The sequence below is a fragment of the Rhinopithecus roxellana genome, chromosome 4, assembly GCF_007565055.1.
Source record: "Rhinopithecus roxellana isolate Shanxi Qingling chromosome 4, ASM756505v1, whole genome shotgun sequence".
Classification (NCBI taxonomy): Eukaryota; Metazoa; Chordata; class Mammalia; order Primates; family Cercopithecidae; genus Rhinopithecus; species Rhinopithecus roxellana.
In genome coordinates this window covers 46,186,723-46,330,901 of record NC_044552.1, presented here as the reverse complement: position 1 = coordinate 46,330,901, position 144,179 = coordinate 46,186,723, and the positions used below count along the sequence as shown (strand labels likewise).

At 37.3% G+C, this 144,179-nt stretch overlaps 1 pseudogene; it reads right to left on the bottom strand.

Annotated features, from left to right (window-relative positions):
• Positions 1–28,985: 28,985 nt before the first annotated feature.
• LOC104671508 lies at positions 28,986–113,999 on the bottom strand (annotated as a pseudogene).
• Between the last annotated feature and the right edge of the window lie 30,180 nt (positions 114,000–144,179).

The following is a 144,179-nucleotide window of genomic DNA, read 5'->3' as shown; positions in this document are numbered from 1 at the left end:
CAAAACAACAATGTGCTTTGTTGTTAAGAAGCGAATTTAAGATCTGGCTGCTCTTGTCATGTTCTCACATCAGTGAATGAAACACAGAAATCTGATACAAGAGGGGAAGATTGAGTGGTCAGGCAGAGAGAGGGTGCAGATTCCTGGGATCCAAAATACAATTCAAACACACAAGCCTTAGTTTGACAGACAAGAGAATAAACTGTTTCCCTTTGAAATTTTGATAAAGCACTATATAATTGTGCAGTGGGATAGCTACTGATGACAAACACATTTTTTTTTTAAGCCAAAGATGATTCTACGTACTACTCAAAATATTTAAATTATAAGGTATTTCAAACACAATGGAGACCTATGGAAAATTATATAACAATCCATGTATTCATTCTGAAGATTATATACCTTTTTTTTTGTGCCAAATTTGCTTAATATTTCTCTCTCTCTTTTTTTTTTTTTTTTTTTGAGACGGAGTCTCGCTCTGTTGCCCAGGCTGGAGTGCAGTGGCCGGATCTCAGCTCACTGCAAGCTCCGCCTCCCGGGTTTACGCCATTCTCCTGCCTCAGCCTCCCGAGCAGCTGGGACTACAGGCGCCCGCCACCTCGCACGGCTAGTTTTTTGTATTTTTTAGTAGAGACGGGGTTTCACGACGTTAGCCAGGATGGTCTCGATCTCCTGACCTCGTGATCCGCCCGTCTCGGCCTCCCAAAGTGCTGAGATTACAGGCTTGAGCACCTGCCCAATATTTCTCTTTTTTTTAAAATAAAATAATACATTATATGACTAAAGCCCAGTCATTCCATGCCTTCCTGACCTTCTCTTCTCAGGTTAGCCTGTCTCCTGAATTTGACATATAGCATTCCTATGAATGTTACTTAGTATTTATTGTATATATTTATGCATCTCAAAGCAATATTTGCTGTATTTTACAGGTTTAAAAAATGGACATAAACAGTGTTGTATATCCTTTTTGCAGTTTGCTTTTATTCACCCTTAACATTATTTTTAAAGATTTTCCATGTAGATACTGCATTCATTTAAATTACTGCACAATATTCATTATATAGACACTGCCAGTTTATTCAAATGTTTTTCTGCTGAGGGACAGTTAGATTGTTTCCATATTTTGCCAATAGTCTTCCAATGAACATTGGTGTTTTCCTCATCTTGTGGGTATGTGCAAGAGTGGAATTGTTGATTCATAGGATATGCCCATATTCAACTTTTATAGGTATTGTCAAATTGCTTTATAAATCAAATTGTATTAATGTTAGCACCTCAGCGTTTGTGTATACATGAAAACATTTCCTAACATCTCTGGTACTGATTTGGGTTATTGAATTAACAATTTTTCCCCAACCAAATGGGTTTAAAATAGTTTCTCCTTGGTTTGTATTTTACTGATTACTGATGAAGTTGTGTGTTTATTGAGATATTACTTAGCTATGAATGAATCTTTTTTAACATGTTTATAAAAGCTTGAAAGCAGATCTATGAGTATATTGGAAGTTATTACTGTGCTGATGCCACACTATTTAACTTACTGTATGTAACGTTATGGAACACTTCAATATGTTGTGGGTGACGGCCTTTTAATTACTTCTCTTCAAAATTGTCTTGCCTAGTCTTGACCTTTTCCTCTGATGAATTTTAGCCATAGGTAACCAAACTTTGGGAAAGAGTCTTTTGAATTTATAGCATTGAATCTATAGATTAGTTGGCAGAGACTGGCCATCTTTAAGTGTCGTTTTTGATATGGCATTTTTTAAATTAATTTAGGTCTTATTTACATTCTTCAGTAATAAAGTTTTTATACTTTCCTCACATGTTCAGATTTATTTATAGTTACCTAATAGTATTTATATTGGATACATAAAAACCAATATTTTAGATACGTTTTATTGTAAATGGTAGCTTTTAAATACTTTTTAAAGCATTTATTAATGATAGGTAGAAATATATTTGCTTTTTGATTATGATCTTGAATCCATAAAATATGCCATACTCTTTTATTAATTCTGCTAATTTGTCAATAGATTTTCATAGATATTTTTATATAGGCAATCACACTGTTTATTTGTTTCCCTTGGGTATATACTCAAGAGCAGAATTGCTCGGGGAAGAGAATACATAAATGTTTAGTTAAGAGATACTGCCAAACTGTTTTTCAAAGTACTTATACCAATTTACATTTCATCCCACAATCAAAGAGTGTTACAGCTGTTTTTCATCCTTGCCAACATTGGATGCTGTCAGTCTTTTAAATTTTAGACATTTTGGTGGGTGTGTGAAATCCCCTTGTCATTTTAATTTGCATTTCTTTGATTACTAATGACGTTTGAGTACCATTTCATATGTTTATTGGCTAAATAGTGTATTGATATTCTTTCCTGTAGAGTGCCTACTGAAATTTTCTCCCTGTTTTAAAATTGTATTTTCTGCTTTTTAGATAATTGAAAATATCATGATGGGTACAAATATAATTGATTTGTAGGATACAAATCCTTTGTTTGATGGAAGTATTCTTCCCAGTATGCAGTTAGTCTTTTTATAGGCTTTTTTTTTTACCTTCTTAATGATATATTTTGGTGAACAGATGTTCTTTATTTAATGAAGTCAAATGTATCAATTTTTTCTGTTATTACTAGTACATTTTATGTCTTAAGAAATTTTTATGTATCTCCAGATTAAGAGTATATTCTCTTATGTTTCTCTTAGAAATGTGATTGTTTTGGCTCTCACACTTAAGAGTACAACTATTTCCAATTTAATTTTTGTCCATGATTATAATATTTATAATTATAACTAATTGCTTCAGCACCATTTATTGGAAATACCACCCTTTCTAACTGAGTTGAATTGGTACCTTTGTTATAAATCAGATGACTATGTGTTTGTTACCAATTTTAATATATTTCACTCTTACCTGCCCTAATTTTTTCTACCACTCATTATGATGTCTTTCTTTGAGCTATGTTTTAAAATTTCCAAATATTTCCTCTTTGTAATTCTTTTAAATTTTACCATGAATATGTAATGACTGTGTTTGCCGTTAGGTCCATATAAGCTCAAAAGCATTGTATTTTCTAGGTGAACAAATTCCTTCATTCACTTAACACATTCTATTGAGTATCACACGTTTATTTTTAAGGGACTAGGGACATAGCAATGAGCAAAAGAAAGAAAAATCTGTTTACATGGGCCCTACATTCTACTGATTGAAGAAAGATAAACAACATAAGATATATGTGTGTGTGTATACATAGGCATATACATATGCATGTGTGTATACATATGCATATGTAAGTACATATATGCTTGTATGCATACAAATGCATGTACATATGTTTACTTATATGTATATGTATTTTTTAGATGGGGTTCAGTGTACAATGTAGAAAAATTGCTGGGAATGGTGACAGGGTATGTTAGAGCGAGATACTTGCGATTTTAAATAGGGAGAATAGCGAAGACCTCACACTTACAAGGAGACATTTCAGCAAAGGCTTGAAGCAGGTACCTGCAGATACCTAAAGGAAGAAGATTCTAGGTAGACAGCACTGCAAGTGCAAATGCCCTGGATGACATGTTCTAAGAAAAGGAGCCAGTGTGGTTAGATTTGGTTAAGTGTGAGAGAAAGCAGTAAGAGACAAGTCATAGAGGTAATGGGACAAATAAACTGAGTAGGGCCTTGAGAGTTATCTGAATGCCTTTGGATTCTTATTTTGAGTGAAATGAGAATCCATTGGGAGGTTTTGAGCAGAGGAGTGATATGGTATAGTTTCTGTTTTAACAGGATCACTCTGGCTGCTATGTTAGGAATAGCCTGAAGGAGAACAAGGGTGGTAGTAGGTGACCATTAGGGGCTATTGTATAATAGAGGGGAAAGACAATGGCTTGGACCAAAATGATAGATAGAGGTGGAGGTAGTGAAAAGTGCTCTGGCTCTGGGAATTTGTTTTGAAGACAGAGCTAAAATAATTTGCTGATGGTTTGGATTTATAATGTCAAAGAACAAAATGTCAAGAATAATCGTAAGTTTTTGGTTCAAACAACTTTTTTGCTCACTGTGTTATGTCCTATTGTATCTTTAATAATTTGTTTTGCCTTAAAATCTATTCTAAATTATATTAATGCTGCTGAGTATTTGCCTTTTGTTTTCAACCTTTCTATGGCCTCCCTGGCTCATAGCTGAATTTTCTTTTTAAAATCCATACTCAAATCTTATAAATTCTAGTGGGTTAATCTATTTGCATTTATAATTATTAGTGTTATTTATTTCTATCTTCTTGTTTTGTACGTTCTATATATCATTCTTTTGTTTTTTCTGTCCCCTGCACCCCTACCTTCTACTGTAGTGATTACTCTTCTTTATTCTCTTTTTTCCCCTTTATTGTTTTGAAAATTATCTATTTTATATTTATTTACTTAGTAATTACCCTTAAATATATAACGTACCATTCTTGATTTGACAGGCTAAAGGAAATCAGTACTTCTCTACTCCTCCCAAAACATATCCAGACAGAAAATTCTTGAACTTGAATCCTTCTTTCTGTTTTATATATTATTGCTTTCAGTATTTTATTTTAAACTTTTCCTAATGGAATTTCACATCTATTCACAAAAGCATAGAGAAACATATAATAAACACTATGTACCCTTCACTCGGCTTCAATAACTACTTGTAAAGTCACATCCTGTTTCATCTATACCTCTTCATCCCCCCCATCCCTTTCACGTATTCTTTAAGTAAGATAATTTCTTCTTTATTTTAAAACAAATTCCAAACATTTTAGATATAAATAATTGTATATGTTTTCCAAGAGAGAAATGAGCCACTGTTTTAGTTCCCTCTTGTTTGTATTCCTTCAGATTATTTATTTTTATTATTGTTCTACACTGTGGTATCTGTTTAGATTTAGCTGCACATTTACCCATTTTATTGCTCATCTTTGCATTTTGCATCTCATTCATTTGTTTTAGCTTAGTTCCTGTCTTCCGAAAGTACATTTTTAGTAGTTCTTTCAGCAAAAGTAATTAATTGTGACTCCTTGTGAATTCTCTTTGTATCAATTTTTAAAAATGTGTACTCCCTGTTGAATAATATTTATCTGAGAATAAAATACTTGGTTGACAATTATTTTCCATAACATTTTGAAGTTATTTCCCCATTGACTTCCAATCTTTACTGTGCTTTCGTGAAATCAGTTATCAATCTAGTTGTCTATTTCATAGTATTTCAATTCACTGCTGTATGTGAGGCTGTCGAGTTTTAACCTATTTACCTTAGGTTTCTTAAAGCTGAGAATTCTAGGATGTAATCAATTCTGAAAATTTTTCACTATTATCTTTTTAAATTGTCTCTCCCTGTTCTTTCAATTATCTTTTGGAAACTCTTATTTAAAAAATATTGAACTCTTCTTTGGTTTTCCATGATTTTTAACTTTTTTTTTTTTTTTATGATTTCTGTCTCTGGACTAGAGTAATTTTCTCAGATTTATTTTTCAGTTCTCTAATTTTCTTTTCAACCATAGGTTTCATTTCTCAAAGCGCCATTGATTTTCAGATAGTAACTGATTACCTGTTTTCATAATGTCTTACCTTTTGGGGTAGTGCAATTAATTCCTTCTCTTACCACTTTAAACATGTTGCATTTATATTCTCTTTCAGTTATTTCACATTCCTGTTTGTGTCTATTGACTCTTTCTCAGGGTCGATTTATCCCCAAGTTACTGTAACTCATTTTTGAAGGTATGTTGCTTTTTTTTTTTTTTTTTTCCTTTGGTAGAAAATGTCCCTTCCCTAAAGCCTAGAATGTGGAAGAATTCCTCCAGAGCAGTTTGGCATTTTCTTTTGCTATATGATCCAGGGACACCACTGATCCAGGATGAATTTTTCTGGTATTAATAATTTCTCAGATTAGAGTTCCCCAGACCACAAAGGTAGAAGAAATTAAGATTAAAAATCTGTGTGACTCACAAACCTGGAGTTTAAATTTGTGAGGGAATATTTTTATTTCATTTTTTTCTTTATTTTTGCTTTTCTAGAATTAGATGTTTTCCTAAGCAGATTTTTAAAATAAATAAATTTCTAAAACTTCTAGACTGTCGTAATATGCTGCAAAAGAAATTTATATTTATTGTAGTAAATGGGAAAAACTAGAAAATACACAATGAAGAAAGAAAAATTACTGATGATCCCACCACTAGGCTGATGATCACTTTAACATTTTGATATTCTTAAAGTTCTATTTTTTATAAATGTATATATTTTTCAAAAATGAAATTAGACCAGATAATACATTTTATAACTGTTTTATTTAAAATAATATTTTATCTATTTTATAATTATTAAAATATGTAAAATTTATTTTACTTAAAATATTGTAAAAAACCTTGAATATCTTTAAATATTTTTCTATAACACATTTTCAACTAGGATGATTTTGCTCTCCCATGGGACCTTTGGCAATATCTGGGGACAGTTTTGATAGTCATTAATGAGCAGTAACACTGGAATTTAGTAGCTAGAGGCTAGGAATATTGCTAAGCCTACAATACACAGTACAGCCCCTACAACAAAAAATTAATCAGTCCCAAATATCAATATTGTCAAGGCTAAGAAACTGTTCTACAACATCATTTGAATGGGTGCTAATAAGATTGTCTTTCTAATGCCCTTTATTCTGATCATGATAGTCCTCAAAAACTCCAGTAACCTTTGTTGGTATTACTCCTTAAGCAGTAATATCTGTTGTCTTAAAGTATTAATCATCTCTTTATGCTGTTCAGCTAGTCTATGTTCTTTAAGGAGCTGCTTCTCTGTGCTCTGTTTTGTTGATGACCAGTAGGCCCTCAATTCTTGTCAGATGATAATAGTGAAGTTGATCAGTATTACCAAATAATGAGAATGTGAGCTCTCCTTTTGTAGAGAAGCAATGTAGTGTGTTGAAATACGCTTGGATCTGTCATCAGATTCAGGCTCTGTTTCTTAGCAGTTCATGTGACCTGGACTTATATTTTTCTAGCCTTAATTTAAACAGCTATAATATGGACATAATAATATTAGCTTACAGGGTTTCTGTTAGAATTTGAGAGCATGTGAGTAAAATGCCTGGTGAGAGTAGGTAATATTTTTATTTTTTGAGACGGGGTCTTGCGTTGCCACCCAGGCTGGAGTGCAGTGCTGGCAATCATGGCTCAATGCACCCTTGACCTCTAGAACTCAAGCAATCCTCTCTCCTTAGCCTCTCAAGTAGTTGGGACCATAGGCATGTGGGTCCTCAGTAAGGCCCCCCCGTTGGGCCAGGGAGCCCCTGAAGGCTGGGGGACAGGCTGCCAGTCCTGTGGACCAGAATGGGGACTCATGGTGCCTGTTCTGGGCACACCCATGGCTGCCCATGGACTAATTAGCATGCACTTCCTCCCCTCTGAGGTCCGTAAAAGCCCTGGGCTCAGCCAGAGCAGGGCAAAGGATGGCCAGAGGACAAAGGGAGACATGGGACCTGATGACCAGCTGCAGAGAGGAGTACCCTCTCTGCTGAGAGCTGGAGACAATGCCATGACCAGCTGCAGAGAAGAGTACACTCTGCTGAGAGCTGCAGAGAGGACCTGCCAGGAAGAGAAGAGCTACCCTCTCTGTTGAGAGCTTCAGAGACCTGCTGAGATGTGGGAATAACTTGCTTGTGGAGAGAATCCACTCTCTCCAGGGCGTCCTCTCTGCTAAGAGCTGAACACTCGACTGGACAACCTGCCTACAGAGAGAAGCTACTCACTTCTCTGAGCTGTTCTAACACTAAATAAAACTCTTCTTCACCCTTCGCTTGTCTGTGTACCTCATTCTTCCTGGACACAGGACAAGAACTTGGGCAAAGGCCCTGTGGCCACAGAGTTTTCCGGTCAGAAAAATCGACACCTCAGAGATCCTGTAACATTTCCATCGCCTCCAAAATCATATTTCGATATACTGCTTCTTTCTTATAAGGCTGATTAGGCCTTTGAAATGTAGGTAAATACTGAGAATCACTGAAGATTTGTAAAGTACTTGCAGGTACTATATCTTAATTTATTAAACAACTATCATGGACAAGATATTGGGCCTGTTACTCTTGCATATATTAGTGCCTCAATGAATCTTTATATCTACATTCTGATATAGATAATTGTATTTACAGATGAAGTGAAAAAGGTTGTATGAATACATCACAGAAGTTGTGAACAAACTCATTTTCATACCATTCACGTGAGAAGAGTTACCATATATTTCTCTTACTGGCCCTGAAAAACACCAGTCATTTCTGTGGTAGTTTGTGGAAAACTAGGAGATAAGGATTTCTGTACCTCTGTGTTCAAGGTTTCAAGGGATTCTGCCAGGATAAGTAGCTATGGGCCATAGGGTGGAGAAAGAAATTATTATGGTTTCTTTCATGTACTTCCTGTCATCTCTATTGCTAGTTATTCCTAGTCTAGTTTTGAAAAGGATGGGCCATAAATATATATGTTTATATGTGCCAATGTACAGAATGTGTATGGGCATGTGTGGCTATGTATATGAGGTTTTGAATTGACTTGGGTTTTGTACTATTCTGGCCCATTGACCACAATATCTCTCAACCAGTCCCAAGTAGTTTTAGAAAAAGTTAGTGTTGCCTCAGTATACATAACATCTGGTCTATCTTGTTTATCATCTATAAACATTGAAATTGGTATACTTCCACTGCCTTCCCTTCCACTCGACGAGTTTCATTTGGGTTTGTAGGACTTTGGCGAATTTTGAAGAGACTTCTAGATAGATATTTAGGACCCATTCACTGCTAGTCACATCTTACCTATGGTTTTATACTGAGAGAAAGCAAGAGCTTTGGAATCGTAGAATGAAGTTCTAATCCTACAATATATTTACAATGTAACCTTCCAGAATTCTGTCTGTAAACTGGGGATCATAATATCTATCTCTATAATGTGGGGGAGTTGAAAATAATATGTTTAAAGTACCTACAATGATGCCTGACACATTGTAAGAGTTTGAATAAAGGCCTAAATTTGTTTATGTGTTCATCTTATAAATGAACTATTGTATATGGAAGTCACTGAGCGCTGTGTCTTTCATATAGTGTTCTGTAATTGTTTTTGTGGACAGATACATAAATTGCATTTTATTCATTTGTTGTGTATATCCACTTATGGCACACAATAGGAAACTGTGAATACTGGTCCTTAAATATGAGAAATTCACAGCAGTCCACCAAGAAAGGCTGCTGCTTCTAGAATTTGTCTACAATGCAATATAGACGACAGAATCTCCCAATTAAAAATTTTATGTTTGCATGTGCAGTATTTGTGAGGTGAAAACATTTGTGTTGGCGTTCACAAATTGGTATGTTTTAATATTTTGAAAATTAGAACCATAGTTCAAAGAACAGATTCTTAAATTTCATGAAAATTATATGCAATAATTTTCTTAATTTCTCTTAATATTTTAGAGCTTTTTAGGTAATGTTTCTAAAGTTGGAATAAAAGATGACCTACAGAGGTGAAATGCATTTTTCTTCTCTCCAGGCTTAGGATGGGCTGTTTCTACATATTGAGTGAAACAAGATCTTGACTGATGCAGTCTGTTTCAAAAAACAGGTCAAGGTTTTTTGACATTGCTCTGAGAGAAAAAGGAATCGGAATGTCTGGGGAAAAAATTGAGATGTTCGTCTTCTCTCTTTTACATGGGAAAAATACAGCAAGTTTCTGTTATTATCTCAGGATCTGAAGACTTAGGACAGTGCAGGAGAAAATTCTGTTTTGGATGCTTCTGATGTCCCCAAGTCTTTCAGGAGGAACAGAATTCTGAACTCAGTTCTTGACTTGTGTGTGAATAGGATAACATGCATTTTTGATTTTCACAGGGTCACTTTTATAGCTCAGTGCCTATAGGGCAGAATACAAAATAGGACTATAGAATACAGAATGCCCTAGAACAGCTATCCTTAAAATATCATTCTAAATATTCCAAGGAAAAACTCTGTTTATGATGGAAATAAAACCTTCAGCAATGCATACAAACAATAATTCAAACAGCACTAAATATGTATCTCACTATGGTTTATCGTAAGCAGTGAGACCCTAGTGGAACAGTACTGGGTCATGGAGTGCTTTGGAAACAAAAAATGGCAGCCTGGATCTCTTGCTACATTGTGAATTCCTTCAGGGCCAGAGGTATGTATCCTTTACCTTTGCACCACTTGCAGCAACGCTAAGACTGTCCTCTTCATGTGGTTAACACTCAATAACTATTTGTTGATGGGATGAATGACATAGTTGACCACACTGACAAGGGACAGGCTTTAGGCCACATTAGTTTGGGCTGTAATTAGGTCATGTGGAGTTCTGGACAGATCCACTATCTCTGTCTTTGCACTCCCTGGGAGAGGCAGAGCAGACACATAGTATGTCTTGTGGCTAGAAGCTGTCACCACTGCACTGTTACATTGCTCTGGACAGAATGAGTTTCTAAAAGAAGCCTGCCTATCTATCTGTCTATCTATCTATCTATCTATCTATCTATCTATCTATCTATCTATCTATCTTTGCAGACAACTGAGCATATTATATAAGTTGATAGTATATCTGCATTATTGTCTTGGTGATTCTTGAATATAACTTCCTTGAAAATCACATTTGTTACATTGAGACACAGTGTTGTTTGTTCTGTTACATTGAGACACAGTGTTGTTTAATGGATAAAAAATAGACTCTGGATCAGACTGCCTGCAGGAGAAGTCCTGAGTCTGGTAATTACTGTGCAACCTGGGCAGATTATATAACCTACAGTTTCTTGGTATCTTCATCTGAAAAATGTGATTAGAGGGTTATTGTGAAGATGAAATAAAGTTAATGTACAAAAGTAGACATCTAAATGTTATTTGGCATATGGTAAATTCTCAAAAAAAGGTTGCCATTTGACAGTACTAGGTGCTTGTACTTTGCAACAGAATGTAAGAACAAAGATGCCAATTTTATAAGCAGCTACTCTATGCCTGTTGCTTTACATAACTTATTTATTATGAAACAAAGTGTTATATAAAGCATGTCTGTCTTGTCTCCTATCCAAGGATATCTAGTACTGTAGGCTAAAGTGCTTATGTTAGTTTCCTAAGCCACCTATAACAAATTACCAGAAATTTAGTGGCTTAAAAGAATGCATATTTATTCTCTTATACAACCGGATGTCAGAAGTCTGCAATCAGTTTTGCAGGGCTGAAATCAAGTTGTCAACAGGGTCACACTCCATTTGGGTACTCTAGAGGAGAATTCATTTCTTGCCTCTTCTAGCTTCTGGTGACTGTCAACATTCCTTGGCTTGTAGAGGCATCAGTCCCAGCTCTGTCTTCATGGTCACATTGCCTGTTCCTCTGCCGTGTGTGTAGTCTCCCTTTGCCTCCTTCTTATAAGGATACTTGTGATTATATGTAGGACCCACCCAGATAATTCAGGATAATCTCCTTATCTCAATATATTTAACTTAATCATTTCTGCAAAGACTAATTTTGATCATAAAGGTAACATTCACAGCTTCCAGGGATTAGGACATGGATATCTTTTTGAGGGTCATTTCTCAGCCTACCACAGTATCCTATAAAGATATTTCAGAGAAGGCACTCTAAGACTCTGTAATAAGACTCAGTATACTTATTAAACCATCCTCACTGTTGCTATTAAATAGTCAAAATAATGGGGTATCTCAGTATTGAGTATCACTAAATTTGAGTTAATCATTATTCCTTTTTATTTTTTACTGTTATTTAAAACTGATTTTTAACAATTTCTGATACCATTTAAACATCAATTACATTAATCCTGACATTCTATAATTTCATATTCCCAGCGATTGTCTGATTTTGTCATGAGTGATGTTATCTTTTTATTATAAATGAGAAAACTAGTGTTTAGAAATGATAAGTGCCTTGCCCAAGATTAAAACTTTGAGTAGATCAATGATGCCAGCCAAGGTCTTTTGACTTCTAAACACACAAACATATGTATATATCTCACTCTGTCACCCATGCTGGAGTGCAGTGGTGCAATCATAGGTCACTGCAACCTCAAACCCCTGGGCTCAATCGATCTTCCCACCCCAGCCTCCCAAGTAGCTGGGACTATAGGTACGTGGCACCACACCTGGCTGATTTTTTCAATTTTTTGTAGACATGGGTTCTTGTTTTTTTGCCTAGGCTGGTCTTGAACTCCTTGACTCAAGTGATCCTACTGCCTTGGCCTCTCAAAGTGCTGGGATTATAGGCATGAGTTACTGTACCTGGCCTGGGTTTTTTTTGTTTGTTTGTTTTTGTTTTTGTTTTTAAATAGGTTTTAATTTTTTGAAGGATCTTATACAAATTTAATAATTTTTTAGGATTTAGAAAATGTTTTGATGATGAGCCAGGTATTATAGTTTAGAAAGGATAAATATTGCTCGGTATGAAGAAAAAGTAAAGAATAAGGAGGGAGCATTCTGGAAATTTTAAACTTTTTCTTCCCTATAGTTTAATACCCATAGTTTTTAAGAAAATATAGAGTTGCTATAGCATAACTCCTATGGAGTTCTGTATGTGCAGAAATCAGGCTGATATTGGTCTGTTGAGCTGGCTGTGCACAATACAAGCATTAAAGCACTTACAATTGTTGCCTGGTAAGGTTGAAAGATTGGAGTGAAATATTGGCAATTATTGAAGGATTAATGGCAAGAAATAGCTAACAAAAGAAAACAGTGCACTGTTAGATGAGGAGAAATTGGTGACTGGCTGTGAAGAGGGCCCATATTATTAATATCTTCATCACATTTTTGTTTTTGTGTTTTGCTTGTTCTTCTGCTGTCTTATAATATTTGCTCTCAGAGAATTACCAAAGCTATAATTGGAAAAGATGGTTCCCAAATGATTTCTTAATTCTTCATAGTTACAAGCATGAGCTCTAACCATGAAAGTCACATAAAGACTGTGCTTAAGTAGTTCTCCATCCAGAAGAGGAAGGGGGAGGTATCAAGTAATGATTTATTCTATGTACATCGATTAAGAAAATTATAAAATTATAATATGGATTGAAAACATAGACAAATCTAATAGAATTGTAACAAAAATTAAAATAAGTACATTTTGTGGTTCATTTTATTTACCATTATGTGAGGAAAATGGAATTTTCTGTAGCTATTTTGGAGAAATAACATCAGATTGGAAAAGAACAATAAAATGAAGCAAAACAGGAAAATAATTGTCCCAGATGGTTCCTGGATATCCCTACATCATGCATTGACTAGTAAGTGACTTTCTTTCTCTTTTAAAATCCATCCAAGGACCACGGGAAAAATAAATAGTGAGTTCTCCAGTAGAATTGGGTTTTATAAATGCAAGGAATGTAAGAGTTCCTTAAGACAAAGAAAGCTCTACATCAATTGAATGTTTCCAACACAGGAACATAATAAATAGGTTAGAAATCAGCAAATGTGGTTCCTAAAATGGTCAAAGGGCATAATCACAAAAACGAGGACGACATTATTTGTGTAGATGCTGTAGTTTTTTGTTGAAAACTATGTGTAAGCATATATACAAAACCCACCACTGACCTCACCTTCAGTTTGATTATTCTCTCTCTCCCTGTCTCTGTCTCTGTCTTTCTCTCTTTTATTTACTTTGAAACAACCTTTGTGGTGAGGTTAGTATCAGGGAAGAGTGGCCCAGAACCTAAGGTACCTTAAACCAGCACTCCCCAACCTTTTCGGCACCAGAGATGGATTTCGTGGAAGACAATTTTTCCACAGAACTCTTTGGCTCAAGCAATCCTCCTGCCTTGGCCTCCCAAAGTGCTGGGGGTCAGGGGATGGCTTCACTATGAAACTGTTCCACCTCAGATCATGAGGCGTCAGATTCTCCTAAGGAGTGCAGCCTCGCATGCACAGTTCACAATAGGGTTCACACTCCTACGAGAATCGAATGCGGCCGCTGATCTGACAGTGGAGCTCGGCGGTAATGCTCACTCACCCACTGCTGACCTCCTGCTGTGCAGCCCAGTTCCTAACAGGCCACTGACTGGTACTGGTCCTGGGGACCCCTGCCCTAGACTCTCAAATTATGATACAACATCAAAGTTTCATAAAATGGCTGAAGTGAAAGAAGTTATTGAGAGGCAAATCTCAATGAGTTAGACTACTGGCCTAAATTAGGGAATCAATCAATTTTTGCAGCTTAAAAACCATCCCAAATCTCAGTGGTTCAAAATAACATTGTTTACTTTTGATCTTGGCTACGTGTTGATGTGGGAAGGGGGGCCGGTGACAGGTGTCTATGTATCTCTCTTCCCCGAACTGAAATATGTTCTTCTCATGGTGATGGTGGAAGCCAAAAAGAACAAGCCCAATCACAGGAACACATTTCAAATCTCTGTGTCAAATCTGCTAACATCAACTCTGCAATGAGAATTGGCCAAAGTGAATCACATGGCCAAGCCCAAGCTAAATGAAATGAAGATACTCCTCCTATGGAAGTTGGGGGAGGAGACCGAAAATTTCTGAACAATAATTTAAATTACCACAAATACAAAAAACTTACTTTTGCCTTGTGCATTGTAGCATGCAGAAGAACAGTGCCAGCTACAGTATTTCATGGCATCTAATGCCATTTCTCAGACTGCTGTGGCTTCTAGAGGAAGCCAAAGATGCTGTGCACTGCAGCTACCACTTCCCAGCATGCTTTGCAACCTCCATTTCTGTCTCCTATGACCAAGAAAGGAAACTACCAGTTGGCATGGGTGTGTTGTAAAGGGATGTGGGGTCCTGAAATGGAAAGAGCTTGGGCTAGACTGTAAGAGAATCATGGGCCGAATTCCAGTTCTGACACCACCTGTACGACCTTAGAAAATATCATTACTTGTGAGTCTCATTTTCCTGAACATAAACTGAGAATAATATTTTCCTCTCCGTATCCTTGTGCAAACAAAATTATCTCATAAGTGATGTGTCTAGCATGGCGCCTAGCCCCAAGCAGGTGCACTCTTCTTCCCTAAGAATCTAGGAAGAGTAAGTAGAATGAGTGAGATCAACCTCTGTGACACAACCATTTATCTCTATATTATTGCCTTGGATGGCACTTACCTCTGGTGGTATTGTCTTACTTTTTATAGGCCTCTGTTTCTACAATGACATTAAAAGATTTTTGGAAGGGAGGTTCTTATGTATGCTCTATGTCTCACACAGCTCCTAGTACAGTCTCACCCTTGTGAGGCAGTATCAGGAGAGGGAGAACACTTGCCTTCAAAATTAAGCATCTCTGCTAGTTTTGGGTCTTGCCTGTAGCTGGCAATTTCCTTCTCTGGCTCTCTTTTACTCATCTCTGAGATGAGATTGGACTCCATTCCCTAGAACTGTTCCTGATACATAATAAATGCTTCATCAACGGTGAATGAATAATATCGATATAAAATTTCATCAGGCTCTAAAATTCTTTAATAAAGTTTAGTTCAGGCAGAGAAATAAGGAACTGAAAGTTTTTAAATAAAATGAATTAAATGTTATTTCTAATCATGCTTAATCAGATTTCATATTTCTCCTTCCCAGAAAAATAATAAATTGAAGCAAATGAAATCCCAGGAAAAAAACATTTGCTGTGTGAAAAGACAGATGTGAGCGTGCTTTCCTTTTGAAGTAACTTGTGATTTCTATTTAACTATGAAAACAATATCTATTCAGGCAGACATCTTCCTAAGTTCATTATGTTGACAAAAATCCCAAGTAAACTATACAATTTGGCACATTTAGTCTGTCTTGATGAGTTACAGCTTTTATATGATAACTCAATGGATCTGTTGGACATTGAATAACTTTCATGAGTTCCCTATTGACTTTCAGTGACAAAAATTCCTGTATCAACCAAAAATACATTTACCATCAAAACACAGGAATGTTCTTCATTGTTTTTTTTTTTTTTTTCCTGCAAACACATTGTTTGTAACCCTAGTTTTTCTATAAAAACTTGAAAGAAAGACATCTAAACATCTTGGTCTATTAAAGTAGCAGGAGAGATGGTTGAAACCAGACTATTAGGCTTTCTTGTGGAATTCCCAGCAGTAATTTATGGAGCTTTAGGTAGTGTTGCTGTTTTTATCATTCCCCTGACACCAACTTGCCCTGAGAAACATTGTTTTTTTCACTATCCTTAAGAAACTGTGAAGAGTTTTGAAGAGATAAGAAAGGACGGAGTATCTATTCTCTCTGTCTCTCTCTGGCCTCACTGTTCCAAGAAACAGTCCTAGCAATCTCCTCCAGATCCATAGGATATTCTCAGTTGTCCTAAACTGGATGTTTTAGGCACTGTTGTATTGTGGTTAGGGCCTAGAATCTAGAGCCTGAGCTGCCTGTCTTTAAATCCTGGCTCCACACTTTGGGCAATTTGCTTAACTTTTTTGTGGCTCCATTTCCTTATCTACAGAATGGAAATAAAAGTTACTCCTGTTGTGAAGATTAAATGAGTCACTATATGCTATGGGTTTACAGTAATGCCTGGCATGTAGTAAGCTATCATTATTATATAATAATTATTATCATTATATAAATTATATATTGTTACTATTATTATTATAATATAAATAACATCTTTCCAGGTTTATTGTTCTATTCCTGTTGGTTGAGGCTGAATGCTATTGTGGTTACAGTTTGTCAGCTTCTTTCCTTTTGTCTTTTCACCATTTACTCCATTTTAAGAAACATCCATTCATATTTGAGGAGAAACAGTAAACTCTTTAATAATAAAAGCAGTTCATCAGACAGGGAGAAATTTCCAAGCTATTTAGAGATGTTACTGTCTTTCTCTAGCTTTGTTGTGTTTTATGTTTTCCTTTGGGCAGCAAACTCATTTTGAAATTGTAAAGAGTTGTGAAGCTCTGGTCTTGCATCAGAATGATTTTGGATGCATCCAATTTGCATGCTGAAAATCATCTTTCCAGAAACACAAAGCCATGAGTTGGGGAAAAATAATCATTTCTCCAATTCAGTGTCAGTAAAGAATTTCTTGCAGCAGGAATGAAAGACAAGCTTAGAGGATACATCTGACAAGAAACTAAAAATGATCAGATTTTATTTATAATGAAATTCACAATGTATTAGACACCTCTGGGGCATCATTGTGTTCTTTGCATTAGTTTCTCATGTGTTCTGCTGTCCTTCATTAAGATATCTCCTCTCTCTCTTTCTAGAGAATTAAACCAGAAATTTGAACTTCCAGGGCATATCAATAAGCCACCTGTTGTACAGATTCTTCACATTGTTGTGCAAGTGCAGACAGAAAAAAAAAAAAAAAGAAATGCAACTTTTGAAAAAATTGGGGGGCCGGGCGCCGTGACTCAAGCCTGTAATCCTAGCACTTTGGGAGGCCGAGATGGGCGGATCGCGAGGTCAGGAGATCGAGACCATCCTGGCTAACACGGTGAAACCCCGTCTCCACTAAAAACTACAAAAAACTAGCCAGGCGAGGTGGCGGCGCCTGTCGTCCCAGCTACTCGGGAGGCTGAGGCAGGAGAATGGCGTAAACCCAGGAGGCAGAGCTTGCAGTGAGCTGAGATCCGGCCACTGCACTCCAGCCTGGGCAATAGAGCGAGACTCCGTCTCAAAAAAAAAAAAAAAAAAAAGAAAAAAAAAAAGAAAAGAAAAAATTGGGGTGCTGCAAATTGGGTCAAATATTTGCCTTTACATTTTAATCTCTTAGAATACAAATTACTTATTTGACAAGTGCCCTAGATGGTTTATTAGAATACAGTAAGTGGGGTACAGATTGCCTGGACATTTTGCTGAAGAGAACAGCTTGCCTCTCTTGTCAAAAAAATCACTTTGGATATGGTCAGTATATCCTTTGAATACGTATTAGGAGGCAGCCTGTGTCCCTTGATAATGTACAGAAGAAATTCTTAATGTCTGCTAAGAAATTCCAGTTTGGCATTTGTGTTTTGAAACAATGGTAAACTGGGGTTAGGAGGTGGGACCTTTTGTAGATCAAGAGCAGGTGGCCAACTTTTTGGGATACTCCAATGTTTAAAGACTATTAAAATAAAGGAATTGATTTTGAAAAATACAAAACACAAGTATTGTTTCTATGAGTCTGATGAAATTCAAAAATGTGCTTGCTCTTATATTCACTTATTCCTTCCTAAGATTTAGGATGGAGACAGAAAAATGGAGATACAGTCTTGCTGCTATTGGGTACAATTCTTGTGACCCTTTCACATCTCTATGATGAAATGCAGAAGGTGAGAGGAGTAAGTTTCATCTATTCTTGGGTAACATTAAAGAAACTACCTCTTTTCCTCTATTTTCACAGCCAGATCCTAATCAACTTTCCTCTGGGCTCTGATAAAGTTTCTGTGTCAGCCTCCTTGCCTGGCCCTTCTATTAGAGCTGCAAAAATAATTGCCCTATATAAGGGTCATTTTGGCCATGCTGTATCTCTTTATTTAACTGTTTCCTCTCAATTGCTTTTTTTCCCCTTTTTTTTGGTCAGGAAGAAAACTTTCAAGCTTGTTTTTTAAAAATTGAACACAGTAAATCGTGAAAAACAAAACAAGAGAAAACTCCAAACTTAACTTCACCATAGTCCCTAAACTGTGCCTATTATTGGGGTGGATGTATATGTATGTGTATACATGTGTTTGACCTATTTCTTGCAATAAAAAACTCCAAAACTTAGTGGCTTAAAATACAACTGCTTTCACATCTCTTATGACTTTGTGGCTTGATAATTTGAACAGATCTTGGCTGGGTGATTCTTCTACTCCATGTTGTGTTGACTGAGGTCACTTGGCAATTTTTAACTGGTAGCTACCAGGGTCTAGAGATTTCAAGGCCGCTTTACTCACCTGCCTGGTATCTTGACCACAATGACTCTGCTGGGCCCTTATCCCTCGCCAGATGAGCTGAAGGTCTCTCCATATGGTCTCTTCAGCTGGTAGTTAGAATCTTTACACTCAGGCCTCGGGGCTCCGAGAGTGAGTTTCAAGAGATAGGAAGTGGAAGCTGCCAGTGTTTTAGGGGTGAGGAAGCGAGCATGATGTCACTTCTGCTGTATTTAATTGGTCAAAGCAGTTGCAGAGTCTCTCTAGTTTCTCAGAGAGGAGTGTCAAAGGATTTGTGTCCATCTTTAATTTTCTATAATTTACCCTTTGGTCACAAATGATTTATATTTTACTCACATGCAAAATACGCTTGTTCTAGATCACCAAAACCTCATCCCATTACATCAGGGATTGGCAAACTATGGTCTTCCACTTATTTTCATAAAGTTTTACAGGAACACAGACATGCCTTTTAATTTATATGTTGTCTATTGCTGCTTTCATGCTATAACAGTAGAGTTGAATAATTGTGACTAGAGGCCTTATGGCCTGCAAGTCTAACATATTTACTATTTGGCCACCTCCTGCTATCAGCTCAAAGTCCAGGATCTCATCTTTTAAATTAAGGCAAGGTACAGGTAAGGATCCTTAAGCACAGTTCATCAAGTGCAGTTTCTTCCTATCTGAATAACTGTGAACTCAAAAGACTAACCTCCACAATACACAATGGTAGCTCAGAGATAGGGGAACCCCAATGGATACTCCATTTCAGAAAAAAATGGTAGGCACATAGCAGTCACTAGTCCCTAGCAATTCTAGAGTCTAATCAAGCATGTTTTGCCAGTTCCTTGATTATGGCCCTGTCCTGCTCCTTGGGAAGACTTTTCCATGGTTTGTGGCTCAATCCTCTGGGCTTTTGATTCTGCCAAAATTAACCTTCCTTTTCTATGTGACCTGTGTTTAGAGCTGAGTAGTTTTTCAGCCTGCTTCCTGCCCATAGAAGATTGGGATCCAGTGATGTCTTTTCATTCTGAACTCTTTCTGTCTCCTTCAGTTAAAGTGAATGAAATTGTTTTATAAACTTTATTAGTTTGTTAGGTATCATTTTATAATAAGCTTCTTTAGACAAAAGCCAACCAATATTTCTTTATTAGATATGCCCTTCTCTACCTTTGCCAGCTGTGAACCTGCTACGGGATAATACCCTGATGATTCTGAAAAGCCCAGCTGCTTAACTGAGAAGGTCTATGAAGCATACCCCAGAGATTCTTAGAAATCCTACTGGGACTTAAATATTTCAGAATGGTCTTACAGCCATGCCTTGAGATCCTTAACTTGGAGTCGTGCTTTACTGATGGCACTTGGGATTTGAGCTTTTCCTTGAAGCGATTTCATTGAGAATATTTTGCTGGGAGAGACTGGGAATGAGGAATAATTTTTACTTTCAAACTAAGCAAGTCCTAGCTTCTTCATATTTTCTCCAAATTCTTCTGGAATACTGAATAGTTCCTTTTTAAACCTGTCAGTCTTCTGTAGTCTGTTGTCATAGGCATCTAGAAGCAAGTTGGCTCCTTCTACCTTCTGCAGGGCAATCTCCCCAGAAGAGATTCCTGAATTCATTAGGCATCCTTTCTATTTTCCATATAACCACAGGTGTCCGTGTTGTCAAACTTCCCATGACACTTTTTTTTTTACCCTCTTCAAACTCCCACCAACAAACTCCCTAGGCCCTTTGAGTTTCTTCTTGTTGCCCAGTCCCAGAACCAATGGCTCATAGTTTAGATTTTTTGTTTGGGCATCATTGCATTTCCAGGTACCAAATTCTTATGTATTTATTGCATAATTACTGACATCATTATCTTTTACCTATCCTCTCCTATAACCTGATATATTCTGTCTATTGCACACACACCAAATTAAACTACTCTTTCTTATTCTTTCTCTAGGTCTTTTGCTACAATGACTATGTGTTCTGAATATTCTGAAAGAGTTAAGATTTGTGTGTCAAGGAATCCCTAAGTCAAACATAATTGTTTACACCTAAATTATTTCCTAGGATTGCTTTCCTCAATCTCTTTTAATGCTGCAACTTGGCAGGAAAAAAAAATTTGAAAGAGAAAAACCGTAGGAAATTAAATATAAGGACAGGAGAAAGGTCATAGGCAGCTACCTCTTTATCTTTGGTGGAGTTTAGGAGTTGAGGAAATAACTTAAGAAGTGCTTGTTAGTTAAGTGTATCATGATAAATGGCCGTAGCATGGACTCTGGCCCTTTTTTCCTGTTTTTGCTTCTCCATTCTTGAATTCGCTACACATCTTCAACCTAATAGATTGGCAAAGCTGAGAGGTTGGCAGGTGAGTGTGGGCTGTGCATACAAACAACTAGTTGTTTCTGGGTTGCAAATACTGTTTTGTGTCAACTGGTTTTTGGTTAACTGTCTTAATTCACTACCACTATTTTCTCAGACCTATCAGGGCAGTTATTCTTGGGGAGGTAGAAGAATGGGAATGGTAGAGATGAAGGAAATGGAAAGAGAGAGAAAGGAAGCATACATATCAGAAAAAAAATCACCTGGAAAGCTTATTCAAAATACACATACCTGGACTTCCCAGTAGGAATCATTAGAGAGGTGGTGGTTGTTTTCCAAGGGCTCTTCACAGTCTGATGGTATCTTCTTCAATAATTGGGCTTTTAATTCTATTTTATCAAACAATTCTGCTTGCTTTACAATTTTTTCAGCTCATGGTTGGGCACTGGATTCATGGTCAGAATTTTATAGTATAGAGCGCTGAACAAGTAAGTTCTACTTCTTTGTGGGCCTCATTTAGTACCCATCCTTCCTACCTTACAGAGGAGTTTCAAATACTATAATGGATTGGAAGTACCTGAAAACTCTAAAGAGCCTTGAGCATCATTTCAAAGGGCCTTTGAAAGGCTTTCCTGTGGAAAAGGCTTTCCCGTGGAAGAAGCATTATCCATGTTGTCTATGCTCCCACAGGTAGCACAATTTAAAATGACACTAAATCAGCTTCACTTTCCACTGCACACCCCAAGTGTGGGCAGCCAGCTACTCTGCATTTGAGAGTGATGCATTAAAACATCATGAAAGACTTCCAAGGGGGTATTCAAAATCCAGTCAGGCAACCATTAGCAACTCTTCCTCTTCAAAGGAATAGATGGGTTCACCTGGAGTCCTGAAGATGATTTTTTTTGGAGAGGGCCCTTAGGGTGTTTTGACTGTCCCCAATCATCTGTGGTAGGAATAAAAAAGGTACTTTTTTTCTCTTTCTAAGTTCAGGGAAAGAGGTTTTAGTGGACTGAACCACTGTTGAGAGCTAGACTTGCTTTTCTTAAAGTTGCTGTCTGGCTTATTAAAAAAATATGTCTACGTGGCTGAAGACTGTGGTTATCTGACTGTGACTGTGGTGAGAAAAGAGGTAGATACAGTGGCACTAACCTGCTCAGACACTGGGATCTTAATGCCATTTGACCAGATCATTGGTACTTGCTCCTTTAGAGTTAGTCTAGCTAAGGGTGCATGGTTATCTCCTCTGGGCTGGATAAGGTCACACAGGAGGAGTTGTCTTGGATCTTGCCCCAGAGTGTCACATAAGAAGGAGTCTGGGATGTCAAGGGAAGTACTTGCAAGAAATCCAACGATGGTGGGATGTCAAGGGACTTGAAAGAAAGTCCAACTTTAAATTTCTGCTAAGATCAGACAGCATCAAACTTATATTGCCATGACAGTACCAATGAAAATGAAATCTTTCTTGATCTTTGCCTCCACTCTCTCTCTATCCTCAACCTGGAGGTGGCAGAAGTAGCCTAGTGAGTGACTGGGAGCAAAAGTGCCAGGTGGGGAAAAAGATATATATATCATACAAGTATAAAGAAAAAAGTCATAGGGACTTTCCAAGTGTTCACAGGGACATGAAAACAAAAGAACCAACTCCTCAGAGCAAGATTTAATGGCAGTGGCAGTAAAAATAAATTTATTTTCTGTTGCACTTTTGGAGTCTTATCTTGTTCAATGCAATGATTGTACAGATGCTTGTGTTAGAACCTAGGGGTGGAAGTTGCAGGCTTATTTCTAAGAAAACATTTGTAACCACAAGAATTGTTCAAAAAAAAGTTTTCCAATAGAAGAATTTTGTTTGACTTAATTATAAAAGTTGTGATAGCTACAAAATTAGGACTAAAAAATATGCTATATAATGTTTTTTTATTGTCCATGCTTATCAGTTCTTTTCTTCCCCCCTCACCTTATTTTACAAGTTACTTTTGGCTGAAGCTGATATAAATTGCCACATTATTCCACACAATTTCCTGGTCTCATCTCTACAGATAACATACGGATTTAGCTACTAACGTGTTTTTCTAGCTTTCAGAAATGTGGGCAAAAGTTGGAAGCTGTATCTCATTTCAGAAAACCTACTAACTTATTGAGGGAGAGATATCATCCACAGATAATGAGGAAATAATCTTTTCTCATGCTGTGGACTGTATTTTAATTCTAAGAGCTTATCTGATTAATTCTCAACTAAAATATGTAGACAGTAGATATAAAGATATGAAAGAATTCTAATTGGCACAACTTCCCAGAATCAGTGTCAAGGTAACAGTCTAACTGCTCATCAGAAGCAGAAACTGATAACAAATTCTTTGAGAAATACCTTTCAGAGACTGGAGAAGTCTCTTATTTTGAAAAGTTCTTCTCTGCTGCTATTTTCAGACATTGAGTAATGCAAAAGATTTTCTAGGTGAAATCAGCTGACTACTTGTAAAAAAGTCAATAGTAGAAAAGGAGATGTAGAAATCTTTTTTCTTTTCCTTTCCTTTTTCTTTTTTTTGGACCATTTGGAGTTTTCTAGGAATGGTTTGGGAGCTTTTCCTTTAACTACACCCAGGCTTTCTTCATAAAAATGAACACAAGATTGATCTATTCTCTAACTTTATAGTCTTCTACTTTAAAAACTCCAGCCTAGTAGATACATTTTTAGGGCGTATGCCCAGTCACAACCCTCTTTGCCTTAGAGCTGAACTGTCACTACCCACCCACATGGGCAGGCCTAACAGCAGTACATACAACTCTTCCTCTGGGGCCATAGCCAATCAGACTAGAGGTAAACTTCTAAATATGATGAGTCAATTTAGTCTTGTTTCCAGGAATTTGGAGTTGAGATTCAGAAATTCTAGTTGATTTATTCAGTTATCTTAGTTGAGTAACCCAAATTTCTGAAGAGAGGAAGGAATTTTCTATTGTGGTGGTCATTTTGAGTCACATTGGTTTCAAAGAAAGAGAAATAGGAAGCCAACATGCTGGGTATATACCCAAAGGAATAGAAACCATTCTACTAGAAAAACACATGCTGATAGACAAAGTGAGGAGACTACGTAGATGGACAGAATGAGAGCAAGAGTGTGAAAGAGAGACCAGAAGAGCCATTGTCTTGGTTTTGGATGGGTTTCCTCTGATGTTCCTAGACTTTGCTAATGCCATTGATAGGCCCTTGATTCCATGGCAAACCTCAGGGTCATCATAACATTTTGTACCTTTTACTTGTCCTTTGTCCTTTTTGAATTAAGTGGGTTTTATTATTTGCAACCAAAAAAACGAAAGTTAGTGGAATATTCACCCAATTGCAAAAGTAAATTTCGACAGCTCAACACACTCTTTGACTTCAATTGCTAGTGACTGATCACTTAGAAGGGTACTTGTGATGCCAACTCAGTAATCTCAAAGAACATACTGTTTATATCCCCCCATTTCCATGGTTGTTTGTATCCTTTGTCTTGAATCCTCTGTAGAGCACACTCACTTATTATGTATCATTGCAGGAAAACAGACTTTAAGAATACATCATCAACCAATATTTATGTCTGTCACTGGAACTAGGGGTCCTCTATACTATGTCTTTTCCTATTATTACCACAGGAATCATAAAGACCGAGATTCAAATCCTTCGGCCTTTCCTCAAATCCTCCAGGCTTTCCTCAGATGATGAAGTTCTGCTGATGTTAAAAATCAGTGTAGACACCACATCTTCCTCTCTAGACTTCTTAGTTCCTTCTGTTGCAATTTACAATGTAGCCTTTAATTTAATTTAATTTTTTGAAATATAATTTTAAGTTCCAGGATACATGTGCAGGACATGGAGGTTTGTTACATAGGTAAACATGTGCCATGGTGGTTTGCAATTATTAAAAAGTCAAAAAACAATAGATGCTGGCAAAGCTGTGGAGCAAGGGAATGCTTATACACTATTGGTGGGATGCACATTAGTTCAATGACTGTGGAAAGTACTTAGGAGATTTCTCAAATAACTTAAAACAGAGTTACCAATCAACCCAGTAATCCCATTACTGGGTATATATCCAAAGAAAAATAAATTTTTCTACCAAATGTCACATGCACTTGTATGTTAATCACAGCACTATTTGTGATAGCAAAGACATGCAAACAACTTAAGTGCCCATAAACAGACTGGATGAAGAAAATGTGGTACCTATACCATGGAATACTATACAGCCATAAAAAGAGTGAAATCATGCCCTTTGCTGCAACGTGGATGAAGCTGGAGGCCATTATTCTAAGTGAATCAATGCAGGAAGGGTAAACCAAACACTGCATGTTCTCACATGTAAGTGGAAACTAAACACTCGTGGACATAAAGACAGCAACAATACACATTGGGACTACTAGAAGGAGGAGGGAGGAAGGGATATATGTGTTGAAAAACTAACTATTGGGTACTACGCTCAGTACCTGGGTGATGGTATCAATTGTATACCAAGCTTCAGCATCATGCTGAATACCAAGGTAATAAACCTGCACATGTACCCCATGAATGTAAAATAAGTTGAAGTTATTAAATAAATACATGTATTTTTTTAAAAATGTAGTGTTTGTCTCTGAAAGCAATCTTATTAATCATATCCAGATTTTGCACTTATTTATTGCCTACTGGTTTCCTCCAAGATTGGGAGCTGTGTTTAGATTCATCCTATATAATTGAGAAATTTTTTCCATTTTCCATCTTTTCCTTGAATTTCTATCAGCTTTCATTCAATCGACCAATTATTATTGATCTCTCATCATGTTTTAGGCCGTGTGCTAGACTCTGGCTATACAGTGGTGAATAATGAAAAATACTTGGTTTTGCTTTTATTGGGGGAAATGGATATTAAGTATATAAATGAGCATAATAATAATTAGCATTGCTGGTAAGAGTTCTGAAAGAAAGTGAAAATACAGAAGGCTACAGAGGAAACACAATTGCTAGAGGAGGTAGGGAAGGCTTCTCAGTAGAGGTGACATTTTGTCCATGATGGGACAGCTGAGGTAAAAAGCCAAAGAGGTCAGCCTCCAGACAGGGAAGTAAGGGTTTTGAGATCTTTAGGATTTGAAGTAAGGGTGGAGGGCAGTGAATTTTACCTGTATGGAAACCCTGAGCTGGGAAAATGTTTGGCATTTTGGAATATTTTAAGGGAAGCCAATGTGAAATCCATTTATAACAAGTATTTTACAGTACCCCTTTTACTATACTGAAATGAAATTTGCATATACTTACATTCATCATTTCAAAAAATATAAAATCAATATAATGCCTTAACTGGAATACAATAAAGAAACAAAAGTCGATAAATATATTGCAAGTTAATAAGAGTTTTAACTTGTGAATTCTTGACCACAAATATTCTAGAAGGTGTAATGAAGTTTTTAGATGTTTGTAATCCAAACATCAAATCATTATGAATGAAATACAGCATAGTTATGTTGCTTGGTAACTCACATTTCATGAGTTAGGTTGCTATCGATGACATGATATTCCTACATGAGGAAAAAATATTTGGTAATTTTCTGAATAAAATGAAATACCACTTCCTTTGATTAACACAGAAGTCATTTATATTAAAACCTTGCAAAAAATTATTTCTTAAATATAAAAATATAATCACATTCAGGTAATAAGTTTGGAAGAAATGTTTTAACTTACATGAATATTTAGTGGTATATTCTAAAGTTGTGTGGAATGAAGGTAGTTTCTTCACCATGCTAGCTCAACCCATTAAATGTTAATAGTGACCTCCAGTCACTCTGATAAACAAGTATGTACTTCCTAGGGAATGTGCTACATCCTTAAGAGTACCTGGAGTTAAGCCTTATGACTAATTGGAAGAGATACTCAAGGCAAGGCTGGAGAATGGGCAGGGCTGGGTCATCCAGAAAGTCTACAACCCAGCAGGCTGGTCAGAGTTGCGGGCCCCTCCTTCAAGGTCTCACGGGTTGTTGAATAAACTTTTAACTTTTTAGTCTTTTGGCTTTGTTTTATGACTATTTCTTATAAACAACATATTTTTTTCTGAGTTGTTTTTAGACTCACTTTAAGAGACATTATCAACCCCTTGGGTCTCTAGTTTGCAAATCACTGTGTATAAACACAAACTGGAGCAGTGCCAATAAACAGAGGCTGCTCAAAATGTATTTGATAAGCAAATACAAATCAACTATTTTCTTTAATTTTCTTAAATCTTTTAGAAGTTATACATCCTGATTTTATTGTATATGTGGTTATTTGTAAACGTTCTTAAACCATTATTAATATTTTCCGTAATTATCAAAATTGAGAGTGAAATAGTTTATTTTGAAACCTCTTTATTCAAGAGGGCTTCTATTCTTCCCTTATTACTTGTCTTTGTTAATCAGATCTTGGGATTTAGATCTATTTTATAAGTAAAACTTTGTTTCATTAAGAAACCTTTCTTTTTGACATTTACCTCTAGTTATATAACTAGATTTGCAATTATTTGGATATCTGATTTTAATTGGTCTCCATGTTCACTGCCTATTCTTTTATGCTGACTTTTCTGTTCCTGAGTTGTTAATTATGTCTCTTCTTCTGTTTGTCTTCAAATAATTTTTTTCAAGAGGGTTACAAAGGTGGCATCTTTCTAGAGACCTTGTATTTGATCACCTTCGGTAAGAGGCCACTTGGATAAGTATTGAATTCTTGGGTTACAACCCTTGAATAATTAGCTCCTGAAAAACCAAAAGTTGATTTGAATAACATAGCATTTTAAAGAACACCATTTCCAAGAACACTGTTATTTACACTGTTTTGAAATGTAAATTTTTCAAAATCGATTTTTGTTTCAGCTTCTGTATGTGGAGCAACTTATTTATTGCTAGATATGAGATGCCCTATCCCATCTCTCCCTTAGAAGATCAGATACAACAGAGACATCAGAGGGTTTGGCAGTCATTTATTCTTTCATTTATTCAACCAAGAATACAAAGGTGTATGATTCACCTAACTTTTATTGAGCAGTTACATTTTTGCTTATAAACACCATTCAAAAGAAGAGAAGGTTATGATCCCTGACATTTGAGGAATTTACTATCTGGTTGGAGATAAGAAATCTATAAAAATAACTGGAGAGCCAATTTTAGGGCAGGATACACATAAGCCATGTCTGTAAAGCAATGAGATAGATGTTTCATGCTAGAAGTAAAAAACTAATATCTATACACACTTAATATACATCAAAGTCATAAAACTACTTATTTATTTACTTTTGCATTTAGTGTTTGCCCATCTCTGTTTAGGATATTGAATACCTATCTAAAAGTGATTAAAATTGAGTGAGGAACTCAAAGAGTTTGTAGAACAGTGAGAAAGAATAAGTCATAAGAAAACACATCTGGAGTAAAACTGGACAGTATAGACTTCCTGGAAAGGGCATATATTGATGCTACCTCAGTGTGTTATTTGAGTAGATATATAGTTAAACAGGAAGGATGTAAAACCTCAGACTGAAGGTAAAATGCCACTATGTTTATGATTTTTTTCTTTTGTTGAGTACAGGGGACTTTATTGATGGTACATGACAAGGTGGGGCTCCCTAGGCTTCTCCCATTCTTCAGGGGTCAGGTGTGGAAACAGTGTTGAAGGGAGAGTCTCAGCATGTCAGGGACAGAATGTGGCAGGGACTTGCTAGCAGCCGAGGGCCTCTTTTCCTATTGTTTTCTCACTGGGGATGATGGTCTAGGACAGTGTGGCATGGACTTGCCTGCAGCTGAGGGCCTCTGTTTTCTTGTTGTGTTCTCACAGGGGCTGATGGTCTAGGGGACTCTTACTTCTTGGAGGCCATGTGTACCATCAAGTCTACCACCCTGTTGCTGTAGCCAAATTCATTGTCATACCAGAATATGGGCTTGACAGAGTGGTTGTGGAGGAAAATGCCAACCCCAGCGTTGAAGGTGGAAGGGTCAATGTCACTGTTAAAGTTGGAGGAGACAACTTGGTGCTCAGTGTAGCCCCACCATGCTTTTGAGGGGACCCTTCCATGCCTCCTTCATTACCTTCTTGGTGTTACCATATCTGGCAGGTTTCTTTAGATGGCAGGTCAGGTCCACAACCAACATGTTGGCAGTGGGGACACAGAAGGCCATGCCAGTGAGCTTCTCATTCAGTGTGGGATGACCTTGCCTTGGCAGCACTAGTTAATTGCAGGGATGATGTTCTGTAGAGCTCCATAGCTGTCATCCCAGTTTCCAGAGGGACTGTCTTCGTCTTCTGGGTGGCAGTGATGGCATGGACTATGGTCATGAATCCCTCCATGATGCCAAAGTTGTCATGGATGACCTTGGCTGGGGGTGCTAAGCAGTAGGTGGAACAGGAAGCATTACTGATGATTGTGAAGTTGTTTTTGTTTTTCTCATGATTCACACCCATCACAAACATGGGGCATCAGCAAAAGGGGCAGAAATCATGACCTCTCTAAGTGAGCCCTAGGCTTTTCCAAGGTAGTGATGATGCTTGTAGATTCTACAACATAATCAGTACTGGTATCCTCCTGTTTGATTTGGATGGGATCTTGCTCCTGGAAGATGGTAATGGGATTGTCATTGATGACAAGCTTCCCATTCTCAGCCTTGATGGTGCGTGGAACTTGCCATGGGTGGAATCATACTGGAACATGTGGACCATGTAGTTGAGGTCAATGAAGAGATCACTGATGGTGACAATAACCACTTTGCTAGAGTTACAACTAGTCCTAGTGACCAGGCACCCAGTAAGGCCAAATCCATTTACTCTGGCCTTCCCTTCAACCTTCGTGTCTCAGGGACATGGCTGGCACTGCATAAGCTGTGACTGTCTGTAGAATGGGAGGAGCACAAAGCCTACATTTATGATTTTTATATAATTGCATCAGCATGGAAGAACTCTTGGTGCCTAGTATGCATCTTGCATATTTGGCATCCAAAACTATTGCTTGATTTAATTGTGTTTCAATCTAAAACTTTGTTTTTTTTTTTTTGTAATATTAACATTTGGGGGAATTTCTGCTCAACTGCTCTTCACAGAATAGAACACAGAGATGGTAGAATTGATAAACTGTAAACTAATGTGGCTGAATCTTTTGTAGTGGTTGATTTTGTGTCACGGGGTGCCCAGATAATTTGGTTAAACATTTTTTCTGTGTGTGTGTGTGAGAGTATTTCTGGATAAGATTAACATTTGAATTAGTAAACTGAGTATAGCCAATTGCCCTGCACAACGTCCCCAGGCCTCATCCAATCAGTTGAACATTGAATAAAAACAGAAGGCTGAGTAAGGAAGAATTCGCTCTCTCTGCTTGACTTCCTTTGAGTTGGGACATCCATCTCCTCCTGCCTTTGGACTTGGACTGAGAGCAAAACTTACACCATCAGCTCTCTTGCTTCTTGGGCCTCACACTTGGACTGGAGCTGTACCATCAGCTCTCTCTGAGCCTGCTGACTCTCCTAGCTTGCAGATCTTAGGACCTGTCATCCCTCATACTTCATGAGCCAATTCTTTATAATAAATCTCTGTCTCTCCCCCACCTCCAATACACACACTAGTGGTTCTGTTCTCTGGACACATTTTGTATGGAGTCTAATACATATTTTGTATGGCATCTAATACACATTTTGGTATGGAGTCTAGAGGAACAGAATCTTAAGAATGAGCTTTCTGAATTGGTTCTGGGGTTTTGGAATTGGCTCTCTAATGTAATTGGATTTAGAGATGCTCATAACTCTATTTCCAGTAGTAAAAAGAGCATTGATAGTACATGCTGTACTCTGGTAATAGTGATATACAAAATAGCACCATTTGATACTCTTAACCACTTATAGGAAGTAAAGATCTGAATGACTGTTTATATGATACTTCTAACATTTTTGGCAAACTAATGAGTATAATGAGATTGGCTGGTTGCTCCTATTGTCACTAGACAGAGTGGGAAAAATAAAGGATGAGCTCAGGGATTTGAATATGATAAAGATCAATGTCCTAGAGGCTGATGGGTGAATCATAGGAATCAATTAGCCTGTTTACCTGAAAGGGTGCTTGTACCAGGTGTTAACAGACTGGGTGAGTAACTTGAGGGACTTGCTCCAATACTGGGAAAAATGAAAACATGAGGCCCTCTTGGAAAGTTTTTAAGAGCAGAGATAAGCTTTGTTAATCTTTGAAAAAAATGCACATCCATGGGCTTGGTACCTTTTTACTGGTATGTGTTCCATAAAGGTTGGTTAAACTGGGCCATATTCTTGATGATGGAGCATTTCCCTTCCTGTGTAGGCTTTTCAATGGCAATAGAATTGTCTAGTAGCTGAAGAATGAGTGCTCAGGTGCAAATTCTGGCAAACTAATAAGGAAAGTTTATTGATATAAATTTGCCTTACTCCAGAATAAGTATTTTTTGGCTGGCAGTGTTTTTTTATTTTATAGTTGTCTTGACTACCAGCAATAAACTTAGGGCATATAAATTCTAACTTGGTTTTAATGGTAGGAGAGTACATGGCATGAGATCCCTCTCCTTCAATTTAAGTAGGATAATCATATTAACCAAATCATCAGGCTGTTATAAAATATATTTTAATAAAAATATTCCCATACCAAAGAATCCCTTTGGTGATTAATAAAAAGTTGGTATAATGAGGTTGTTATTTCCAGCTCAGTAGGAGGGAGAGAGCTACAATGGGAAGTATTGAGATTCTTCAACCCCATCAGGGAACAATTACAATAATAATCATAATAACAATAACAATAGCAAAAAACCCAATAGTACTTGCCATTTATATTACGCTAGAGCCAGAAATTCTATACAGAGGGAGGGTAGCACCCTAGTTGGAAGGAGGTAGCGAGGCTAGGAGACACCTTGAGGTTGAATTGGTATAGCACTTTACCTTCAACTGAGAAGATGACAACTGTTAGGATCAAAGAATGGGTATGGGCCAGGCGTGGTGGCTCACGCATGTAATCCCAGCACTTTGGGAAACCAAGATGGGCGGATCACCTGAGGTCAGGAGTTTGAGACCAGCCTGGCCAACATGGTGAAACCCTGTCTCTACTAAAAATACAAAAATTAGCTGGGCATGTTTGCGGGCACTTGAACAGCTACTTGGGAGGCTGAGGCAAGAGAATCATTTGAACCCGAGAGGTGGAGGTTGCAGTGAACCCAAGAGGTGGAGGTTGCAGTGAACCCGAGAGGTGGAGGTTGCAGTGAACCTGAGAGGTGGAGGTTGCAGTGAGCCGAGATTATGCCATTGCACACTTCAGCCTGGCCACAAGAGCGAAACTCTGTCTAAAAAAAAAAAAAAAAAGAATGGGGATGGGGCAGGTGAGTGGAAGTGAGGAATCAGTATGGGGGTGACATGTATCAGGCTGCCTCAATCTTGTGGGCTGAACTGTTCTAAGCCAAGCAGGCACCTCACTACCAAATGAAAGACCCAGTGATGATTTTAAAGGCATTCAATCCAAGCCTGTGCTTTTGACAGTCAGTTTTCTCTAAGAACTTATCCCTAATGTTGACAGGATAACCAACTAATTATCTTTGGTCACTTAATTAATTAATTCTTACAAGAAGTTTAACACCTGAACCCTCTTCTCACTCCCCACAAACTACTTCTTTATGGCTGACGCATGGTGCTTTGCCATTTCAGAACTTGAAATAGTTTATTCACATCAATATGCCTATTTCAGATATAATTCCTGTATAGTCTTTGTTCAAAGAAAATATTATTTGTTCTTTAATTTCTGTTATGTCATTCTCTCACAGGATGGTGCTAGCATATATAAGACTGAAACACCAAAGGCCTCTGTGGAAGTTAATGAACTTCTGTGAATGCACTTTATGTTATATAGGAAATTGTTTGGTAGCAAGTAGCACATATTTGGGTGACAGGGGTTAATATGCTTCCATCTACATAAAAGTTCAAAGTTTGATTATTATGCATTGCATACCAAGGTGGATGACAGTAGTTTTGATTTTGTCAGGATAAATGTGTTCTCCCTGCTCCAACCATTATGCCAAGGATGGCCTTATTCTAGAACCTCCTAATTCCGTTTTGAACATTCCTAGTCATCATTCTTAACATTGAAATATTATCTACTAGTACATGAGCTCATGAGAGCTTTCATAGCTGTAATTAAAGATGCATAAAAGGCATGTAACACTTTCAACTCAAGTCACATGCTGGTCTGTTTTATCAACTATTCGCAAAAGTTCTCCTGATTGGTGATTAAAAGTGGATTAACAATTTGAGTTTCTTTCTTCAGGGTTATCAGATTCTTCAGCAGAGTATTTGAGCCATGCCTTGAGGCACATACTTCAAGTTGTTGCATCCAGTTTTAAACTCCAGATTGAGCTTTACATATTAAACGTGCACATTTGTTTTCGCATTTTTGAGCTTAGCCGGGTCGCCCTCTCTAATTAATCATCTCGCGGGCTTAGGAAACTTCTGCCCAGTCCTTTCTGATTTGTTAAAAGAAAGAGAGAAGGTTTTAGTCTGAAAAAGGCCTTATCTGATAAACATCACATTATATGGATTTTTACACTTAAGTACATTTTCTTTTTAAATCTGGTGGCTTTCCCAAACTAGAAAGATGGAGTGTTTGCATACCTCCACCATTCACCAAGATTAACAGAAAGAAAGCTTGATACAGTAAGAGAAAGAAATGGCTGTTTAATAGTTCTTTTGTTTTCCATTCAGATCACATACACATTAACCAAACGAGGCCTCACAGCCAGCATGGAATCTGATATCATAGCAATGTTTTCAGGAAGCAATAATTGAACACTCCTCATTAAAAAGGTTCATAAAAGAATCCTATTAAAACCAATACAAATAATAAACCTTGAAAATGCTGCTTTAAATTCCAAGAGGATGGTGAAGATCTGCGACAGTAACAGTCTTCCTGTTCATAGAGTGATTTTGAAAATCTTGTGGGCTGAATTTTTCCAAGCCAAGCAGGCATCTCACTACCCAATGAAAGACCCAAGGACTATTTTAAATGCATTCAATCCAAGCCTGTGCCTTTCACAATCAGTTTTCTCCAAGAATTTATCCCTAATCTTGACAGGATACCCAACTGAAAGGCTAATTATTTTTAATCACTTAATTAATAGGTAATTCCTACAAAGAGCCCAACACCTGAACCCACTAAGTCCTCTTTGCATGGGCAAATCCAGCTGGTTTGATGCACTAATTTCACTAAATGAAATTTGGACAAAAAACTGTATGTTACTGCAAATAATGGTAAATGTATCCAATTCAAAAGCAGTAATAAAAAAGTATTTTTTTCCCCTTTTAATCACAGAGGCGGCGGCTGTGGTAGGCCCCAAATGCACAGGGCATATGGCTCACCTCACCACCCCAGATGGTGCTGCTGGGCCAGCCTCCCCAGCGTCCACTCTGGCAGTCTTTCCTCATTTCCTTGGCCCTCACCCCATCTCCTCAGCCTTCCAGCTGCACTGCTATTGTATGCTGCTCTTTCTCGGCAATCTCCTTTTGTTTTCTGTGATGTCTCAGGATGTTTTCTTCTTCTCAGGGGTTTTCCAAGCTTTTTCCACACTCAGGTGCTCAGACCTGTTTATGGTCTGGGTTGTGAAGGAGATCAAAATTCATATGGACAGGCATTTATGTATTAGCCAAGAGTTGCTAATGCATTACTTGATTATAAGTCTCAGAGAAATGGGATGAAAGATCTTAGATTTTTATACACTCTGGTTCAATGGTTTCTCAGTTCTTCTGATCTGAAAAGAGTAAGGGACCCCTTTCAGCTAAGCACTTTCTGTTTTATTTCTTATAAAGCCATGTAGTGGCTGCTATTGCCAGCACAGTAGTCATTTAATAAACCCCGAATGTAGCATTTCTTCTCATTCATTTCAGTGAGTGCTGTTCTTTTCTGTGTTTATTTTTTATTTTTTTTTTCATGCAGTATTTCTTGCACCCTCTTATTACTCCTCGGTCTTTGGATTCTAGATCAGTGGTTCTCAAGCTTTGCCTGCATCAGAACACCTAAACGGCTTGTACAACACTGATTGCTGGATCTTATTCCCAAAGTTTCTGATGTGGTAGGTCCAGGTGGGCCAGGGAATTTGCATTTCTAACATATTCTCAGGTGATTCTGTGGCTGCTGGTCCAGGGACAGCACTTTGGGAACCGCTGCTCTTGAGAGAAGAGAAACTAGAGGTTAAGTGTTTTAGCTTCAGGGTCAGTTGTAATCCCTGCTTCACTATCCTTCTAGCTGGGTAGTCTCTCAGCTGATAAAGCTCCCCCAAGTTCAGTTTCTTCACTCTTAAAATGAGTTTGTTAAAACATCCCTAGCAGGATTGTTGAAAGGAAGAAATTAGATAATGTTTATTAAGCCTTTGAAAGAAAAGTGATCATGGTGGATGTTTTGTTGTTATTACTTTTTTTTCTTCCTGAGGACTCAACTTTTAGGACTTTTAATTGAATCATAAAGAATCCTTCAAGCATCCAATTTGGTTAAGGAATTGCATGTCTGTTTAGAAAATAAGAAAATGAAATCCTTTTGGGAGGATCTTGACCAGATAATGATTCTAAAATCTCATGCTCAATAATAGTCAACAGAATTTTTAAAGGAGGCACCTCTTTTGATTGGGGTTTTACCACAATCAAAACACAGTCACAAGAAATCAAAATATATTATAAAGTCACAAAAATCAAAACAGCATGGTATTGGCTTAGGAAAATGTAAATCAATTAAATGAGCAGAGTAAAAAATTTTATATCACATTGAGAGATAGGACTAGCTGGATTTCCTAGGCCAACTAAGAATTCCTAAGCCTAGCTGGGGAAGGTGACCACACCTACCTTTAAACAGGGGGCTTGTAACTCAGTTCACACCCAACCAATCAGGTAGGAAAGAGGGCTCACTAAAATACTAATTAGGCTAAAAGCAGGAGGTAAAGAAATAGTCAAATCATATATCACCTGAAAGCACAGGGGGAGGGACAGTGATCGGGATATAAACCCAGGCATTCGAGCAGAGAGGGGCAACCCCCTTTGGGTCCCCTCCCATTGTATGAGAGTTCTGTTTTCACTCTATTAAATCTTGCAACTGCACACTCTTCTGGTCTGTGTTACGGCTTGAGCTGAGCTTTCGCTCACCGTCCACCACTGCTGTCTGCCGCAGTCAGCTGATTTCCACCCGTAGGGATCCAGCAGGATGTCCACTGAGCTCCTGATCCAGTGAGGCACCCATTGCCGCTCCCGATCAGGCTAAAGGCTCACCATTGCTCCTGCGTGGCTAAGTGCCCTGGTTTGTCCTAATTGAGCTGAACACTAGTCGCTGGAATTCACGGTTCTCTTCCATGACCCATGGCTTCTAATAGAGTTATAACACTCACTGCATGGCCCAAGGTTCCATTCCTTGGACTCCGTGAGGCCAAGAACTCCAGGTCAGAGAACAAAAGCTTGCCACCGTCTTGGGAGCGGCCCGCCACCATCCTGGGACCTCTAAGGACAAAGACCTGCCGGTAACAACATGCAGGCACACACACACATACACACATACTCATATACATATATATATATATGTATATGAGTATATATAAATGTGTGTGTATGTGTGTATATATATATGAATATAATTTCAAGCTAGTGAGGGAAATACAGAGTGTTAAATGATATTGGGGCAATTATTGATTTGAAAACAACTTTGATATTTGCCTTATATCACACAAAATCAACTTCTGGATTGGTTTTTAAAGCTTAAAAAAATCAAAAGAAAATATAGTGTAATATTTCTATTATATTGGGGAGTAAAAGGAAATAAAGGTAAAAATGTTAGGTTTGAAGTGACAGAAATTTGAAATTTCTGTATGAAAAAGGTGTTTATTATCGATAAATTTGAAAGACAAAATAGATTGGAAGAAAATATTTCCATCAGATTATGGAAAAGGATTAATACCTGGATAACAAAACTACCTTATCAAAGCAATAAAATACATACAATACAATAAAAATACAAGTAAAGCATATCAATAGTCAATTCAGAAGAAAAGGAAGAGGAAGAAGAAGAAGAAATAATAATAATAATATTAATAGAAATGCCAGATAAAGATTGGTAAGATTTAGTACTGTTAAGGTTATGAAAACCCTGTCACTATCATTCAGTGTTCCTGGAAATGTAAATTTATCCAGCTTTTTGATGAGAAAACTAAATGTGCACATATCCTTTGAAACAGCCAGTCCACTTCTAGAAATACATGCAATAGAAAGATTTTTATGTAGGCACAATAATATCTTCACAGGAATTCTTGAGGTGTTTCTATTAATACTAAAAAATAAACAATCTAAGTGTGCATTAACAGGAAAATAGTTAATTATGTTATGGTATATCCATACTATGGGATACACATGTAAAAGGCAGAACTTGAAATTCCAGCAAAATGAAAATCAGATATCGTGAGAGACCCTTTGCTAGATAAAATACAACTATCCATTGAGAGGCATAGTTGAACTTGGAAGAAAGTAGGACATTTTCACAGGGGCCAAAAAGATGAATTAGAAAACCAGAATGTTAAGCAAGCCCAGAATGTTCTGAAGACATTTGTTTAGAGTGGAAATTGGAGATGGTGAATAGGTGACAAATTCTTGGGTCTGTGTGGGATGGGGAGCTGGAACTGAGGCTTCAGGATAAAGTGATTCCTTGTGGTAGATCTTCTGTGAAAGAGTGTGCTAAACATCTGCAACCGATAGCTAAGGAAAATGAAAAAGACACTTGTTTGTCTCAGACTGGCCCTGAGGGGGAAAGATTAAATATATGTAAACTTCTTCACATTAATCAGAAAACCCTGATACCGTCCTACAGAAAAACGGGAAAAAAATACATGCAATTTTCAGAAGAGGAAACCTGAATAGCCAATAAGTATACAAAAGAGGCTTCAATCCCCTAGTGATTAGGAAATTGCAATGTAAAATCAAAATGAAATATCCATCAGATTAGCGAACCATTACAGGTCAGAGGATACCTCTTAGTAGAGTATCAGAACTTATGGTGGGAGAATACAATGGAACAACTACCTTGCAAAATAACCTGGCAATAACTAAAAAATTAAAGATACATATCCTATGAATCATCAATCTATTTCTACATTCATACCTTAGAGAAACTCCTGTATAAGCACACAACGATGTATTTACAAGAATAATAATAGCATTTGTAATAGCAAAAAATTATAAACGACCAAAGTAAAATAATGTATAAATTATGATATATTCAAATAGTAGATGACATATTGCAGTGAAAATTAGGAAACTAGAGCACCCAGATGATCCTTAAAACACAATTTTGAGTGAAAAATTTAAGTTGTAGTGAAATACATACATTTTGATACTGGATAGGGATAAAGTTTCAAAATATGCAAAATAATACTGAATTCAGCTCAGAAGTACATACATTTCTATTTGTAGGAAAAATATAGAAATGGATGGATTTGATAGACACATTTAGAAAAATTATTATCTTGGGTGGGGCCATGGGAAGGTCAGGTTGTTGTAGGATACACAACGTGGAACAAAATTTAGTGACTAGTGATAGGTAAGAATGTAATAAATGTTGACACATTTCAGAATATTTTCAATCTCTCCAAATGACAATTGTGTAGATTACATATCAACGTGGAGAAAAATTTTGATACATTTAACGAAAACAATACAAACTAGAGGTATGTATATTATGCTACATTAAAAAAAATGCAGGTGCATGTAGATGAAGGTTGAAAGGTATCTAGCAAAAATGGAAATAGAGTAGTCTAATTAATAAAAATTATCTTTAATTTTGATATATTTTCAATTCTTAATATTTTTTTAGATTCAGTTAAGAATCAGATAAAAACTTCCAAACACTATAAGTATTAATCTGATAACTCAATCAAAATAGAAATAATCTGTCATTCAGAACTTTGACAGCTCAGAGCCACTAAAATATACAAAAGGTCTGAAGGAGCTAACCGAAGCACCTGTAATTTTTGTTATGGATAAAGTATATATGGCAGATTGTATTATTTAAGCAACTTTTATATCAATTTGAAATTTAAAAATAAAATGCTAAAATATTCATGTGGAAAGAGTAAATACAGAGTAAAGATTCTAAAAAATAGGAGCAGTGAGAATTATCAAAATGTATATTAAAACATAATTTAAAGCTTCTATCATCAGAAGAATATGATACTGGAGGCAAATAACTAGACTTGATGCTTGCTACTCAGTTGGGAACAATGGAATCAGGAGCTATACCCAACCATTTGGTGAGACTCTGGGTCTCAAGGTGGTTCAAGTTAGCTGCTTCAGACCTTTCATATAGTTTAGTGGCTCTGAGCTGTAAAAGTTCTGAATGACAGTTTATTCCGATTTTGACTGAGTTATCAGATGAATGCTTATAGTCTTTGGAGTTATTTTTATTTGATTCTTAGGTGAATCTAAAAAATGACTAAAAATCACTTTGGCATTGACAAACTATAGAAGCTCTGCCACAGCTCCCTAAGTCCTGGACATCCCCACCACTGTCCTATCCCAAGTGGTCATTGCTTCAGGCTGCCCTTTCCACATGTAGTTCTCATTTGAATGCATCTAGTTGGCATGACCTGGGCCACATTGCCCACTTACTAGGGAGAAGAAGGTGTGAGAAATTTAGTATTCATAAATCTACTTTGGGAGAGTGGGACATACAATATATGAAACTACCAAGATATCGAGGAGATGTTTAAATTTGCTGGTCAATCAAGAATATAGATGGCCATTTAACTCCTGACTCAGGGAATGACTCTTCTTGTAAAGGGTGTCCACAAAGGGACACCAAGGCTTGTACTGAAAGACAGCATAGAATTAAATGAAGAGAAAAGTCAAGAGAAGCTAGACTAAGGGATCTCAAACTTGAATGTGCATTGGAATCATCTAGAGGGTTTGTTGAAGCCCAGATTGTTTGGCCCCAGCTCCTTGTAGTTTCTGATGCAGGAGTCCTGGGGTGGGGCAGAAGATTCTACAGTTCTCATAGAGTCCCAGGTACTCTTGATAATGATAATCCTAGGCTCACATCCTGAGAATCACTGAACTACTCAGACCAAACATATTTCCACAAATTCACAAATTCAAGTTTTCACAAGTTCAGTCTTAACGTCAGATTGAAAGTTGGTAGCAAAAGTATAGTATAAATTATTAGTAATTTTATATTTTTTGAGTAAGTTTACTTAAATTGAAAAACAGAGCATACTGGCACATGAATAGATAGACCATTGTAAATAACATAAAGTTCAGGGCTGGGCACGGTGGCTCACACCTGTAATCCCAGAACTTCGGGAGGCAGAGGCAGGCGGATCATGAGATCAAGAGATTGAGACCATCCTGGCCAGCATGGTGAAACCTCGTCTCTACTAAAAATACAAAAATTAGCTGGGCATGGTGGTGCGTGCCTGTAATTCCAGCTACCCGGGAGGCTGAGGCAGGAGAATTGCTTGAACCAGGGAACCAGAGGTTGCAGTGAGCTGAGATTGCGCCACTGCACTCCAGCCTGGTGACAGAGCAAGACTCTGTCTTAAAAAAAAAAAGGATAGAAAGTTCAGAAACAGAGACAGTATATACAGAAAACAGTATATACAGAAATTAAATATAGAAAGTAAATTTATAATAGATTTGTATATTAAATTACTGTGAACAGGACAGATAAAACGGTTTTGGAAAAACTGGATAATTTTGGAAAAAATAGAGTCCTTATTCATAGTATGCATTTAAATAAACTCCAAATGGATCATCAATTTTAATGAACTCATGACTTTAATAGATTCTCTTTCCTAGCTCTGTCCGCTGAAAGGGCCAAGATGCTGTGATACGTTGCAAACAAGGTTATATTAGTTTCCAAATACTATTCCCACCAAAAGGGTAGGACTCCCTGAAGTATTAAATGATTCCAGGTCTTGCATTAGATTAACATTAAACATCTTGTGCCAGAAAGCAAGGGATTGCTGAAAGAGTAACGGGAAAATGTCAGAAGAACATGGAAATGACCACCTGACTGGCTAAATTTGAGACAATGTGAAAATAAAAAATAAAAAAAAAAAACAGCAATAATAGATTATAGAACATTGAATATCCAGAAAATAATGACAACGACCCTCAGACTGATCCAGATTGTAGGACATTTCCTAAGACAATTGATCGGAACTCTTCAAAAAATGTCAATGTCATGAAACACTGAAATGAACAAAAAGGTAGGACACTGTTTAAGTTAAAGAGGAATAAAGATACATGAAAACTAAATGGCATGTGTGAACCTTGATTGGATATTGAATTACAAAACACAGCTATAAGGGATATCTTTGTAGATAATCAGGAAAATCTGAGTATGGACTGTGTATTAGAAAATATTGTATCAATGTTAAATTTCTTGGGTATGATAATGGTACTGTGTTTATGTAAAAGAATGTTCTTGAGATTTTCGTGAGATGTAAGTAGTGGTGAGGTGTTATAATATCTTTAATTTACTTTCAAGTGGTTTTGTCATGAAGTGTACATGTCTGTGAGAGAGAGGGATACAAAGAGATAAAACAATGTGAGAAGATGTTGACAACTGGTGGATCTAAGTGAAGGATTCTTTCAATTTCCTATACCTTTGCAATTCTTCAAAATAAAAAGTAGAGAATAAAAATAAATAATATTATTTAATAATTAAATTACCATTTATATGTAAATAATATTCATAGATCATGCAATCATGTCAAATTCTTTACAAATTAAGGCAAATGTAAGAAATAAATGTGGGAGTATATAAAGGAATAAATGATGTAAGTAGAAACCATCTGTCTCTTTACTTGGTAGATGAAGACACAGATTCTTGAATAAATTATCTCCCCTAAGGTCACATTCTAATATATATAAGATTCCATTTCTGTAAGCTTTATATGGCAACTGAACATCAAATATGATTCTTTGAATACTTGAAATTTTCTTTCCAATCTGTTGGTTTGAAGAAGCTCATTGTGTTACACCTTATCAAAGAGAACAGACCTTTTGAGGATTTTGTTTTCATAGCTGCTATTTTTAACTCACATTCAGTAGGGACTGAGATATCAGTAGGATGCTTTCTGTTTCTTAACCCAGTTCTTTATAGACTGGTTCTTAACTCATTTCTTCATAGGTAGTTGGAAGTCCATTAGATCTGTGGAATAAAGTAATAGAGATACTGAAACGAACAATAAAGCCAGGATGTTGAAATAGATTCTAGTCAAAACTTAATGTTTTGAAAATGTACATGGTCCTCTGTTGCTCTGAGTTAAGCAAGGATTCACTTTCCAACCATGGATCATCACGGATCATGATGTCATACATCATTATCACTACCACCTGCCTGGACAAAGGAAACTGTGTGACACCGCTGATTGTTCCTAGCAGTGCAGTTGGAGTGCTGGCTCCATTTCTTGTTCTGCCTCTTACTGGCAGTGTGACTTGGAGCAAGTTACTTAGCTTCTCTAGCTTCAGTTTCTTCCGGGGAACCTGAATGGAAATAACAGTATCTAATTGATAGATTTGTTGAGAAGATTAAATGAGAATGGTCATAGCACAGGGCCTTGTATAGAGTAAACATGTAGTGTTTTTTTTTTATTAAGCTGTATATTATTAGATATTTCTCAAATGACTAGAAAAAAATTTAAATGGTTTCTGTTTTACAGATCTCTCTGATCTTTCTATTTTCACATTTACATTTTATGGTGACTTAATTAGAAATTGTTGCCCATAAAAACTAGAAACGGCCGGGCGCGGTGGCTCAAGCCTGTAATCCCAGCACTTTGGGAGGCCGAGAAGGGCGGATCACGAGGTCAGGAGATCGAGACCATCCTGGCTAACACGGTGAAACCCCGTCTCTACTAAAAAAATACAAAAAACGAGCCGGGCGAGGTGGCTGGCGCCTGTAGTCCCAGCTACTCGGGAGGCTGAGGCAGGAGAATGGCGTAAACCCGGGAGGCGGAGCTTGCAGTGAGCTGAGATCCGGCCACTGCAATCCAGCCCAGGCGACAGAGCGAGACTCCAGCTCAAAAAAAAAAAAAAAAAAAAAAAACTAGAAACATTTTATTTTATTTTATTTCATTTATTTATTTAGAGGCGGAGACTCACTCTGTCACCCAGGCTAGAGTGCAGTGGCACGATCTTGGCTCATTGCAACCTCCACCTCCCTGATTCAAGCAATTCCTCTGCCTCAGCCTCCCAAGTAGCTGGGATTACAGGTGTACGCCACTGCGCCAGGCTATTTCTTTTTTTTTTTTTTTTTGTATTTTTAGTAGAGATGGGGTTTCACCGGTTGGCCAGGCTGGTCTCGAACTCCTGACCTCAAGCAATCTGCCTACCTCAACCTCCCAAGGTGCTGGGATTATAGGCATGAGCCGCCATGCCCTGCTGAAACTATATTTTTGACATGAAAATACATTTAACAAAATAATCTGTCTGCCATGCTTCCAGAATTTTTATTTTGGTCACATGCAATTATTTAATGTATATTTCTTCTTATATAGAGAGAATCTATGAAAGTCATGAGTTCATTGAAATAGATGATCCATTTGGAGTTTATTATAGTGTATGCTATGAATATGGACTCTTTCTTTTTCCAAAATTACCCAGTTGTTCCCACATCATTTTGTCTATTTTGTTCACAGTAATTTAATATACAAATTTATTATATACTTTCTATATTTACTTGAATCTAATTTCTGTATAAGATATATAGGAAATATTACTATGATATATAAGCCTAAAGTTAGGGGCCTTTTTCAGACCTTTAGCCAGAAACTGGTGCTGGTAATGCTTTTATTCTCACATTTTTTCTGTGGAGTAATTTCATATTTGATTGGCTTTTACAATACGTTTAAGGATTTGGAGTTAAACATGGACATTCAGCAATGAAGATTTAGGGTTCAAAAAGAATCACTATTAATCTGACTTCTTCCCATTTCTTTACTTCATATAAAATCAAACTGCACATTGGCTAATTTGCTCATTCTTCTATACGTATTTGTCAAGTGGCTGCTATGTTCAGTGTTAAGGTGAAAAATGTAAGGAATAGTACCTCTTCTCTAGGACCAACCAATATAATTAGAAATATAAAGTATACACATAACCATGTTATAAGAATGGATGATAATATATAAATGGCCAAAATGAGGGGTGTAGGTGGGTGAAGGTCAAAAGACCCAGAAATGGTCGGGAAGAGACCCCCTTGGGCTTATGTTAAATGAGTTACTTTTTAAAGAAAAAGCAAGAATTATCTGGACAAAAAGGGAGAGGCATTTCTATGTGAGGGGAGCTGCATGATCAAAGACTTAAAATGGAGACTTAGCTCAACATGTTGTGAAAATAATGAAATAATAAGCAAGCTAGAGTGTAGGATAGGTTTTTGGGAGAAATCAGAGATATGTAGTGGAGACAGAGATTACAGAGCATCTTAGCTAGAGAAATCATGTATTTTGCCCTGAAGAAAACAGAAAGCTTTAGAGGATGTTCAGCAGTGGGATAACTTGATGAAAGAATATTTTATGGAAATTTAAAATGTGTTGGTATAATTAAAAGGATGGAGCAAAAGAAGCTGGAAGCAGAGAAAACTGATAAAAATATGCTCTGCATTTAGTTTTCCCAAAGAAGATGATGCTGGACATGTTGCATTTACCAGAATAGTAGAACACACACATGGGAATTCAGGGCTTCAGATAGAGCCTGAGTTATTATTCGAGGTTAAGCTGCCTGATATAACTATCTCAGTGGGCCCAAATGCCAGACATAGTTCTGTGAAGGATCATAGCATCGTCGGTTTTGCCTAATGACTCTGGATTGGAAAACATTTGATAAGGCATTAAGTGTACTGCCTAAGTGACTTAAAGGGGTTTATGTTCAATGTCCTTGCAACATGCTGTTTTTAACCTTTGGAATGAATATTGTGGAAATTTATGATCATAAAGAATATTCTACATTCAAATGGAAAGACCACAGAATCTCTTTATTTGTGACAGGTGGATCAATCAGGAAGTCAATAGGGGAAAATAGTGAAAGCAGAAGGTTTGGTGGAGAGTCATGTGAGCTTTTGTGGGTAAACTTTGATCATATCAAAGTTAGTATAGGAGAGGGACTGGATTATAAAGGAGCTTGACTTTTCAAAGGCCAACTATGCATTAGGCATAATGTCCTGCAATCCAAGCTTAGGGCTACACATTCTTGGATCCAGGTAATGACTGAGAAAGTCTGGCTCACCAAGTGTATTGCAGCTGTGAACAGGCATGGATCAGTGGCTTTGTCAAAAGCAAATGATCACCCACAGGGGCACATGGAAATGGGGACATAAAGGGAAGGGTGACTCTTCTCAGTTGGCTGGGGAGAGAGGGATATGATTGCCACCTGATTTGGTAGCCAACCTGACCCAGTTAGTTTTCTTGTGACAGCCTGGACAGTGAATCTTAACACAATCCTGGTCAGAATACTCACTGGACCTCGGGGGAAGCGCCAAAGAAGATACTCTTAGTCTTCAGCAGCTTCTTGATCCTAAAACCTTTTGAAGTCTGAGATGGAGATCTGAGCGTAACAGCTTCTCCCTAGCCTTCATATTCCTACCTTCTTACCTGTGATCCTTTAAGGCATCCTCTTCTCTTGAGCGACAATACTATGTTGCCCTTGGGAGAGGGCAGAGGAGGGCCTTATCTTTCAATAGTTCTGTTTGGGCATTGGTCCACAACGTTTCATTGGCTTAACTTACATCCGTTACTGTGCTCAGTGCTTTATATATGTTTCAAAACTGCTAGGGAATTACAATGTGAAACACCTGGTAATTTCACTTAGACTCTTGAAGGCCACTGGGGATTTGGCTGACAGTTGGGGAACAAACATTTATAGTGAGTATAGGGAAAGAATAACATTTGAGGAATTTGGTGATAGCTAGGTCATTTTCTTTGCCTTAAACTACTTAAAATCAAATGATTTATGTGTAGGCTTTTCTTGGAGGTGCCAAATATGAAGATAACATCCAAAGAGTGATTTTCTAATGAGTATGAAGTCTTTCCATAAACAACCTATCTCAATGGAAATATTGTCCTTGTTGAGAGAGAAACTGAGGAGAACTTACGTCTCAGTATAAAAGTCATGGTGATTTTTCTTTTGGTAATTTGTTTCCTGGCCTGATAAAATATTTGCATATAAATATGTAAGGAAAATTATAGAAATGGAGCTAAAATGTATTTTCTCTGAGTACGTGTTAATATAATACTATTGAAATGCAAAGATCTGGTTGTCTGAATACAATACTAAAGTATTCCTGGAACCCCACCTCAAAACTGGTCAATATTTATTAAAACATATCTTTATACTGAAGAGCAAAGAGAAACAAGTATCAACAGAATGGACTTCTCATTGTTTCCAAGTGTGTGCACGTGTGCGCCTTCTCTGGCGATACTCTTACTCCTTAAGAAGAAATGTTATACTTATTCCTCAGAGGCTTATTCTAAGGGAATGATGAAAGCAAATGGGAATATTTATGTGTGGTTCGAGTTGTTAATTTTGTTCAATATTTACATCCCTGCCTATGGGTTCCAGAAGAAAACAGAACGAGCATGTTTAAAGAAATGAATAAATTAGAATCAATGAATTTAGATGACTTAATCCTATTAAAAATTCAGGATATAGGATAAATTGTAAGCAGAACATGGATGATTTAATTTTTGTTGTCTTCAATGGGAGAATATTTCATTCCCTGATCTTGCTGTCTTAGAAGGGTACTAAATGCAATGTAGAGCTTTTGGGAAGCAGCTGCGAACCTGGATATCCCACTCACTTGCCAATATTTTATGACCAAGCAGATGTGTACGCAAATCACACCTGTTCTAGTTCCAGAAGCTCTGCTTCAGTCAATCACTTTAAAATAACTTCTGTCTCTAAGATATAAAATGTACTAAAGTATCTTGAAGGCTGGACAATGAAGGTGTCAGCAGCTCCCCGACCAAGGGCACGGCTGAAACATATGGTTACATTTTCCATGCTTTCATGGGACTCCAGGGAGCACTCAATGACAAATCAATGGAAACTTCTCATGGACAGGAAAGTGAGAAGCCCAGAGAATGTGTTGGGAGGACAATAAGGCACATCTTGCTCTGTGGATGCCTTTCTTTTGCTGCTCTGTTCAGGAAAATCTTGAAGTAGTAATGGCCTTTTGCAATATAGTAACAGCAGATAAATCTTATTTTGAAGTCAAAATTGTTCTCTGAGAAGGTGCAAGGTGAAATATTTGGCATTAATTGTTTTGATTGCTTTTAAAATATTTTTATGTTTGTCTGGCACAAAACAGGTATCATAACCTAAAAGAACAGACTGATACTTTTTCTGTAATGATTTACTAATAAAGTGAGAATTGCCTGGTTCTGTAACCCACATCCCTAAGCACCATTGTTTGAGTTGGATCCTGAGTATTTAAACAATTCTGAAGGATTTTTTCCAGAACAATAAACGGGTTTTGAATTTATAATGGGCATTGTGTAATCTGGGTTCTGACAGATCCTTGTACTTTTCTTCTCTGCACATGGCCACGTGTTATTTCTGCTTTGTAAAAGCAGGTTCTTTTGTATAAGGTCAGAATTTGCTGTGTTCTGTTTGAACACAACACAATGATTTTTCATTGCATTCCTTGCAGACACTTAACAGTTAATTGTTGATGACAGCCACTGTCTCTATTGTGTCTGGCTTTTTAATCCACAGTTGCCACATTCACGGCAGTGTCCGTAGTTACCCAGCTGATGATCTCTCACCGGTAGCCACTGTTCTTTGTCATAGTTTCACATCCTTTTTATTGTCAATTGTCCTTTCCTGTATCACCATTGTAAACTTCTGGATATAAAGAGAGCAAGCTTAGATCTTCTTTAAAAATAATTTAAAAAATTTTATTGTTTACTATTTATTTACCTATGACATGCATAAAGAAAAATGAATGCATTATAAGTGTGAATACTCTATGTAAAAATCAAAATGAACACACCCAGGTAACCAGGACCCAGATAGAAAAATGCAGTATTGCCAGCACCACCTTCAGATTCTATCCCCAACTACCATAGATAACCACAGTTTTGGTTTCTAAGAGCTTAGCTTAGCTTTGCATGTTTCTGAACTTAATTGAAATGTTTGTATGTACAAACATTTTTCTTGCATGTAGTTTAGTGTGCTTATTTTCTTTGCTATATGATATCCCTTTATGCAAATTGCCACATTCTTTTTTTCATCCATTCTAGGGTTGGGCATTTGCAGTCTGTAATGTTTAGCTAGTATGAAGAGAGTTGTTACATTCTAGTAAACTGCCACTTGATGAACATATGTATGCATACCTCTATGAGTGGAGTTGCTAGATTAGGTATATGCTTGATTGTAGAATTTTTAAAAAGTAATCAAATTAGGGTTTCAGAAAGACTTTCTCACAGCAGTGAAAATAATGGATGAAAGAATGGTAAGAATAATTTAGATGAGGAATGATAAGAATTTGAACTGATGAGTGTCAGTGAGATAGAAATAAAAAGATGATTATGAGAACTATTTGTGTGGGAAAATAACTGAACTCGATGACCTAATTAAACACGAGGTGAGGTCAGTATGACTTCCAGATGGTGTCATTATAGAGATAGAGAATCTCCTTAAATTAACATTAATATACATTCAGGAAGTTGTTCGTGTTTATTTTGGAGATGAAGAAATAGGACTGATACAGATAATACCTAATAAGTGGCTTATTTCCTCTAAGATGTAATACTAATTCTTTAAATAGCCAAAATAGTGCCTGGACTTCATTTATCAAATGCCATGCATCCTAATAATTGTACTCACTGACACCTACAGAGTGCTTAAAGAGAAGATCTTGTTTAAATCTACCTCTGTCATTTAGAAGTTACATGGATTTGGGCTAGTTAACATTTAAAAAGCATTTTTTTCACATGTAACACAAGGTTAATAATATACATCTTGCATAATTCAATGAGATCAAGTATATAAAGTTTCTTTTAATGCCTGGCACATAGTAATTTTAAATGATAGCCATTATTATTGTTACATTTAGTCATTACATCTTAATGCTTTTTAAAAAAACTATTCACATTCTCAAATAAAGAGATAGGACCACCTTTCTCTTCTCTACATCGTCTCAACAGATTTATCCTAAAATCTGAGCATTTAGAGATTAAGTAAAAACTGACATTGTATTTAGCAGCTTTAAACCAGGCTTGACCATTCCAATGGATAATATATTCCAATCTTATCCAACAAGTTTATCCTGATCTTTCATTATTAAGTATTCTACAATTGCTTCATAGGGTCTCAAAGTTTGCACCCAAGACGAATCGTCATCTATAAGATTCCACTACATCTTCTTGACTTTTAAGATATGAAACTCCACTTGTTTTGGAAACAAATTGTACGGAGTACAGTCTGGAAAAAGCTACAACTTCAGTTTTACAGCATGGGGATTATTACTATTCACCATGTGTACTGACATCCGCACGGAAAGCAAAAATACTCAACACAGCATCAGCTTCCAAATCCTGAGAAACATTTTTGAGACTCCATAAAAGCAATGATATTCTTTCTATCCAGCTATATCTGTTTTTCGTGCTGCCATTTTCAGGAGCAACAAGCAAGACCGGGGTCTCTTTGTCGTTGCTCTCTCATGTTCAGATCTACTAACTGCAGTGCAAGGTGGTAAGGAATTTTGAGGATGAAAATTTTGAGTATAATGTTGATTTCATCATTGAAACTGTCAGGATAACAGAGGAATACTTTCATAAAGCCTTTTAAATCTTCAGCTATTTGTTTCTAGGCAAAGTATCCCCTCATTCCTGTCAGTATCTCTGTCCCCTCACTCCCTTCACATACAAATCCCATATAACTGTATATTTATGTAGTGATTCAATGAAATAAAAATTTTATAGCAGTTTTGGCTAATATTATTATGAAGTGATGTTCATTATCTGTACAAGTTGACAGTGATATATGCCATTCACAATTCAATGACTTTTCTGATATCTGCAAAGGACTCGGGATTGGATCTGGACTAGAACGTATTACTCACGTGACTATATTCTCCAGTTACCAGGCTATAGAAAATTGTATCACATGACTATGCTTTGTTCTCTGAAAAACAGATGGAAGGTACACTGTTTTTTAAATATTAGATTGATTTTGGTGGTTTATTTTCATGTGACTTGCAGTAACTGAAGGAAGATGAACATGTTTTAAGATGAGCAGACCTGTACAAATGACATTCCTGTTGATTACAGGGAGGGTAGCTACTGCATATGTCTCATTAGATTGATTTGAAGACTCTGTAGGCATGTTTTGTTTGCTAAAACACTAGGAAAGATGAACACATACATAACAACAGCATAAAAGCGGTAAAGGCAGAAAATTCTGAGGTTGCCTCCAAATGCTTGTCTCATGAGTCTAAACTTAATATCACCCTTAAGCATTACAAGGAATAACTTCGGGGATAATGCTGCTCCAAACTGCAGTAGCATACCTTGGCAAAATCCTCCCCTTACCACCACCCCAGCCGTGATATCCTTCAAACATTTTACAGTTCTTTACATTGAGACATGAAAAGAATTAAGATGAATAGAATCTCAGAAATTCTGCTTACTACAGATGTTCAGAGTAGATAAATATAGAGTTATATGGATTTATTGGCAGTGGAGGGGGACCTATGAGCCAGATACTGGTAAAGGGTACTGGGGAGTGTAGTGGCATCCGAGTCCGTTAGTTTGTAGCCACCACTAGGGTGCATTTATTGAGAATGCTGTCATTTTTCCCCATCACGGGCCTCTGGTCGTGTTGCCATCTTGATCACAGCCATCAGGATGTGGTGTGTCCATTCATTAGGAAGTCAGCCGGAGCAAGCTCTATCAGTTAAATATTGAAAATTTGTCCTATAACTAAAGCTATATTCTGTTGTGTTATCTGTCTATAGCAAATTCATGATTTCCCTATAAATTCACATTTCTACAGAAAATCAAGAAAAAGGCAGAGAAACTTGTTAAAAGGAAAACTTTACACATATTAAATTCAACAGAGTTTAATTGAACAAAGAATGATCAGAATCAGGCAACCCCCACGAACCAGAACAGGCTCAGAATGACTCTGGCATTGTCTCATGGTCTAAGAGAATTTATGAACAGAAAAAGGAAAATGACAAAAGTGAAGTATAGAAACTGCTGGATTGGTTACAGCTTGGCATTTGTCGTATTTGAACGTGGTTTGAACAGTTGGTTGCCTTTGGTTGTAGGAAACTTGGTGATTGGCACAAGAGTAGGTTACAGTCTGTTTATGCATCCAATTAGGTTGCAGTTCACTATATATGGAAAAACTTTAGGCCAAACATAAAATATGTAAGGAGTAGCTTTAGGCTAAACTTAACAGGCTGAATGTTGTGAGTTTATTTTAGCATTGGTTTTCATGAGGACCCTGATTTCAGTGTCGGTGTCTTTGTTTTGATTTGTTGTGCTATTTTTTGACTTTCTGAAAGCATCCCTCTGTTATCCTGACAGTTTCAACGATGAAATCAACATTATATTCAAAATTTTCATCCTCAAAATTCCTTCCCAGCTTGCACCACAGTTAACAGATCTGAACATGAGAGAGCAAGGTCAAGGAGATCCCTGGTCTTGCTTGTTGCTCCTGGAAATGACAGCACCAAAAACAGATCTAGCTGGATTGCAAGAACATTGTTTCTATGGCGTCTCACAAAATGTTTCAGGATTTGGAAGCTGATGCAGAGCTGGGTCTTTCTGTTTTCTGTGTGGATATAGGTACACATGGTGAAACAAAACAAACTGAATTTGTTTTCAGTTTTAGGCCTTTGTTTTATAAGCATTTTTACATTAAAACGTAGAAAAAGGGAATTCATAAAATTTTTCTTGTGAGAGAGTGGTAATATGAATTCATAAAAATTTGACAAAATACAATGGATCTGTGAGATTCAGTCCCTTTTAGTGACATGGATGATGATGTGTTATTTGAATTGCTCTTTCCAAATGTACATTTTGTTTTCTTGTTAAGGGTCTGTCTTTATCAGAGGGTCTGTCTTTATCAGAAAGTCCAGATACATTTTTAGTGTAATACATGTGACATGTATTTGTATGTAAATTTCCCCAGGCATTTTTTGGTCATAGAATATTATCATTTGGTATTTCCACAACTCCTGGAAATATTTTAAGCAGGATAGATGTTTTTACCTTAATCATATGAGGCATTTATTTAACATGAACCATGCCAGATGGTGTTTTGTATATGAAACTGAGAGTGTGCATGATGTACAAAATTTGAAAGGTACAAAGAGGATTCAGTGAAAAGTAAGCCTTTATTCAGGGTCCCCAGCTACCCAGTCAGTGCATCTCCATCACCATTTTGTCATTTTATTCTCTATGTTTATACATAAATATATATAATGCATATATCATATTATATACGATATCCCTACATGTACATGTGATGTATATAATATATAATTTATTTAATCAAGTATCTATTGATAATTTTGGATTGTTTTCAAGTCTTTTACCAACAATGCTGTGATGATGGTTTGTTTAGAATACCTCTTCTAATAGGTATCTATGGAGCTTCTTTCCTTATTTCCTTCAGGTTTCAGTTTAAATGTCACCTCCTTGCTACCTTACGTAAAGCAGAATCCCTTCCTCATTACTCCCTACTCCTCTTATTCTATTTTTCTTTATAGCACTTGCCATTAGTTGACAATTATGTTTTTATTTGTTTAAAGGCTCTTTCCCCAACAAACGTAAGCTTCATGAGTCTCTCCACTGTGTTTGCTGCTCTATCTCCAGTATCTAGAACAAGAGCTGGTGTGCCGTTGGTGTTCACTAAGTATTTATTAAATGAATAGCTCGTTTTACACATTTGTGAGTAGATTTGTAGGAAAAATTACTAGAAGTGGAATTGCTGTGTTAAAGGGTGTGGGCATTTTAAATTTAGACACATGTTGCCAAATAGCTTTCCCTAGAAGTTGTAGAAATTTGTATTTTTATCAGCAGTATGCGTACACCTCCACCAGCATCAAACTTGTTATCAGTTGATATAACCAATGGTATCTCATTTTAGGTATAATTTGTATTTCTCTATTATGAGTGATGTACATACACTACCAAAACTCTTTAACTGTTTATGATGACTAAACATGTATGAAGTATTTTCATTCGATCTTTTTCCAAGACCAAAAGATCTTCCTGGCACTCATGCTCTTATACCAGAAGGTGCCTAATATCTGCCCTCCTTGACTCTGTAGGAGTCATAATTTATCTGTGTTGAACATTGACTGATAAAATCAGGGATTTTTGTAGTTGCTTTTGACTTCTAGATTTCTTATGCAATGAAATCTATCTAATCTTCCTTTTACCTTATGAATTTAATATTCTCCTACTCCCAGGTTATATTTGGGACCTCAGTCTATGCCACCTGGAATATTAACATCAAGTAGTATATCTTACCATAATGAAGTTAAAATTACCAGGGCTTTGATATAATGGGGTCTAATTTAAAAAGTGATATTGGCCAGGCATGGTGGCTAAAGCATATAATCTCAGCATTTTGGGAGACTGAGGTGGGTGCATCACTTAAGGTCAGAAGTTCGAGACCAGCCTGGCCAACATGGTGAAACCCTATCTCTAAAATTAGAAAAATTAGCTGGGCGTGGTGGCATGTGCCTGTAGCCCCAGCTGCTCAGGAGACCGAGGCAGGAGAAGCTCTTCAACCCAGGAGGTGGAGGTTACAGTGAGCTGAGATTGCACCACGGCTCTCCAGCCTGGGTGACAGAGTGAGTCTCTGCCATAAGGAAAAAAAAAAAGTAATATCGATCCATTGTGATGTTTCCTAGTTAATCATATTTCAGGAATTCTTTTAACTCCCCCTTTAAAAATGTTTACATATACTAAACTCATGTGTTTGAACTATCATGGTTTTGCTGGAAAGTAAAATAGACATTTCCTGTTAGAATTAATTATTTGAATTGTTAGATGAAATCTAAATGCACAAAATTCAGAATCCTCATAGCAAGAATAAAATAATGTCACAAAGATGATCTTCAACACTAGAACCTCTTGCCACTGCAACTAATCATACCAATACTTTTATATACCCTCCCCCACCACTGACAAAAAGACATGGATCATTTACCCTTTATGTACTGTACCAAAACTTTAATACATGGAACTATGATAAGAACACTGAGGCAAAGACATGAATTTTCAGGACTCCTGAAAACTTGTGTTGTCTGATTTCTAAAAAGAAATAAAAAGCATTATAGCATGGGATTTTCTATGTTTGAGTGTTTGTCTAGGATCCTCTGAATTTTAATGTGGCTTATACTTGTAATTTGTTACATGATGTTTGTTAAATAATACCTTCATTCCTTTTTTAAATTAGGTGAGGCATTATGAAGAGCCATTGTTTAACAAATATAAGTCATACTAATAAGATCTAATTTTTAAATGAGGTTAGTAATATATTAATACATAACTGAAAATTCAGAGAAATATTTTTTTTCTAAAATTTCTTGCTGAAGTTTTTAAATCTGTAAATGTTATATTTGGAAATTTTATGAGCTAGAAACAGATCATGTATAGATTTTCACTGGTCAAGGAAAGACGAGGTAACAAAGAATTGTTAGAAGAAATATTTTGCACTAATAATATTCATGTTGCATATAACCTTGATGAGAAAATTTTTATAAGCAGCAACCATAATGTTAGGGCTCAGTGATTATGAAAAACTACAGGGGCTAACAGAAAATAACCTTGACACTATAATATAAAATCCCTGAAGTGTTATGGATGACTATGTTGTATAAATGTAACTTAGAAACATCTTCATGCTGAGATTTAATACTTGGGGGTCAGTGCAGTGGTAAAGTTGGAAAAAAATAAACATATCAACTAAACAAACTTCATTATTATGTCCACCAGGGAGTCTCAGTATGAAACCTTTTCACATCAAGAATAATTTTAACACAAGTCAAAAATCCTAAAGCATGCAGATCAACTAAGCAACGACAAAATTCTTAAAAAGAAACACAAACTCCTGAGTTCTTGCATATAAAGTTTTATACATAACATATTTAAGCATATATTATTTAAATATAGATGTCTCAAGTATACCTATATATATATATAAAATCATTTACTTATTTTCCAAAAGAGTTGAATTAATCAAAAAGATTACAATGTTATTTTAGAATCATCATCACATCAGATACACAAAAAATTAAAGTATTAAAATAAGTTAAAAAACTAATTCTTTTATTTATGTTTATATTAAACAATAGTCTTTTTGAGGTACAACTGAACATAATAAGCTGCACATATTTATAGTAAACATTTTGGTACATTTTCACATATGTGTACACTCAAGGAAGTATCAGCAGAATCAAAATAGTGAACATTTTCATTATTTTCGAAAGCTTTTTACACCCCTTTGAAATCCTTTCTCCTGCCCCACCCTATTTCATTCTCCAGACAACTGCTATCCTGCTGTTACTGTAGTTAAGTTGGCATTTTCTAGAGCCTATATAAATGGAATCATACAGTATGTAACCTTTTTGCCTTCTTTCACTTAGCAAAATTATTTTGAAAATCATCCATGTTGCATTTACAATAGTTTATTTCTCTTCTATTGCTGAGCAGTATTTCATTGTATAGATATACCACAGTTTGTTTACCCATTTACCTGTTGATAGACATTCAGGTTGTGTGGATTGTTCTGGCTATTACAAATGAAACTGTTATGAACATTTGTGTATTAATCTTTGTATGGACATATGCTCTCTTTTCTCTTGAAAAAATACCTAGGAGTAAAATGGCTGGACTATATGATACATATATTTTTAATAAAGTGCCAAGCTCTTTCCAAAATGGTGGTACCATTATATGTTACTACCAATAGTGTGGTAATAGAGAGTTCCAGTTCCTCTAAATATTTGTCAACACTTGGTACGAGAAGTCTTTTTAATTCTTAGACATTCTAATAAGTGGGTTGTAGTCTCCAATTGTGGTTTTAATTTGCATTTTCCTATGACTAATGATGTTGGGCATCTTTGCATTTGCTTATTTGCCATCCATATATCTTTTTTTGTGAAGTGTATGCAAAAATCCTTTTCCACATTTAGGTTGAGTTTACTTCCTTATTATTGAGTTTTAAGAGTTAAAAAAATATATTTTTTGGATTTGAATATACATATATATAGTGGATACAAGTTCTTTGTCAGAGAGCTGCTTTGCAAATAACTTCTCCTGGTTTGTAGTTCGCATTTTCGTTCTCTGCATTTCATTCATTATGAGAAGAGGAATCTGCTGTTATCCTTATTTTTGTTCCCCTATAAGTAATGTGTATTTTTCTTTTAGCTGCTTTTAGGATTTCCTATTTATTCTTGGGTTTGAGCAATTTTATTATGATGTGCCTGTAGTCTTCTTTATGTTTCTTGTTCTTGAAGCTTGTTAAGATCCTTAATCTGTGGGTTTATGATTTTCATAAAATTGGGAAAAATTTCAAACATTATTTCTTCAAAGACATGTCCTGTTTTCCCTTCACTATGATGTTCTTTCATGATTCCAATTACATATATATTAAGCTACTTGAAGTTGTCTCAAGTTCACTCATTTACTTTTTAAAAATATTTTTCTATATATTTTATTTTCTAAAGTTTCTATTGCCATATCTTCATGTTCACTGAGCCTTTGTTTTGCAATATTGAATTTTCTTTTAATCCCTTCTACTGTATTTTTCAGCTTTAGCATTGTAGTTTTCATATGTGGAAAAAGGTTGATTTGGATTTGATTTTATAATATTTTCAATGTCTCTAACTTTTGGAGCACAGGGAATATAGTTATAATAATTATTTTAGTGTCCTTGTCTAATAATTCTAACATCTGTGTCAATTCTGGCCAATTGATTCTCATTGTTTTGTAGTTCCTTGCTTCTTTGCATAGTAATCTTGAATTAGATGCCAGACATTGTAAATTTTATCTTTTTAGATGTGAGATATATATTTTTTGTTTTTATAACTCTTTTTGAACTTTGTTCTGAGATGTAGTTAATTTACTTAGAAACAGTTTGATCTTTTCAAGTCTTATTTTTATGAGTTGTTAAATGGATCTGGATTAATGTTCAACCTAGGGCTATTTCCCACTACTGAATCAAGGCCCTTCTGAATATTCTACCTAATGCTCCATGAATTATGAGGATTTTGGGATCTGGCTGTTGTGATCAGGCACTATTCCCAGTCCTGTGTTAGCACCTGGCATATTCCTTCAAATCATTTCAAATGGTTCATTCCCCAGTCTTGTGTAGTCTTCTCAAACACAAATGCTGATCAAATACTTAGCTAAATACTCCAGAAGACCGTCTGTGGATGTCTGTATTTCTCTTTCCATATAGCTCTCTCCTTTCTGGTATTCTGTCCTGTGAACTCTTGCCTCTTTGGTCTCCCTGGACTGTCAACTATGTCTCTTCAACTCAAAGTACCTCAGGCTCAAGCTAAGTTCCCCCTCCCTCTACTGAAGCCTGAAAACCCTTTCAGTCAGTAAACTGGAGGCAATTGCAGAGCTTAATTTATTTCTTATCTCTTGGGGATCACTGTCCTTTGTTCCTTCCTGTCCAGTGTTTTCAAAATCTTGTTTCATTTATTTAATCTAGAATTTTTTTGGGGGGTTGTTTCAGACAAGCATTACTTCATCTTGGCCAGAAGTGGAGGTCTCCAAAGACTAATTTTCCAAACATTTATATTCTTTTTTTAAAGAGAGGAATAAGTAACATTTTAAAGATGTAAGTGAGGAGAAAAGTGAATGCAACATTTCTGTTTATATAGAAAATTTATCCTGAGGTGCGGTGTTAATAGTATGGGCTTCCCTTTTTAATTTGTTCTGATATTGAAATTTTTATTATTTAATATATACTAAGCCTTCTAGATATGGACTGCATTGCTGTATTGTAATTAATCAAATTCCTACCTTGAAGAACTTGAAATCTAATGGCGTTACATATACATATATATAAATAATATTTAATATTGGAACTCAAATATAGAATTAAATAGAATTAAAATGTAAGTGAACAGGGATAGCTAATGTGGAAACGCACTAGGTTGAAACTTTAATCTTCCCTTTTCAACCTTTCTTTAAGTGGGGAGTCAAGCTACAAAGTAATAATGAAAGGAATAATTATTGAGAGTTATGAGAGGAGATAAATTAGGTGAATTTCCACAATTGGAATACTATTGGATGATCATACAGAAAGAGAAAAGATGACATGCACCATATAACAACCTCCTGAGGTAGTCAGGCAGGTATTATCTCAGTTTTAAAGATGAGAACACTGAAGTCTTGGGAGAAACATAATGGATTCTTCAAAGACATACCTCTGCCAGCCACTCAAGCGGAGCTGATCATACCTGCTCTGGTGCCCCTGATTGTTCCTTTCTCATAAGGCTATGGGATCACACTGAACCTGAACCAATAGTTCACATGATTATCTTCCTTACTACATGTATGTAGATTTGTTACATGGAAAATATATGTTTGGAGGGATACAACTTGACATGAAGAGATCTTTGTGAGTTTATGTATGTTTAAACTTTTGAGCAGTGTAACAATTGTGTGGTTTCGACACTGCAGTGGAACTGTACTATATCTTATCCATCTTTGAATTTCTATTATTCAGCATAGCATCATACATATAGTAAGTGGCCAGTAATTGTAGAATAAATGAATTAAGGGATACCCTGAATTTTAGAAGAATTGGAGCTAAGCATACTAACTTTGAAAGTAAAACAGTATTTTTTAAAATTGTGACTTCATTACTTTAAGTGGGGTAGAGGCAAATATTTGTTTTTAAAAAGACAAAATTCAGAGCCTTCTAACCTCATATCTTCAACGTTTGAAAGAATAATGATGAATTTATTATTTTACACACTTTACTTTCTTTCATATCTACTATTCCTTTTCTTCCAGTGTAACTCAATCTAACCACTCTCCACCACTGCTCCCCTTCTTGAAGCTACCATAACTTCACCTGCACCGCAACAAATGATCTCCCTGCTGCCACTCTTGCCCCTACCATCTGTTCTCTACTCAGCAGCCAGAGTAATTTTTAAATGTGTTTTATCACTTCCCTAGTTAAAAATTTTAATGGGTTCCCATTGAACTGAAAATAAGTTCTAAACTCTATTTCATAACCTAACAGGCCACACATGTGTGCTGCTGCTGCTACCGTGCATTTTTCTTTTACCAATCTTCCCCCACTCACTCTGCTTGTATTGGCCTTGGCGTTCTTCAAACACTACTTGTGTTGCACTTGCTCTCCCTTCCACTTGAAATGTCTTGCCCATTTTATCCCAAAGTTATTTGAATAATGATGTCTCTAATACAGTAGACATATAAAGCTCCCAATGGACTCCTCTGAAAAGCAACACATGTTTGGGTAGACAAGTTGCGGGTTTGTTAAAGAACTAGTCACAGTGACTTCTAGTTACAAAGCTTTTGGAAATAAAGATGGTTTACTCTCATTCTGCAAAAGGATGGCTTTCCATGTCTCATGGCTGTCTTGGGAGGCTGACATTACTGTTTGAACCATGAATTACCCAGCATCTATATGGGTAGAATAAGCAGCTGTTATTCCTTCTGTCTCCCTCAGTGTGTTGTCGCCTCTACCATCGACATTTTCCAGCTTGAATGATCATCCTTAGGGATGTAACACCTCCTCTTTTCCCTCCAAGGTCAATTGTAGTTCAGTTGACAAGGACAGAACTATTATAGCTATGTTACACAATTTGTTTTTTTACACTGATCCATTTTGTACCATTAATATGGGTATGGCTGTTTTGTTAGAAAAAGGAGCTATGTTCAGGGAGAAGAACATGAAAAATGACCTGGGGAGAAATGGGATCTTTCTAACAAAGAGATATATCAATGTAAGAACTTATTAAAAACATACCATTTGTAACGTACAAATTGTAGTCATTGCAAAGACCATAATTGTTATTCTAAACTGCTCCTCTAGACTTTCAAAGGAGACCAGTGTCCTCAGACAGTCTCTTTTGTCAATGATGGATTTTTCTTTTTATGTTGCAGTACTGTAGGATTTGTTTCTCTGCTTAGTTCAAAGGGCTGCACTTCTGTTCATCCCTGTTTTCACCAATTTCCCTTCCATCTTGTCTCTTCTCAGCTGGTTACAAGAGCTAAGAATATTTTTTCCTCTCCAAAACTAAGCCAAACATAATTTACCTTTCAGCTTTAGGAAATTTAAAACTTTCATATAAATACTAATAAAAACATGATTCCTATAGAATCTCTGTAACAATCCATTTTTGCTTCCCATAAGAATATTTTGACACCTTGCTTTTTAATGGCCAAGAATACTATGTATTTCTGTGATACTCAGGAAGATGGTGCATTTTACCACAGGTGGACTTCTTATGTATCTACATGTAGAGTGTTTGCAAATATTTGGCTTCTCTTTTTCAGGGTAGAAATAGCCACTGTTGTATCACTTGAAGCAGTTCAACCAGCATGCTGATAATTGTGAATAAACAGAGTACGTAGAGTGTACAGGTCTCTGGGAGTCAGAAGTGGTATTGTTTAATTTGAAGGAAAATTCTGTGCTAGCAGCAATGTGACAGGCCCAATAAACAGTTCAAATGGAGGGAAGACAATATATTGTAGAAAAAGAACTATAGATAATTCTTTAATCTCTTATTATATACTCATAAATCAAGGAAGTAATGCAACTAGTGGAAGTACTTTAGTGAAGAATGTGTGATCCACAGTGTTCAAGTCAGGTAAGGTGGTAGATGCTATTTGCAGATTAAGGGCTATTATGGACTGTTTTTGTCACCCTCACGTCAATATGTTGAAATTCTAAACCCCAATGTGGTGACATTAGGACATGGAAACTTTGGGAGGTAATTAGGGTTGGACAAGATCATGAGAGTGGAGCCCTTGTGATAGGATTAGTGCCCTTGTAAGAAGAAACACCAGGGAGTTGCTCTCTTTCTCTCCCTGCCACATGCACAACGAAGCGGTCATGTTGAGCACACAGTGCGATGGCAGCCACCTACAGTCCATGAGAAGGTGCCTCAGAATGAAACTATCTTCGTGACCTCTTGATCTTGGACTTCCCACTCTCCAAAACTGCCAGAAATAAATTTCTGTTGTTTAAGCAACCTAGTCTGGGTATTATTTTATAGCAGTCCAAGAAGACTAACACGAGAGCTATGAGAGGAGGTGTGTGTTCCATTTGGCGTGGCAAGGGGAGAATCTAGTCCAATGGTTTTTATATTAAAACCTTTACAGTCTCTCTTATGTTACAGCTGTTTGTGTATTGAGGTTGACCCATCTCGATCTCCCATCATATAATGAGCTACAACTCAAAAAGGAGTAAATTGTAAACCCTTGTCTCTCCCAATCAATGCCTGCTACTTATCTTATCTTAGGTCTCCTTTTTACTGAGACAGGCTTTTATTTTTGTTTTTTAATAAACAGAGGTTCAGAAGATGAACAACTTGTCATTTCATACATCAGCAATTCTGACAAATGTTTAGAAGTAAACATTTGGAACCGAAGTGAAGTTTAGTAATAATTTGGGAGTCTTACTTCCCCAGTGATACTCAGAGATTAAACAGCACTTAATTATTGCTGGGAAGGTTGGGGGTAGGGAAGACAGGAGTAATTTGTTCCAGGAGCTTTTATTGTTGTCTGCAGGGAGGTCTGAGTCCTCCCCAGGCCTTCTGCTTCCTTCCTCTGTGTTTGTCTGGCTCCAAGACTCACTCCTCTCCTCCTGACTCCCTGCTTCCCCCTGCCTGGCTGTGCCAGTGAGCTACTGTCTTAATATTAAACCGCCTTGGGGAAGAGAGTGCCGGAAGAAATCAGAGGTAATCTACCCCCAGATATTTCAGAGAAGATGGTTGTTTTGTTCTAATGATAACTTTGAGTTATTCTCCTTTTCCTACCCCGTTACACATGACAAATAAGTGTTAACAATATTCAGTACAGATATTTATTGACCTGCATGTATATACTAAGCATTGTGCTAGGCCTCAAAGCACAAATAGGAGTAAGGTCTGCTCTGTACTTGAAGAGCTTCCATTCTAAGGTGTTGTATGAGAGGGGTAAAGTGAGGCACTTAATAAATAATAATATATGATGTTTTGTAGTGGCGAAAGGACAGATTCACTCAGGAAGGGTCAGAGGGAGGATTTAATAGGGCTTCACAGGGAAGATAAGAGTTGAACTTGGACCTTGAATAATAAATGGAAGTCTCCCAAATGGGATTTGTCAAGAGGAGCCTTCTAAGCAGAGGAAACTGCCTGAACCAAGGCAAACAGGTAGGAAAGGTTTGAAGCATTTAGAAAGCTGAGAATCTGCTTTATGTGGGTTTATGGCAGGGAAGAGGCAGGAGATGAGCTTGGAAATTTAGGCTTTAAATGTCAAGGCTAGGGGTTTCTCTTACCCCAGTCTTGGCAAGGGAGGGCTACCAAGAGTTTTAAGCAGGCAAGTATTATGAGAGGTAACTTTTTAGAAAACTCATTTAGGCTGTATGTAAAGAGTGGATTGATTGCAATTAGGGAGATCGAGTTGGAGCTTGCAGAAATCTTTGCAGGTGATGGGAATGTTGCAATTTAAAAAGTGGAGATGGAAGGAAGGAGCCAGAGAGATACCAGAGATAGAATTGACAGTTGATCTAAAAAAGAACAACAGCAGTTGGGTTTGCCTATCTATAAAACTTTGAAACTGGTGGAAAAATTAGAAAGTAGATGTCTTCAGTGGGACATGTTGGGAATAGAATCTGGTATGATCACTTGTACCTAAAGACACTTAGATTCATATCACATGAATACTGAATTCTCAGTGCAGTGGTGATGAAGGATGCCTAGTTTTTTTCTATGTCCATAGATTTTTAGTTGGTTTACCCACCTCCAAGAACAATATAAGGGAATAACCAGTGTCATACTGAAACCACATAAAACAAATTAATGTCAAAGTTAAATCTCGTTTAAACTTAGCTTTACATAGAATTGTTCACTTAAACATGTGCTATGGAGAATGTATGTGTCCCCCCCAAATTCACGTGTTGAAATCTAGGGCAATGGTAGTAGAAGGTGGGCCTTTCAGGAAGTGTTTGAGTCGTGAAGGTGGAGCTTTCGTAAATGAGATTAGTGCTCTTATAAAAGAGGCCCAAGGGAGTTTGTTTGCCCCTTCTACCATGTGAGGACACAGAAGATACTATCTAAGAACCAGAGAACCAGTCCTCACCAGATAGCAAATCTGGTGGCATCTTGATCTTGAGCTTCCCAGACTCCAGAACTGTGAGAAATAAATTTCTGTTGTTTATAGGCCACCTAGGCTAAGGCATGTTGCTGTAGCAGTCCAAATAGACACAGACATTGTACGCATTAATTAACCACAAGCATAATTTCACTAGATAGAACTGAAGACCATACTTTATGAATCCTCTTGCCACCTCCAATTCCCCTCTCCACCTCTTACCTATCACAAATCAATGATAATTTGAACTACACACATTTAAAAGAAGAAATGTAAGTTGCTAAAATGCCTTCCAAGGAATCACGGGAGTGAAACATATTTTCCAAATTCCAATTTTAGAAAATTCTCTTTGAATTCTGAGAGCTCATTACTTGGGATTTCATGAATTTCTGAGGCCTGCAGACTGTCTTTGAGACACAAAGTAAAAACTTTATGACATCTTTTTCCTTAGTCTTAATTAAAACAATATAAAGTTTTATTTTGCTGGTGTTTGAAGGCTCAGATATTCCCTTTTGGAATAGCATTTTATTCCTTGCCAAGTGGTTTCTTTCATAGGTCCTTATAAAAGCAAAGCATGAAAAACAAAATAGTTTAACGGTGGTCTGTCAATATTCTAAAATGTTGTGCTTTTTATTGGTTAATAAAATTTCTACAATAGTTAAACAGCCACGTACATAGATTTCCAGCTCATTCCGTATCTTTTTCTGGTTTTTGTTCATTCACTTATAATTCAGTTGTTAAATATTTATTGAGCATTTGCCATGTGCCAGGCCAATGCTAGGTGTTGTCTTGCTGTCTTTCTGCTGTTCTTCCTCCCTTCCTGCATTTTTCTCCCTTCCAGTCTCCTTCCCATTTTGTCAGGACAGCAGGGCTAAAGAAAAAAGAAGAATAAAGCATGATTTTTGTTCTGAAGAAGTTCATGGACTATACTTACATACATGTATATGCAGTTACTCACACTTGTAATATCTTTGTGTTAATGAAAAGTATATTAATTTTTAAAATTAGAGTAATCATTTGATGCAATTGCAAAAAGAAGTATTGGACATAAAATATGTGAAATCTTATTTTAATTGGCAAAATCACATTTTTTGATTCTTAATTTTTAACGAAAGAAAATCCTCTAATTTATAATGAATTTCAAAATTAGAAGTTTTATTAAAACTTTAATAAAGTTTTATTGGAATATGTATTTTTAAAAAGTTTTATTGGAATGTGTATTATTTTATTCAAAATAATGCTAGAAATTTAAAGTCTTAAATTTAATCACTTAAAATACTTAAGTGAGAAAGGGATAATTTTATCAAAAATCTTTGCATTGGCTGGGTGTGGAGGTTCAGGCTTACAATCCCATCACCTTGGAGACTGAAGTGTGGGGACTGTCTGAGCTCAGGAGCTCAAGACCATCCTGGGCAACACAGTGAGACCCTGTCTCTACAAGAATATAAAAAAAGAAATTAGCCAGGCTGATGGCATGTACTTGTAGTCCTAGCTACTTAGGAGGCTGAAGTGGGAGGATCGTTTGAGCCTGGAGGTCAAGACTGCAGTGAGTTGCAATCACATCACTGCACTCCAGTCTGGGCAACAGAGGAAGACCTTGTGATCACCAAATGCTCTTTCCTTCCTTTAACTTTTCATCTCTTGAGATCCTATGTTCTTATGCTATAGACACATTTCTAGGCACTGGATCATACTCCTTGACGCTGAGATGCTTGTAGTTTAGCAAGCAGGACCTCAAAAAGTAGGTGTTACATAGAGACATGTAGGAGTTTAAATATTATTTTTGTTTTCAGTTATTAAATTTTTACTCCAAATATCTTTACTGTAGACTGGTTAAAGTAACTTTTATAACTTGGGATCACACTGATATGGCATGATGGAAATATTAATTCTTCTGTCTCTAGTGATCACAGTACCTGAAGACTGCTTTGTATCAAATTAAACTGATTAATTTTAACTCATTTGAAATAGACAAAATATTGGGATTTTTCCTGAAGCCAATTTGTCCCAGTAATATATAATGCTATATTAAGAAATATAAATCTCTATATGAAATATTTTCTAAGAAAACATGTCACCCAAACTTAAAAGTTATAACTCTTATAAAACTATAATCTATAAATTGGATAACTCTTATTAGAAATATGTATTGACAGGAATTCAAAGTAATGGGTGTTCCAAGATGGCCAAATAAGAACAGCTCTGGTCTGCAGCTCCCAGCGTGATAGATGCAGAAGATGGGTGATTTCTGCATTTCCAACTCATGTACCTGGTTCATCTCATTAAAACTTTGGACAATGCGTACAGCCCATGGAGGGTGAGCAGAAGCAGGGTGGGGCATCACCTCACCTGGGAATGCAAGGGGTCAGGGGATTTTCTAGCCAAGGGAAGCCATGACAGACTACCAGGAAAAACGGGACATGCCTGCCCAAATACTGTGCTTTTCCCAAGGTCTTAGCAACTGGCAGACAGGGTGATTCTCTCTCGTGCCTGGCTCTGTGGCTGCCATGCCCAGGGAGTCTTGCTCACTGCTAGTGCAGCAGTCTGAGATTGATCTGTGAGATGGCTGCTGGGATGGGGGAGGGGCATCCACCATTGCTGAGGCTTGAGTAGGTAAATAAAGCTGCCAGGAAGCTTGAACTGGACAGAGCCCACCACAGCTCAACAAGGCCTACTACCTCTAGACTCCACCTCTGTGGGCAGGGCACAGCTGAACAAAAGGCAGCAGACAACTTCTGTAGACTTAAACATCCCCGTCTGACAGCTCTGAAGAGAGTAGTGGTTCTCCCACCATGGCATTTGAGCTCTGAAAATGGACAGGCTGACTCCTCAAGTGGGTCCCTGACCACCATGTAGCCTAACTGGGAGACACCTCCAAGTAGGGGCCAAAAGACACCTCATATAGGTGGGTGCCCCTCTGGGAGGAAGCTTCCAGAGGAAGGATCAGGCAGCAATATTTGCTGTTCTGCAGCATTTGCTGTTCTACAGCCTCCACTGGTGATACCCAGGCAAACAGGTCTGGAGTGGACCTCCAGCAAACTCCAACAGACCTGCAGCTGAGGGACCTGACTATTAGAAGGAAAACTAACAAACAGAAAGGAATAGCATCAACATCAACAAAAAGGACCCCCACACAAAAACCCCATCTGTAGGTCACCAACATCAAAGACCAAAGATAGATAAAACCACAAAGATGGGGAGAAACAAGAGCAGAAAAGCTGAAAATTCTAAAAATCAAGTGCCTCTTTTCCTTCAAAGGATTGCAGCTCCTCGCCAGCAACAAAACAAAGCTGGATGGAGAATGACTTTGGCAAGTTGACAGAAGTAGGCTTCAGCAGGTTGGTAGTAACAAACTTCTCCGAGCTAAAGGAAGATGTTCAAACCCATCGCAAGGAAGCTAAAAACCTTGAAAAAAAGATTAGATGAATGGCTAACTAGAATAAACAGTGTAGAGAAGACTTAAATGACCTGTTGGAGCTGAAAACCATGGCACGAGAACTTCGTGACGCACGTACAAACTTCAATAGTCGATTCGATCAAGTGGAAGAAAGGGTATCAGTGATTGAAGATCAAATTAATGAAATAAAGTGAGAAGACAAGTCTAGAGAAAAAAGAGTAAAAAGAAATGAACAAAGCCTCCAAGAAATATGCGACTATGTGAAAAGACCAAATCTACGTTTGATTGGTATACCTGAAAGTGATGGGGAGAATGGAACCAAGTTGGAAAAGACTCTTCAGGATATTATCCAAGAGAACTTCCCCAACCTACCAAGGCAGGTCAACATTCAAATTCAGGAAATGCAGAGAACACCACAAAGATACTCCTTGAGAAAAGCAACCCCAAGACACATAATCGTCCAATTCACCAAGCTTGAAATGAAGGAAAAAGTGTTAAGGGTAGCCAGAGAGAAAGGTTGAGTTACCCACAAAGGGATGCCCATCAGACTAACAGCGGATCTCTCAGCAGAAACTCTACCAGCCAGAAGAGAATGGGGGCCAATATTCAACATTCTTAAAGAAAAGAATTTTCAACTCAGAATTTCATATCCAGTCAAACTAAGCTTCATAAGTTAAGGAGAAATAAAATCCTTTATTGACAAGCAAATGCTGAGAGATTTTGTCAAAATGAGGCCTGCCTTACAAGAGCTCCTGAAGGAAGCACTAAACATGGAAAGAAACAACCAGTACCAGCCACTGCAAAAACAGACCAAATTGTAAATATCGTGGATGCTATGAAGAAACTGCACCAATTAACAGGCAAAACAACCAGCGAGCATCATAATGCCAGGATCAAATTCACACATAACAATATTAACCTTACATGTAAATGGTCTAAATGCCCCCAATTAAAAGACACAGACTAGCAAATTGGATAAAGAGTCAAGACCTATCAGTGTGCTGTATTCGGAAGACTCATCTCACGTGCAGAGACACACATAGGTTCAAAATAAAGGGATGGAGGAAGATCTACCAAGCAAATGGAAAGCAAAAAAAAAAAGCAGGGGTTGCAATCCTAGTCTCTGATAAAACAGACTTTAAACCAACAAATATCAAAAGACGAAGAAGGCTGTTACATAATGGTAAATGGATCAATTCAACAAGAAGAACTATCCTAAATATATATGCACTCAATACAGGAGCACCCAGATTCATAAAGCAAGTCCTTAGAGATGTACAAAGAGACTTAGACTCCCACACAATAATAGTGGGAGACTTTTACACCCCATTGTCAATATTAGACAGATCAATGAGACAGAAGGTTAACAAGGATATCCAGGAACTGAACTCAGCTCTGCAACAAGCGGATCTAATAGACATCTACAGAACTCTCCACCATGAATCAACAGAAAATAAATTCTTCTCAGCATCACATCACACATATTCTAAAATTGACCACATTTAGCACTCCTCAGCAAATGCAAAAGAACAGAAATCACAACAAACTATCTCTCAGACCACAGTGCAATCAAATCAGAATTCAGGATTAAGAAACTCAGTAAAAACCACACAACTACATGGAAACTGAACAACTTGCTCCTGAATGACTACTGGGTAAATAATCAAATGAAGGCAGAAATAAAGATGTTTTTTGAAACCAAGGAGAACAAAGACATAACATACCAGAATCTCTGGGACATATTTAAAACAATGTGTAGAGGGAAATTTATAGCACTAAATACCCACAAGAGAAAGCAGGAAAGATAAAAAATCGACACCCTAACATCACAATTAAAAGAACTAGAGAAGCAAGAGCAAACAAATTCAAAAGCTAGCAGAAGGAAAGAAATAACTAAGATGAGAGCAGAACTGAAAGAGATAGAGACACAAAAAGCCCTTCAAAAAATCAATGAATCTAGGAGGTGGTTTTTTGAAAAGATCAACAAAATTAATAGACCACTAGCAAGACTAATGAAGAAAGGATAGAAGAATCAAATAGACACAATAAAAATGATAAAGGGGATATCACCACCGATCCAACAGAAATACAAACTACCATCAGCGAATACTATAAACACCTCTATGCAAATAAACTAGAAAATCTAGAAGAAATGGATAAATTCCTGGACACCTACACCCTCCCAAGACTAAACCAGGAAGAAGTTGAATCCCTGAGTAGACCAATAACAGACTCTGAAATTGATGCAATAATCAATAGCCTACCAACAAAAAGGTCCAGGACCAGATGGATTCACAGCCAAATTCTAACAGAGGTACAAAGAGGAGCTGGTACTATTTCTTCTGAAACTATTCCAATCAACAGAAAAAGAGGGAATCCTCGCTAACTCATTTTTTTGAGGCCAACTTCATCCTGATCCAAAAGTCTGGCAGAGACACAACAAAAAAGACAATTTTAGACCAATATTCCCGATGAACATCGATGTGAAAATCCTCAGTAAAATACTGGCAAACAAAATCCAGCAGCACATGAAAAAGCTTATCCACCACGATCAAGTTGGCATCATCCCTGGGATGCAAGGCTGGTTCAACATATGCAAATCAATAAATGTAATCCATTACATAAACAGAACCAATGACAACAACAACATGATTAGCTCAGTAGATGCAGAAAAGGCCTTTGACAAAATTCAACAGCCCTTCATGCTAAAAACTCTCAATAAGAGTATAATATTCTCATCAAGGTATTGATGGAACGTATCTCAAAATAATAAGAGCTATTTATGAAAAACCTACAGCCAATATCATACTGAATGGGCAAAAACTGGAAGCATTCACTTTGGAAACTGGCACAAGGCAGGGATGCCCTCTCTCACTACTCTCACTACTTCCAACACAGTGTTGGAAGTTCTGGCCAGGGCAATCATATTCCATGCTCATAGATAGGAAGAATCAATATCGTGAAAATGGCCATACTCCCCAAATTAATTTATAGATTCAATGCCATCCCCATCAATGTGCCACTTTCTTCACAGAACTAGACAAAACTACTTTAAAATTCATATGGAATCAAAAATGAGCCCACATTGCCAAGACAATCCTAACCCAAAAGAACAAAGCTGGAGGCATCATTCTATCTGACTTCAAACTATACTGGAAGGCCACAGTAACCAAAACAGCATGGTACTGTTACCAAAACAGATATATAGAACAATGGAACAGAGCAGAGGCTTCAGAAATAACACCACACATCTACAACCATCTGATCTTTGACAAACCTGACAAAAGCAAGAAATGGGGAAAAGATTCCCTGTTTAATAAATGATGCTGGGAAAACTGGCTAGCCATATGTAGAAAGCTGAAACTGGATTCCTTCCTTACACCTTTTACAAAAATTAATTCAAGATGGATTAAAGACTTAAGTGTTAGACCTAAAACCATAAAAACCCTAGAAGAAAACCTAGGCAATACCATTTAGGACATAGGCATGGGCAAGGACTTCCTGACTAAAACACCAAAAGCAATGGCAACAAAAGCCAAAATAGACAAATGGGATCTAATTAAACTAAAGGGCTTCTGCATGGCAAAAGAAACTACCATCAGAGTGAACAGGCAACTTACAGAATGGGAGAAAATTTTTGCAGTCTACCCATCTGACAAAGGGCTAATATCCAGAACCTACAAAGAACTCAAACAAATTTACAAGAAAAAAAAAAAAAACCCATCAAAAAGTGGGCAAAGGATATGAACAGACACTTCTCAAAAGAAGACATCTATGCAGCGAACAGACACATGAAAAAATGCTCATCATCACTACTCATTAGAGAAATGCAAATCAAAACCACAATGAGATACTATCTCACACCAGTTAGAATGGCAATCATTAAAAAGTCAGGAAACAGCAGATGCTGGAGAGGAAGTGGAGAAATAGGAATGCTTTTACACTGTTGGTGGGAGTGTAAAGTAGTTCAACCATTGTGGAAGACAATGTGGCAATTCCTCAAGGATCTAGAACTAGAATTACCATTTGACCCAGTGATCCCACTGGGTATATACCCAAAGGATTATAAATCATGCTGCTATAAAGACACATGCACACATATGTTTATTGCAGCACTATTCACAATAGCAAAGACTTGGAACCAATCCAAATGTCCATCAACGACAGACTGGATTAAGAAAATGTGGCACATATACACCATGGAATACTATGCAGTCATAAAAAAAGGATGAGTTCATGTCCTTTGCAGAGACATGGATGAAGCTGAAAACCATCATTCCCAGAAGACTTTCACAAGGACAGAAAACCAAACACCGCGTGTTCTCACTCATAGGTGGGAATTGAGCAATGAGATCACTTGGACACAGGGTGGGGAACATCGCACACCGGGGCCTGTCATGGGGTGGGGCCTGGGGGAAGGATAGAATTAGGAGAAATACTAATGTAAATGATGAGTTGATGGGTACATCAAACCAACATGACACATGAATACCTAAGTATCAAACCTGCAAGTTGTACACGTGTACCCTAGATCTTAAAGCATACTAATAATAAAAAATGTCAACAGAAATATTGATAAGGTAGTCAGAAATTTATTCATATAAAAAGAACCTGGTCCAGAAGTATTTAAGATAAATTTTTCCTAAAAATAGGAAAACAGGTAATTTATATTAATGAACTCTTTTAGAGCGTAGAAAGAGAAAGCTTTTAAATTCAGTAAGAGTTGAATGTCAATAATAACAGAACTGATTGAGAATAACTTAAAAAGAGAAAGACCCATTTTATTTCTGAACATAAGCGCAAATAGCTTAAATCATATATAGGCAAATACAGTCCATCAAATATGCTTAAAGTTGAAATATCATGAGCACTTTTATTAAAATCAGAAGTTATCACTATTAACATTGTACAGGTAATCCTAACCAATGACTAGAACAAGAAGTAATCAATAAATAGATCAAAGACACAAAGAAACACAAAAGTATGGGTATTAGAAAAATAAAAATTTATGAGTAATTTTAGATCTAATTTTTAATAACAAAATTTCGGTGAAAAATCATTTGGGCTTCTAAAAGAATGAAGGAAGGTGGCCTGTTGGTATACACTGAATATTTATGTCCTTCTAAAATTTATATATTAAGATTCTAACCCCAATGTGATAGTATTTGGACGTGTGGCCTTTGGGAAGTGATTAGGTTATATTGGTGAAATGGGATTAGTGCACTTATTAATAGGATTAGTGCCCTTATAAAAGAGACCCCAGAGAGCCCCCTTGCCCCTTCTGCCTTGTGAGGACATAATGAGAAGACAGCCATCTATGTATGCATCAAGAAGTAGTCTCTCCCCAGACACAGAATATACTGGCACCTTGATCTTGTACTTCCCAGCGTCCAGAACTGTGAGAAATAAATTTCTGTTGTTTGTAAGCTACCTTGTCTATGGTATTCCGTTATAGCAGCCCAAATGGACTATGATACTTGCCATTCAATCAACATAAAAACTCAAATTATTTCAAACATTAACTTTTAGAGGTGGAATTTAGAAATGTAATTGATGAAAGGATTAAAAAAAAAAAAAAAAGCCAAAAAGCTTAGGACAAATAGCAATAAATCTAACAAAAATATGTGCAAGATCTATTGCCACTGAAAGAAATTAGCACAAACTTATGTCTTAGAGCAACGTAAATTTATTGGCTTACAGCTCTGGAGGTCAGAAGTCTAAAATAGGTTCATAAGTCTGCATTCTTTTTGGAGGCTCTAGGGAAAAATATGTCTCACTGCCTCTTCCAGCCTGTAGAGGGTGCCTGCATTCTTTGACTCATGGTCCTTTCCTCTACCTTCAAAGCCAGCAATCACATTACTTCAAACTATCCTTCTTCTCAGATACTTCTACCTCCGTCTTTCATTTTTTGAGGATTATGATAACATTAATCTTACTCAGATAATCCAGGAGAATCCCCCCATCTCAAAGTCCTTAACTTAATCACACCTGTAAAGTCCCTTTTGCCGTGTAAGGTAACATATTCATAGTTTCCAGGGATCAGGAAATAAAAACCTTTTGGAGCCCATTATTCAACCTGCTACAGGCTATATGAAGAAAATGGAGGTATTATAATGTTATGGTTAAAGATAAAGTTGTTAGCTCTGAAGTTAGACTATCTAAGGGGGAATTCCAATTCTATCACTTCTGCTTTTTTGATCTTAAGAAATTAACATAATCTTGCTAAACTTATTTATTTGTAAAATAATACAAATTATCCTTCATTCCTCAGAGAGTGATTGCAGGAAATAATATGATATCCTTACAAAGAGTTTGGCACAACTTGATAATTTAAGAAGATATTGATTCCATAAATGTGAACCACATGCAATGAAAAATAATACTTATAGACAATAAATGATGGTTGAGAAATAAAGTTATGTTATCAATATAAAATTTCAAGAAGAATTGAAAGGTAAAGTTCAAAAAATATCACATGCCGGGTGCGGTGGCTCAAGCCTGTAATCCCAGCACTTTGGGAGGCCGAGACGGTTGGATCACGAGGTCAGGAGATCGAGACCATCCTGGCTAACGCCGTGAAACCCCGTCTCTACTAAAAAATACAAAAAACTAGCCGGGCGAGGTGGCAGGCGCCTGTAGTCCCAGCTACTCGGGAGGCTGAGGCAGGAGAATGGCGTAAACCCCGGAGGCGGAGCTTGCAGTGAGCTGAGATCCGGCCACTGCACTCCAGCCTGGGCGATAGAGCGAGACTCCGTCTCAAAAAAAAAAAAAAATCACAATGTAAAACAAAAAGACAATAAAGGGAAAATATGAGCTATAATAAAGGCCAGAGTTATAGAGAATAATTTCGGAAGCTCCTATGATAATAGACTTTCAGAAAGCGAGAGCAGAGAAACTCAACAGGGGACATTAGAAAAGGAGTAAAAGCAGTCAGGTGTGGTGGATCATGCCTGTAATCCCAGCACTTTGGGAGGCTGAGGTGGGTGGATCACCTGAGGTCAGGATTTGAAGACCAGCCTGGCCAACATAGTGAAAACCCGTCTCTACTAAAAGTACAAAATTAGCCTGGCATGGTGGTGGGCACCTCGAATCCCAGCTGCTTGGGAGGCTGAGGCAGGAGAATTGATTGAACTGGGAGGTGGAGGTTTCAGTGAGCTGAGATCAAGCTACTGCATTCCAGCCTGGGTGACAAAGCAAGGTTCCATTACAAAAAAAAAAAAAGCATGTAGTTTCTCACAGCTGAAGAATAGCATTGCTATTCTAATGGAAGAGGACTATTAAATGCTAAATTAAATGAATATATCACACTTTTCAATGAAAATATCAAATGCTGGAAAGCAGTGAAGTATAACGTTCAAAAATTTGACAAGAAATTTATACCTAGCCAAACTATCACTTGACACAAAGAAAAAAATACATTTTTAGACATACAAGGTTACAGAAAGCCTACCTTCCATGTACCCTTTTTTAATGAAGTAAAATGAGGGCATGAATTAAAGAAAGGAACTTGAGATCTAAGAATTAAAGGAATCAACTAAGGAGAGAAATGCTGGTGGTCTCAGAATGACAACTGAGCATTAGGTCTAAAAAGCAATCAAAGTTGGAGTAGAATGATAGAGATCTTGTTGATTCACTATTTGTAGTGTGTTATCCTAATCTGAATGATCCAAAATGGTTCACTACCATGTCCAGCAGAAAGGGAAAAAGGAAAGAGGTGGGCCTTCCTTTGAGTACATGATCCAAATGTTCACATTATTTCTACTCACATCCTATTGGCCAAAACCTAGTCACACCTCACTGGAAGGGTAACTCAGGCTTCTGACTCTGTGCTCATTATTTCATTATTCTACTTTATTCTGTGCTCTATTTCATCATTCTACTTGCTCTTGACTACTATTTATTGTTTACCATTTGCTGACACTCTGATAAATTCTTAAATAGTTTTATCTGCAAAACAGTCATATAAGGTATTATCTACATATTGCAAATAAAAATTTAGGGCCTCTGGAAGTTCAGATAATCTCCCCAACATTGCGCAACTACTAAGTAGAAGAGTTAGGACTAGGACTCTCATCTTTCTGACTTTAGTATTCATAATCTTAACTGCTAAGTCATACTGCTTTTAGTATAATTGTCAACTGATGGAATGAGAGTTCTTGACCACTAGAGCTGTACTCTTGGCATCATAGCTGAGGTATGCTGCACACTGCCCTGTATTGTATTACTGGGGGCTGTGGTTTCCTGATTTGATATGAAAGTTCCTTTGGGCAAAGAGCTTCTTTGTAGAATACAGTGGAGTTGGGGAGTGGGAGTGACTCTCAGGCTGTGTGGAATATAATTGCAGTTTCAACTATACAAATTAGAGATGTTTAGAAACCTTTTCCCACCTCTTATCTCTAGATGTGAAAGTGCTGTAGACGTGACTTAGGTGTTAATCATTTCTCAGGTCTGTTCATCTGCTTTATATTTAGATATAAACTCTTTCCAAAACTGGGAAATTCCTTCATTGATATCCTTTATTTAAATTCTGTCACGGCTTCGCATCTTTTTCTGTTTTCATGAGTCTTTTGATTGGAAGGCAGATGAAGGTGGATCAGGCCCAGTCTGCTTTTTCCCGTCAAACTTCAAAACTGATCCAGGGCCAGTCTTTGTACTATTAAGGAAGCAGCTATTAAGAGAAGGACAGTAGAGCAATGGCTACTTTATATTCTCAGCAGGTCTGAGCAGACACAATTTGACATCAAGGGGAAATATTTTTAAAAAAGGAAAGAAAAAAATGACTCTACTGTTTAACATGTACTTTCTCAGAGAGTGAATGATTGTTTTATAAAGACGTCTGTGTAGGTTTCTGATTGTGTATGTGTTTGTGTGTGTAGATGAGCAAGTGCTTAAATAGGTGGAAAAATAAAAAAGGTGTAGTTGAAACTCATTTGCTGGGGAAATTTTGAAGGGCATCAGGCTTGCAGTGTCCTCTTTGTACCAAGTCCTTCATTCCTCAAACCTTTTCTTCAGATGTGGAATGCCAGATACCATACCACCACCTACTATATAGCTGAGGCCCTCGAAGACTTTGTTCTAGACCAAATTAAGCTGATTTGAGTTAATACACTAATTGGGAGAAATAGGTGCATCTGGTTTGAAAACAATGGCTGTGGGCATACAGTAAAGGACCTTCCACCAGGTAGGTCTCCAGCCACGTGTGGGTTTGGGAGTAGAATGGAAAGAAGGAGGTGGTAAGGTGGAGATGTTAGGGCAGCAGAGAAAGGTCACAAGTGGGATGTGACTGTGTGAGTCCTGGGAAGGTTTACTTCTTCAGATGTCTTTCCTTTGGATTATGGGAAAAGCTATTTACTATGTACTTTCAGTTTTCTCATATGCATAATTCCTTTTCATTTCTCCAACCCTTGGGCAATGTTGAGCTCTCCTGTATAGCCATGTGTGATAGTGTTGTTAAGAAAAAAGTGAGAGTAAAGAGGAATGTGTTTGGCCCCCATCCGTTCTCCAGAGACAACAAAGGAGCTACTTCAATCCCAAGAGCCTGAGGGGGTCAGTCCTCTGTGGTGCTCTAACTGTCAGGGGGAGCCCTACTGGTAAGTAGAGACCGTGGAGCAGGCAGTATAGGAAGAACTCACAGAAACCCCACCTCTTCTTTCCCTGTACAGCAGTGGGAAGTGATCTTTGCAAGAGGGGAGGGCGATGATGGGGGCATACTTTGATATAAAGTGCTAGTTTATTTGTGTGTTTTCTGTGTTGCCATGATTTTATGACCAGTCTCTTAGTAAGATTAAAAGATCATAAATTATTTATTACATGAATCACCATAAAACCATGTCAAGATAAAATACTACTTTTCTCTGTGTATGCTCTATACAAAACGTGCATTTTGAAGAGATTTCCTATAAGGAATTCTGTACACTTATACACAGAAAAAAATTTCATATGTCCTTTAACAAGTACAATTCTAGTTAAAAACCAATATGCTTGGATTAGCATTTATACTGCAATTCAGAGATAACGATGTGTACATAACATATACCATGCCTGCTGAAAACCAGGCTTGGAGAGAGTTTGTAAATAATTTAATAGTATTCAATAGTACAGGCTGTGGAGCATTTGGAATTGCTTCCTTCTTTTTTGGATTGCACAATTTCAGGTTTGTTTTGCCATATTTCCCATTTTTCTGTACTGTTTTGTTTGCCAAAACCACCCAGTAAGGGACAACTTAAAATCTGAAATGTGTTTATCTTCCTGACTGCTTTGGTTCACCCTTCCAACTTCCTAGCACCAAATTACAGAAGGAAGTTTATTCTCATCATCAAGACACACTGGTCCTATTGAGAACTCATTCTCAGAGATAACCTCTTGTTGGGGCCCCAATGTCAGAAGAGTTTCTTGGCTCCATTGAAAGTGATCTTGTGCTTTTTCTTGCTATGGTTGCTGCACAGAAGTGCGGTAGTGAAAGTCTTAAAAGTCATTTTATGTGTTTTACCCTTCCATATTCCCCAAGTCAAGAAATCTCTGGCTCTTGATTAAAATGTTCTCTTCTCTATCCTTAGGATCCGCAATACAGTTTTAAAGTGTACAACAGCCCATGTGTCTAACTATCTTGGAATTGTTGCCTTGTTGAAGGGGAACAGGTGTTCTTCTGAATAGGGAAATCCATATGCACAGTGGCAAAGGTCCTGTCCTTACCTATCACATCTGAGCTTTATGCAGGCAGTAATGGGTTATGACCTGGTTACAGCCATCAACATCTTTTCCTGTGTGGTCTTTCTAGGTCAACAGTTGTTCTGGGAAATGTGGTGTCAAATGTTCCTGTTTGAGGCTATTCAATTCCACAGTCTTGTTCAATGTACAGAAACTATGAGTCCACACTAACAATTAGAGAGTTTGATAGTCACTAGTTCTCTTAGTCCTGCCTTAGACCAGTAGAATTTTTGGCCTTTGCAGGGACAGAGAATACAGATGTGACTGCATTTTTTGAATCACTTGCTAGTTTGGGTCCTGTGTAGTTAAAGATTATGGGAGTATGTATACTTTCATGGCCATTGATAAGGAAGATGTTTTTGGAATGATTCCATTATAAGGAGACATATTTCCAGTTTGCAGGCCAATTAACAATCAGAATGTTAGTCAAGAGCACATAGGCATATTCATATAGCCTTGGGATCTTCTGGGGAAAGTGATACTTGCTGCTATAATAGACAATTCTAAAATCTCTATGGCATTGCATGACAAAATATCATTTTTTTACTCACATAAAGTGAGGGTGGGAGAGCTTCATTTCATACTGTCATTTAAGAATTCAAGCTTCTTTCATATAGGACATCATCTTTAAATATGGCTTCAAAGGTTGTTGCAAATGGATATTGCTTGTTGCTGTAATAAGCAGAGGTTGATAAAATTTTTCCATGAATTGCTAGGTGGCAAATATTTCTTTAATTTTGTGAGCCATGCGGTTTTGTTGCAATTATTCAAATCTGCCATTGTAATGGAAGAGCAGTTGTAGTTGTAGTTTTGTTCTGTTAAAACTTTATTTACAAAAACATACAGTAGGCTAGTGTTAGCTGTCAGCTATAGTTTTCTGATGCCTGGACTAATTTTGTGTGGGATGTATTTATAATTCAGATATAGAAATAGCATATATTACTTCCACTCATTCTGTTGGCCAGAAATCAATGATTCAGTTTTAGCCTAACTGCAAGAGAGCCAGATATGTAGTTTAGTGGGGTGTCTAGAAGAAGAGTAAAGGATATCATGGGCCCCAGGGATATTTTCTATACTTTTCAACAGCTTAATGTGAATTGACTCTCCCTGGCAAACCAGAAGTTTCTAATACTGCAGTTTTGTGGTTAGGATGTTAGATCACTTCAAGTGATACTACTTCCTACTGTGGTTTTTGTCTAAAAAAGCACCACTATGACAAGGCTCCAAAAAAGTTATTTTACAAGGTACATTGAAAATTTCACTGCTTTTCTGATTTTGGTACTGATGCTTCAGAGAACTGGAGGAAAGTTGCCTGTATTTAAATGGAAGTAAATGGGTGCTGCCTCAATCCTCCCTGGCTGAAGGTGCAGCAGGAGACCTTCCATAGTTGTAGGTTTTAGCAGAGACTCAATCTAAGAAAGCCTACAGGAAGGTGGTTAGTCCTCAGCAGTCTTCTTTCCTGTGACTTTTTGGACAGGATTGGAAGATCACTGTTTATATAACGTTCATTCCATATAATAAATAAGCTGCTAAAGAATACATTTTATTTCTCTGAAAAGAATTTTCTCTTCTGATTTTTCTTTCAGCCACATCATTCTCCATCAAGTGACTAGTAATAGATGCATTTTGAACTTAATAAGCTAATAATCAAGTAAGACAGAGAATATAAGCCCAATGTTTTTCAAATGCAATCTAAGTTTGTCTTGAGCCATTAATGGGATGTTTTCATAATGTGCTCTTTTACCTTTCTGAGGACTAGACCTTTCCCCAAGTTCACCCAAAACTAAGTTGTCCGATATGGTTTGGCTGTGTCCCTACCCAAATGTTATCTTGAATTGTAGTTCCTATAATCCCCATGTGTTATGAGAGGAACCCAGTGGGAGGTAATTCAATTAGGGCAGTTAACCTCATGCTGTTCTCGTGATAGTGAGTGAGTTCTCATAAGATTTGATGGTTTTATAAGGGGCTTTCCCCGCTTTTGCTCAGCACTGCTCTCTCCTGTCATCATGTGAAGAAGGACATGTTTGCTTCCCCTTCCGCTGTGATTGTAAGTTTCCTGAGGCCTCCCCAGCCATATGGAACTGTAAGTCAATTAAACCTCTTTCCTTTATAAATTACTCAGTCTCTAGTATTTCTTCATAGCAGTGTAAGAACAGACTAATACAGTCCGTATGAGAAGTGCAGTGTTTGTTACAGACAGAATGAAAAGAGAAGGAATAAGGTAATGGTCAACTTTTAACATGCAAAATGGGATTTTTCAGTGGGTCTTGAGATCCAATATGAGACTATTTTAAAAGTTATAGGGGGATAATCTGAACAGAGTCCACATGGGAGGTCCATTTTTAGAACTTAAAGGTGTCTACACCACCAGTGCCAACTGACACGAGGCAGAGTCACCCAGGGAATATTAACAGGCTCTGATGTAGCCAAGGCAAAACAAACTACAATCTAAACCTGTCATTGACTTCAGGTGTGATGTGATGTGATACCAAGATAGTGATGTGATACCTACACTCAGTGTGGATCCAAGGACCGTATTTAGCTTCAAATTCACGTTCCCTTTCACCTGTCTTCCCATTACCCTCAGACACCTAGAAACGAATTAAAGGATAGAAACAGAGGGAAGGAATGCCTCTGAGAAGCACTTTTATCTAAGGGAAATTGAGTAAAACTTAAAGGTACTATTAAACCATAGAGTCAGACCTCAAGTAAACATATTGGACATTTAGGTAATTTTTTTTCTTGCTAACCATCTCAGGAGAAGGGCTGATTGGATAAATCAAGAAGTTACGTTTTCTCACCACATCTGAATTGATTTGTGAGTTAAATATTTGCTATCCTGCTACACTGGTTAATGAATTAAAATTAAAAGAAAATTTAAAAAGAAAATCAGGTAAAATTTTTATTGTATTTCAAACTCTCAGCTAATTGAAAAATATTTGTATTATCTAAACATATATACTTACGTCCACTTAATCTGAAAGAATCAAGTACGATAAGTAAAAGCACTTTCTCTTAACATTTGGCAGAGAGGAAAATTGGATGTACTCTAAGCTTTATAATAGTATACCTCAAAAATTTTTTAAAAGAATAATATACTTCATAGGCTGACTTTATGTAACTACAGTAGTTTCCTTTAAATATACAAATGTCTTTTAAAAATATATATTGTTCCAGAAAAGTTACTTTTCTTCTTATGCAATTGATAGCATCACAGAAAAAGGCAAATCACTACATATTTGCCTGTCCTTAATATTGACTGAAATCACAAGCCATTTTCTACCTTTAAGCTTCCTGCCTATTCTACATGTTATTACTTTGTGCCAAAGATGGAAATTTATCATAAATAAATTCAATGCATATTAAAGACAGGAAGCATTCTCATGGCAGAGGTGGGGAGCATTTTTTGTTTCCACTTGTTTAAAAGGGAATATTTTATTCATTTCTTACTCTTTCTCCAGGGTAGCATGCAAACAGAGTCATTCAACTGTTTCTTGCAGCCCCACTCTGTTCCTCTGTCTCCATGCATATGTTTGACTTAGATGAGCCTCTCTGGGCATTTGGGAATGCGTGAAGCAAGCTAAGCCTCCCTGATGAGAGTTGTCATTTCTGAGATGAAGCTCTTGCCTGGCTGCTTGCTGTAGTTGCAGCTGAAGTCTGGAGAGCTGCTGGGACCTTGTGCAAAGGCTCACAGCAGCTGTGCTATCAGGCGGCCAGACTGGCACTCCCTCCCTGGCCACCACTGCCTCTGACCACAGTAGATTGTAATTCAATAGAACTCAAATCTTTAGCTGCCTAGAGCAGCCAGGCAGCAAGCCCAGAGGCCCTTTCAAATCAGGGTTTTTACAGTTATTTTAATCCACGGGAGATGCCAGCATTTCTCTGCATCCCAAAGACAAGCAAAACTGTACAAACAGAGGCTGGTAACATACAAAATTTTGAGGAGGAAATTGAGCCAGATTCTCTCATGGGAAAAAAATGAGAGCAAATGTATGTGTATGTACATTCACATACATGGTGAGCCACCATGCCCAGACTTCACTGTGTTAATCTGTTGTATATTTTGACATTTCAAGGACATATTCAGGTAGGAAATGATATAATAAATAAATGGTGAGTGAAAGTAAATGCACACACAAACCATTTTTGTACAAGGAGCCTGTAGCCGGCACACTGCAGATCATATGACTGTTTTTTTCCTCTGAGTAAATATTATTAGAGTCACTTGCTCTCCTTGTTGGATTAGGTTGGACACTAAATCATTGATAGTTAATAGTGATTTAACTCTGCCACGTCATCCAAATTTGTCTTAGCACTAGTTATTACACAAATCTGGGAAGCAATACCAACCACATAACTAAGGAAAAGCAGTACAGCCTGGTAGTTAGACCAGCCTCTGGGATCAGGCTGCCTGGGCTCAAAGCCTGCTCTGCCATTTACCAGTGATGAAAATTTGACCACATTTGTAACCTCTCCGTACCCTCTGAGATGAGAAAGATAATGATGATAACTGTAGTGAGGATTAAGTGAGTAAATTTATGCAAAGAATATAAAGTAGTATCTGGCACATAGTAGGTGCTATTCAAAGTGTGATCTGTAGATCAGCAGCATCTGCATCATCCAGGAGCTTATTAAAAATGCAAATCTCCAGACCCTGTCCCAGACTGACTACATCAGAGTCTGAATTTCAGCAAAATTTCTATTGACATTAAACATCTGAGAAGCATTGCTATGTAAATGTTGGTGTTGCTATTTCAGATTGGCTTTAACTAGCTTATGTTGTCAGGGTGAGAGAGGCACTCCTGCTGATTTGCATTTTCCTTCCAGGCTCTGAGCTCAAAGGAGAGACTTTTTCCTCTCTGACACTGGTGTCTAATTATCCTGACATCATGGCAAAGAGTGGACTGCACACTTGTGAACCTGCCTTCTGTATCATCCTCAACCTGCATCTCAATCTTTTTTTTTTTTTTTTTTTTTTTTTTTTGAGACAGAGTCTCACTCTGTTACCCAGACTGGAGTGCAATGGTGCAACCTTGGCTCACTGCAACAACCTCTGCCTCCTGGGTTCAAACGATACTCCTGCCTCAGCTCCTCAGCTTCTCAAGTAACTGGGACTACAGGCACCTGCCACCGCACCTGGCTAATTTTTATATTTTTAGTAGAGATGGGGTTTCACCACGTTGGCCAGGCTGGTCTTGAACTCCTGATCCACCCACCTCGGCCTTCCAAAGTGCTGGGATTACAGGGGTGAACCACCATGCCCGGACTGCATTCCAATGTTGAATGTTTACTTTGTATGCAGATCCCAGTTTTTCTGACTCCAGTCAGCTAATTTAACCCTAAGTCTCCATTATTGTCTTTGCTTGTCAGCTTTATTTTATGTCTTGAACTATACACTGCATTCTGATATCTTCGCTGCTTAGTTGGAAGGTTCTATGACCAATTGCCCTTCCTGATCAAAGTAGGTAGAACATTAGGAATATATTAGGAGAAATAAAAGAGTTGGGATTATTTAACACTTCTCTCCTAGGCTCCACACTGCACAGAAAGATTGGATTTTTATAGTTGTCTCCAAGAGGCAATTTTCTAACAGAGATTTTATAGCAGAGAAGAGAGCTTGGCTTTTAAACAATGCAAAGGTCAACAAAGCAAAATTTGCTTTATTTATGGTATGGGTGTGACATTTGGACCTCTTAGCATCCAACATTCTATTGGCTTTAGGAAAGAGCTCATCACCACACCTGCTTGCTTTATTTCACATTAAATGGTCTTTAGTTAAGAGGTTTGGAAACAGAAATTTTCCATGGGCATTCATGCCAAGCTTGTCACAGTTCCATGATGCTTGGCCAATAATGCAATGAGAATGGATGACACCAGGACGCCAGGGCCCTTGGTGTGTGGCGAATTGAAGGAATGTAATTGTATGTGAAATGGACAGAAGAAGTGCTACAAGGGCACACTGGCACCTAACTTAAAGTAGCAGAGCAGCCCTGTTGAGAGGCAGGAATTCACAGCAGCAATAAGCCTTGTATCCTGCCATGGATCAAATTGGAAAAGGGGAAAGACTAGTTATTTGTAGACTGTGAGATTAATGTGACTCACAAACGATTTCAATCGTGGATGTCCAAACTGCTTGGAAGAACTGCTCAACCATCCACAATTATTGATTGCCTCCTCTGTGTACAGCACTGTGAAAGCAGCTGAGGGACAAAGCGAAGTATAAAACCTAGGTCCTTTCCTCCAAAGAACTTACAATATACACACATCTACATGAAAGAAAATAAAATTTAGCAGAGGTAAGTTGAAGGCTCTAAACCAATAAGGGGAAGATTCTTCTCTTTAGTCTAGAGGGGCCAAGACAGCATGAGTGATGGATGGCAGCATGCATTTTTTTAATACTTTACTGCTAACTTAGACAGAATTATCTATCTAATCACTGGAAGAACTGGACAACCACAGGCCATTCCACAAAGATGGCCTTACTGCGTGGCAAAGAGCAGAACAAATGCACCCTGTCTGTAGGCAGGCATCTAGGAAAGTGAACACAGAAAGTCTGGTGGATATTAGAATACTTCATGCTGACTTAGCACTTTCTTCAAAGCTCAGCAATCAGAAAAGCCATTTCTCCTCCCTGGAAATACATCCTCTTCCCATCTGCCTACCTGCTATCATTGCCTGGAGTTTATGCTATTTTTAATTGACTCTGTAAATTGAAATCTGTGCAAGAAACCAAATGAACAAATAAACACTGCCACCATTATTTTTCTTTAAATCTGTGTTTTTGTGCTGACAATGTTTATATATATTGAATGTCTATCTAGTGTTTTCTTCTCATTAAACTAGTTTTTCTGTGTTTGATATAGCATTGTAACTATAAAAATAAAGCTTTAGAATAAAGATTGTATGATGTGAAAATTGTGACCTCTGTCTCTAAGAAATATATTACATCCTTATATTTCATTGTGGTGATTGTCTTGAAGGTCTTAATATAGGTGACTGCTAGAAAGTTCCTTTCTCATCAGCCTCATTGAGAACTGTTAAAGAAACACTTATAATAAGTCAAGAGAAGGCTTGGGAGAAACAAGAAAACTACAGTGTTTGGACTGTTATGTGGAAGGCAGATAAGATTTACTCTGTGGCCTCATTTCATGTAACTAAGGGCAAAGACTAGAAGTCATGTGGAGATATTTTACTTATATATGAGGAAAATTTTTCCAACAGTGTGAACCACTTAAATATTGAAGAGGGTTGTCTTGGGAGATTGTGAATTTTCTATGTCTAGAAATTTATCAACCAAATCACTTTTTTAAAGGTTATTTTAAGCATCAGATTGCTGGTGGCTAGATCAGAAGCTCCTAAAAACCTCTTCTAAAACTAGTGGTCTCATTGGCTGTTAGATTAATCCAGGGAATATATAAAATATAAAGATTCTGTATAGAGATTCTGATCCAGTGAGATTTGGGAGAGCCCCATATGTGGATCAGAGTTTCTCATACTATACATGGGTATAGTATGCCATGGAGGGGCCTGTGTTGAGGATGATGGAGTTCAGGATACTCTACCCCAAAATGTGATGCCTTGGCATTTGCAAAAACAGTGAAAGCAGGAAAGTCTCTATGACCTCCTGCCATTCCTCTCTGAAGCAGGCCATAAAAGCCTGAAAGGTCGTTCACTGGCCTTCTTCCCTTATCTCTTGAAGACCCTCATGAAAATGTACCCTGCCCTATATCTGGAGGAAAGGAACAAAGACACAGAGATGCCAAGAAGAATCCGAACAGATGGGCTTTGCTAAATTCCTCCCAGTTTATTATCATTAGATCATACCTCCTTTTGTCCAATCATACTTCTACATAACTGTCTACTCGCCATCAAACGTAAGCATAAAAATACATAGTTTTCTCTTTTTCGTGGAACTACCTTTGGGTCTTCATTTCTGAAGGCTCTTGTGTCATGTAAAATTTATACTAAATAAATGTATATGCTTTTCTCTTGCTACTCTGACTTTTATTATATGTGCTTCCACCATGAACCTAATAATGAGTGAGGGAAAGATATTACTTTTTCTCTCCTACAGGTGTCCTCAAGAGCACCCTTGGGCTCTATGATTCACTAGAAGGACCCACAGGACTCAGGAAAGCTCTTAGACTTATGGTTGTGGTTTATTGTGAAAGGATACAAATTAGTATCAGCAAAGGAAAAAGGACATCAGGTGCAAGCTTCCAGGTGTCCCCTCTCAGTTGAAGTTGCATGGGAATGAATTTAATTCTTCCAGCAACAATGTGTGACAACATGTGCAAAGTATTGCCAACCGGATAAACTCACTCAAGCCTTGGTGTCTAGGGTTTTCATTGGGGGTCAGTCACTTAGGCAATCAGTACCTGAGTGATTGACCTTAGCTATTCAATCTCCAGCACTCCAGATCTCATACGGAGTACATAGCATGGCCATTCATAACATGGCCCACAGCTTTGGGCATACAAAACCACTCTTATCAGACAAGATATTTTGAGGGCTAAAAGGTTACCACCCAGGAGTCTGTCAAGGGCCAGTCCCTTTTTTTTTTTTTTGAAAGTGCAGTGTTTGAGTAATGCTAGTCTGCTGAATTAACCCTTCACTGTACACATAGATACAGTTGTGGCTGGAGATACTGATCCCGTCAGTTCTCAGGAGGCCAGTGCCCCTAGGCCTGGCATCTTAGCCATGAGCAGCCTCTTCTGGGCTTCTTTAGGGTCTGATGCAGGTGGGATAGGAAAATGTTGGGAAACACTGATAGATATTTAAATACCTCTCCAGGTGATTCTAATGAACAGTGAAGGTCGGGACCTTTGTGGCTAGATGATTTTTAACAATTTTGAAACTGTTGTTTCTATGAGTATTGAAGTTATAGTTCCTTGCAGATGTCTTTCACTTTATCTGCATACTTATTTGCTTAAGTTTAGTTCCTGGCCAATTATAGCATATTTTGGAGAAGCATTTCAAACAAACGCTACGGCCCCTGTTAAGATGAAGAGAAAACATTCCAAGTGCATTCCCAGATGAGGAGGCATCGGGAAACCCTCAGGTTATACTAACAGGGAGTCTGGTGGGGTAGGTTCTCTAATAGGCTTTATAAAGACCTTAGGACAAAAGACTCTTGTCATTGAAAAATGATGTAATGAAAAGATGTGTAACAAATGATTGAATGATGGTGTCTTCAATTTTGTGGAATTTCTATTTTGCGGGAACTCTGGCATGTCACATGTCTCTCTAGGTCCCATTATCTTATCAGCTAGTTAGAATTAAATGAAACTATATCTGCATGATTATAGTGCTAAATATAAAGGGTATTTCTGAGAAGTTAGCAAATGTAAATGTTAAATTAATTACCAGACTAAAATTTTGTAGTCACTAAAGTAGTTTATAGCACATGATATGCCCACTTAGGTTATATGTTCTAAAAATTAATTAATTTGCATTTTGATATAAGCTTTCTTCTTTGTAATTTGCTTTGAGCACAAACACTAGGTCTCTCTTATTTTCTTCCCTACATATTACTGTGCTCTCTACACTTCTAAGATGATTTTCATTCCTCGGTCTCTCCCTCTCCTTTGATGTTCTCTCATTCTTTTTGTTTAGAACCTCATTTCTGTCCCTTAAATATAGTTGTGCCCAATTATAAGGTCCTATTCTTAGTGCTTTATGGTTTTTTTGTTTTTGCTAATTCCAACAGAAAGGTAATTAAATAACAAATGTGTATTGAGTGTCTACTCTGTGCCAAACAGTGTACAAGGCACTAGGGGCAAGCAGGGACTTGAAGGTCAAAGAAAGACCCTGGCCTCACAGGCTCAGACTTTAACCTCTCACAAATTTGATAAAATTAACAATTTGTATTCAGTTCCTCTCCTCTGCAGTTCCAACATGAAATTGCAAATGAAACCCCTCTTTTTGGAAGTCCTGTTGGCAGTGCATCCCCAACGCAGAAAAATACCAAAGTCACTCTTTTTCCCTGTAAACCTACTCCTTTTTGTGTGTGTGTGTGTTCCCTTTCTCTATTAAATAACATTGTCCCAAGCTCCCATATTAGTAAGCCTGTCATCTTCTGTGTAGTCACTCAGTCACGAATTCCGGTTTATTTCGTCTGTGATATGCCTCTCAAGTACATAGCCTTTTCTCCAATTCTGCTGTCTTAGTATAGGCCCCTGTCAGCTCTTGCTGGCACAGGTACAGCAGCCTCCTAATTGTGTTTATGCTTCCAGTTATCACATGGCCCCAGAATTGTCTTTCTCCTCACACACTTTTCTGCATGTTGTTTTTTGGTTACTTTCAGTGTAGCACATAACCCTTCCCGGCGTGGTCCTAACTATTCTTTCATCCTCTATCACTTTCACTTGTGCCCTTGTGCCCAGGCAACACTGAACTACACAGAATTTCCTGCACAATCCCATGTCTTTCCGTGCCTCAGTGCCTCTGATGACCCCTAGGCCCGGGTGCCCTTTCTCCACATCTTTGCTTGATAAACTTCAGTGACCAAGGGCTAGTTCAGGTCCTTCTGTGAAGCTGTCTCCATATTTCCCAGGCAGCTGTTTCCACATCTTCCAGTTCTTTTGTTATATTTCTCTTATAACACTTTTCACACAGTCGTTTGTATTCTCTGGATCTTGTTTCATATCTGGAACAGAATAGATGAACAATTCTTTTTCTTTCTTTTTTTGATGACTCTTGGGTAAGCAAAATAAAATTTGTCATACTTTTATATCTAAGGTTCTGTATCTATATAATCCTTAACAACTTATTTTAGCATTAGTAAAAGACTGAATTGTTGAACAGTAGATATATTTAATTTTTAATATTTAATTAATTAAGTGCCATTGTGAGATGTGAGCTTTGACTTGCTGGGTTTACATTTAGCTGAGAATTACATCTTAGTACAAAAATAGAATTCTTTTTTTTATATCTCTAACTTTCCTTTCTTAAAATATATTGCGATAGAGGAGTTGCACCAGAAAAATTAAGATAGTCCACTTTGCCTAACATATTGTCGGCAGGTAGTTTGAAGGAACTGAAAGCATTCTGAGATTTTGCAAAGCATAACTGCTTTTGATTCTATGCCTATATTGTTCTTAATATTGTACTTTATACTTTAATGAAGTGAAAAGTACAGAATAATAATCTGATTTCTTTTTCTTCCTTCATGGGTTAGTAGGGATATAAATGATAGGAAAGCATATAGTTAATTCCATTTATTCTATTTATTCATTCATAAATGGGTTATGTACCTATTATCGCCATTTTCCATGGTAGGATTATTGAGTCCAGTTGTTATGTGAATCTTTGGGTTTTCCTTTCAATTCCAGGTATTGTAACGTGATATGTGAGTAAGTTTGTTATTGTTGCAGTGTGCTCCAGGAATACATTCCTACTAATCTGATTGTCTCCACAGGGTAGATTTTGCAGATACACTTCAACTCATTTACAGTTCAGGACAGCATGAGAGCAGGGCGATAATAAAGATTTAGTAACGTTATTGGTGTATTTGGCTACATGTGGGTATTTGTATTTCTCCAGATTCTTCTTGGATTTAGTGTTATTTCTGAGGGATTTTTCTTTTCAATGAGTTTCATCTAAGATTGTTAAGATGCATAGAAAGAATAGACAAGATTCTCCCTGACAAAACATTTAAATAGAAAAGCACTCAGGCTATAGTATAGAATGGAAATAAAAATTGGGAAAAGTGTTAAACTGACTCCAAACATTAACTTTTTATAGTGGATTGAGTGGTTCCAAGTTGTAGAGGGACCTATCCAAAATGGTACAATTAAAGCAAAAATGAATTTTAAATACTCATTTCCCCAACTAAGTGTGTGCTGTTATGACACTTCAGCTATTACTCATTAATTACTGCATAATTTGTGAGGCAAATTAAACAGATCTATAGCCATTGGATAAATGATCTCCACTCCAGCAGCTTGCAACTGTCTGTGGTTCCTTGCACATACTAGGTGTTTTCATTGCTGTTTTGTCTTTACTGATTTAGTCCCATCTGCTAGAGTGTACATAACTTCTGCTCAGTCGTTAGGGCTCGTAGCAGGTGACACTGATTGCAAGATGTCTTCTTGTTACTCTCAGGCTGGGATAGGTGCCTCTTTCTTACGTATGTCTATCAGTGTATTTTTCCATCCCATTTTTACAATTACCTTTTCACATGTCAGTTTCTACTATTAGACTATGAGGTCCTTGAAATTAGAGGTTGTTCTTTATTTATCAATGCTTCACGCTATGTTTTCTTTCTTTCTTTCTTTTTTTTTTTTTTTGAGACGGAGTCTGGCTCTGTCGCCCAGGCTGGAGTGCAGTGGCCGGATCTCAGCTCACTGCAAGCTCCGCCTCCCGGGTTCACGCCATTCTCCTGCCTCAGCCTCCCGAGTAGCTGGGACTACAGGCGCCCACCACTTCGCCCGGCTAGTTTTTTGTAGTTTTTAGTAGAGACGGGGTTTCACCGTGTTAGCCAGGATGGTCTCGATCTCCTGACCTCGTGATCCGCCCGTCTCGGCCTCCCAAAGTGCTGGGATTACAGGCTTGAGCCACCGCGCCCGGCCTATGTTTTCAATGTAGTAGTAAATACTGTACAAGTGTCTGTAGAACGAATACATGAAGCCAACTCTCAAATACTAGAATGTTCATTGCTGTGAAGCACTATTGAAAACTCTTATTTTGAAAGCTGAATTAAACATATTATCACCTACATATGGACACATCTGAATCACTACATTAAATTACTGTGTTTAATTTAGTTCTAAAATAAAAGCAGTGTCTTTTGTCCTCTAGTTTTTTAAACAGAAAGGGAAAAGTCGTAAGTGTAAATTGCCTCCCAATATAATCTCTTGAGTTCATATTTAATAAAGATAAGTTACTCAATCAACAATTATTCCATGTGTGAGGGTATTTGTACATAAATCATTTAGTCTGGCTTAGATTTAACATTGATAGGACATAATTGATCTTTAAAAGTTTTATGAAGAATCACAGACTGTGAAATTAAAGGCGGTTGAATTGTCTAATTTTGCCTTTCCATCAAGCAGACACCTGTTTTATTGGTAGTGGAAACCTTGTTTTATATGTATTATTGACCAGTCCATTAATTAACTGTCTCACAATAATTAACATCATGGTACCTTTTAGTTTATATCAGGAAAACCTACCAGAGTTTTCTAATCTGATAAACTGCCAACTAGAGTTTTCCCACTCCCCCAAAATGTTTAAAGGTGTCATGAAAGAGGTGTATTATGTTTTCTGGCTTATGATTTGGCAATCCAATTTGTCATTACATATTACACAGGGTTGTCATGGATGAGAAGAGGTGGAAAATATCCAGTACGCCAGTTTTACTCTGATTCTGTCAATCTATAACAAGCTGCCCCTTGAAATTTGCTTTCTGATTATTCATAAGGATTGTCACTGTTCTTGGAAAAGGGAAAATGAAAAGTGCACAATAGGCCAGGCACGGTGGCTCACACCTGTCATCCCAGCACTTTGGGAGGCCAAGGAGGGTGGATCATCTGAGGTCAGGAGTTTGAGACCAGCCTGACCAATATGGTGAAACCCCATCTCTACTAAAAATACAAAAAATTAGCCAGGCATGGTGGTGGATGCCTGTAATCTCAGCCACTCGAGAGGCTGAGGCAGGACAATTGCTTGAACCTGGGAGGCGGAGGTTGCAGTGAGTCAAGATCGCACCACTGCACTCCAGCCTGGGTGACAGAACAAAACTCCCTTAAGAAAGAGAGAGAGAGAGAGAGAGAGAGAGAGAGAGAGAGAGAGAGAGAGAGAGAGAGAGAGAGAGGGAGGGAGGGAGGGAGGGAGGGAGGGAGGGAGGGAGGGAGGGAGGAAGGAAGGAAGGAAGGAAGGAAGGAAGGAAGGAAGGAAGGAAGGAAGGAAGGGAGGGAGGAAGGAAAGAAAAGTACACAATAGTCAGTTTGTCACTGAAATCTTTGGAAAGTATTGCATGTTTATGTATTTGTCTCATCCCCAAAATTAATGGTTCAGGAGGTCACCTGTATTACTTTCCTATTGCTACTATAAGAAATTACCACAGTCCAGGAGTGGTGGCTCATTCCCATAGTCCCAGCACTTTAGGAGGCCAAGGCAGGAGGCTCACTTGAGCCCAGGAGTTTGAGACCAGCTTGGGCTACATAATGAGATCTCATCTCTATAAAAAATAAAAAAATTAGTGGAGTGTGGTGGCACACACCTGTAATCCTAACTACTCGGGAGGTTCAGGTGGGAGGATCGCTTGAGCCCCGGAGTTAGAGGTTGCAGTGAACTATTATTGCACTGCCGCACTTCAGCCTGAGTGATAGAACAAAATCCTGTTGCTAAAAAAATAAAAATAAAAAAAGAAAGAAATTACCACAAACTTAGTGTCTTAAAATACCACAAATTTACTAGCTTACCTCAGTCCAAAAGTGGGTTTCACTAAGCTATAACCATAGTGTCAGCAGGATTCATTCTGGAGGCTTGAGCAAAAAATCTATCTCCTTAGCTTTTCCAGCTTCTGGAGGCCACCTGCGACCCTTGGCTCATGACATAGTCCTCCATCTTCAAAATCAGCAACCACATCACTCTGACCTTTACTTTGATTACATTGGGCTGCCCACATAATCCAAGATAATCTCCCCATCTCAAAGCATTTAACCATGTCTACAAAATCCCTTTTGCTCTGTGTGTTGGGCATCCCCAAGAACACTCCCAAGTTTAATTCTTTGCTGGGAGGACTCACAGGATTCAGCATATAGTCATACTCACAGCTATGATTTATTATGGCAAAAAAACACCCAAAACAAATAGAAGCCAATCAAGAGAAAGGCCCTTGGGCAAAGTCTGGAAGAAATTGTGCACAAGGTTTCTAAGGTCCTCTCTCGATGGAGTCACCAAGGATGTGCTTAATTCTCCCAGCAATGTGTTGTGACAACACATGTAAAATGTTAACTGAAGCAAGTCATTAGAGACTTAGTGTCCATGGTTTTTACTAGGGCTGGTCATATAGGCAACTTCTACCTATCATGTACTAAAATTCCAGACTCCCAAAAGCAAAGGAGACATTCAGCATAAACTGTATTGTTTGCCAAAACATTTTAGGCACAGTGAGCAACCCTTATCCGTTAATAGTGGGAACCCTCTAAAGTCTAAATTCCCAGATACTATCCAAGGGCCAATCCTAGAAGTAGGCCTTTTCAAGGATAGCAATTTAAGACTGCTGTGTTAACTTGTTTCTTCACATCATATAAGGTCATTTATTTTCAGGTTTCAGGGACATTTTAAGGGGAGACATTATTCTGCCTACAGTGTCCTTATATTTTTGTATACTCAGACCTCTAGCCCAGTGTCTTGCATTTAGTGAGTACACAGGAAGTTTTCCTGTGGATCATGATTTGGCATATTCCCCTGTGGCCCGGGCTTAGCAAATGGCATTAACATCCACCCAGTACCTGAATAGAAAATCTATTTTGGTCCTTTCCTTTTTACTGTCCTTCATATCCAATCAATCACGAAGTCCCATGAATTCTACTCTAAGCATTTTTTGATTTCCTTTGGATTCACAACTGTACTGACACTGTAGTTCAGGCCACCATAACTTCTTGACTAGCTTTGTCTATAAACTCTGGGCTAGTTTCAAGCTCTAGTTTTGCTTCTTTCCAGTCCTTTCTCCAGCCAGAAACAAGTGTCTTCTTTTAGAACACAAATCAAATAGTGTTATTGTCCTATTAAAACCCCTTCAGTGGTATCTGTACTTCTCCAGACTCAATGTTTACCCTCTTGCCTTGCACACTATACAGTTTCCAGTCACACTGAATTTCTCTTGGTTTCTCAGACACGCTCCCTCAGGTCTTACATGAGTTTGTTCCTTTGTACTAAACACTTTCCCCTTTCTTTGCCAAGTTAATTCTGGTTATCCCTTTACTTGGGTCTCAGCATAAATATTGTTTTCTCAGGGAGATCTCACCAGCCTTCTAAATCGGTCAAGTCCCTTTACCACATACTCCTTGGCACCTGAACTTTCCCTATCATTGCACTCATCCACAAAGTTATGATTTTGTCTCTCTCTCTACTAGGTTATACTCTCCACTATAGTAGAGTCTCTGCTTTGTTTTCTTTTATTTCACTAACAACTAGCATATGAATTTGGGCATACTAGGTTTTCAATAAATATTTCCTAAATTAGTGAATGGATTACTACCTAAAACTTTTAAGAGTGATTGTATGGCAGCTTTGGAAAACAGCCTAGTAGCTCCTCAAAAGGTCAAACATAGAGTTACTGTATGACCTAGCAATTTCACCTCCATGTATGTATTCATGAGAAATGAAAACATACATTAGTGATTTTCCAGAGCAGAGGAAGTTGGAAAGAAATGGGGAGTGACTGCTGAGTATGGGGGTTTCATTCTGAGGTGATGACAATGTTATAAAGCTGATTATTGTAATGGTTGCACAATTCTGTGAATATATTAAAAACTATTAAATGGTGCACAATTTGTAAATTGTACAGTATATGTGTTGTATGTCAGTAAAGCTGTTATTAAAAAAGAATGATTGAAAACCAACCAATGTATCATTCAACTTTGAAAGAGAGCTGATGTCTAATATAGATTAAGGAGAACATTAAACTCAAGAAATACTAATTGAATGAGTGAATAGCCTATTATCTTCCCAAGACTACTGCATTCTGTGTTGCCTGAAATGTCCAGTCAGCTAGTTAACTTCACAACTTAAGCACTCACATACATGCTTTTCCTTGGGTTGACTATTGTACTTTGGTAAGAAGCAGAAAGGCTTTATGTATATTACGTGAAATATTTTAAAAAGGAATGAATTCAAGGGTTGAGATTTAATAAAATTAATACTTTTAAGTCATTCATCAAGAACACCCTTAACTAACACTGGCTGTCCTTTGCCCCAGCCACTGCTAGTGTGTGGTACAGGGTAATGAATGAAATGACTGATTCAGGTTTAGGTGCCAGCAGGTGTCCTCGTTATTGCTTTTGCAATAGTGTAATATCACCTTAGTGAAAAAGGCAAATAGCTTCTTCTTAGCATGAAATTAGTTTTGACCAAATGATTACCCTGAAAGGATCTCAAGGAATCCATGCAGATCTATAGACCACAATGTGAGCGCTGCTGTCCTAAGTGATATAAAATCACAGAAGCCTTATAACAAAGGGTCAGAATGTGTTTACAGATCTCCCTGTTATTCGATATTAGGTTGTGTCCAAGTGGTCCTTGCTTTTAGGATTGATAATCATTGCAATCAAGGTGGAAATTATTTGGTCAAATTTCTTTTTTTTTCTTTTCTTTTTTTTTTTTTAAGACAGGGTCTCACTCTGTTATCCAAGCTGGAGTATAGTGGACTATAGTGGAATAGCTCACTGCAGCCTCAACCTCTGGGCTCAAGCAATCCTCTCATCTTAGCTTCCCAAGTAGCTGGGGTTACAGAAGTGTGTCACCACGCCCAGCATATTTTAAAGTTTTTTTGTAGAAATAGGGTCTCACTATGTTGCCCGGGCTGGTCCCAAACTCCTGGGCTTAAGAAATCCACCTGCCTTGGCCTCCCAGAGTTCTGGGATTGTAGACATGAACCACTTTGCCAAGTTTCTCCTTAATGTGGTATACGTCTAATTAAGGAGACAGCATTGCTAATTGTTAAATAATTAGCATTTCTCTGCTTTTCACTGTCAGTGGATATATTAACAGCAATCACTTCAACCTTTGTTATCTCTGGTCTTAATGTTTTTTTTTTTTCCTTTTCTGTTCTCTTCTCTCTTATCTAGAATAGTGAAATAAGGTGGCCAAGGAGGTAGAGATGGGGTCAGGGACTCTGTAGTAAGTAACCTTTCATGGCCTAAGAAGCTCACACCATTGCTCTGGATAGCTTTTCTTAGAAGCTTTCTGAATGATTTATGGGAATAGATTGGAGATGGATTGAAACATTCTGGCTGCTCCACATCTGGATACTGAGAGGCCTGCCACCAAATTCTCAATTTGAGTTAAAAGATGCCATTCAGGACACAGTTTCAGGCATAGTTAGGCTCAGCCCATGAATAATTTTCCAAGCAATGATGTAAGAGAAAAACCGCCAATGTATTCTGTGATTTGCAATTAGATTTTAAGATATAGCTACCATAATTTGTGATAACACTGAAGGATAATGTACCAGTGGCAGTTTAGGGTTTTGCAATGTGTTAGTGAATGTTGTCTTTGTTTAGCTTTTTCTACACATTTCTTCAGGGAACACTAAAATACTTCTTTGTGTTGCAGAAGATTTCTCAGCATGGCCAGGTGGCATTTAAAGAGCCTAATGAGAAAGATGACTGGGCTCCAAGTGGCAATGTCAAAAGATACATCGCAGCTGCCCTGCCTCAGAGGGCGTGGAACAAAACCACATTCTCAATTACTGCCCAGTGCTGGGGCATCACTACTCCTTCTCAGCATCCGTCTTCTTCCAGCAGTATTCATGCCCTCTTTTCATCTGTTCAAGTGGGTGCTTTGGCATGAAGGAAGCTGTGCTTTATCTCCCAAATGCATCTTGCTGTCTTTGGCACATTTGTTGTTTGTTGGTGGTGGTGCCAGGACTCAGCTGTTTCATGACAGGCTTTGAGAGAGTGAATCAATTGTCATTGTTTTTCTTTTTGAAATACCCATCAGACTTTGTGATTCTCCTTTAAAAATGAAAGCTGCTTCATGTTACTATCAGGAAAAAGAAAAATAAGTCACAGAAAATTTATATCACTTTCACATTTGATTATATTGGGTAACTGGTCAGAAGAAAACTCAGCCTTGATTTTTCACAATGTTCATTTAGGTGGGAACAAATTCTAGATTTCTCAGAAATCTCATTTTCTAGAAATATAGCATTAGGAGTATACTGATTTGGCCTTGGCCTTTAAAACTCCTGAGAGAGAGAGAGAGAGAGAGAGAGAGAGAAGGAAAGAAAAAGACAAAGAAAAAGAAAGAGTGAGACTTTATTATTTCCAGCTTTTCACTGTCCCAGGAGGGCAGGAACCCTCTAAGAAGTACTTTGTGAGAATCCAGGATATTGCTTCTCACTTGAATGTTATTTGAAATTTCCTGTGGACTGTGGACCCGAAATCTTAGGGTCAGGATGAAGGATTTGTGATCTAAGGATTCTTGACCCTACCTCCTAAAAAAGCACAAATTAATATTGGTAGAACTCATCACCACAGGATTACTATCCAGCTGTCTCAAATCCAGATAGAACTGAGTAATAAATTCACACAGTTGAAAGTTCTTTGTTTTTGAAGTATAAAGTTAAACCTTTTATGCCTGCTGCTGTTATTCAAAACCTAAACCAGTTTTAAGTTTAAAAACCAGTGCAAGAAAACTTCAACTCTATAAGGTTTTTAGAATGATGTTTAAAATTTGGCTGAACCTAATTTATGGCTTTAAAAAAGAGGAAAGCCGGAACATATTCATGCCCTACCTTTGTATATGGTTCACATTCTGTGAAATGGTCTCCACAGCATTGTGGAAACAAGGGATACTGAAAAAAGAAGTTTCTTGAAGTCAGTGTCTCCTCATGTTTTTACTAGCAATCAGCTAGTTTTGCCAGTTATGTGACCTTGAACAAAATTACCTTTCCATGCCTTAGTTTTCTCAACTGTGATATGGGAATAATAATAGTGATAACGTAGAGCGTTGCATAAGGATGAAAATAATAAATACAATAAAGCACTAGAACAGTGCCAGATACATAATAAACACTACATTAAGTGTTGTAGTTATAACTGAGATGATGCTAATTGTACAAGTAAAAAGATGAATAAAGACAATGTAAGAGAGAAGGAGAAAGTGTGAGGGGGTGGGGGAGAGAGAGAGAGAGAGAGAGAGAGAGAGAGAGAGAGAGAGAGAGAGAAAGAGAGAGAGGACCTTCTTCCTGACAAGGAAGGGGAAAGGAGTTGGTGGTGACAGCTGGCATGTTCCTGGCATTCTCTTTTGGAAACTAACTTTCTAAGTGGATGGAGAGTTTTCTTGAAGACGACTGCATGGTTCATGGAGGGAGGCTTCCCTTTGGGCACAGGGTCTTTTCAGCCTTGCCAAAGATTCCCGTGTCCCTGGGATCTGCAGAGCCCCAGACATGAGGACTAATCTCAGTCATGACTATGAGAATCTCAACAGTGATTAGTGAAGACCCATGAGTATGGATTGGGGGTAGGGTGGGATAAGTCTGTTCTTCTCTACCTTTGATTCTGTAACACACACAATCTCTGTGCATTTTTAAGGGAAAGAAAACTTAGTAGGCTGGGTACGTGGAGTTGAATTTAGGTTTGTTTAAAGGTAATAAAGAAATTCAATGTTTTTTGTGTACCTGGATTGTAGACTAAGATTTATACCCATTGTGTTAATTGGCTTTTGTAATTATTGTTTATAGATGTGTTCTTGGATGTTTCACATACATATGTCCCATTTTTCAAAATATATCTTTGATAGTAGGGACCATTTAAAAATATCTGTCATAATCCTCCACCGTGTCAGAATATCACGAATATCACTCTGCACACAGCGAGTATTTAGTCAATATTGATGTTCTATACAGGGTCCCAGGATACGGTTCATAACCGGCGTACTGCGGTACAGAGGTAAAACCATATCTCTTCACCAAGTCACAGGATACAAAACTTTCATCAATATATGACAGTTTTTTCTTTGCACTAACTGAATATTGTCACTCAGAACTCTGTAACATATGACATAGATTAAATGGATTGTGTGATGCACTTTAGTTAATATATAACTATCATTAAAGAAAGAGCATGTGAGAACATTTGTACCAGAATATAAGTGACTAAGGTCAGAGCAGAAGACAGTTGTATTCAAACAGCCACACAGTGCAGAAAGGCGGCAAGGGAATGCATGAAGCCATAACTAGGGAAGCTTTTATGGAAATTGTGAGATGTCACATGATTTTCATGTTACTGTTAATGACTTTGATGATGATTTTGGTATTTAGTCTCTTTCAAGTACACTGCCAAAATTCTAGAATTCAAGAAAGTGTGACAAATACTAAAAGGTTAAGAATTACCATTTTGGAATAATTATATCTTTTAAAAAATAGTTTGAGGCACTTAAATATTAGGTAGTTGATTCTTTCAGCAGCATCTTTTTGGGCCAAAAAGAGTTATTTCAGCTGGATTGCCGCCTGCCTATTGTCCAGTGGTCAAGAAGATTTTAAGCAGCAAGGACAATGAGATCTGGTATGACTTCTAACACTTCCATGCATTTCTTTGGAAAAGAGACAATTAGCCCAAATGTATTTAGATAGTTTATGCAGGAGCTTAATGTTTGTATCAGTTTCTTTTGCTCTGTAAGTCACATAGGGTTGGTGCACACATGGGCCCAAGAAAATATTGTACACATAGGATATGTGTCACTGCTGAGAAACCCCGAGTTTAGAAAACCCTCAAGCTGGTAAGGGGCTGCTGGTAAACCTGTCCAATCTTTGCTCTCTAGGAAAACATTATCTGTATTACCTTGGAATGTAAGCAAATCCCCCGTGAAGAAGGCAGGGAGACTTTATTATCCTGAAGAGACTAAATAAATCTGCTCTCTGATCAGGAGAGTGACAATCTCTCTAGCTTCTATAGCTGTCTGTTATGCAAATATCCTTGAACAAAATTGTTATTGAGCAATCATTGATGTATAATGCACTGGGTTTAACACTGAGGAAGAAATGATAGAGACCATCAGATCTGAATTTGAATTTGAATTTTGCTGCATACTAATTGGGTCATCTTCGGTGAGTTATTTAACTATTATTCCCTATAAAGTGGAGAATATTTTCCTCTTTGTAGAGCTATTGAAATAATTAAGTTACATAGTGTACTTCAAGCACTTAGCACTAAACAGAAATAATCACATTGTAAAAGTTAGGATGGCATTAGGCTGAGAGTGCCAGAAAACTTGGCTATCAGTAGCGTAAAAGAATACTTTTTCTGCCTTGCATAAGTACAAGGCCAGAAATAGATACCCAAGAGCCGGTTTGGTTGCTTACTAATGCTGCCAGAGATAGGCTTGCACTGTCTTCCTTAAAATGTGGCTCTTGTCATTACAGTTGCAAATGGTTGCTGTTCCTCTAGGCCTAAATCTACTTTTCAGGAAGGAAGAGAGTGGAAGCACCCAAAAACCTTCTACTTGCAAGCTTTGGTTTTTTTTTTTTTTTTTTTTTTATACTTTAAGTTCTAGGGTACATGTGCATAACATGCAGGTTTGTTACATATGTATACATGTGCCACGTTGGGGTGCTGCATCCATTAACTCGTCATTTACATTAGGTATATCTCCTAATGCTATCCCTCCCCACTCCCCCCACCCCACAACAGGCCCCGGTGTGTGATGCTCCCCTTCCTGTGTCCAAGTGATCTCATTGTTCAGTCCCACCTATGAGTGAGAACATGTGGTATTTGGTTTTCTGTTCTTGTGCTAGTTTGCTGAGAATGATGGTTTCCAGCTGCATCCATGTCCCTACAAAGGACACGAACTCATCCTTTTTTATGGCTGCATAGTATTCCATGGTGTGTATGTGCCACATTTTCTTAATCCAGTCTGTCACTGATGGACATTTGGGTTGATTCCAAGTCTTTACTATTATTTTGGAGTGAAAGCCCTTCTCAGGGACTTCATTCATATACTAACTGCCAAATTCTGAGTTACATAGATACTCTTAGCTGGGAGATTGGACATTTTTAGTTAGGTACACAGTTTCCCCAAACAAAATCAAAATTCTGCTAAAAAGGAAGAAGGTGGAATAGACACTGGCTAGTTGACTGGCAGTGTCTGCCACAGACATTATACGTGTTCAGGCTGTTCATGTTCTAATACGGTACTTCTGTGAGCAATAAAAACTTTCTGTCCTGGCAGTAACAGACTCTAGTTGGTGTTTGCTTTTTATTAGACATTTATATTTAAACTTAAAAAGGTTAATTCTACTTGATCCAGTGGTCAAAGGACAGATACATTCTCAGCTTCCAGATTTCAGACAATGTGAATAACATATTTAGTGAACTCTAAAATAGAACAGAATTAACATGTCATAGTTAATAGGCCTACTGGAAAGCCTTATCAGCCCTAACACAGGTAGCCTAATTACCATATATTTTAATTTCTTCTTCTTCATTAACAGGTACTATGGGGGGCATTTTCAATGAATTGGCTCTCAGCATTTTGGCTTTAAGCTTCTGTTTCCGTCTTTATATTACCAAGAGTTGGTCAGTTGGGTATCAAGTCATTTTATGGAGCCTAGTTTCTTGGATGTGAATTAACCTGTAAGTTTAAGAATATTTATTTCAGCCCCTTTCTGTGGCATAAATGCTACTAAAATGTATTTCTCACTCCTTAATAGGAGAAAACTGAAAACAATTTTTCCTAATTTTGGTGATTCAGAATCACCTGTTAAGCATCAGTTATTATGAAATTTTATAGCCATAGCTATTGACATGAAACTCCTAGAGTCAACTTATTCCTTGTTTATTTGCTTCTTTTTCATAAAATGAAGCTGATTTGTGAGACCCTTTGGGTCAGTGTAATAGGCCACCCTCAAGAGTTGTCATCATTCTTAAAGAAGTTTTCAATGTATTTACTGTTGCTCTTGCCCTTGACTTCTCATCCCTGTTTAAATAATTATTTTTGGTATCTGTAACATCCATAGTTGGATCACAAGTACCAACCTATGAACTTACACCCACTTTCCCTTCTCATTTGTACAAATTTCATTAACAAAGTAGAAGAGGAATCTCCCTCATCCTTTCAAAGAATTTTGAATGTGTTTTGTGTGGGCTTATTCCAAAGCACAACTCAGCAAACATTTTCTGTAAAGGGAAGACAGTAAATATTTTAGTCTTTGTGGACCACATACAGTCTCTGTTATATATACTTTCTTATTTTTTCATTTGCAGCTTGAAGGGCCATACATAGATAGGTCAGATTTGACCTGTAGGCGAAGTTCATTGACTCTCGTTCCAAAGCATATGGTTCTTTATCACTACAGCAGTGGTCTCCAAAAATTTTTTAAAGTGTATCCCTCTTAAAAAAGCTTCAAGAATGTACTCACAGCCTAGATATCAAAATTTTTATTTTTATTTATAAAATATTATGTTTTTATCAAACTAATAAATTATGTACATTATAAAACATGCTCAAAAATATAAATTTAAAAAGCATGAGATGAAATGTGAATGTAAATAGAAGTTCTAAAAGTTCTTTCTGTGCCCCGGGAGATCATCTTGTCTACTTTTTGGGCAATCTGCATTTCGTCTTGGAGTTCTCCCTGTTGAAAGAAAAAGATGATGCTTGTCACATGACACTGGCCCACAATTTTCTAGAAGATCTTAATATCAGCCTTTGTCTTGAGTCTACTTAAACCCAAGGGAACTTAATTCATTTGGACCTGCCAAAATAAAGGTTGAAAAACATTACAAGAATAGACTTAAAAAAAGTAGTTGTCAAAGCTATTCAGAAAATAGACTGTGATAGAAAATAAGCTCTTCAAGATCATAAAAGTCTCCTTCAGGATCATAATTTATTAACCATTTCACTTTGTCACCAGTGAATGTACAGTCTTTTAATGTGATATCTCACTTGAGATGCCAAGGCTACCTTTTGGGAAACAGCATGGAATCCAGGTAAATGCATTTACTTATGAAACCAGACTGTTAAGTGACCGGTACCTAGAACTCAGGGCACTCTCAAATTGTTTTCTAAGAACCATTATTGAAGTGCCCTGCATCAGACCCAGCATGGTAGGTACCATGCTAAGTGCTTTACACATATTTCCTCATTCCTCCTCAATCTTAAGAGATAAGTACCACCACCCTTTTAGGCTAATTTTCCAAATGATATAGAAAAAGAGTGCATAACAGAGCAGCTTTTAGGTACCAATGACAGGCAAAACCAACTTGAACAAGTGTGAGGGGAAAAGAAAGGATGTTTGATTCATACAAGCAACCTGTGTTCACATGGGGTGATGGTGCAGCTGTTTCAGGGCAACTGAAAATAGGACTGAGAAGTTGGAGAACTCTGCTATTTCTCTCTGCTTTTCTCACTATGTGGGCTCCACTCCCTCTTCCTGCAAAGTGGCCTCCTCCTCATGGTGGGAAACAGGGCTGCCAGCAGCTGCTAGTTCACACGTCCCAACTTCACCACCTGAGAGAGATACTCTCTTCCTAAACCTGGACCACTTCACTGGCCAGGGTATGCTGCCCTGATTGGCTCAACCCTGTAGGTGTCTCTAACCTCTGCATCAATCATGTTCTGAAGGTCAAGAGATCAAACTAAGGTTCTTAGTTTTGGATTCATGGAGTTTATAGTTGGCTCTAGGTAAATTTTAGTGTACTAATGAACACATTACAATTTTTATGTGGAGTGTATGTATGTAATAGGTGCATATTTCTGGGGATATGTCCATAACGTCTATTTAGGAGACAGAATTCTCTTTTTGCTTGTTCAGTTACCTTGTTACAATTTTGACCTTAGTTAACAATTCTTTCTATTAAATTATTTCTGGAAAAATAGCCAGTGTGACTTCTAAGTGGTCACAAAGGTAGCATTTGCAGGAAGCTACTGCTACTCCCAGAGTTGAAAAAAACACAAAAGGGGGTCTGGAATCATTACAATTTAAAAACATGGGGAGGGGGCCCCATAGACCTGAAACTCAGCTCTCTAAGGAGCCCCTGCTCATATGGCGTTGGGACTTCTTAGAAAGAACGCCAGGCAGCTGATGCGAGGGGCTCTGAGGGGACGTGCCGGTGCTTGTTATGAGTGCTGGAGTCTCTTCACACTGGACTCAACTGAAGCCTCCAAAACAGACTGGCATCTTGAGGATGGAAGTACAGGAGCCACAGCAGACAGTTCACCTACAGGAAGAAACAGGACCCTTCTTCCTCCTCTAGCTTTGCCGTTACCCAAAAGTGCCACTTCTTGATGAACCCTGACAGTGACAGCTAGTGAAGCAGAAGTGGGATGTGCCGCATCACAAAGCTAGGGGTTTTAAAGTTCAGAGATAATAGTTCAATCACTGGCCCAGTGGCCCTTTCAAATTCTTAAGGAGTACTGGGACCCCAAAGGTTAAAACCTCTACCTTACATTTCCTAATATTTGGGGAAAAGGATTGTTTTATGCATGGAGGCACTGCTTCACAGGTGAAGCTAAATCAAAATCTGAACTGTTTTATTTTCTGGGTTCTGGTATCACATAGAACAGATTAATCTCTTATGGATGTTCTGGAACTAAACTTATGCAGTTAGGCAGTGAGGTTCTATTTTTTTCCCTTGAATGTTCTGCTTCTTCCCTTTCGCTTTGCCTGGAAGGAGATTTCATTTCTTAGGATGGTGTATTGCACACCATCTGTGGTGGTCTAGAGCACCAAGATCACCCAGTGGGCCTGTGTGTGCGTCTCTCTTGCCCTTCAGGCCATGATGGATAGAGAGGTTAGAGACATCTACAGGGTTGAGCCAATCAGGGCAGCATACGCTGGCTAGTGAAGTGGTCCAGATTTAGGAAGAGAGTATTTCTCTCAGGTAGCGAAGTTGGGACACCTGAGCTAGCAGCTGCTGGCAGCTCTGTTTCCCACCATAAGGAGGAAGTCACTTTGAAGAAAGAGGGAGCGGAGCCCACACAGAAAAGCAGAGAGAAGTGGCAGAGTTCTCCAACTTCCCAGTCCTATTTCCAGTTGCCCTGAAACAGCTACACCATCACCCTGTGTGAACACAGGTTGCTTGTATGAATCAAATATACTTTCTTTTCCCCTCGTGTTCAAGTTGGTTTTGCCGATGATTGGTGCCTAAAAGCAGCTCTGTTGTGTGCCCTTTTTCTACACCATTTAGAAAATTAACCTAAAAGGGTGGTGGTACTTGTCTCATAAGATTGAGGAGGAATGAGAAAATGTGAGCAAAGCACTTAGCTACCTACCGTAAAGTACGTACCATATAGTACATATCACAAAAAATTGTCATGGACGCAATATTGAATCATTAATAGCCTGGCTTGTCACTAATCTGTGTTGTGTATAGCAACTTCTCTCTGAGCCTCTTTTACTACTTTACTATGCCATTTGTTTTTCCCTTTTTCTGATACCCTGATACTATCAAAACCCAACAAGGCATAGGGAGGTAGCTATTAACCCACAAAGGCAGTGCATCACTTCTTCAAAGACATTACCTTAGTGCAGGTGTCTGTGGGGGAAGGTGTCCATTTAGACTTAAAAGTGATTTGGTTTTCTCTTCATCTTCTGTTAGGCACCCTTGCTGTTCTTCTCCACTATCTGTTGTTGAATCGGTGTCCTTATTTCTAATTGGTGATGTGGAAGCTACACATTTGAGTCTATCTTCTCTCAGTTTTTTCTTTTCGTTATGTTTCTTCCAAATCTTATTATATCTCTTTTGCATGTTGGCTTCTCATGTGAAAAGTCTGGTTATTTATTTATTTATTTATTATATTTCAGAAGATCAGTGTAATAATTTTCAGTAACAATTATAACTCTCCTGCAGGCCAGTGTATTCTTTTGAGGCATGAGATAGGAAGCTAAATTACAATCAGAAGGTGTCTTGGGCCGGGCACAGTCACTCATACCTGTAATCCCAGCACTTTGGGAGGCTGAGGCTGGTGGATCACGAGGTCAGGAGATTGAGACCATCCTGGCTAACAGGGTGAAACCCTGTCTCTACTAAAAATACAAAGAAAGCCGGGCGTGGTGGCGGGTTCCTGTAGTCCCAGCTACTTGGAAGGCTCAGCCAGGAGAATGGGGGAACCCGGGAGGCAGAGCTTGCAGTGAGCCGAGCTCACGTCACTCCACTCCAGCCTGGGCAACAGAACGAGACTCCATCTCATAAAAGAAACAACAACAACAACAAAACAAAATATTAGCTGGGCGTGGTGGCGCACATCCCTGTAGTCCCAGCTACTCCGGAGGCTGAGGAAGGAGAATTGCTGCAACCCGGGAGGCAGAGGTTGCAGTGAGCGGATATTGCACCCCTGCACTCAGCCAGAGCGAGACTCCGACTCAAAAAAAAAAAAAAAAAAAAAAAAAAAAAAAAAAAAAAAAAAAAAAAAATGTCTTGGCGATCTACCCCAGTCAATGTATGTAAGAGGACACCCTTTTTCCAGGTTGTTCGATTTAGCCATCATTGCTGCAGACTTGAGAGGATAAAAGTACTTAGTTCTTCAGAAATTATTTTCAATTATCAAACCAGACAGCTAATGATTATGCAATTGCTACTTCAAATGAACAATTTAAAAATAAAAATAGAACATAATTGTTTTATGTGTCTAAACAACTATCTCTGCCTCATAAATACAAAGATATGGGGATGTACTCAATTATCAAAAACAAAAGAGAACAAAACAAAAACCAAAAAAGCATGTGGGAGCAAGCAATGTCAAGAAAGGTTTCCTACAATAATCAAAGGAAAAATTGTTATTAGGGAGGCAAATGGATTCATATGAATTTTGCCAAGCTTGGTCAAGTGTAGCATTATCAATTTGATACTTTCAGTCAGACAGGCTACTAATTTAAATGAGTTGATTTAAACTGACCTGAGTGACTGAAATAACTGTGTTGATTGTTCAGCTATTTGGATCACACACACACTGTTTGAGACAAATTTCAAGCTGCATTAGTGCAGTGAGACAGTGTGATATAAATGTCCACATTTCTATCTTGTGCCCCAACCCCCTCTGCCTTCTTGGCTTATACATCCAACTGGCCACTGGACAGTCCACAGGAATAACCATCTGATATGGTTTGACTGTGTGTCCCCGTGCAAATCGCATCTTGAATTGTACTTCCATAATTCCCACGTGTTAAGGGAGAAACCCGGTGGGAGATAACTGAATCAAGGGAGCGGGTTCCCCTACACTGTTCTCGTGGTAGTAAATAAATCTCGCGAGAACTGATGGTTTTATTACGGGTTTCCGCTTTTTCCGTCTTCCTCATTCTCTCTTTGCTTGCTGCCATCCACGTTAAGATGGGATTTGCTCCTCCTTACTCTCGTCCATGATTGTGAAGCTTCCCCAGCCACGTAGAACTGTAAGTCCAAGTAAACGTTTTTCTTTTGTAAATTGCCCCGTCTCAGGTATATCTTTATCAGCAGCGTGAAAATGGACTAATACACCACCTTAACACATTCAAAACAATTCTCAACTTCTTTCTGAAAAATCTGCTACTCTCTTTCTGTCTTCTGTTGGACCAAATGATACCCATTGTCCAACCTTTTCTCAGGTCAAAATCCTAAATTATTCTTGGCTTCTTTCTTTTGCTCACATCCCATAGCTGCTTCATCAGCTGTACCTTCAAAGGATGTTCCAGTTCTAGATGCCATATTTTAGCACCCATAGTGCCCCTACCTGGTCCAAGCCTCCCTCATTTCTCTCCTGGATCTGCAGTAGTCCCCTAACTGGTTCTCTCTGCCACTCAGGCTCTTCACCATTCTCCACAGAGCAGCCCTCCCGGGTGGTTTAAAAACATAAATCACCTCACATCTTTTGCATATTCAAAATGCTCAATAAGTATCCAATACACTCAAAATAACATCCAGGTGATTTGTGTTTTTCTTACATTTCCTATAATTACCATGTATAATTTTTGTAACCTAAAAAACAATTTTTTTACATTTTTACTTTTATAAAGGATGTAACATTTTAAATACAAATTAAAGAAAGTATTTCTTGGTACAGGTTTGCTTTCTTTAATAACTTTTTTTTTTTTTTTTTTTTTTTTTAAACAATCTCACACTGATTCCCAGGCTAAAGTGCAGTGGCACAATCATAGCTCACTGCAGCCTTGATCTTCCGGGCTCAAGCTATCCTACCACTTCTGTCCTCGGAGTAGCTAGGATCACAGGTGTGCACCACCACACCCAGCTATTTTCTTCATTTATGTTTTATAGAGACAGGGTCTCACATTGTTGCCCAGGTTGGTCTCAAACTCCTGGTCTCAAGCAGTCCTCCCACCTTGGCTTCGCAAAGTGCTGGAATTACAGATATGAGCTGCTACACCTGGCTGAATCATTTGGTTTGATACACTTACCCTGATGCTGACTTCAGAGGCTTCCTTTTGTTTTGACTATTTTTATTGCCAATTAGATAAAAGATAGTACTCAGTGACACTGGAAGACAGCATATTACAGTGGAAAAGTTACAGGTTTTAAGCCAAAAGACATAGGATTTAGTTTATTTGTCAATGGAATTGCCACATGGCTTTAGCCAGTTGACTTAAACTTTCTGTCCCTCATCTAAAAAAAGTGAGACTAATAATATCTGGCTTACCTGCCACATAGGATTTTTGTGAAGATCAAATCAATATTAGAAAGTGTTTGGTAAAGTATAAAACACTCAATGAATGCTAATGAAAAACAACAGAATTACTCAATAAATGATGGGTTGTAAAATCTGCACATGGAGTAATGAATTACCTTAAAACACTTATTAAAGTAAAGTAAGCGTTCAAATGAGCATTGCATTTCTTAAATGTAATAATAACCCAATATTCATATGCGTAGAGGATGATTAGATTAGTAGATGTCAGATGCTAACTGAATACAAATTAGAATGACAGATGTAGAGTTGGAATATTTCTGCCCATTAGAGGAGACAACCGTTCATAACTCAGAGAAAAACTTTACCTTGTTAAGTGAATAGGGTTTCTAATATACTGTGAGGGAGGAGTTAAGAGCATAGAGTGGGCTGTGAGTGGAAATAGTGCTCTGTTCTGGATGGGGAGAGAGGTAACTGGTAGTTTTTTGGCGGAAGCCATAGGCTGACCTTGAGAGAAGTGGTCCTCTTGTCAGGCGGTTGTAGGAGAAACTTTGTTTTGCTAGTCTTGGAAGCACTGTAGATACTAGAAATGAGGCCTAAGGAAAAAAGCTCTTTGCCCACTGGGAAAATTTAGAGTTGGAGGCTTAGAAGAAGGAACAAGAAAGGTTTTGAGATGCTTATTCAGTTTAAAGCAATCCAACATTTGAATACCAGACATTGCTAGATCCATTTGTATATTATCATATTTGGTTGTTACCATGCATTTTTAGGGAGATGTAATTATCACCGTACGGATGGGAAAACCCTAGACTCAAGAGGAGTTACAGAAGTTGTTCAAGATCACCCAACTAGTAAATGAGCAATTTGGGATTGAAATCCAGTTCTGTTGCCTCTTTACACTATATCTTCTTAAATATCAACGAACTTCTGTGTAGTAGAAGCCTTGTATTTGTTCATATTAAAGATTTTCAGTGAGATCGATATGAGGATTTTTTAGAGATATTAGCAGTCTTTGATACCAGGGTATGATGCTATTGGAAGAAACAAACCCAAGTAATGTGTGAAGCTGCTTTCTTTAACAAGGGAGGAAAATTGGAATAATGGCTCAGCCTCTGACAGATTATCATGATTTTTTTCCAGTCAGATATTTTCTTGGCAAAAAATCTATTTTGCTGTTTTGAATATAGGCTTTACAACATCCAAAAGAATCTTACCGAATCAGTGTGTATTATGTAAGGAACCAAGGATTTTTCTGCACTAAAAGCTCTGATGGTTTCATTCAGGTGTAGGCAAATGGCATAGCTGCCTATATAATTCATGACCTGCTTCATGGAGTCAGGGACATTATTTGACAAGGACACTGTTTCATTAACATTTTTCTGCTCCACATAGCAAAACAGAATACATGATTTCAAAGAGAGCTTTTCAGTCATGTGGGTTTCTTTTCAAATACTTCAAGACAAGATTTTTACGTTGGGGCAAATCCAAGATTTAGCAAAATCCAGCTTTCTTTTCACAAAAATTCACATTTTCTAATATATTATGGACATACATTAGGTGCTCCTTTGAATTTTGTTGGCCCCATATTTTTATTAGAAAACAAGTCTCTTAACACCAAAACAACTGAGACTTTTTTTCAATTTATGTTGAGCTATGTAAGTGAAATCTAAGAATATGGAAGTTTTATACATTATTTTTCTTGGCAATTTACAGCTAGGGTCTGTAACATAAATTTGTAAAAATCATCTGTTCATAAATATAATGATAGTTTAGGTTCTCTTTATTTATTTATTTATTTATTTATTTATTTATTTATTTATTTATTTTTTTGAAATGGTGTCTTGCTCTGTCGCCCAAGCTGTAGTGCAGTGGCGTGATCTTGGCTCACTGCAAGCTCCGCCTCCCGGGTTCACCCCATTCTTCTGCCTCAGCCTCCTGAGTAGCTGGGACTACAGGTGCCTGCCACCACACCTGGCTAATTTTTTGTATTCTTTTAGTAGAGACGGGGTTTCACCGTGTTAGCCAGGATGGTCTTGATCTTCTGACCTTGTGATTTGCCTGCCTCTGCCTTCCAAAGTGCTGGGATTAAAGGCGTGAGCCACCACGCCCGGCCCTCTTTAGTTATTTTAAAATAAAAATTAGTCTAGATATCTTAGCATGGAAACAATCATGAATTGTATATGAACTGACCATGTATAGTACAAATAGTGTACTGATATTCTAAGTTATCTAGAGTTAACAATACTTTAACTTAATGTCTTGTAAATTAAAAAGTTATTACGAAGTTATGTTTTAAACTATTCAGAAAAAATTAAAGACAAAATAGTTAGGCATCTGTTTCATGTGGCCCCTGAAATCAATCAGTGGACCTCAAGCTACGGTTTAAGAAATGACGTTTTAGAGGAAGTCCAAACATTAGTTAGCCATGGTATAAGAATGATAATTTCCATAATCTGTAAAATTCAGTCTATTGTAAGAATCATTAATTGTGTGATTCAATTAGATGTCAATGGCTTTATCTGATTGAAATCAAGGATACCAGATACCCTATTGTCTGACAGAATCAAAATGCCCTTTATTTTAGAAACACTTTACAGTTTTTCAAGTTTCCAGGTAAAGTATTTTGCATGTGATAGGGTTGCATTTCAGTTATTTATTTTGTGTCAAACTACCTCCAAATTTGGGGTCTTCAGACAACATTGATTCTTTCTTGTGGTTCTACATTGATTCTTTTTATCACACATGGGGTTGACTAGGATCACTCATGCAGCCATATTCAGCTGAGAGCTTGGTTGGGACACCTTGGTTTGTCACATGGCCTCTTTCTTTAGCAGGATAGCTAGTACCTCTTTACAGATGGCAGTAAGACTCTTAAGAGGGAGTGAGCTGATATATAAGCCTCTGCTTGTATCATGTTTGCAAAGATTCCATTGATCAAGGCAAGTACATGGCCAAGCCCACATGGGAGGAAACTTTAATTGGGTGTGAATATTGGGAGGTGTGGTTAATTGGGGGCTATCAGTGTATCTCCTAAAGGCTGCTACTTCTCTTTTAATATCTCTTGTCCTCTACCCCTTTTCTTTGGTAGTAAAAGTCCTTATTTTTAACACAATGCATGGCCACCTAGAATAAAATAAATAAACTTTTCCCATTCTGTTAATAACATTTATCAAATTGTGGCTGGGAAGCTATATCTTTGACCAATAGGATTCAAGCAGAATTGTCGTATGGGACTTCTGAATAGTGTCTTTATTATGCATGTATTGCTGTCGGACAAACTTTCACCAAATCTGGCAGCCTAAAACAAAAAAATCTTTATTTTCTCACACAGTTTTCAAGAGTCAGGTTTTGGGAGTATCTAAGCTGGGTGACTTTGGTTCAGCGACTTGTGTGATTGCAGTCAAGATATCCAGAAGCGCTGTAGTTATTGAGATGTTGACTGGGCCTAGAGGATCAATTGCATAGTGGCTCGCTTACATGACTGTTGGCTGGAAGTCTCAGTGCCTCACTGGCTGTTGGGAGGAAGCCTCAGTCCCTTACCATGTTGATCTCTCCGTAGGGCTGCTTGAGAGGCAGCTAGCCTCATGTCATGGCAGCTAGCTTCTCCCAGAGTGAGTGAGTTAAGAGAAAGAAAAAGAGAAAGGAACCAAAATGTGTTTTATGACCTAGACTTTGAAGTTGCATATTATAACTTCTGTATTCCTTTGGTCACACAGATCAACCCTGAGGATTGGGAAGGAACTATACATACCAGGAGGCAAGGAGCACTGGGGGCCATCCTGGGACTGCCTATCACAGCGTCCTTAAAGGTAAAGTGTAGACGTTTCTTCTTAGTTTGAGTTTTGAATATTTTTCAATATTCTAAGCTGTTATGTGAGACAAAGCTGAGCAAACCAAATTCTATATAAAAGGTTCTCCACAGTGTAGCTAAGCTCCAATTTTTTGTATGCTTCCTTCTTATGATAGGGAAACAGAAAAAAATCATTTCTTAAAGTGAAAAACTGTTATGACAATATTAACTGACAATTCTGTTCTTTAACCTAGTAGAAATGTTTTTGGATTGTTTGGAAACACTTAAGAAAACATGGCCCAAAACACAAACATTGCTGTCTTATTCATATTCACTGCAGAAATATTACAGATTATTGTTGGCAAATTCATCTTTTTAAAAAAAAACTATAAATGGGGCAGTATAAACTGTGTGTTGTATGAAAATGAATTTTCATATTGACCACTTTGGCTGTTGCTTCCTGCTGTTTTCATAGCAGAGCTCTTGGTTAAATCCTATCTGTAACACATCCAAGAAAATACTGAAACTGTTTACATAATTATTAAAGAGAAAGTCACATCTTATCTCTTTGGCACAATGGAAATTTTGATAATTTAATTCTGTCAGTGGATCAAAGCATTGACTTTGTGTCAGGGATTCATGGTTTTAGATTCCAGTTTGTCCTTTCCTTAGCTGTGTGTCCTTCATATGCTCTAAGAGGCAGTTCCCTCATCTGTAAAATGGGAGTTGTATCAAATTCACAGGGTGCTGTTATATATAAGATACATAAGGCTCATTGTAAGCACTTGATAAATGGAATTGTTGTTAGCTAAATATTCTTAATATTCTTTAAATCTTTATTAGGATTAGTGTCTTTGGTGAGTGCTAAGCGTATTGTCTAACAAGACCTTCCCTTTAAGACAACTTACTCTGTGTGTATGTGTGTGTGTGTGTGTGTTTAAAAAGAAGAGATTAAGCCACTGAGGCGCTAGAACTAAGCGTATTGTCTAACAAGACCTTCCCTTTAAGACAACTTACTCTGTGTGTATGTGTGTGTGTGTGTGTTTAAAAAGAAGAGATTAAGCCACTGAGGCGCTAGAACTAAGAAAGTATATTTCCATTTTGAAAGCCTCTTCTGTTGTAAAATTTCTTTTAGCAACTTGAGTTGTGTTAATATAGACAAATAACTAGAAACGATCCATCCATATATCTAGCCAATTATTTATCCAACATTTATAAAGTCTTCATTATGTGGTGAGCAATAACAATGCAAAGAATAAGATCTTACCCTACCTTTAAGGGTTTCACAATCTAATAAAGATTTATATCAAAGAGACATATAAATATAAAGCAGTGTTTCAGTTGCTATATTTGTAATGTATCAGTTATTAGCTGCTTATGACACTAGATGCTTGCACAGGAAGAAGCACTTAACTGATCAGGAGAGGATTCCTAAGGGGTTGATGCTTCATCTAGGCCTTGAAAAGTGAATAGTTTCTTATATGGCCACGGAAAGAACTGGGGGTGTCATAAGGAAAGAGGACTTTCTTGGCAGAGGCTGTGCCTGTGAGAAAATAAAAAGATCAGAAGAACATGGTGTATTCTGAGGAACCTCCATAGTTTCAAATGTCATGACTGTGGAGTGCTTAAGGGTGGCAGTCAGGGCAAGGCTAGAAAGGTAGGAAGGGCCAGATTATGAATGAGCTTGTATGGCATGATAAAGAATACAGACTTTACCTTGTGGATGTTGGTGAACCATTACAGGATTTTTAAGAGAGAAACAAACAAATTAGCACTTCCACTCTGGTGGCAGTGTGGAATATAGACTAGAGGGCTTGGGAAGGGTGGCTAACAGACCTGGGGGGAGGCTACTACTAGCATCCAGGGAGGCATGGTGAGAGACTGAGCTAAGGCAGTGGTGGTGGATATGGAGGAGAGAAAATGTGTCTGACTGACCTGTGTGTGGGGTGAGGCGTGTGGAGGGGAGAAGTGGTAAGAAAATCTCTTCCGCTAATAGGAAGAACTAGTAGTGGAGTTCTAGGAAGAACTCTAGAAAGACCCTTTTGGGTTTTGATTTGAGTGACAGAGGAGGTAATATATATCATTTTGGACATGACAAGTCTGTTGTGCCGGGGTAATCCTAGTGGAGGCATCCTGTACCTGTTGGATGAATGTAGTTCAGGGATGGAGGGTGCTGGAAAGGCTCTATGTCCAATCCCTTTTCATCAAGCAGCTGCATGTACACAGCAATGAATTTGGCTCTCAGAGTGGAACCCGCTGTAGGCAGAACTCTGAGGTAGATGCCTTCTACCACCTCCTTACCTTTTAGAAACATTATTGGCTGTTACTTTTATCTGACCCATATCTACCTTTTTAGCCCTACTTTCTGCTATTTTTTCTTGTATTTCTCTTTTATCCTGGTTACTCCAGACAATATGTAGTTTTATGGATAGTTTTAGACTATTTTATGAATCCATCATGCTATTCCAAGTTCAGTGTGTTCACAACTGTCTTCTGCTTTAAATTCTCTTCCCACTTTTTACATCTCATTGAAATTCCACTTATATCTACTTTCTCTAGGAAGCCTGCCTGGATTCCCTGTCTTTTTAAGATAACTTTTTGTGCATAGTTCTTAAGTGCACAGCATGTTGGACTTTATATCATTCCAGGACAGTATTTGTAAATATTATATAAGTTTAATATTTTATATAAATGAAATTATCTGTTGATTATTTGCAATATCCCATGTCAACGATTTGTCCGATTTACCTGAACATATGAATGGGAGTATACTATACTTACTTTTTAGACCACTTTCTGCAACAAGCAATGTATCATAAACAATTTTCATTTTAGTAAATATATGGCTTCACTGTCTTTTATAGTTATATGGTATTTTAAAATTGTATGCATTTATTATATTAGTGATTTTTAAAACAGCACTATTTCCCCATCTCTCAGTTTTAAAATTTACTTATCTATCTTTTCCTGCAGATTGTAAGGTCCTTGCTAGTAGGAGCTGAGTTTTGTTGGAAGGGAATTCTCTGGATTGATTGTTTCCTGCACATGTTGAGAACAGAGACTGATAGTCTTTGTTCTGGACTATTTTTTTTAAGGATGTTTGCATAGTAAATAGCCCTAGAAGTTATAGTATCTTCCTCTGAAGCACAGAGCATGCATGCTTACTAACTAGTATAATAAGGATAATGTTTACCTTCAGTACAAACGTTGGGCAAGTTTGCTTGCAGCCCATTATATAAGATTTGAGTGTCCTGGGCTCAGAGTGCCTTAACTCTGATCCAACCCTTGTGGGACTTTGAGGGATGAATGGAACTGTGCTCATGCTACTGGCTCTTCTCTAACAAAGCCCATTGTCTGACTCAATAGTCTAGTGTCTTTTCCCAGCATCCATGAAACTGTGGCAGGCTCCCTTGTCAGCTTGCAAGTAGGGTTGAATCTCACACTTTTCAGTGTATATCTCAGTATATATTGTTACTATCATTATTATTATTGTTTTAAAAAGCTAGCATTTACTAAGTGCTTACTATGGGCTAATTTTACATGTATTTTTTTTTTCTTTTAGTTGTCACATAACTATGAGTAGAATGTTATTTCCTCATTTTATAGATAAGCAAATTTTATGGAGATGTTAATAACTTGTCAAGATCATGTCGTTAGGAAGTGATGGAGTTGAGAATCAAATCCAGGCCTTGAAGTCCCAAACTATTATTTTGCATATCACTACAGAATAGCTAAGTGAATAAAACATCTTAGGGATTGTTAGTACTATAATTGGGCTAATTTCTTTTTTTTTTTTTTTTTTGAGACGGAGTCTTGCTCTGTCTCCCGGGCTGGAGTGCAGTGGCTGGATCTCAGCTCACTGCAAGCTCCGCCTCCCGGGTTCACGCCATTCTCCTGCCTCAGCCTCCCGAGTAGCTGGGACTACAGGCACCCGCCACCTCGCCCGGCTAGTTTTTTTTTGTATTTTTAGTAGAGACAGGGTTTCACCGTGTTAGCCAAGATGGTCTCGATCTCCTGACCTTGTGATCCGCCCGTCTCGGCCTCCCAAAGTGCTGGGATTACAGGCTTGAGCCACCGCGCCCGGCCAATTGGGCCAATTTCTTAATCTAAATGAGTGAATTCTTTGGTTTAAAGAAAATAAACACAGGGTAGAGGGACCTTTGTGCACCAGGAGGCCTTTCCCACCCTCCTCAGATAAGATGACAGGAGATAAATTTTATATACACACACACACACACACACACACACACACACACACCACACCACACACACACACACACACTCAGCCTAGCTGAGGGGAACAGGATATACATGTTGGACATAATCCTTGCTCTCAAGGATCTTGTAGTCTTTTTTGGGAGGTTAAATTTACACATAGTAAGCAATTAGAAGAAAGTAAGTAGTATTCAATTAAGTTCCACATTTAGTGGTTCAAGCAATAAATAAGTTACCAGTAGAGAGAGAGCCATGAACAATTAGGGCTGTATCCATTGGGAGAGATTTGTGGGGGAGGCAGGGCTTGAGCAGAACCTGGAGGAAGGGAAAGTCAGTTCCACGTGGAGTCAAAAAGCCTAAAAATTCTGGGAGAAAATAACACACTGGTTTTCTGTTCCAGGAAAAAATACTTCTCATGCCTGATTTACTCCTTGTATGGAAAGAACAGTTTTGCTGTTTCGTGTCCTTTAAAAAATCACAATATACAGCCACACACACGTGAATGGACACACACACACACACACAACATACGTAAAGAAACAAAACCCACAATGCTATTTTCTCATTTGCACTTAACTCAGAGGTTACGAGTCTTTTTTCCTGGTGTGGATGTTGCCACAGGCTCCTGACATTCCTAACTTGATTGGATCCCTGCAGTGCAGTCTACTTTAGACTACCTTTTTTAGACCACTTGAAAGTTTTTCGATTTATTCAGCAGAATATATCAGCCTGTCAGCTTTGGAGAGCTAGTGCCTGCAGAAGATATATCTTTCCTCTGCAGGTGGCACTGGCTGCCAATTTTTCTTTGGGGTGAGCTCTTGTTTGGAAGCAGCCCTCTGTGGTTTGAGTACCAGTCACATTGCAGTTGATCTCCTTTTCTGCCTGCTGCTCTATCTGGATAATGGCCATACCTGCTGTGTGTGAGTGGAGAGAGGAGCCTATTGTATTATTTCTTGGCTTTGTGATTAGCAAATTACTTTTTGGTTAAACTGGGTCATCCCATCTCTTTTTTCTTGCCTGAGCAATTTATCTGCCTCTATCATTTCCTAGATGTTGATATCAGTGTCACTTTGCCTTAGATGGTGTCCCCTGCGTCCTTAGAGTTCCTGCTATATCTGTCTTCTCTTTGATTATTTGCCATCAACTCTGCAGAACAGCTTCACTCTCCTCCTGCTGTCCATCCTCATCACATAAGCAATATGGTGCAGCTGAACTTCCTGAGCCTTTCCCACCCGGCTTCAGAGAGGAAGCAGAAAAATTTCCTCTGGGATTGTCAGAGACCTTTAGAAGGTACCTCCATTTACTCCCGATAGCACAAGACAGAGCCTCAAGGCAAAACATACTCTTTGCTGTCAGTTTTACTCAGTGGACTTTATGAGATGACATTGACTTCAAAAGTAATCATGAAGGAGTGAAAAGGCTTCCTTTTTTCTGGAGTTTTCTTCTTCCACTTTCTCTGTTCTTTGTGAATGTGAATTTCCTTCTTCTGTACAGCACATTACGAGGGGATTAATTTCAAAAATTTAACCAAATTAATTATAATTCCAGGCTGTGTCTTAAGGCATACTAAAACTCTAGTAATGGAAAAGTCCAGAAGAGGCCATTGAACTCCTTTTTCTTCCTTGAGCATCCCAGACAGATGGGTTTCAAGGGTGTTTATGGGTATCTTGTAAAACAAGGAGTGGGAGGAGATGTGGCTTATGGTAGATGGGTCTGTTTTTTAACAAGTAACAGTTAGTAGTAATGAGGATTGTACACTATTAATAAAACAGCTAAGAAAAGGACTGGAGAATTATGGTAGCTAATGGTCTGAAGAACATTTACTATAAACCTGATTTTATGATACATTTTAGAAGAGCAGTTTGATCATCAATATTCACTCTTTTATGACATGTTGCACATAAAGTCTGATCCCAGGAACATCTTTAAAATACCTTCTAAAATCATAGAAGACAAGAAAAGAAAGCTTTCATATGCTAGGGAAGTTCTCTGAGGCTTTTGCCACTCTTGAAGTAGGAACCTTCCATCAGATTATTTCCACTAAAGATTTACCCTTAGGGAAAACTCACAGGAAAGTGAAAAGGTCAGCTCACAGAATATTTAAACTTCTGTAAAAGAATGAACTATTCAATCAGGTGGTAGGCGGCTCACAGGTGTCTTGGTTTTGAATTTCATGATAATCTCAAGGAGTTTTTGTTAACAGTAGAGTTACAGCATTTGGTCCTTTAGTTACATCTTTAACTTATGAGGAAAGTTCGCTCTTTTCTGCTCACAGGTGATGGCAACTATCAGTTGAATCTTCCTTTGAGGTGCTAATGTTAGTGAAAACTCTTTTACCCCACCCCAGGCACTGTGGGCAGATTTCAAGCATGGCTAGTAAAATTAGTGCAGAGATATTTTCCTTCCGTTATGTCCCTGGTTTCTCGGGGCATATTTTACTTTGGAATAAATAGCCCTAGCTTCCCTTAAACCAGAAATAGATAGAAGAACTTCATTGGATTACAACTCAAATTGCTGTTTTTTCTAGATCTCAGGAGCAAATTCTAATTCAGTCTGAACTGAGCAATGACGAAATGTGTTGAAGAAGGAAAGATAAAAAGGGTCTTTAGGCCCGGCGCGGTGGCTCAAGCCTGTAATCCCAGCACTTTGGGAGGCGACGGGCGGATCACGAGGTCAGGAGATCGAGACCATCCTGGCTAACACGGTGAAACCCCGTCTCTACTAAAAAAATACAAAAAACTAGCTGGGCGAGGTGGCGGGCGCCTGTAGTCCCAGCTACACGGGAGGCTGAGGCAGGAGAATGGCATAAACCTGGGAGGCGGAGCTTGCAGTGAGCTGAGATCCGGCCACTGCACTCCAGCCTGGGCGACAGAGTGAGATTCCGTCTCAAAAAAAAAAAAAAAAAAAAAAAAAAAAAAAAAAAAAAAAAGGGTATTTAGAACTTTAAAGTTTTCTCTAAATAAAATCTTCAATATGGGATTTTGTTATTAATTTTTGCTTTGTGTATACTCCCAAAACATAAACCACACTTGTATTCAGAATAATGATGAAAACAAGAGAACACATCCCAATGGTATATATACTTTATTTGTGAGTTACTTGATGTTTTCTACCATATCTCTTTTTCTGCCACTTGTTAGGTTAATGATCTATAAACTATTTTATTAACTCATGTGTTGGTAAAATACTTTTAGCATGCACTCCCCAAATATCTTTTTATATATATGTATTTATACATCACATATACTTACCATTATGCTAATATATGTACATTAAATATGTACAATAATTTAAAAATAAGCTTAAAAATGTATTTTAAATATCTTAAATATCTTGCCTATGTATATATGTGTGTGTGTATTTTTTTTTAAGGGATGGAGTCTACCTCTGTTACCCAAGCTAGAGTGCAGTGGCACAATCATAGCTCATTGCAGTCTTGAACTCCAGGCCTCAAGTGATCCTCCTGCTTTGGCCTCTCAAAGCACTGGGATTACAGGCATGAACCAGTGTACCTGGCCTTGTTTTAAATATCTTGATAGTATCATTTATTAATAGCTTATGGCATGACAAAGAGTTAAGACAAGGGCAATTGTTAACCATAGTAAATATAAATTCATATTTTATTTTTTCCTTTACAAATGGTTTGTAATTGACACATAATAATTATACATATTTATGGGGTACATAGTGATGTTTCAGTACATAGAATGTATAGTAATCACATCAGGATAATTAGCGTATCCATCCTCTCAAACATTTGCCACTTCCTTGTGTTGGAAATATTCAGTATCTTTCTTCTAGCTGTTTGAAAGTATATATTATTAACTATAGTCATCCTACAGTGCTATAGAACACTAGAACGTATTCCTCCTTTCTAGCTGTACTTTTATATCTTTAAAAAGTCTCTCCCTATTCCCCACACCCTTCTTAGTCTCTGGTATACTCTATTCTACTTTTGTGACATCAACTTTAGTGTTTTTTATGTTTTCTTATTGATACATAATAGATGCACATATTTTCTGAGTACATGTGATAATTTTATACGTTCATATAATGTGAAAAGATCAAATCATGGGAACTGGGATATCCAATTTTTTTGATATTTAAATGAAATATTTATCTTTGCTTTGTGCTAGGAACATTCAAATTATTCTCTTCTAGTTTGAAATATTCCACAGATTATTGTTAACTCTAGTCACTGTACTGTTCTACCAAACACTAGGCATTATTTCTTCTATCTAACTATATATTTGTACTCCTTAATCAGCCTTTTAAAATAATTTCCTCTTGCTACCCTTCCTGGCCTCTGATAACCGCCAATCTTTCACTATCTTCATGAGATTCACTTTTTAAATTCCCACATGTGAGTTAGAACAATACAATATTTGTCTTTCTTTGCTTGACTTATTTTACTTAATATAACGTTTTCTAGTTCCATCTATGTTACTGTCAATGACAGAGTTTCATTCTTTTTGATGGCTGCATAATATTCCATTGGGTATATATACCACATTTTTTCTTTTCTTTTTTTTTTTTTTTTGAGACAGCGTCTCACTCTGTCACCCAGCCTGGAGTGCAGTGGTGCGATCTTGGCTCACTGCAACCTCTGCCTCCCAGTTTGCAATTCTCCCACCTCAGCCTCTCCTGAGTAGCAGGTACTACAGGTATACGCCACTATGCCTGGCTAATTTTTGTATATTTTGGTAGAGACAGGTTTTACCATGTTGGTCAGGCTGGTCTCGAACTCCTGACCTCAAGTGATCTGCCCACCTTGGCTTCCCAAAGTGCTGAGATTACAAGTATAAGCAATGTGCCTGTCCTTACATATTCTTTACCTGTTCATCTGTTGTTGGACACTTGGGTTGATTCCTATCTTGGCTATTGTGAATAGTGCTGCAATAAAAATGGGAATGTAGATGTCTCTCTGAAATACCAATTTCCTTGCCTTTGGATAAGTGCCCAGTAATGAGATTGCTGGATTAAACGGTAGTTCTACCTGTAGTTTTTTGAGGAACCTCCATACTGTTCTCTGTACTTGTTTACATTCCCACCAACAGTGTACAAGCATTTTCTTTTCTCCACATCCTTCCCAGCATTTATTTTTTGTCTTTTTGATAATAGTCATTCTAACTGAGGTGAGATGATATCTCATTGTGGTTTTGATTTGCATTTCCCTGATGATTAGTGATGTTGAATGTTTTCTCATATTCTTGTTGGCTACTTGTATGTCTTCTTTTGAAAAATGTTTGTTCAGATCATTTGCCCATGTTTTTAAACTGGCTTTTTTTTTTTTTTTTTTTTTTTGGCTGTTGAGATGTTTGAGTTCCTTTATATTCTGGATATTAATCTCCTGTAAAATGAATAGTTTCCAAATATTTTCTCTCATTCTGTAGGTTATCTTTCCATTCTGTTGATTTCTTTGCAGTGCAGAAATTTTTTAGTTTGATATGATCCCATTTGTTTCCTTTTTTTTTTTTTTTTTTTTTTTGCTTATGTGTTTGGGTCTTACTCATAGAATCTTTCCCCACATCTATGTCCTGAAGAGTTTCTCCTGTGTTTTCTTCTAGTAGTTTTATAGTTTCCATCTTATATTTAGGTTTTTAATCTATTTTGAGTTGATTTTTGTATAGGGTAAGAGGTAGGGGCCTAATGTTATTCTTCTGTATAGGAATATCCAGTTTTCCTAGCATCATTTATTGAAGTGACTGTCCTTTCCTCAATGAATGTTCTTGTTGCCTTTGTAAAAAAATAGTTGACTGTAGGTGTGTGGATTAATTTCTAGGTTCTCTGTTCTGTTCCATTGGTCTATGAGCCTGTTTTTATGCTAGTAGCATGCTGTTTTTGTCACTGTAGCTTTGTAGTATATTTTAAAGTCTGGTACTGTGATGCCTCCAGCTTTGTTCTTTTTGCTCAGGCTTGTTTTAGCTCTTTGAGTTTTTTGTGGTGTCATACAAATGTCAGTATTTTTTTTCTATTTCAATGAAGAAAGTCATTGGTATTTTGGTAGTTATTGCATTGAATCTGTAGATTGCTTTGGGTGGTAGGGTCATTTTTACAGTTAAATTCCTATTTTAAATAGTCCTCTTGATACATTAAAATTATTTTTGGCTACCAAATTATTATTGTTTTTATCTTATAAGGAAAATTTTATGTAAAGACAAGTGTCAGCTTTATCATTTACTGTTAATTCATGTTTACATTATTAGTATCATATTCAATCTGTGGTCTTTGGAGGAATGTTTTTAAACTACTTGTCTAGTTTAGGAGAATCCTTTAGCTAGAACTAGAACATTATCTATAAATCTGAATAGCCAGTCACATTTCAAGTACAACATGTCTACTACACTAAAAGGAAATGCACGAGTGAGGCACGACTTTTAACTCCTCCATATTGTGGAGCAACTTTTTCCCCCAGTACACCTCATCTCCCATATGTGATGGTGACTGTGTGATACACGGATGGGCAAGGATGTGAGTGTTCATCTGAATATTAAATGCTAGAAAATTGGTAAAGCTTAATTGTCTTTTTTTGAAGATAAAATGAATAAAAATTTAAATATTTTCTTTTCAACTCATATGGATTGTCTTGTATACCTCCTGAGAGAGAGAATGCCATCTTGGAGACAACTCTTTTTTTTAATAGTATGAATTAATAATCTGAAAAATCTGTGTATCTATTTCAGGTGAGTACTATTTTATTTTATGGTAATAGATACAAAGACAAAGTGTCATAGTCAAGAAATCCTAATAGGTCTTCAATTAAATAAGGTATCTATGATTCCCAATGACTTTTCAGAATCACTTCATTTAACTCTGCTACTCTGTATGAATTCTGTTAAGGACTACTTTTTAGGGAGGAGAAGTCCAGCAATTAAGTTCTAGTTAAGCTGCTTAAAGTATAGGCTAACTCAAATATGCATTTACTGAGGTATAGTGTTGAACCCATTAGGTAACATTTATGAGAAATTCTATCAGTCTCTTGTGGATCTAATGATTTCTGATAAAATACCTTAGAACTTAGCTTGTGAACTGCAAGATGGTTCTAATGAAGATGCAGCTACAAATGCTCTGAGGCTGTTGGAAAGTGGAAATGTTTGCTAATGTAATTGATCTTAGAAAAAAACTGATTCAAGCAAAATGGGCATAAAAGAGATTAGGGATGTTGTTTTGGAGAGGGAGAACATCTAAAACAAAAATTATGATTACTTCTCCTTTATTTTAGATAATTAAAAAGATTTATTTATTACATAAATTTGGAAATCACTATTCTACATAGTTACAGGATTAGAATTCATTTCTTTGTAAGTACTTTTTTAAAACCTTAGGGTGTAATATATTTAACTCTGGGAAAGATAGCAATGGTTTCCCCCAATCCAGGAATAAATATGGAACAGTTTGTTTTCTCTATTTTTTTCTCTAAATATTTTGTATTTGCCTTCTAACTTTTGAAGCCATATGCCATGGGTATAAGCAGTGGCTGTATGTTTTAGAGACACCAAAGGGCCCCCTGATGTTATCTGCAGGAGCAATTGATGGTAACACCATCTTTAGGATAGGATTTATCAATTTTTTGAAATGTATCTGAGCTATTCAAGTTTATTTTTACAAAGGCTAGTATCAGTAGGTGTGACTTCTTAAAATAGAAGTGTGTTAAAATTTTTATCCTAAGTCTCTTTTTGTGTCATTGTGTAAAATCAGCAAGTGTATTTGGGAATAGGTAAAATAAAGACTATTTCTTATCCTCAAAAGCTTCTTGATAATAACATTTTCTTCTTTCCAACTTATGTTGTGAGGCTTAGATATTTAAAATGTTGGATGTATTCCATTCACATATTGTGTATCCTTTGGCCATCAAGCAGATTTTGAATTCTCTTGTAGTGTGAGCATCACATCTTTTTTTTTTTTTTGTCAAAGTGGTATTCAGCTTTTGTTCCTTTAGCATTACAAAAATGGTATCAAAATCTATTAATGCTTTCTATGACCTTTTATAGATGAAGACAAGGCACAAAATTTTTCCCCAAAAATCAATTTAAATTATTATTATAAAATTTCTGAGTGAACTGCTGTGCAATAAGGGCATATATTTGACTTTCCTAAAATTAAGGCTTAAATAATAGGTTTATATTGACTATTGATTAGTAGCAAAACTTTAGAGATGTCCATGAATCCTCATATTCTGGAAGTTGCTAGAAATATAGAGGAAATTAAAATTAAAAGTCTTATAGCAGATTCTTATTGCCTATACTTCATATTTCTCTGCATTTGTAGCTTGTTGTCTCTGCAGAGACTTTTCAGTTTTAATGGTAAAGAATAATGGCTGCCAAACATAGTTAACCATTAAAATCATGGTAGTTAGGAAACAAGACCTCCAGCCCCGTAATTGATTCAGTGATCTGGGGGCAGATAGTGAGGGTGGAGGAAAGGGGCATGCAGAAATCAGCATTTTTTTTTTTTTTTTTTTTTTTTGAGACGGACTCTCGCTCTGTTGCCCAGGCTGGAGTGCAGTGGTGTGATCTCGGCTCACTGCAAGCTCCACCTCCCGGGTTCATACCATTCTCCTGCCTCAGCCTCCCGAGTAGCTGGGACTACAGGTGCCTGCCACCACTCCCGGCTAATTTTTGTATTTTTAGTAGAGACAGGGTTTCATTGTGTTAGCCAGGATGGTCTCGATCTCCTGACCTCGTGAGATGCCTGCCTTGGCCTCCCAAAGTGCCGGGATTACAGGCATGAGCCACTACGTCCGGCCTTTGCCTTGATTTTTTTTTTCTTGATTTTATTTCCAGAATGGAGCTAATGGTATTGAAGATACGCAAAACTAGGTGGTATTGTTCAATTATACTGATTTAACACTTCCATTTTACAGCTTTTATTTAAAAAAGAGAGACTGAGAAAATTTATTTTACAAAAAAGAAAGTGAGACTACTGAACTTCTTGATTTCTTAAGAGGACCACAAGGATTCAATAACTTTCGAAGTACAAGCTACCTTGCAGATGGCTGCAGGATGGCAGAATGTCTATAAGAGTCATGGATATGGATTCTTTTAAGAAATCAATCATCTTGGGTGATCAGACCGTATTACAACAGACAAGGCATGACCTTTCTCCTGGTTAACCTATTTATTTTTCGTCTTGTGTTTATTAAAGAGTCTATTTTCAAGGTGGGGAGGATAATATAGGCATATTATTTAGACCTAACATGGTTGATAACATGGCTTTTTTTCGAGAATGTTTTGATGGAATTTTGTTTGTTTGAACTTGGAGGGTTAGTATTATTTTTTAAAAAAAAAGAAAAAGAAAAGGGAAAAAATTACTTTAAGAACTTTTTGGGACTTCATGATCTTGCATCAGCATGTATTTAAAAGCCATTAAGCATCCTGATTAGTGTGGAACATGGTATAAAGAATTTTACATTACTGGTCACTGCAACTGAACACTGGATGCAATATTTGTCACAGTAAAATGCACCAATCAGAAAATGTGGGAAAATTATTTTACATTTCAGTGGTTGATTTGGCTTAGGTATTGAACATAATGAGATTCATTTAAAGAAAAGTATTCAAAGGGATAGATCCTGTAGAAGGGATAGTAGTTCAGCTGTGGTAGATATGACCACAAAGTAAAGCATGGAATTTCTTAGGCCACACATGGAGATCATTTTCCTTATTGAATGATCACACTTTGCATATATTAATAACTTTTCCTTACATCTTTAGGTTGAGCGATCACTCTTAATGAGTTATTTTTCTTTTACAAAAAACCCCGGCCAGGCATAGTGGCTCATGCCTGTAATCCCAGCACTTTAGGAAGCTGAGGCAGGCAAATCACCTGAGATCGAGAGTTTGAGACCAGCCTGGCCAACATGGTGAAACCCCATCTCTACTAAAAATACAAAAATTAGCCAGGCGTGGTGACACATGGCTGTAATCCCAGCTACTCAGCAGGCTGAGTCAGGAGAATTGCTTGAACCCTGGAGGCAGAGGTTGCAGTGAGCCAAGACCATACCACTGCACTTTAGCCGGGGCACAGAGCAAGACTCCTTCTCAAAAAAAGCACCCCAAGCCCCCCAAACTTTTCCTCAGCATACTAATTGACATTGTACATACTAATGACATTGTACATCTACTTGGACTGGAAGGTTTATGTTAACATTTAATATACCAATTCATTATGTTCTGAAATAGGATAACATGATGTCGTTAAAGTCAGAATGCATATGTGTGACTTCAGATATTATTTAAACAGTGAAAGTGGGCTTTCATTGCAAACCCTGATTTTTCTGGACATGGATCTTATGGAACATATTCTGTTGTGCAATAGCTGCTTATCCAGCCTGATTTTCTACTTGCTTACTTTTCTCCATGGCATCCTTAGGAAGCCTGTTAAGAGGATTTCTGAAAAAAAAAAAAAAAAAAAAAAAAAAAAGACTCAGAGATCCAGCTATCAAAACATGTATCATCCAACCCTGTACTGGAATCAGCAGAGGTTGTTGGGAGGCAGGGCTGGAAAAGACAATGACAGGCCTCGGAATGAGCTCACAGGCTCTGCTCACTGTCCCGGAGGACTTGATTTTTGAATTGAGCAGGATTAAGTGGCTTTGGGAGGACAGAAGCTAGTACTATCTGGGGAGTAATAACAAAGCTCAGCCACTCTGTTACCCTGAAAGGAATGTGAGAACTGTTGTGTTTTTCTATTTGATGTTTTGTTTCATAAGTTTTGGGAGCAGAGGAAGGCTAGGATTACCCTGAATTCTACAGGTTAAAAGTATGAACAATGTGTTAGGAAGCTTTTTAAATGTAAAAGGGGGCTCTTTTCAAAGTTTTACCTGAGCAAAAGGTAGCTAGGCATCAATCTTCCCAGACACTAATAACATATAGTGGCAATATGTTTGTTGTAGAATATGTTTCATTTAAGCATGAAGATATTTTACTATCTTAAAATTATACATATTATTTATAAAAATATATGACATTATCTTATACAGAAGATGATTAAAAGCTCCTAAATTTCCATCTCAACTTATATAGGAAATGTGCCAAGTATATTAGGATGAAGACACACTGTGGTATTGATAATTGAACTATGATGTAATTCCAAAAGAATGGGCCAACCATGCAAGAATATCTTAGTGGGATTTTAGTTATAGTATTGGACATGTAAACTTGAAGGTGAAGAGAAGTTTTCTCTGGGCATGGAGATTAGGGAGCATAAAAAATGAAGCCAATAAACTCAAGGAAAAACATGTCCATTTAATAAGCATTTGTTGTACTTAAAAAAATGGCTTATTTTAAACAGGTTTTTAAAGTTAGCTCCAAAAAAGTTTTTAAGTACACAAAAAGTTATGTATTTCTTCCTCTATCTTCCTCTTACCCATCTCACTCTCTGTTCACCCACTCCTGCTGGTAACCACTGCTATACATTTCTTATATGTTCTTGCTGTGGCAGATTGTGTTTCCAAAGATGGCCACAACATCTCCCATCCCACCTGCTCTTTTGCAATGTGACTTTGCCACTTCCCCCATTAAGAGATAGAATCTATTTTCCCTTCTCTTGAATCTGGGCTGCTCAGTGTTCTAAGCTCTTTATAGCAATTAACTTATTTGAGCCTTACAAGAGCCATATGAGGAGATACCATTATAAACCCCATTCTATAAATGAGGAGACAATAAAGGTAATAAGCCAAAGGTTACTTAAGAACAACATTCAGAGAGTAGAAATTATAGTATATACAAGAAGAAATAGAAACTTTATCCACAGAAAGCACTCAAGAAATGTTGGTTACTATTAACAGCATTTCAAATATGTTATTTCTATGTTAATTTTGTATAATTTCTTTTTATTTCACATTTTTCTGATTTTCTAACATGTTATTTTCATTGTTTCAAAAGAAACTTCCATTCCTTTTTTATTGTTTTACTATTACTCACTTTTCTTTTCAAGTCCTTAATTGTTTCTAAACCTTAATCCCATATAATTTTCCACTTTTAAACTCAAATTTTAAAAAATTCATGACACCTTTTGCATTCCTGTTTTCAGTTTTAAAAGTTCTATTGGTATGGAGATTTCCCAACTTAAATCTCATCTCGTATTTCATTATTTTTAACTCATTATTTTATTCTTATTCGGAAATTAGTTTTTTTCTTAGTTTTTAAAAATTCAGTTTTTTTTTTTGTATTTTATTCTTAGTATATTTTGAATCTTTTCAGTTACTTCTAGTCTTTCATGGTGAGAGTTCCTGATAATCTTCCTAATTTGTCTCTCTCATAAGTAACATCATCTAGTATATAAGACTTTAGAAGCCTGTAATCTTCTACCTTGAACTGGATGTGCTTGGCTTTTAAAAGATCTGGGGCCGGGCGCGGTGACTCAAGCCTGTAATCCCAGCACTTTGGGAGGCCGAGATGGGCGGATCACGAGGTCAGGAGATCAAGACCATCCTGGCTAACAGGGTGAAACCCCGTCTCTACTAAAAAATACAAAAAACTAGCCGGGTGAGGTGTCGGGCGCCTGTAGTCCAAGCTACTAGGGAGGCTGAGGCAGGAGAATGGCGTGAACCCGGGAGGTGGAGCTTGCAGTGAGCTGAGATCGCGCCACTGCACTCCAGCCTGGGCGATAGAGCGAGACTCTGTCTCAAAATAAATAAATAAATAAATAAATAAATAAAAAATAAATAAATAAAAGATCTGGGACAGGTTTCTACGCTTTGAGTAGTGAATTTGATGGTTTAAGCTACCTTTGGTTGTACCTTTGATATCCATTATCTTCCCTATATTATGGAATGTGGCCAGTTGGGGTCATTAAACAAAGGACACTGATGTAGTAGCTTTACTTGGTTTTTTATACATACACCTGCAAGAGAAGTCAAAATATTCACTTTGCCATATTCATGTTTTAGGCTTTTTTTTTTTTTTTTTTTTTCCATTGTTCCTGATTATAGGTTAAAAAGTTTGGTTGAGATTAGGTTTAGGCTTGCTGTTGAGTTCCTTGTTCATATGACAAGGATTTTTCTTAACAATGAACCATTATAGTTAAGGTAGACTCTGTATTCTGGACACAGGTTTGTTCTCTTTTTGGTGATACTTTAGTTTCTATTTATTCTACACCCACTGTGATTGAGCTTATTATTGTTGGTCACTGATGAACAGAACTGATTTCAAATTAAAGGTGGCATTTTCTGGAGTGATTGCAGTAGGTCCTATCTCTGTGAGCCTTCTCCCTTAGAGGCAGATGCATTAACATTAGTGAAGACTTTAGGTGTGTTTCTTCTCTGGGGACCAGCAGTCTAGACCACTGAATATTAAGCCTTTTTTGCTTATACCATCTCAAGATAGATGCCTTAAAGTAAATATTTTTATCATTGGAAAAAAGGTAAACCATAGCCAATACTACCTATGGTGAGAATAAAGATATAGGGGACAGAGAAGACTATGATGACCAAAGGGACTTTAAGATACATTGGTTTTTGGTTGTGGTCACAACTTATGATGGTAGCTTAAAAGGAGATTTCACCTCTTATTTCCTCTTAACAGTTTTGATAACTTAAAAATAGTTTGATACATGTGTTATCCTAGAAAATGTAGAAATCACCTTCTAATGCTTGGTTTGACAAAGCCTTTTAGGTAGCAAATAAAACAAAACACTACAAAACAAAATAAAATTAAACAACAAAAAGAGACTAGTTAGTGCTTGACATATGAAACAGAAATAAAAAAATCTCCACCTGTGATTTTTACCAAATTTAAACTATAGGGGCCAAAAGGAAAATTCCCCGTGGCCCTCTGATGATTCATTGAAAAATCAACTCAAAAAGGCATATTAATTGGAGAAAAGGCATCCAAATTCATTTAATGTATACACATAGAAGTCTTCAGAATGAAGACCCAAACATACAGGGAAAATTGTTCATTTTTATGCTTAGGTTCAACAAAATATGCACATCCATGTAGAAATATAATTGAACAAAATGTGTGTGATCTAATGCTAATATACTGAGTAGGGAAACTCAGGAAGGCCTGTCTGTCCAGTTTGTTCTTGGCCTCTCTGAACATGCACTTTTTCCTCTGAGTGTAGATCTGTACCTCTCTTGAGTGGGAGTGTCTTATGACCTACAGTCAAATAAGATAGGTCAGATAAATTTTTATGACCAGTTTTTACACAGAAAGGTAGAGGGAAAGTTAGAGTAATGTTTTTAGGTTCTCTGGCTGGCTTTGAGTAAAAGGGATTCTGGTTTCTGTAATCCACCTTGGGGAAGAAGGATTCTAATTTCCATGTCTAGCTTTGGGGGAGAATGGGGCTTAGAGACTTAGACTTAGAGACAGGAGGTCAGGGGAAGGTCAGGGAAAAATTTTTTCTTTTGAGGCTGATTCTGAGGCCTTCATTTCGGGGTATTGCTTTCTGAGTCCCAAGACTACCCAGTCTGAAACTTCTCCAAGAAATTTACAGTCCAGAAATTGAGTTGGTGGACCATCTTATAAGCAGCTGAACCAATCTTTCAATCCCATGAATAGGCCAGTCCAATTAAACAGTTAACATCTGTGTTTCATTTCAGGCAGTAATGTTGTAGATGGGCGTCCACCAAAGTAAGGCCTCTATATGATCTGAGCAACCAGGTATTTATTAAGAGATATTTTTATGGAAATAAAAGAAAAGCAAATATTAGTGGTTAGAACAAACTATAAACTCATTTTTTTTTTTTTTTTTTTTTTTTTTGAGTCCAGATGGCAGCCAACCATGAAGGTTTTTAGATGTTGGGCTTGAAGCATCTTCAGGAAGTGAGAGCAGATAGTGGCGACCTGACACATTTTTCCTGGTTTGTAGTTTGCATCAGGTGTTCCAGTGAGCTTTCTCAGCAGTCTGTATATCAACTAGCACAGAGTCTGTTCATATATTAAGTTCCTGTGATGATTTTTTTTCAAAGTTTATATCAAATTTTCTGGCTTCAGTTTGCAGGGCTTCAGGAAAAAGTGTTTTTGATTTTAGTGATTCCAAGTCAGAAAAATGGAAAGAAATTTTGAAATATTAGTAATATTAGTTTAAATACATGTAGACATGAATGAATTCAAGGTCCAGTCCAAATTTGTAGGCAAATAGTAAACATTAAAAAGCCATGGACAAGGCTAGACTCTAATAACGGGTATACTATAGTTTTCTGCTGAAAACACAAATTTTCTCTCTCCAGTCCCCCATTTCTACCCAAGACAAATAGTAGGACCAATTTATTTGGAAAATAAGTTTTAGTCATATATTTGGCTTGATAGTATATGTGAAGTTCACTGAGAATAGTGATTAGACAATATAGGCTCTTTTTAAGTTGGCTTTACTGGAACTTTTTCAAAAGAAATCTCAGATTAGTCTTTTATAGGCCTCAAGGCTAAAAAGCCAAGCCAAGGATTTGCCAGACTGTACCTATAAATAGCGATATAAATTGGTTTAATTCCTCCCTCTCAAGGTGCCAAAATAGCTTGAGCCTGTCAGAAAGTGACATTCCATATTTACCTTGTAAAGAAACCATGTAGACAATGTACCAGAACAATCTTTCCAAGGAACCTCTTACTCGCCCTATAAAGTCAATATCAATTTCTCAGAGCAGTCTGAGCATATTTGAAAATATGTCATTTTAGTTATACACTGGTGAAATAACCAGTGTCTCCATTTGTATCTTGTTATAAAGCAGATAATTATTGCTGTAATTTTTATTTTTTTGAGATGGAGTTTTGCTCTTGTTGCCCAGGCTGGAGTACAATGGTGCAATCTCGGCTCACTGCAACCTTCACCTCCTGAGGTGATTCTCCTGCCTCAGCCTCCTCAGTAGCTGGGATTGCAGGCACTTGCCACCATGCCCAGCTAATTTTTGTACTTTTTTTAGTAGAGATGGGGTTTCACTATGTTGACCAGGCTGGTCTGGAACTCCTGACCTTAGATGTGCCACTCACCTTGGCCTCCCAAAGTGCTGGGATTACAGGTGTGAGCCACTGTGCCCAGCCAATAAATTAAGAATATTTACAAATAGTTTCCAAATTCTCGAGAAATAAAGTAGAGAGAAAGATAAATTCTTCAGATTTTGCTTACGAAAGTATACTTTACCCAATTGGTTGTAAGCTATAAACAGTTCAAAAGGAAAAAGGAAAGTTTTCTGGACTTGGTTAAACAAAGCATGAAAAGAATCAGCAAAGTTTCAAACAAAAAGCCCACAAAAAATTATTTCAGCTCTTTATCACTTCAGTCCCAGGTAATTAACTCTTGTCAGCTTGATGGTGGGTTAGCAATCCTCATGAATGCACCAGTTTTTCAACTAGACTCCTGGAAGTTTTTTGCTAGTCCAATGGTGTGATCTCCAAGATTATCAGAAAACTGTATTTAAGAGTACTCCTAAAAGTCCTTTCATGAATTTCCTTAAAAAAGAAGCAAGTTTTTGTCTGTATCTGATTATACACTACTTTTTGAGGAGAATCCAAATAAAACAATAATTGTCTGTGGATGACAAAAGTCTTAGAATAGCTATGGTTAAAAACACAATTGACAAGAAAATTTGGCTATTTTTGTGGCATACAATTTAATATAATAATTATTGATAACATATTAATGCATATTATCAGAATTTTAGGAATCACATACAATTTTAGAACACATATTGAGAACATATTTATACAAATATAACCTCCCCAAAAGTTAGATACTATTTCTTATTTGACATTCCTATATGATTTTTATTTTTTATTTTATTTTATTTTTTTTCTTGAAGATTTATAAATTGTTATTTATTAATTTTTTTTTTGGCACATAGAAAGTACTTGTATTGTGAAAGGGCATTACAAAAAATAAAATACAAAATAAAATACTTGTAAATGCTAAGAGGTCTCAGTCAGTGGCAGTGGCATAATGGCTTGACCATTTCAATTGCTTGAAACCGAAACTTGGGTATCATTCAGAACTCTGGTCACCAGCTTATACAATTAATCACCAAGTCCTGGTGTCTGTTACCTCATATATCTCTTGCTTCTGACTCCTCCTTTCTGTTTTTAGGTCCATTACCTAGTACAGCTCATTATCATCTTTCTTCTAGATTATGCAGTAGCTTTGAAACTAGTTCATTCTTTTCCTCTGATCTTGCCCTGCTCCTGCAGCCAAAGTAGTCTTTTTTTTTTTCTTTTTGATGGAGTTTCGCTCTTGTTGCCCAGGCTGGAGTGCAATGGCACAATATCAGCTCACTGCAGCCTCTGCCTCCTGGGTTCAAGCGATTCTCCTGCCTCAGCCTCCCGAGCAGCTGGAATTACAGGCGCCCGCCACCACACCCAGCCCCAAAGTGGTCTTTTTAAAAAAATTTTTTGTTTAAATTTTTTGTAGAGATGGGGGTGGCACTGTGTTGCCCAGGCTTGTCTTGAACTCCTGGGCTCAAGTGATCCTCCCAAAGTTTTGAGATTACAGGCATGATTCACTGTGCCCAGTCCAAAGAGATCTTTATAAAGTACAAATATGATCTTGTCACTCCTTTTCATAAAACTCATCAGTCACACTGCATTGCTTTCAGGACAAGGTTTAAACTCCTTAAATAGTGGTATTATAAACTCTTCTTGTGGCACTTTCATATCTCTTCTTTTATACCCCTGGGGTACTTTATACTCCATGCTTAGTAAATTACCTACTATGTCATCTGAACATGCCAGGATTTCTTGTAGGCCCTTTGTACCATATGCTGTTTCTTAGGCATGGCCTTCCTTTCCTCTTCCTTTCTTTTTTTTGGAACAGAGTCTTGCTGTGTCACCCATGCTGTAGTGCAATGGTGTGACTGCAGCCTCAGCTTCCTGGGTTTAAGTGATTCTCAGGCCTCAGCCTCCTGAGATGCTGAAACTGGATCCTTTCCTTACTCCTTATACGAAGATTAATTCAAGATGGATTAGAGACTTAAATGTTAGACCTAATACCATAAAAACCCTAGAAGAAAACCTAGGTAGTACCATTCAGGACATAGGCATGGGCAAGGACTTCATGTCTAAAACACCAAAAGCAACGGCAGCAAAAGCCAAAATTGACAAATGGGATCTAATTAAACTAAAGAGCTTCTGCACAGCAAAAGAAACTACCATCAGAGTGAACAGGCAACCTACAGAATGGGAGAAAATGTTTGCAATCTACTCGTATGATTTTTAATATACCAAATCTTGGACTGTCTTGGACTTCCAGGGGCCCTAATATCCAAAAAAATTAGCTTGAGGTCAAAAAGACTGTATTTAGAAATTGAGATTTTGACTTTATCAAGTCAAATATCAAAGGTTTAAGACAGTTGCTCAGTATAGAATCAAAGGTCACTCTGTAAAATAAGGCATTCATTCAGCCAAAGCAATAACTCAAAGATTTCAAAAAACAGCAATCTTTAGTCTTTGATAGAAGACTCAGTTTCCCAAACAATCATAAGACCTAATAAAGATACCATGAGGCAAACACTGAGTCTCTCTTTCTTTCCCCTCTTTTTTTGTAGTTTACTCAAAAGGTAAACAAATATCTTTTAATAACTATTATTAAGACTACAAAAAAAACTTGTTCAAAAAAGAAAAACAAATTTGACCTTTGTATCAGCATATTGTTAATGTTAAGCTAATTTTAAAATCTTATAAACAAATCCATCTAATCCCAATCAACTTTGACCACGTAAGCTTTTTATACGCCTTTAATAACCTCTTTTAATTTTTCTCACTTTTAATTTCCTGAACTTTTAATATATAGTTTTATTTTTCATTTTTAAATTTAAAACAAAACATTTTTTAATCAGAGAAAATTATTTTTCTTTTAACAAAAATCACATTCATATGTCTTCTTATAACTTTTTATTTTAAAAAACACATCAAACTTTTAAAATATACTTACATGTAGAATTATTTCTCTCATATCAAGTAGGTTTAATTACATATATGAATTACAGTGTTAACTCTTGGTAACCCTTATTTTCATTGAAAAATCTAGGAAGTAAGCAGTTTTAATTATGTGTATCAGATGCAGAACCCAGGACAAAGGACAATGCTCAGGGGATCTAATTATCCCAGCATGGCAGGAAGCACAGTCAGACCAGAGGACAGGCTGGGTGTCATCCCTAGGCCTCACCATGACCCATGGTTGAACTCCAAAATATAAGTTCACAGATTTAAAAAAATATATATGTGTAATTTGTTCTATATATAATAAAAGCAACAGTTTTATTACCTTAAAATATCTAGTAGAGACAGTATAAACCTGTCTAACCAATAGATTCAAGCAAAAATGTCTATATTAGATTCTTTTTTTTTTTTTTTTTTTTTGAGACTGAGTCTTGCTCTGTTGCCCAGGCTAGAGTGCAGTGGCGCAATCTCGGCTCACTGCAAGCTGGGCCTCCCGGGTTCACGCCATTCTCCTGCCTCAGCCTGCCAAGTAGCTGGAACTGCAGGCGCCCACTACCACGCCCGGCTAATTTTTTGTATTTTCTTTTTTAGTAGAGATGGGATTTCACTGTGTTAGCCAGGATGGTCTTGATCTCCTGCCCTCATGATTCACTCGCCTTGGCCTCCGAAAGTGCTAGGATTATAGGCGTGCACCACTGCACCTGGCCTAGATTCTTAAGATGCTTTTATTTTACCAACAACTTAAAAACTATCTTTATTTACCAAAGATTAGTAAAGTCACATGAACTTGAAAAAGTAACTAATATTTTTACTTAGTTTGTGATAACTTGTTTATTTATAAGTCAATTTAATATCACATAGACAGTATATAGACAGACATATACCCCTGTACACACAGATAGAGACAAACATAAATAAAGATATTATAGTTTTGCTTTTAAAATTTTAGCCAAGAGACAGGTAAAACTCACCAGTTTAAAAGGACAGTGGGATTAAATTGTGCCTCTGTAAATGAACAAGTTGTGGCTGAAGACATTAGCAAGTTTAGAGTAAAGGGGGAGTAAATTTACATCTCAAGGCAAAGAGAATTTGAACTTTTTCAAGAAAGTGTTTAGTTGTGTTAGTTCGAGGAAGATTAAAAATGAATGCCAAAGTAACACAAGGTCATAGGAATTTACCAGAGGTTGCATAAAGAGACCAATTTCATTTAGATAGGTAGCTTTTAATTTAATATTTTCCAACTAAACAACTGAACTCAGGGCTGAGCCCATTAAGAAACAGGGCAAACAAAATATTTGCAGTTTTTAGGACCTAGTAATTTAAATATGTGAAAAGCAGGTATAATTGGAAGGCAGAACATCTAAACTTTAAAAATCAAGAATTTCACTTTTACACTGAATTCCAGAACCCCCCAAAGAGGGAAGTGCCACGTGACCCAGCCGTACAAGGCTTTCACAGTGTACTTGGCTACAAAGACATTTCTCTAAGTGTTTAAACTGCATCCTTTCTTATCTAAATGTGCAAAGATAAGAGTAACCCCAGTGGTAGAAACTACTGTAAACAACTGCAGCCCTTACCAGGGACCTGCCAGCCACCACACACACAAAGGTCAAGGTTTATTTTTTTCACAGTACAAAGTAATTTTCTGGTACTCTACGTAGTCAAAGAGATCAGGTAATGCAGTGCAAAAGAGCAGAGTTTTAGACCTGACAGGAGACTGTCTATGACTTCTAAAACTCTATAAAGAAAGTAGAAGAGCCCTCCAAAGGGGCTGGGTGGTGCTTTTTTCTGAGTTCCTTAAGGAGTGTAAGTCATTAGAATTCTTTGGATCTTTTCATTTGTACCAAAGGTGGCAAAGAAAAAGGAGGAGTAAGGAGGAGGAAGAACAATTTTTAAGAAAGGAAGCAAACAGAGGGACCAAGCACATAATTAAGAAAAAAAAAAAAAAAAGGTTTTAGTCCACTGAAAATAAAATTTCCAAAAACAGAATTCAAAGAGAAAGAACAGAAAGACCTTGTATGTATATATGTATATATTTATGTATGTATATTTATGTGTGCATATACATTGTGTGTGTGTATATATATGTTGAATGTTAGGTTTTCACTCAATTAACTTTTAATCATAGAGCTCTTAAAAATTCCTTTTAAGTCTCTTATTGTCAGGTTTTATACAGGAAAAACTACTGGTATTTCTGGCTTATGAACTTTTTTTTTTATACCAAAGGTACCTTTTAAAGTCAAGACTTAACTATCCAGAATCATCCTAAAGACAGCTCAAAGATAGGAAACTTTCTCTAGAATACTTTTTAGGGTCTCAGCTTTTCAGATGCCTATCTACACACAAAAGGCCAAAAAACCTTGTGTGCCTTCCACAGATAGAAAAGGACATAAAATCAAAAGCTGTCCATGGATGGGAAAAGGATCAATAACAAATCGGTACCCTGAAAAGTTAAAAGCCACATAAATACCAAAAATCAAGAGAGAATGGTTTCCTGAACAGGAATTGAACCCAGGCCATGGCAGTTAGAGCACAGAATTTTAACTATTATGTCACAAAGTGGAGTGGCCTTTATTGTTACTCCCATGGGGAAACTAAAGAAGGTGGTTGGAGAATACAAAGGATTTTAACTTTGTTTTAGGTCAGATTTTTGCTCTTTAATTTAGTCAAGAGAATTTCAGAGGCTAGCCATTGTACTATTATGTGCCTTTCTTCTAATTAAATCTTCCCGTCAATTGTTTAGAATAAGTGATCTCTAAAATTCTTCTTCTTCTTCTTCTTCTTTTTAAATTCAGGAAGCTTTCTAATTTAAAGGATCCATCTTTTCTCCACTGATTAATTGGAATTTCCAACAGTGCACTTATTCCAATAATGACTCAATCCAATAGCCTCTTCAGTGAAGAAGCAATTTCAAAATTTCCCCCAAATAGGCTAAAATAGACAAACTCTCCTAAGAGCTTGACACACTTGGAACAAAAAGTCTCGGGTTCTGGGCCATTCTCAGACTGGCCACCTGACATGACCTGAAAATGACACTCCTTGGATGGCAAGACCAAGAGAGAGTGCTCCCACAAGGTTACAAGTCAAACTCTCAAAAATGTAAAATACGATGAGAGGGACCCTCATTTGGTATCCTTCTTTATGGCATAACAACACAAAAAAACAAATACAATGAGTATTTTTGGGAGGAAAAGGATCAAACAATACAAATATTAACGTTGCAAGTGCCAAAAAGTACATCAGAATCGCTACACCAAGACTAGTTACACAATTTTTTTCTCTTATTAATCAAAATTTTGCAGAGGAAAGGTGATTTTCGCCATCCTCTCAGCTGGATTACACAGAGAGAGTGGGAGCCTGTCTGGTAAGAAATTCCTACTCCTATGCTAACTTGTTGGGTCCTGGATTCTCTTCACTGAGGCTCCAGAAGAGCAGAACTTTGGTCATCTTGTTCATAGTGTCCAATAGTTGGGGCAAAGGGAATATTTCCCCTTCACCCTCTGAAGGTTCACTGAAAACTCAACTCACAAAAAGGCAGAGACTCCAATTAATCTCCTTCTTTATAACATGTACTGTAACTTGATAGCCTTTTTGTGAGTTGATTTTTCAGTGAACCTTCAGAGGGCAAAGGGGAAATATTCCCTAGGCCACCAAAAACATTATCAGTGTTTTTAAAAAATTGGTAAAATAAAACTATGTGGAAAGCGCCAACAAGCTAGTAAGAATAGATTTTGAGGTATAATTGCTTGAGGTACGATTTTAGAAAGTGAGGAAGAGAACTGGTTATTTATATTTCCTAGCTTTACAAAAAAAAATTTGCTGTGAACTTTATAATGAATTGCTTCCCTATGCTTCCCTGTCTTCTGTCATTGACTTAAGAGTTTAAGTTATTTGTGGACAGATTTATCTTTTGAATTTTTCAGACTTCACATGGTGTGTTACAATTTCTTTGTTAATTAATGCCACATTTTCCCTAAAATATAGTTCATCTTTTCTTTTTTAAAGGAAAAATTACAGATCTATTAGAGTATAATATAATAAATTCCTTTTACAATAAAGACCATGTTCTTCTTGGTGAATTGCAAATTTGATTTTTTTATGTTAATGTCCCCCCTACCAAACAGGCAAGATTTAAGCATAGCTATTCCATTATTGACTTATCATACTCTGTCACCTCATAGAAACCTGTCTTCACCTCATAGAAATCTGTGAAATTGTTGGCAATTTTGAAAATGTAGACAAGAATTAATTGACCTTAAATTTGTAAGCAGAACTTAATTATAGCAAAACTAAATTTGCATTCCCCAGTTATTCATGTTTGTATTAAATTGTGCCTTAAATATTATGGGGAGTGCTGAAGTTATTAGTAATGATCTTTTGATTAATCAGGTAACAATTGCTTTTGTGCAAGGACAGAGTTCTGATTCGTCTTTTTTATAACTTGTACCATGGCTTAATAGCTGTTAATAGCTGTTTTTGATTAGCTGCAAGCATACTTCCCACATAAGATAATAAGTATATTTTTAGATGTGATGATGGTGGTGATGATATGATTTTTTTTTCTTGGCACTTTAGAATATTTTTTATTGAAGGAAATTAATGAAATCATACTTTTGTACATGCTTAACAAATTACCTAAGCTAGGGTGGTAACAATTTTCTAAAGTCTTACAATATTACAATAACATAATAAACTAGCATTTTTTGAATGCTTGACGTGTGCCAGGTACTTTCCCTAGGACTTTACATGTATGATCACATTTAATTCACACAATAACCCTCTTAGGTAAATACTATTATTCTTATCTGCATTTTTAAAATGAGGAAACACAGGTAGAGACAGATCAGTTTCCCTAATGTCACATGGTAAGTGGCAGTATTAGAATTCAAAATCCAGTTTGACACCAGAAAGCAAATATACATAATATGATAGAAAGTTAAAGATTTGCTAACTGCCTGGTGCAGTGGCTCACACCTATAATCTTAGCACTTTGGGAGGCCAAGGCAGGCAGATTGCTTGAGGCCAGGAGTTCAAGACTGGGCTGAGTAACATAGGGAAACCCCACCTCTCTCTCTCTCTCTCTCTCTCTCTCTCTCTCTCTCTCTCTCTCTCTCTCTCTCTCATATATATATATATATATATATATATATATATATATATATTTTGCTAAGAGCTTAGTGGAAAATTAACTTACTTCAAATAAAAATCTGTGATAATATCATTAAGAAATTTTCCTTCATTTAGGCAGTGTAGGTCCTCTTTAGTAACAGATGTCTCCCTTAGCTGGAGGTGGTAAGTATACTATCAAATATTTTTATAGGATTAATGGAAATGGCCTGGCTCTCTCATTGATTTCTCATTATCAAAACACTGGATTCGCATTTGTTTCAAAGTGGTATTTTAGATTCAAAGTACACATTTCAAATTTTTGTTTTGCATACGCCTTCCTTTGATGCTTCCTTCATAGGCAACACATGGGCTATTGGCTTATTCAAAGAGAATTTTCCCAGAAAAATTAGAAATATTCTTCGTTATACTAATGTTAGTAATACTTTCAAATACTATATTTGCTAGAGGATTAAAGCTAGTTTGAAAAATTAAAATAATATTTTGTTCTTCCTGAATTGTTAACCTATTTATTCCTTTGCAATTATTCTAAACTCTATCCCTATTTATTTGCAGACTTAGTCCCAGCCTTTGAAAACTGCTGGTACCGTCTGCAGAAACACTACTGGTAATTTTCAGACATTACATCATTCACATTTAGTTTGGCCAGAGACACTTAAAGTAATATCTGCAGGATCATTTTTTGGTTCTTCTAGCTGTATCCTGATAAAGTCTAAACAAAAAAAATTATAGACTCTATAATAGAAGAATGTTCCTACTAGTGTACTTCCACAGTTTAAAATGACATCTTCAAAGGAACTTCTGGATCAACTAAAATTTCTGGAGAAATAACTTTATGACCTTTTAGAGGTGTGTTGGCAATAGAATTGGCAGACTGGTCATTTGATTCTTGCTTTCCTGTGAAATGTAACCGTCTTTAACTCTGAATCTGTGGGAAAGCTTTATGCTCTGCTTTGCAGGTTATTTTTATTTAGTACTGCTTCTACTTTTCCAGAGAATGGTGCTAGGGAAGAACATGCTAAATTGTCTGGGTTAGGAGATATCCTTTCGCTGTTAGTCCTGTTACTATTGTCCTCATCGTGGTCATTGTTATCATCAGCATCATAACCACTGAACACACTGGTTGCATTATTTCAGTCCAACAGACTTTTGAAGCAGAAGACAAAGGAGACACAGGAGAAGTAGACTAATATGTACTACAGCGACATTTCTGTTCCACTTTCTCCTTAATTTCGGGGTCCAATTTGTGATATAGACTTTTGTTTTCGTTATTATGCATTGAACACCTTGAGGCCAATTTAATCTTAAAGGGTTAATTTCAAGTGTTTAGCCATGAGATGGGTATTCTTTTCTTTGGGCTGCTGTTTTTACTATACTTATCTCTGCTTAGCATGATAAAAACACCTACTATGAAGGTTCCAGAAAGTAATTATGCATTTTGTGTATTTTCACTTAGTTACTAATTGTTGCTCAGCATGTTAAGTACAATTTTGTGGCTTTCCAAAGTTTAAAACGTCCAGCTTTGCTTCGTTTTGCACTTCAAGACAAAATCACCAGAATCACTAACAATTTTAGATCTACAATTTAATGTTCAGAGACGTCATTTCCCCAGCGCCTTCCTCGCGCTGCAGGCAGCCGTCTTCCATACTCCCCCGCAGCCTTGAGTTCATAATCTGTGGCCCATACGGCCAGTGGCTCTCTAGGATGCGGGGCCACTCCGCAGGAGGGAGGCTGCCACAACGTTGTGGGCCTCAGGCAGGTGTTCCCACATCCAAACGTCCTGTATCAAGGCAGGACCGAAGCCTCCAGGCCTGTCCGTGGTTCCGGGGAGCAGAGAATGGTGGCCTGGGGAGCTCTTCAGGGCCCTGCAGGGCGTGAACAACAGTGACAGTGACTGCTCCTCACTGGCCTGGTTCCACTGTGCCCCTGACACTGCATCCACTCCTTACTGTGGGGAAGCTTCCCCTAGCCGTGAGAGTCTTCACTATGAATTGTGAATCTTTTATGAGAAAAGAGAATGTAAGGTTAGCCTATTCTATTATAGAGATATTTAGGAAAAGCATATTTTAAAATAAAATAAAGCTACTTTAAAGTAGCAATGTGGTTTTATTAAATATAGATTAGGTATTATTGCCTATAACCATATGTCACTTAATTTTTAGATACAAATGTAATATATGTATCATATAGTATCCTTTTTTGTGTACCCTTAATTAACTGCAGTTTTCAAAATTAGATACCCTTGTCTAACACAAGAACTTTTATATTTGGAAGACATTTTTGCAATTATAATATTAAGGCCTTTAAGATTTCAACAATACCATATGTAAAACTAAAATAGGTATTCATTCAATCAAAACTGGAAAAGAAATATCCCCCCAACTCTAATAGTTAATATGTACGAGCAATGGAATTGTAGATTGTTTATTCGCTTTTTGAAATTTGATTTGCTGTCATCTTATTATTTTGTGAATAGGAATAACAACAATAATATTAATAAATCATGTAATTTTGGACTATGTAGGAGAGATAAAATAGGTAGAGTCAATACCACAGTTTAAAATATTCCCAAATTCATCTACCTCAAAACAAAAACTTGATGTACAGTTTGAAAATGTTTTAATCAATGAAAAAATGCAGGAATCAGAAATGAGTGGTATAATTACTGAAAAGGTAAATCCTTATTTTAAATGTTTCAGAAGTTCTAGCCAATGTGACAAAGCTAGAAATGCATGTTTGAAAATGATAAAATCTGTTTTAAAGTATTTTTGTATTTCACCTGGATAATAAGTATATGAAGATTAAATGAAATATCATTGGAATTCAGAATAAATTACTAATCCCCAAAAAACAAAATCCAACAGCTTTCATATATATTCTTGCAATAACCAACTAGAAAACAAAATAGAAGATCCTACTAACAGAATGGAATAAAAAGTTAGTAATAAATCTCTAGGGCAAATAAAAAACTATAAAACCTTATATATATATAGAGAGAAGATGAGCAAATGAACAGATATATGCATGTCCTTTAATGAAAATGGAGATATTGCAAATATTTCAAAGCTCCCTAAATTAATGTATAAATTTAGAACTTAACAAAATAATGTTGAAGCTTATCAGAAAGATTATATGACCCAGAAAAAAATGGCCAAGAACAATTTGAATACAAAAATCATGAGAAAAAATATTAAATACCAGATATTAAAATATAAGATTAAGAGTAAATTAATTAAATAACCTAGTAGATTCTCAATTTCCTATCACTGGGGGTATTCAACGGAAAGATGTAATAGAAAGGGTCTTCTTAGTGGGCCATAAGCTGTCCCACATAATTTCTAAGGTTCTTGAAACTCTAAACTTCTGCCTGTATGTGTTAACAAAGGTGATATGTCAGATATCGTCTGACAAACATATTGTTTTACAGTGAGACCTTCACATTTTGCCTCAAATCATAATAGGTAGACACCTGCTAAACCTGCCAGCCTGTAACTAGAGCACCCCAACGTAGCACATGTTGCAACCTACACATCCCCAGAGGGTGTGTAGCCTTTCAGTTTATCCCCCAGATATATTTAGGTACACAAGCCAGTACCCAGAGCCTCGGGTCCAGATGCCCTCTAGTATCTTGCATCTAGGGGCTACAAAACCTCATTTCCCCTAACTCACCAAGTAAACCACACTTCACTCCAGGTCTGGAAACTGCTTTCTCCCAAGAGAGTCAGGGTTTCTCCATTTATGTGTTTGCAAGGTGTCCTCCAGCCATCACCTTAAAAGAGACAATGCTCCATAATCCTAACAGAATTTCAGGTTCCCAACTTTACTGTGACACACAAGAAACTTTCCTCACTGAATAAAACAAAACTAATGTAAAGTTAATCTCTGGAGGATTTTCACTCTCATTTTCTACCAAATCTCAGTCATTTCAGGGGACCTTTTTATGATTCTCCCAAATCAGATCTACTGAATCAAACTTTCAAGAAGGAGTTCAGGAATAGCTATTTCTTTTAACAAGCTCTCCATGAAACACTTAGATATTAAAGTTTGAGAATCACTGCCTGAGGCTTTAATCACTTTACCATTGTCTCTTTTCCCATTTCATCAACATAAAACAATATTACATTATCACAATTATGCTATTTCTGTGGCTTCAGCAAGACTTTTTTTGCAATTTGAAAGAAGAGGAAGAATAGACAAGCAGCAGAAATCATGGCTTGGTGGTGGGATAGCTATCAGAAACAGCAACAGCGAATTATAGACTTTTTTTGCAAAAAAGGAAAGTTAGC